We start from the raw sequence: 144,179 nt of genomic DNA, 5'->3' as shown, positions 1-144,179 counted from the left end.
CAATATTGTTTATAAATATACATAGGACCTATTTAACCAATTTTCTATTAAGAATATGCATATAATTATTTTTCTACATGGGGATTATGGGTGGAATATTGTTTATAAATATACATAGTAACCTATTTAACCCATTTCTGATAAGAATATGCACATAATTATTTCTCTACATGGGGATTATGGGTGGAATAATGTTTGTAAATATACATAGTAACCTATTTAACCCATTTCTCATAAGAATATGCATATAATTATTTTTCTACATGGGGATTATGGATGGAATATTGTTTTTAAACATACATAGGAATATATTTATCCAATTTCTTATAAAAATATGCATATAATTATTTTTCTACATATATATTATGGGTGGAATATTGTTTATAAATATACATAGGAACGTATTTAAGCCATTTCTGATAAGATTATGCATATAATTTTTTTTCTATATGGGGTTATGGGTGGAATATTGTTTATAAATATACATAGTAACCTATTTAACCCATTTCTGATAAGTATATGCATATAATTATTTTTCAGTATGGGGATTATAGGTGGAATATTGTTTATAAATATACATAGGAACTGATTTAACCCATTTCTGGTAAGAACATGCATATAATTATTTTCTACATAGGGATTAATGGCGGAATACTGTTTTTAAATATACATAGTAACTTTTTAACCCATTTCTCACAAGAATATACATATAATTATTTTTCTACATGGGGATTATGGATGGAATATTGTTTCTTAAACATACATAGGAATATATTTATCCAATTTCTTATAAAAATACACATATAATTATTTTATTACATATGGATTATGGGTGGAATATTGTTTATAAATATACATAGGAACGTATTTAAGCCATTTCTGATAAGAATATGCATATAATTATTTTTCTACATGTGGATTATGGGTGGAATATTGTTTATACATTTACATAGGAACATATTAAACCTATTTCTGATATGAATATGCATAACATTATTTTTCTACATGGGGATTATGGGTGGAATATTGTTTATAAATATACATAGTAACCTAATTAACCCATTTCTGATAAGAATATGCACACAATTATTTCTCTACATGGGGATTATGGGTGGAATAATGTTTGTAAATATACATAGTAACCTATTTAACCCATTTCTCATAAGAATATGCATATAATTATTTTTCTACATGGGGATTATGGATGGAATATTGTTTTTAAACATACATAGGAATATATTTATCCAATTTCTTATAAAAATACGCATATAATTATTTTTCTACATATCTATTATGGGTGGAATATTGTTTATAAATATACATAGGAACGTATTTAAGCCATTTCTGATAAGATTATGCATATCATTTTTTTTCTATATGGGGTTATGGGTGGAATATTGTTTATAAATATACATAGGAACCTAATTAAAGCATTTCTGATAAGAATATGCATATCATTTTTTTTCTACATGGGGATTATTGGTGGAATATTGTTTATATACATACATAGGACCCTATTTAACCAATTTCTGATAAGAATATGCATATAAGTATTTTTCTACACAGGGATTATGGGTGAAATATTGTTTATAAATATACATAGGAACCTAATTAAAGCATTTCTGATAAGAATATGCATATAATATATTTTTTCTGCATGGGGATTATAGTGGGAAATTGTTTAAAAAATATACATAGGAACCTATTTAACCCATTTCTGATAAGAATATGCATATAATTATTTTTCTACATAGGGATTATGAATGGAATATTCATTCTAGTTAAACATAGGGATTATGAATGGAATATTCATTCTAGTTAAACATACAAAGGAATATATTTAACCCATTTCTGATAAGAATACGAATATAATTATTTTTCTACATGGGGATTATGGGTGGAATATTGTTTATAAATATACATAGGCACATAGTTAACCCAATTTCTGATAAGAATATGTATATAAGTATTTTTCTAGGGATTATGGGTGAAATAGTGTTTATTAATTTACATAGGAACATATTAAACATATTTCTGTTATGAATATGCATAAAATTATTTTTCTACATGGGGATTATGGGTGGAATATTGTTTATAAATGTACATAGGACGCTATTTAACCCATTTTTGATACAAGTATGCATATAATTATTTTTCTACATAGGGATTATTGGTGGAATACTGTTTTTAAATATACATAGTAACCTATTAAACCCATTTCTCATAAGAATATGCATATAACTATTTTTTTACATGGGGATTATGAATGGAATATTGTAGTTAAACATACATAGGAATATATTTAACCAATTTCTGATAAGAATATGCATATAAGTATTTTTCTACGTAGGGATGATGGGTGAAATATTGTTTATAAATATACATAGGGACCTATTTAGCCCATTTCTGATAGGACTATGCATATCATTATTTTTCTACATGGGGATTATGGGTTCAATATTGTTTATAAATATACATAGGACCTATTTAACCAATTTTCTATTAAGAATATGCATATAATTATTTTTCTACATGGGGATTATAGTTAGAATATTGTTTATAAATATATATAGGAACCTATTTATGCCATTGCTTACAAAAATACGCATATCATTATTTTTCTACATATGGATTATGGGTGGAATATTGTTTATCAATATACATTGTAACCTATTTAACCCATTTCTGTTAACAATATGCATATAATTATTTTTTTACATGGGGATTATGGATGGAATATTGTTTATAAATTTACATAGCAACATATTAAACCTATTTCTGATATGAATGTGCATCTAATCATATTGCTATATGTGGATTATGGGTTGAATATTGTTTATAAATATACATAGGAACGCGTTTAAGCCATTTCTGATAAGAATATGCATATAATTATTTTTCTACATGGGGATTATGGGTGGAATATTTTTGATACATTTACATAGGAACATATTAAACCTATTTCTGATATGAATATGCATAACATTATTTTTCTACATGGGGATTATGGGTGGAATATTGTTTATAAATATACATAGTAACCTATTTAACCCATTTCTCATAAGAATATGCATATAATTATTTTTCTACATGGGGATTATGGATGGAATATTGTTGTTAAACATACATAGGAATATATTTATCCCATTTATCCCATTTCTTATAAAAATAAACATATAATTATTTTTCTACATTTGGATTATGGGAGGAATATTGTTTATAAATATACATAGGAACCTAATTAAAGAATTTCTGATAAGAATATGCATATAATTTATTTCTACATGGGGATTATTGGTGGAATATTGTTTATATACATACATAGGACCCTATTTAACCAATTTGTGATAAGAATATGCATATAAGTATTTTTCTACATAGGGATTATGGGTGAAATATTGTTTATAAATATACATAGGAACCTAATTAGGAATATATTAAACCCATTTCTGATAAGAATATGAATATAATTATTTTTCTACATGTGGATTGTTTGTGGAATATTGTTTATAAATATACATAGGAACGTATTTAAGTCATTTCTGATAAGAATATGCATATAATTATATTTCTACATGGGGATTATGGGTGGAATATTGTTTATACATTTACATAGGAACATATTAAACCTATTTCTGATATGAATATGCATAACATTATTTTTCTACATGGGGATTATGGGTGGAATATTGTTTATAAATATACATAGTAACCTATTTAACCCATTTCTGATAAGTATATGCATATAATTATTTTTCAGTATGGGGATTATAGGTGGAATATTGTTTATAAATATACATAGGAACTGATTTAACCCATTTCTGGTAAGAACATGCATATAATTATTTTCTACATAGGGATTAATGGCGGAATACTGTTTTTAAATATACATAGTAACTTTTTAACCCATTTCTCACAAGAATATACATATAATTATTTTTCTACATGGGGATTATGGATGGAATATTGTTTCTTAAACATACATAGGAATATATTTATCCAATTTCTTATAAAAATACACATATAATTATTTTATTACATATGGATTATGGGTGGAATATTGTTTATAAATATACATAGGAACGTATTTAAGCCATTTCTGATAAGAATATGCATATAATTATTTTTCTACATGTGGATTATGGGTGGAATATTGTTTATACATTTACATAGGAACATATTAAACCTATTTCTGATATGAATATGCATAACATTATTTTTCTACATGGGGATTATGGGTGGAATATTGTTTATAAATATACATAGTAACCTAATTAACCCATTTCTGATAAGAATATGCACACAATTATTTCTCTACATGGGGATTATGGGTGGAATAATGTTTGTAAATATACATAGTAACCTATTTAACCCATTTCTCATAAGAATATGCATATAATTATTTTTCTACATGGGGATTATGGATGGAATATTGTTTTTAAACATACATAGGAATATATTTATCCAATTTCTTATAAAAATACGCATATAATTATTTTTCTACATATCTATTATGGGTGGAATATTGTTTATAAATATACATAGGAACGTATTTAAGCCATTTCTGATAAGATTATGCATATCATTTTTTTTCTATATGGGGTTATGGGTGGAATATTGTTTATAAATATACATAGGAACCTAATTAAAGCATTTCTGATAAGAATATGCATATAATTTTTTTTCTACATGGGGATTATTGGTGGAATATTGTTTATATACATACATAGGACCCTATTTAACCAATTTCTGATAAGAATATGCATATAAGTATTTTTCTACACAGGGATTATGGGTGAAATATTGTTTATAAATATACATAGGAACCTAATTAAAGCATTTCTGATAAGAATATGCATATAATATTTTTTCTGCATGGGGATTATAGTGCGAAATTGTTTAAAAAATATACATAGGAACCTATTTAACCCATTTCTGATAAGAATATGCATATAATTATTTTTCTACATAGGGATTATGAATGGAATATTCATTCTAGTTAAACATAGGGATTATGAATGGAATATTCATTCTAGTTAAACATACAAAGGAATATATTTAACCCATTTCTGATAAGAATACGAGTATAATTATTTTTCTACATGGGGATTATGGGTGGAATATTGTTTATAAATATACATAGGCACATAGTTAACCCAATTTCTGATAAGAATATGTATATAAGTATTTTTCTAGGGATTATGGGTGAAATAGTGTTTATTAATTTACATAGGAACATATTAAACATATTTCTGTTATGAATATGCATAAAATTATTTTTCTACATGGGGATTATGGGTGGAATATTGTTTATAAATATACATAGGACGCTATTTAACCCATTTTTGATACAAATATGCATATAATTATTTTTCTACATAGGGATTATTGGTGGAATACTGTTTTTAAATATACATAGTAACCTATTAAACCCATTTCTCATAAGAATATGCATATAACTATTTTTTTACATGGGGATTATGAATGGAATATTGTAGTTAAACATACATAGGAATATATTTAACCAATTTCTGATAAGAATATGCATATAAGTATTTTTCTACGTAGGGATGATGGGTGAAATATTGTTTATAAATATACATAGGGACCTATTTAGCCCATTTCTGATAAGAATATGCATATCATTATTTTTCTACATGGGGATTATGGGTTCAATATTGTTTATAAATATACATAGGACCTATTTAACCAATTTTCTATTAAGAATATGCATATAATTATTTTTCTACATGGGGATTATGGGTGGAATATTGTTTATAAATATACATAGTAACCTATTTAACCCATTTCTGATAAGAATATGCACATAATTATTTCTCTACATGGGGATTATGGGTGGAATAATGTTTGTAAATATACATAGTAACCTATTTAACCCATTTCTCATAAGAATATGCATATAATTATTTTTCTACATGGGGATTATGGATGGAATATTGTTTTTAAACATACATAGGAATATATTTATCCAATTTCTTATAAAAATATGCATATAATTATTTTTCTACATATATATTATGGGTGGAATATTGTTTATAAATATACATAGGAACGTATTTAAGCCATTTCTGATAAGATTATGCATATAATTTTTTTTCTATATGGGGTTATGGGTGGAATATTGTTTATAAATATACATAGTAACCTATTTAACCCATTTCTGATAAGTATATGCATATAATTATTTTTCAGTATGGGGATTATAGGTGGAATATTGTTTATAAATATACATAGGAACTGATTTAACCCATTTCTGGTAAGAACATGCATATAATTATTTTCTACATAGGGATTAATGGCGGAATACTGTTTTTAAATATACATAGTAACTTTTTAACCCATTTCTCACAAGAATATACATATAATTATTTTTCTACATGGGGATTATGGATGGAATATTGTTTCTTAAACATACATAGGAATATATTTATCCAATTTCTTATAAAAATACACATATAATTATTTTATTACATATGGATTATGGGTGGAATATTGTTTATAAATATACATAGGAACGTATTTAAGCCATTTCTGATAAGAATATGCATATAATTATTTTTCTACATGTGGATTATGGGTGGAATATTGTTTATACATTTACATAGGAACATATTAAACCTATTTCTGATATGAATATGCATAACATTATTTTTCTACATGGGGATTATGGGTGGAATATTGTTTATAAATATACATAGTAACTTATTTACCCATTTCACATAAGAATATCCATATAATTATTTTCTACATGGGGATTATAGGTGGAATACTGTTTTTAAATATACATAGTAACCTATTTAACCCATTTCTCATATGAATATGCATATCATTATTTTTCTACATGGGGATTATGGGTGGAATATTGTTTATAAATGTACATAGGACGCTATTTAACCCATTTTTGATACAAGTATGCATATAATTATTTTTCTACATAGGGATTATTGGTGGAATACTGTTTTTAAATATACATAGTAACCTATTAAACCCATTTCTCATAAGAATATGCATATAACTATTTTTTTACATGGGGATTATGAATGGAATATTGTAGTTAAACATACATAGGAATATATTTAACCAATTTCTGATAAGAATATGCATATAAGTATTTTTCTACGTAGGGATGATGGGTGAAATATTGTTTATAAATATACATAGGGACCTATTTAGCCCATTTCTGATAGGACTATGCATATCATTATTTTTCTACATGGGGATTATGGGTTCAATATTGTTTATAAATATACATAGGACCTATTTAACCAATTTTCTATTAAGAATATGCATATAATTATTTTTCTACATGGGGATTATAGTTAGAATATTGTTTATAAATATATATAGGAACCTATTTATGCCATTGCTTACAAAAATACGCATATCATTATTTTTCTACATATGGATTATGGGTGGAATATTGTTTATCAATATACATTGTAACCTATTTAACCCATTTCTGTTAACAATATGCATATAATTATTTTTTTACATGGGGATTATGGATGGAATATTGTTTATAAATTTACATAGCAACATATTAAACCTATTTCTGATATGAATGTGCATCTAATCATATTGCTATATGTGGATTATGGGTTGAATATTGTTTATAAATATACATAGGAACGCGTTTAAGCCATTTCTGATAAGAATATGCATATAATTATTTTTCTACATGGGGATTATGGGTGGAATATTTTTGATACATTTACATAGGAACATATTAAACCTATTTCTGATATGAATATGCATAACATTATTTTTCTACATGGGGATTATGGGTGGAATATTGTTTATAAATATACATAGTAACCTATTTAACCCATTTCTCATAAGAATATGCATATAATTATTTTTCTACATGGGGATTATGGATGGAATATTGTTGTTAAACATACATAGGAATATATTTATCCCATTTATCCCATTTCTTATAAAAATAAACATATAATTATTTTTCTACATTTGGATTATGGGAGGAATATTGTTTATAAATATACATAGGAACCTAATTAAAGAATTTCTGATAAGAATATGCATATAATTTATTTCTACATGGGGATTATTGGTGGAATATTGTTTATATACATACATAGGACCCTATTTAACCAATTTGTGATAAGAATATGCATATAAGTATTTTTCTACATAGGGATTATGGGTGAAATATTGTTTATAAATATACATAGGAACCTAATTAGGAATATATTAAACCCATTTCTGATAAGAATATGAATATAATTATTTTTCTACATGTGGATTGTTTGTGGAATATTGTTTATAAATATACATAGGAACGTATTTAAGTCATTTCTGATAAGAATATGCATATAATTATATTTCTACATGGGGATTATGGGTGGAATATTGTTTATACATTTACATAGGAACATATTAAACCTATTTCTGATATGAATATGCATAACATTATTTTTCTACATGGGGATTATGGGTGGAATATTGTTTATAAATATACATAGTAACCTATTTAACCCATTTCTGATAAGTATATGCATATAATTATTTTTCAGTATGGGGATTATAGGTGGAATATTGTTTATAAATATACATAGGAACTGATTTAACCCATTTCTGGTAAGAACATGCATATAATTATTTTCTACATAGGGATTAATGGCGGAATACTGTTTTTAAATATACATAGTAACTTTTTAACCCATTTCTCACAAGAATATACATATAATTATTTTTCTACATGGGGATTATGGATGGAATATTGTTTCTTAAACATACATAGGAATATATTTATCCAATTTCTTATAAAAATACACATATAATTATTTTATTACATATGGATTATGGGTGGAATATTGTTTATAAATATACATAGGAACGTATTTAAGCCATTTCTGATAAGAATATGCATATAATTATTTTTCTACATGTGGATTATGGGTGGAATATTGTTTATACATTTACATAGGAACATATTAAACCTATTTCTGATATGAATATGCATAACATTATTTTTCTACATGGGGATTATGGGTGGAATATTGTTTATAAATATACATAGTAACCTAATTAACCCATTTCTGATAAGAATATGCACACAATTATTTCTCTACATGGGGATTATGGGTGGAATAATGTTTGTAAATATACATAGTAACCTATTTAACCCATTTCTCATAAGAATATGCATATAATTATTTTTCTACATGGGGATTATGGATAGAATATTGTTTTTAAACATACATAGGAATATATTTATCCAATTTCTTATAAAAATACGCATATAATTATTTTTCTACATATCTATTATGGGTGGAATATTGTTTATAAATATACATAGGAACGTATTTAAGCCATTTCTGATAAGATTATGCATATCATTTTTTTTCTCTATGGGGTTATGGGTGGAATATTGTTTATAAATATACATAGGAACCTAATTAAAGCATTTCTGATAAGAATATGCATATAATTTTTTTTCTACATGGGGATTATTGGTGGAATATTGTTTATATACATACATAGGACCCTATTTAACCAATTTCTGATAAGAATATGCATATAAGTATTTTTCTACACAGGGATTATGGGTGAAATATTGTTTATAAATATACATAGGAACCTAATTAAAGCATTTCTGATAAGAATATGCATATAATATTTTTTCTGCATGGGGATTATAGTGCGAAATTGTTTAAAAAATATACATAGGAACCTATTTAACCCATTTCTGATAAGAATATGCATATAATTATTTTTCTACATAGGGATTATGAATGGAATATTCATTCTAGTTAAACATACGGATTATGAATGGAATATTCATTCTAGTTAAACATACAAAGGAATATATTTAACCCATTTCTGATAAGAATACGAGTATAATTATTTTTCTACATGGGGATTATGGGTGGAATATTGTTTATAAATATACATAGGCACATAGTTAACCCAATTTCTGATAAGAATATGTATATAAGTATTTTTCTAGGGATTATGGGTGAAATAGTGTTTATTAATTTACATAGGAACATATTAAACATATTTCTGTTATGAATATGCATAAAATTATTTTTCTACATGGGGATTATGGGTGGAATATTGTTTATAAATATACATAGGACGCTATTTAACCCATTTTTGATACAAATATGCATATAATTATTTTTCTACATAGGGATTATTGGTGGAATACTGTTTTTAAATATACATAGTAACCTATTAAACCCATTTCTCATAAGAATATGCATATAACTATTTTTTTACATGGGGATTATGAATGGAATATTGTAGTTAAACATACATAGGAATATATTTAACCAATTTCTGATAAGAATATGCATATAAGTATTTTTCTACGTAGGGATGATGGGTGAAATATTGTTTATAAATATACATAGGGACCTATTTAGCCCATTTCTGATAAGAATATGCATATCATTATTTTTCTACATGGGGATTATGGGTTCAATATTGTTTATAAATATACATAGGACCTATTTAACCAATTTTCTATTAAGAATATGCATATAATTATTTTTCTACATGGGGATTATGGGTGGAATATTGTTTATAAATATACATAGTAACCTATTTAACCCATTTCTGATAAGAATATGCACATAATTATTTCTCTACATGGGGATTATGGGTGGAATAATGTTTGTAAATATACATAGTAACCTATTTAACCCATTTCTCATAAGAATATGCATATAATTATTTTTCTACATGGGGATTATGGATGGAATATTGTTTTTAAACATACATAGGAATATATTTATCCAATTTCTTATAAAAATATGCATATAATTATTTTTCTACATATATATTATGGGTGGAATATTGTTTATAAATATACATAGGAACGTATTTAAGCCATTTCTGATAAGATTATGCATATAATTTTTTTTCTATATGGGGTTATGGGTGGAATATTGTTTATAAATATACATAGTAACCTATTTAACCCATTTCTGATAAGTATATGCATATAATTATTTTTCAGTATGGGGATTATAGGTGGAATATTGTTTATAAATATACATAGGAACTGATTTAACCCATTTCTGGTAAGAACATGCATATAATTATTTTCTACATAGGGATTAATGGCGGAATACTGTTTTTAAATATACATAGTAACTTTTTAACCCATTTCTCACAAGAATATACATATAATTATTTTTCTACATGGGGATTATGGATGGAATATTGTTTCTTAAACATACATAGGAATATATTTATCCAATTTCTTATAAAAATACACATATAATTATTTTATTACATATGGATTATGGGTGGAATATTGTTTATAAATATACATAGGAACGTATTTAAGCCATTTCTGATAAGAATATGCATATAATTATTTTTCTACATGTGGATTATGGGTGGAATATTGTTTATACATTTACATAGGAACATATTAAACCTATTTCTGATATGAATATGCATAACATTATTTTTCTACATGGGGATTATGGGTGGAATATTGTTTATAAATATACATAGTAACTTATTTACCCATTTCACATAAGAATATCCATATAATTATTTTCTACATGGGGATTATAGGTGGAATACTGTTTTTAAATATACATAGTAACCTATTTAACCCATTTCTCATATGAATATGCATATCATTATTTTTCTACATGGGGATTATGGGTGGAATATTGTTTATAAATGTACATAGGACGCTATTTAACCCATTTTTGATACAAGTATGCATATAATTATTTTTCTACATAGGGATTATTGGTGGAATACTGTTTTTAAATATACATAGTAACCTATTAAACCCATTTCTCATAAGAATATGCATATAACTATTTTTTTACATGGGGATTATGAATGGAATATTGTAGTTAAACATACATAGGAATATATTTAACCAATTTCTGATAAGAATATGCATATAAGTATTTTTCTACGTAGGGATGATGGGTGAAATATTGTTTATAAATATACATAGGGACCTATTTAGCCCATTTCTGATAGGACTATGCATATCATTATTTTTCTACATGGGGATTATGGGTTCAATATTGTTTATAAATATACATAGGACCTATTTAACCAATTTTCTATTAAGAATATGCATATAATTATTTTTCTACATGGGGATTATAGTTAGAATATTGTTTATAAATATATATAGGAACCTATTTATGCCATTGCTTACAAAAATACGCATATCATTATTTTTCTACATATGGATTATGGGTGGAATATTGTTTATCAATATACATTGTAACCTATTTAACCCATTTCTGTTAACAATATGCATATAATTATTTTTTTACATGGGGATTATGGATGGAATATTGTTTATAAATTTACATAGCAACATATTAAACCTATTTCTGATATGAATGTGCATCTAATCATATTGCTATATGTGGATTATGGGTTGAATATTGTTTATAAATATACATAGGAACGCGTTTAAGCCATTTCTGATAAGAATATGCATATAATTATTTTTCTACATGGGGATTATGGGTGGAATATTTTTGATACATTTACATAGGAACATATTAAACCTATTTCTGATATGAATATGCATAACATTATTTTTCTACATGGGGATTATGGGTGGAATATTGTTTATAAATATACATAGTAACCTATTTAACCCATTTCTCATAAGAATATGCATATAATTATTTTTCTACATGGGGATTATGGATGGAATATTGTTGTTAAACATACATAGGAATATATTTATCCCATTTATCCCATTTCTTATAAAAATAAACATATAATTATTTTTCTACATTTGGATTATGGGAGGAATATTGTTTATAAATATACATAGGAACCTAATTAAAGAATTTCTGATAAGAATATGCATATAATTTATTTCTACATGGGGATTATTGGTGGAATATTGTTTATATACATACATAGGACCCTATTTAACCAATTTGTGATAAGAATATGCATATAAGTATTTTTCTACATAGGGATTATGGGTGAAATATTGTTTATAAATATACATAGGAACCTAATTAGGAATATATTAAACCCATTTCTGATAAGAACATGAATATAATTATTTTTCTACATGTGGATTGTTTGTGGAATATTGTTTATAAATATACATAGGAACGTATTTAAGCCATTTCTGATAAGAATATGCATATAATTATATTTCTACATGGGGATTATGGGTGGAATATTGTTTATACATTTACATAGGAACATATTAAACCTATTTCTGATATGAATATGCATAACATTATTTTTCTACATGGGGATTATGGGTGGAATATTGTTTATAAATATACATAGTAACCTATTTAACCCATTTCTGATAAGTATATGCATATAATTATTTTTCAGTATGGGGATTATAGGTGGAATATTGTTTATAAATATACATAGGAACTGATTTAACCCATTTCTGGTAAGAACATGCATATAATTATTTTCTACATAGGGATTAATGGCGGAATACTGTTTTTAAATATACATAGTAACTTTTTAACCCATTTCTCACAAGAATATACATATAATTATTTTTCTACATGGGGATTATGGATGGAATATTGTTTCTTAAACATACATAGGAATATATTTATCCAATTTCTTATAAAAATACACATATAATTATTTTATTACATATGGATTATGGGTGGAATATTGTTTATAAATATACATAGGAACGTATTTAAGCCATTTCTGATAAGAATATGCATATAATTATTTTTCTACATGTGGATTATGGGTGGAATATTGTTTATACATTTACATAGGAACATATTAAACCTATTTCTGATATGAATATGCATAACATTATTTTTCTACATGGGGATTATGGGTGGAATATTGTTTATAAATATACATAGTAACCTAATTAACCCATTTCTGATAAGAATATGCACACAATTATTTCTCTACATGGGGATTATGGGTGGAATAATGTTTGTAAATATACATAGTAACCTATTTAACCCATTTCTCATAAGAATATGCATATAATTATTTTTCTACATGGGGATTATGGATGGAATATTGTTTTTAAACATACATAGGAATATATTTATCCAATTTCTTATAAAAATACGCATATAATTATTTTTCTACATATCTATTATGGGTGGAATATTGTTTATAAATATACATAGGAACGTATTTAAGCCATTTCTGATAAGATTATGCATATCATTTTTTTTCTATATGGGGTTATGGGTGGAATATTGTTTATAAATATACATAGGAACCTAATTAAAGCATTTCTGATAAGAATATGCATATAATTTTTTTTCTACATGGGGATTATTGGTGGAATATTGTTTATATACATACATAGGACCCTATTTAACCAATTTCTGATAAGAATATGCATATAAGTATTTTTCTACACAGGGATTATGGGTGAAATATTGTTTATAAATATACATAGGAACCTAATTAAAGCATTTCTGATAAGAATATGCATATAATATTTTTTCTGCATGGGGATTATAGTGCGAAATTGTTTAAAAAATATACATAGGAACCTATTTAACCCATTTCTGATAAGAATATGCATATAATTATTTTTCTACATAGGGATTATGAATGGAATATTCATTCTAGTTAAACATAGGGATTATGAATGGAATATTCATTCTAGTTAAACATACAAAGGAATATATTTAACCCATTTCTGATAAGAATACGAGTATAATTATTTTTCTACATGGGGATTATGGGTGGAATATTGTTTATAAATATACATAGGCACATAGTTAACCCAATTTCTGATAAGAATATGTATATAAGTATTTTTCTAGGGATTATGGGTGAAATAGTGTTTATTAATTTACATAGGAACATATTAAACATATTTCTGTTATGAATATGCATAAAATTATTTTTCTACATGGGGATTATGGGTGGAATATTGTTTATAAATATACATAGGACGCTATTTAACCCATTTTTGATACAAATATGCATATAATTATTTTTCTACATAGGGATTATTGGTGGAATACTGTTTTTAAATATACATAGTAACCTATTAAACCCATTTCTCATAAGAATATGCATATAACTATTTTTTTACATGGGGATTATGAATGGAATATTGTAGTTAAACATACATAGGAATATATTTAACCAATTTCTGATAAGAATATGCATATAAGTATTTTTCTACGTAGGGATGATGGGTGAAATATTGTTTATAAATATACATAGGGACCTATTTAGCCCATTTCTGATAAGAATATGCATATCATTATTTTTCTACATGGGGATTATGGGTTCAATATTGTTTATAAATATACATAGGACCTATTTAACCAATTTTCTATTAAGAATATGCATATAATTATTTTTCTACATGGGGATTATGGGTGGAATATTGTTTATAAATATACATAGTAACCTATTTAACCCATTTCTGATAAGAATATGCACATAATTATTTCTCTACATGGGGATTATGGGTGGAATAATGTTTGTAAATATACATAGTAACCTATTTAACCCATTTCTCATAAGAATATGCATATAATTATTTTTCTACATGGGGATTATGGATGGAATATTGTTTTTAAACATACATAGGAATATATTTATCCAATTTCTTATAAAAATATGCATATAATTATTTTTCTACATATATATTATGGGTGGAATATTGTTTATAAATATACATAGGAACGTATTTAAGCCATTTCTGATAAGATTATGCATATAATTTTTTTTCTATATGGGGTTATGGGTGGAATATTGTTTATAAATATACATAGTAACCTATTTAACCCATTTCTGATAAGTATATGCATATAATTATTTTTCAGTATGGGGATTATAGGTGGAATATTGTTTATAAATATACATAGGAACTGATTTAACCCATTTCTGGTAAGAACATGCATATAATTATTTTCTACATAGGGATTAATGGCGGAATACTGTTTTTAAATATACATAGTAACTTTTTAACCCATTTCTCACAAGAATATACATATAATTATTTTTCTACATGGGGATTATGGATGGAATATTGTTTCTTAAACATACATAGGAATATATTTATCCAATTTCTTATAAAAATACACATATAATTATTTTATTACATATGGATTATGGGTGGAATATTGTTTATAAATATACATAGGAACGTATTTAAGCCATTTCTGATAAGAATATGCATATAATTATTTTTCTACATGTGGATTATGGGTGGAATATTGTTTATACATTTACATAGGAACATATTAAACCTATTTCTGATATGAATATGCATAACATTATTTTTCTACATGGGGATTATGGGTGGAATATTGTTTATAAATATACATAGTAACTTATTTACCCATTTCACATAAGAATATGCATATAATTATTTTCTACATGGGGATTATAGGTGGAATACTGTTTTTAAATATACATAGTAACCTATTTAACCCATTTCTCATATGAATATGCATATCATTATTTTTCTACATGGGGATTATGGGTGGAATATTGTTTATAAATGTACATAGGACGCTATTTAACCCATTTTTGATACAAGTATGCATATAATTATTTTTCTACATAGGGATTATTGGTGGAATACTGTTTTTAAATATACATAGTAACCTATTAAACCCATTTCTCATAAGAATATGCATATAACTATTTTTTTACATGGGGATTATGAATGGAATATTGTAGTTAAACATACATAGGAATATATTTAACCAATTTCTGATAAGAATATGCATATAAGTATTTTTCTACGTAGGGATGATGGGTGAAATATTGTTTATAAATATACATAGGGACCTATTTAGCCCATTTCTGATAGGACTATGCATATCATTATTTTTCTACATGGGGATTATGGGTTCAATATTGTTTATAAATATACATAGGACCTATTTAACCAATTTTCTATTAAGAATATGCATATAATTATTTTTCTACATGGGGATTATAGTTAGAATATTGTTTATAAATATATATAGGAACCTATTTATGCCATTGCTTACAAAAATACGCATATCATTATTTTTCTACATATGGATTATGGGTGGAATATTGTTTATCAATATACATTGTAACCTATTTAACCCATTTCTGTTAACAATATGCATATAATTATTTTTTTACATGGGGATTATGGATGGAATATTGTTTATAAATTTACATAGCAACATATTAAACCTATTTCTGATATGAATGTGCATCTAATCATATTGCTATATGTGGATTATGGGTTGAATATTGTTTATAAATATACATAGGAACGCGTTTAAGCCATTTCTGATAAGAATATGCATATAATTATTTTTCTACATGGGGATTATGGGTGGAATATTTTTGATACATTTACATAGGAACATATTAAACCTATTTCTGATATGAATATGCATAACATTATTTTTCTACATGGGGATTATGGGTGGAATATTGTTTATAAATATACATAGTAACCTATTTAACCCATTTCTCATAAGAATATGCATATAATTATTTTTCTACATGGGGATTATGGATGGAATATTGTTGTTAAACATACATAGGAATATATTTATCCCATTTATCCCATTTCTTATAAAAATAAACATATAATTATTTTTCTACATTTGGATTATGGGAGGAATATTGTTTATAAATATACATAGGAACCTAATTAAAGAATTTCTGATAAGAATATGCATATAATTTATTTCTACATGGGGATTATTGGTGGAATATTGTTTATATACATACATAGGACCCTATTTAACCAATTTGTGATAAGAATATGCATATAAGTATTTTTCTACATAGGGATTATGGGTGAAATATTGTTTATAAATATACATAGGAACCTAATTAGGAATATATTAAACCCATTTCTGATAAGAATATGAATATAATTATTTTTCTACATGTGGATTGTTTGTGGAATATTGTTTATAAATATACATAGGAACGTATTTAAGCCATTTCTGATAAGAATATGCATATAATTATATTTCTACATGGGGATTATGGGTGGAATATTGTTTATACATTTACATAGGAACATATTAAACCTATTTCTGATATGAATATGCATAACATTATTTTTCTACATGGGGATTATGGGTGGAATATTGTTTATAAATATACATAGTAACCTATTTAACCCATTTCTGATAAGTATATGCATATAATTATTTTTCAGTATGGGGATTATAGGTGGAATATTGTTTATAAATATACATAGGAACTGATTTAACCCATTTCTGGTAAGAACATGCATATAATTATTTTCTACATAGGGATTAATGGCGGAATACTGTTTTTAAATATACATAGTAACTTTTTAACCCATTTCTCACAAGAATATACATATAATTATTTTTCTACATGGGGATTATGGATGGAATATTGTTTCTTAAACATACATAGGAATATATTTATCCAATTTCTTATAAAAATACACATATAATTATTTTATTACATATGGATTATGGGTGGAATATTGTTTATAAATATACATAGGAACGTATTTAAGCCATTTCTGATAAGAATATGCATATAATTATTTTTCTACATGTGGATTATGGGTGGAATATTGTTTATACATTTACATAGGAACATATTAAACCTATTTCTGATATGAATATGCATAACATTATTTTTCTACATGGGGATTATGGGTGGAATATTGTTTATAAATATACATAGTAACTTATTTACCCATTTCACATAAGAATATCCATATAATTATTTTCTACATGGGGATTATAGGTGGAATACTGTTTTTAAATATACATAGTAACCTATTTAACCCATTTCTCATATGAATATGCATATCATTATTTTTCTACATGGGGATTATGGGTGGAATATTGTTTATAAATGTACATAGGACGCTATTTAACCCATTTTTGATACAAGTATGCATATAATTATTTTTCTACATAGGGATTATTGGTGGAATACTGTTTTTAAATATACATAGTAACCTATTAAACCCATTTCTCATAAGAATATGCATATAACTATTTTTTTACATGGGGATTATGAATGGAATATTGTAGTTAAACATACATAGGAATATATTTAACCAATTTCTGATAAGAATATGCATATAAGTATTTTTCTACGTAGGGATGATGGGTGAAATATTGTTTATAAATATACATAGGGACCTATTTAGCCCATTTCTGATAGGACTATGCATATCATTATTTTTCTACATGGGGATTATGGGTTCAATATTGTTTATAAATATACATAGGACCTATTTAACCAATTTTCTATTAAGAATATGCATATAATTATTTTTCTACATGGGGATTATAGTTAGAATATTGTTTATAAATATATATAGGAACCTATTTATGCCATTGCTTACAAAAATACGCATATCATTATTTTTCTACATATGGATTATGGGTGGAATATTGTTTATCAATATACATTGTAACCTATTTAACCCATTTCTGTTAACAATATGCATATAATTATTTTTTTACATGGGGATTATGGATGGAATATTGTTTATAAATTTACATAGCAACATATTAAACCTATTTCTGATATGAATGTGCATCTAATCATATTGCTATATGTGGATTATGGGTTGAATATTGTTTATAAATATACATAGGAACGCGTTTAAGCCATTTCTGATAAGAATATGCATATAATTATTTTTCTACATGGGGATTATGGGTGGAATATTTTTGATACATTTACATAGGAACATATTAAACCTATTTCTGATATGAATATGCATAACATTATTTTTCTACATGGGGATTATGGGTGGAATATTGTTTATAAATATACATAGTAACCTATTTAACCCATTTCTCATAAGAATATGCATATAATTATTTTTCTACATGGGGATTATGGATGGAATATTGTTGTTAAACATACATAGGAATATATTTATCCCATTTATCCCATTTCTTATAAAAATAAACATATAATTATTTTTCTACATTTGGATTATGGGAGGAATATTGTTTATAAATATACATAGGAACCTAATTAAAGAATTTCTGATAAGAATATGCATATAATTTATTTCTACATGGGGATTATTGGTGGAATATTGTTTATATACATACATAGGACCCTATTTAACCAATTTGTGATAAGAATATGCATATAAGTATTTTTCTACATAGGGATTATGGGTGAAATATTGTTTATAAATATACATAGGAACCTAATTAGGAATATATTAAACCCATTTCTGATAAGAACATGAATATAATTATTTTTCTACATGTGGATTGTTTGTGGAATATTGTTTATAAATATACATAGGAACGTATTTAAGCCATTTCTGATAAGAATATGCATATAATTATATTTCTACATGGGGATTATGGGTGGAATATTGTTTATACATTTACATAGGAACATATTAAACCTATTTCTGATATGAATATGCATAACATTATTTTTCTACATGGGGATTATGGGTGGAATATTGTTTATAAATATACATAGTAACCTATTTAACCCATTTCTGATAAGTATATGCATATAATTATTTTTCAGTATGGGGATTATAGGTGGAATATTGTTTATAAATATACATAGGAACTGATTTAACCCATTTCTGGTAAGAACATGCATATAATTATTTTCTACATAGGGATTAATGGCGGAATACTGTTTTTAAATATACATAGTAACTTTTTAACCCATTTCTCACAAGAATATACATATAATTATTTTTCTACATGGGGATTATGGATGGAATATTGTTTCTTAAACATACATAGGAATATATTTATCCAATTTCTTATAAAAATACACATATAATTATTTTATTACATATGGATTATGGGTGGAATATTGTTTATAAATATACATAGGAACGTATTTAAGCCATTTCTGATAAGAATATGCATATAATTATTTTTCTACATGTGGATTATGGGTGGAATATTGTTTATACATTTACATAGGAACATATTAAACCTATTTCTGATATGAATATGCATAACATTATTTTTCTACATGGGGATTATGGGTGGAATATTGTTTATAAATATACATAGTAACCTAATTAACCCATTTCTGATAAGAATATGCACACAATTATTTCTCTACATGGGGATTATGGGTGGAATAATGTTTGTAAATATACATAGTAACCTATTTAACCCATTTCTCATAAGAATATGCATATAATTATTTTTCTACATGGGGATTATGGATGGAATATTGTTTTTAAACATACATAGGAATATATTTATCCAATTTCTTATAAAAATACGCATATAATTATTTTTCTACATATCTATTATGGGTGGAATATTGTTTATAAATATACATAGGAACGTATTTAAGCCATTTCTGATAAGATTATGCATATCATTTTTTTTCTATATGGGGTTATGGGTGGAATATTGTTTATAAATATACATAGGAACCTAATTAAAGCATTTCTGATAAGAATATGCATATAATTTTTTTTCTACATGGGGATTATTGGTGGAATATTGTTTATATACATACATAGGACCCTATTTAACCAATTTCTGATAAGAATATGCATATAAGTATTTTTCTACACAGGGATTATGGGTGAAATATTGTTTATAAATATACATAGGAACCTAATTAAAGCATTTCTGATAAGAATATGCATATAATATTTTTTCTGCATGGGGATTATAGTGCGAAATTGTTTAAAAAATATACATAGGAACCTATTTAACCCATTTCTGATAAGAATATGCATATAATTATTTTTCTACATAGGGATTATGAATGGAATATTCATTCTAGTTAAACATAGGGATTATGAATGGAATATTCATTCTAGTTAAACATACAAAGGAATATATTTAACCCATTTCTGATAAGAATACGAGTATAATTATTTTTCTACATGGGGATTATGGGTGGAATATTGTTTATAAATATACATAGGCACATAGTTAACCCAATTTCTGATAAGAATATGTATATAAGTATTTTTCTAGGGATTATGGGTGAAATAGTGTTTATTAATTTACATAGGAACATATTAAACATATTTCTGTTATGAATATGCATAAAATTATTTTTCTACATGGGGATTATGGGTGGAATATTGTTTATAAATATACATAGGACGCTATTTAACCCATTTTTGATACAAATATGCATATAATTATTTTTCTACATAGGGATTATTGGTGGAATACTGTTTTTAAATATACATAGTAACCTATTAAACCCATTTCTCATAAGAATATGCATATAACTATTTTTTTACATGGGGATTATGAATGGAATATTGTAGTTAAACATACATAGGAATATATTTAACCAATTTCTGATAAGAATATGCATATAAGTATTTTTCTACGTAGGGATGATGGGTGAAATATTGTTTATAAATATACATAGGGACCTATTTAGCCCATTTCTGATAAGAATATGCATATCATTATTTTTCTACATGGGGATTATGGGTTCAATATTGTTTATAAATATACATAGGACCTATTTAACCAATTTTCTATTAAGAATATGCATATAATTATTTTTCTACATGGGGATTATGGGTGGAATATTGTTTATAAATATACATAGTAACCTATTTAACCCATTTCTGATAAGAATATGCACATAATTATTTCTCTACATGGGGATTATGGGTGGAATAATGTTTGTAAATATACATAGTAACCTATTTAACCCATTTCTCATAAGAATATGCATATAATTATTTTTCTACATGGGGATTATGGATGGAATATTGTTTTTAAACATACATAGGAATATATTTATCCAATTTCTTATAAAAATATGCATATAATTATTTTTCTACATATATATTATGGGTGGAATATTGTTTATAAATATACATAGGAACGTATTTAAGCCATTTCTGATAAGATTATGCATATAATTTTTTTTCTATATGGGGTTATGGGTGGAATATTGTTTATAAATATACATAGTAACCTATTTAACCCATTTCTGATAAGTATATGCATATAATTATTTTTCAGTATGGGGATTATAGGTGGAATATTGTTTATAAATATACATAGGAACTGATTTAACCCATTTCTGGTAAGAACATGCATATAATTATTTTCTACATAGGGATTAATGGCGGAATACTGTTTTTAAATATACATAGTAACTTTTTAACCCATTTCTCACAAGAATATACATATAATTATTTTTCTACATGGGGATTATGGATGGAATATTGTTTCTTAAACATACATAGGAATATATTTATCCAATTTCTTATAAAAATACACATATAATTATTTTATTACATATGGATTATGGGTGGAATATTGTTTATAAATATACATAGGAACGTATTTAAGCCATTTCTGATAAGAATATGCATATAATTATTTTTCTACATGTGGATTATGGGTGGAATATTGTTTATACATTTACATAGGAACATATTAAACCTATTTCTGATATGAATATGCATAACATTATTTTTCTACATGGGGATTATGGGTGGAATATTGTTTATAAATATACATAGTAACTTATTTACCCATTTCACATAAGAATATGCATATAATTATTTTCTACATGGGGATTATAGGTGGAATACTGTTTTTAAATATACATAGTAACCTATTTAACCCATTTCTCATATGAATATGCATATCATTATTTTTCTACATGGGGATTATGGGTGGAATATTGTTTATAAATGTACATAGGACGCTATTTAACCCATTTTTGATACAAGTATGCATATAATTATTTTTCTACATAGGGATTATTGGTGGAATACTGTTTTTAAATATACATAGTAACCTATTAAACCCATTTCTCATAAGAATATGCATATAACTATTTTTTTACATGGGGATTATGAATGGAATATTGTAGTTAAACATACATAGGAATATATTTAACCAATTTCTGATAAGAATATGCATATAAGTATTTTTCTACGTAGGGATGATGGGTGAAATATTGTTTATAAATATACATAGGGACCTATTTAGCCCATTTCTGATAGGACTATGCATATCATTATTTTTCTACATGGGGATTATGGGTTCAATATTGTTTATAAATATACATAGGACCTATTTAACCAATTTTCTATTAAGAATATGCATATAATTATTTTTCTACATGGGGATTATAGTTAGAATATTGTTTATAAATATATATAGGAACCTATTTATGCCATTGCTTACAAAAATACGCATATCATTATTTTTCTACATATGGATTATGGGTGGAATATTGTTTATCAATATACATTGTAACCTATTTAACCCATTTCTGTTAACAATATGCATATAATTATTTTTTTACATGGGGATTATGGATGGAATATTGTTTATAAATTTACATAGCAACATATTAAACCTATTTCTGATATGAATGTGCATCTAATCATATTGCTATATGTGGATTATGGGTTGAATATTGTTTATAAATATACATAGGAACGCGTTTAAGCCATTTCTGATAAGAATATGCATATAATTATTTTTCTACATGGGGATTATGGGTGGAATATTTTTGATACATTTACATAGGAACATATTAAACCTATTTCTGATATGAATATGCATAACATTATTTTTCTACATGGGGATTATGGGTGGAATATTGTTTATAAATATACATAGTAACCTATTTAACCCATTTCTCATAAGAATATGCATATAATTATTTTTCTACATGGGGATTATGGATGGAATATTGTTGTTAAACATACATAGGAATATATTTATCCCATTTATCCCATTTCTTATAAAAATAAACATATAATTATTTTTCTACATTTGGATTATGGGAGGAATATTGTTTATAAATATACATAGGAACCTAATTAAAGAATTTCTGATAAGAATATGCATATAATTTATTTCTACATGGGGATTATTGGTGGAATATTGTTTATATACATACATAGGACCCTATTTAACCAATTTGTGATAAGAATATGCATATAAGTATTTTTCTACATAGGGATTATGGGTGAAATATTGTTTATAAATATACATAGGAACCTAATTAGGAATATATTAAACCCATTTCTGATAAGAATATGAATATAATTATTTTTCTACATGTGGATTGTTTGTGGAATATTGTTTATAAATATACATAGGAACGTATTTAAGCCATTTCTGATAAGAATATGCATATAATTATATTTCTACATGGGGATTATGGGTGGAATATTGTTTATACATTTACATAGGAACATATTAAACCTATTTCTGATATGAATATGCATAACATTATTTTTCTACATGGGGATTATGGGTGGAATATTGTTTATAAATATACATAGTAACCTATTTAACCCATTTCTGATAAGTATATGCATATAATTATTTTTCAGTATGGGGATTATAGGTGGAATATTGTTTATAAATATACATAGGAACTGATTTAACCCATTTCTGGTAAGAACATGCATATAATTATTTTCTACATAGGGATTAATGGCGGAATACTGTTTTTAAATATACATAGTAACTTTTTAACCCATTTCTCACAAGAATATACATATAATTATTTTTCTACATGGGGATTATGGATGGAATATTGTTTCTTAAACATACATAGGAATATATTTATCCAATTTCTTATAAAAATACACATATAATTATTTTATTACATATGGATTATGGGTGGAATATTGTTTATAAATATACATAGGAACGTATTTAAGCCATTTCTGATAAGAATATGCATATAATTATTTTTCTACATGTGGATTATGGGTGGAATATTGTTTATACATTTACATAGGAACATATTAAACCTATTTCTGATATGAATATGCATAACATTATTTTTCTACATGGGGATTATGGGTGGAATATTGTTTATAAATATACATAGTAACCTAATTAACCCATTTCTGATAAGAATATGCACACAATTATTTCTCTACATGGGGATTATGGGTGGAATAATGTTTGTAAATATACATAGTAACCTATTTAACCCATTTCTCATAAGAATATGCATATAATTATTTTTCTACATGGGGATTATGGATGGAATATTGTTTTTAAACATACATAGGAATATATTTATCCAATTTCTTATAAAAATACGCATATAATTATTTTTCTACATATCTATTATGGGTGGAATATTGTTTATAAATATACATAGGAACGTATTTAAGCCATTTCTGATAAGATTATGCATATCATTTTTTTTCTATATGGGGTTATGGGTGGAATATTGTTTATAAATATACATAGGAACCTAATTAAAGCATTTCTGATAAGAATATGCATATAATTTTTTTTCTACATGGGGATTATTGGTGGAATATTGTTTATATACATACATAGGACCCTATTTAACCAATTTCTGATAAGAATATGCATATAAGTATTTTTCTACACAGGGATTATGGGTGAAATATTGTTTATAAATATACATAGGAACCTAATTAAAGCATTTCTGATAAGAATATGCATATAATATTTTTTCTGCATGGGGATTATAGTGCGAAATTGTTTAAAAAATATACATAGGAACCTATTTAACCCATTTCTGATAAGAATATGCATATAATTATTTTTCTACATAGGGATTATGAATGGAATATTCATTCTAGTTAAACATAGGGATTATGAATGGAATATTCATTCTAGTTAAACATACAAAGGAATATATTTAACCCATTTCTGATAAGAATACGAGTATAATTATTTTTCTACATGGGGATTATGGGTGGAATATTGTTTATAAATATACATAGGCACATAGTTAACCCAATTTCTGATAAGAATATGTATATAAGTATTTTTCTAGGGATTATGGGTGAAATAGTGTTTATTAATTTACATAGGAACATATTAAACATATTTCTGTTATGAATATGCATAAAATTATTTTTCTACATGGGGATTATGGGTGGAATATTGTTTATAAATATACATAGGACGCTATTTAACCCATTTTTGATACAAATATGCATATAATTATTTTTCTACATAGGGATTATTGGTGGAATACTGTTTTTAAATATACATAGTAACCTATTAAACCCATTTCTCATAAGAATATGCATATAACTATTTTTTTACATGGGGATTATGAATGGAATATTGTAGTTAAACATACATAGGAATATATTTAACCAATTTCTGATAAGAATATGCATATAAGTATTTTTCTACGTAGGGATGATGGGTGAAATATTGTTTATAAATATACATAGGGACCTATTTAGCCCATTTCTGATAAGAATATGCATATCATTATTTTTCTACATGGGGATTATGGGTTCAATATTGTTTATAAATATACATAGGACCTATTTAACCAATTTTCTATTAAGAATATGCATATAATTATTTTTCTACATGGGGATTATGGGTGGAATATTGTTTATAAATATACATAGTAACCTATTTAACCCATTTCTGATAAGAATATGCACATAATTATTTCTCTACATGGGGATTATGGGTGGAATAATGTTTGTAAATATACATAGTAACCTATTTAACCCATTTCTCATAAGAATATGCATATAATTATTTTTCTACATGGGGATTATGGATGGAATATTGTTTTTAAACATACATAGGAATATATTTATCCAATTTCTTATAAAAATATGCATATAATTATTTTTCTACATATATATTATGGGTGGAATATTGTTTATAAATATACATAGGAACGTATTTAAGCCATTTCTGATAAGATTATGCATATAATTTTTTTTCTATATGGGGTTATGGGTGGAATATTGTTTATAAATATACATAGTAACCTATTTAACCCATTTCTGATAAGTATATGCATATAATTATTTTTCAGTATGGGGATTATAGGTGGAATATTGTTTATAAATATACATAGGAACTGATTTAACCCATTTCTGGTAAGAACATGCATATAATTATTTTCTACATAGGGATTAATGGCGGAATACTGTTTTTAAATATACATAGTAACTTTTTAACCCATTTCTCACAAGAATATACATATAATTATTTTTCTACATGGGGATTATGGATGGAATATTGTTTCTTAAACATACATAGGAATATATTTATCCAATTTCTTATAAAAATACACATATAATTATTTTATTACATATGGATTATGGGTGGAATATTGTTTATAAATATACATAGGAACGTATTTAAGCCATTTCTGATAAGAATATGCATATAATTATTTTTCTACATGTGGATTATGGGTGGAATATTGTTTATACATTTACATAGGAACATATTAAACCTATTTCTGATATGAATATGCATAACATTATTTTTCTACATGGGGATTATGGGTGGAATATTGTTTATAAATATACATAGTAACCTAATTAACCCATTTCTGATAAGAATATGCACACAATTATTTCTCTACATGGGGATTATGGGTGGAATAATGTTTGTAAATATACATAGTAACCTATTTAACCCATTTCTCATAAGAATATGCATATAATTATTTTTCTACATGGGGATTATGGATGGAATATTGTTTTTAAACATACATAGGAATATATTTATCCAATTTCTTATAAAAATACGCATATAATTATTTTTCTACATATCTATTATGGGTGGAATATTGTTTATAAATATACATAGGAACGTATTTAAGCCATTTCTGATAAGATTATGCATATCATTTTTTTTCTATATGGGGTTATGGGTGGAATATTGTTTATAAATATACATAGGAACCTAATTAAAGCATTTCTGATAAGAATATGCATATAATTTTTTTTCTACATGGGGATTATTGGTGGAATATTGTTTATATACATACATAGGACCCTATTTAACCAATTTCTGATAAGAATATGCATATAAGTATTTTTCTACACAGGGATTATGGGTGAAATATTGTTTATAAATATACATAGGAACCTAATTAAAGCATTTCTGATAAGAATATGCATATAATATATTTTTTCTGCATGGGGATTATAGTGGGAAATTGTTTAAAAAATATACATAGGAACCTATTTAACCCATTTCTGATAAGAATATGCATATAATTATTTTTCTACATAGGGATTATGAATGGAATATTCATTCTAGTTAAACATAGGGATTATGAATGGAATATTCATTCTAGTTAAACATACAAAGGAATATATTTAACCCATTTCTGATAAGAATACGAATATAATTATTTTTCTACATGGGGATTATGGGTGGAATATTGTTTATAAATATACATAGGCACATAGTTAACCCAATTTCTGATAAGAATATGTATATAAGTATTTTCTAGGGATTATGGGTGAAATAGTGTTTATTAATTTACATAGGAACATATTAAACATATTTCTGTTATGAATATGCATAAAATTATTTTTCTACATGGGGATTATGGGTGGAATATTGTTTATAAATGTACATAGGACGCTATTTAACCCATTTTTGATACAAGTATGCATATAATTATTTTTCTACATAGGGATTATTGGTGGAATACTGTTTTTAAATATACATAGTAACCTATTAAACCCATTTCTCATAAGAATATGCATATAACTATTTTTTTACATGGGGATTATGAATGGAATATTGTAGTTAAACATACATAGGAATATATTTAACCAATTTCTGATAAGAATATGCATATAAGTATTTTTCTACGTAGGGATGATGGGTGAAATATTGTTTATAAATATACATAGGGACCTATTTAGCCCATTTCTGATAAGACTATGCATATCATTATTTTTCTACATGGGGATTATGGGTTCAATATTGTTTATAAATATACATAGGACCTATTTAACCAATTTTCTATTAAGAATATGCATATAATTATTTTTCTACATGGGGATTATAGTTAGAATATTGTTTATAAATATATATAGGAACCTATTTATGCCATTGCTTACAAAAATACGCATATCATTATTTTTCTACATATGGATTATGGGTGGAATATTGTTTATCAATATACATTGTAACCTATTTAACCCATTTCTGTTAACAATATGCATATAATTATTTTTTTACATGGGGATTATGGATGGAATATTGTTTATAAATTTACATAGCAACATATTAAACCTATTTCTGATATATGAATGTGCATCTAATCATATTGCTATATGTGGATTATGGGTTGAATATTGTTTATAAATATACATAGGAACACGTTTAAGCCATTTCTGATAAGAATATGCATATAATTATTTTTCTACATGGGGATTATGGGTGGAATATTTTTGATACATTTACATAGGAACATATTAAACCTATTTCTGATATGAATATGCATAACATTATTTTTCTACATGGGGATTATGGGTGGAATATTGTTTATAAATATACATAGTAACCTATTTAACCCATTTCTCATAAGAATATGCATATAATTATTTTTCTACATGGGGATTATGGATGGAATATTGTTGTTAAACATACATAGGAATATATTTATCCCATTTATCCCATTTCTTATAAAAATAAACATATAATTATTTTTCTACATTTGGATTATGGGAGGAATATTGTTTATAAATATACATAGGAACCTAATTAAAGAATTTCTGATAAGAATATGCATATAATTTATTTCTACATGGGGATTATTGGTGGAATATTGTTTATATACATACATAGGACCCTATTTAACCAATTTGTGATAAGAATATGCATATAAGTATTTTTCTACATAGGGATTATGGGTGAAATATTGTTTATAAATATACATAGGAACCTAATTAGGAATATATTAAACCCATTTCTGATAAGAATATGAATATAATTATTTTTCTACATGTGGATTGTTTGTGGAATATTGTTTATAAATATACATAGGAACGTATTTAAGCCATTTCTGATAAGAATATGCATATAATTATATTTCTACATGGGGATTATGGGTGGAATATTGTTTATACATTTACATAGGAACATATTAAACCTATTTCTGATATGAATATGCATAACATTATTTTTCTACATGGGGATTATGGGTGGAATATTGTTTATAAATATACATAGTAACCTATTTAACCCATTTCTGATAAGTATATGCATATAATTATTTTTCAGTATGGGGATTATAGGTGGAATATTGTTTATAAATATACATAGGAACTGATTTAACCCATTTCTGGTAAGAACATGCATATAATTATTTTCTACATAGGGATTAATGGCGGAATACTGTTTTTAAATATACATAGTAACTTTTTAACCCATTTCTCACAAGAATATACATATAATTATTTTTCTACATGGGGATTATGGATGGAATATTGTTTCTTAAACATACATAGGAATATATTTATCCAATTTCTTATAAAAATACACATATAATTATTTTATTACATATGGATTATGGGTGGAATATTGTTTATAAATATACATAGGAACGTATTTAAGCCATTTCTGATAAGAATATGCATATAATTATTTTTCTACATGTGGATTATGGGTGGAATATTGTTTATACATTTACATAGGAACATATTAAACCTATTTCTGATATGAATATGCATAACATTATTTTTCTACATGGGAATTATGGGTGGAATATTGTTTATAAATATACATAGTAACCTAATTAACCCATTTCTGATAAGAATATGCACATAATTATTTCTCTACATGGGGATTATGGGTGGAATAATGTTTGTAAATATACATAGTAACCTATTTAACCCATTTCTCATAAGAATATGCATATAATTATTTTTCTACATGGGGATTATGGATGGAATATTGTTTTTAAACATACATAGGAATATATTTATCCAATTTCTTATAAAAATATGCATATAATTATTTTTCTACATATATATTATGGGTGGAATATTGTTTATAAATATACATAGGAACGTATTTAAGCCATTTCTGATAAGATTATGCATATAATTTTTTTTCTATATGGGGTTATGGGTGGAATATTGTTTATGAATATATACATAGGAACCTAATTAAAGCATTTCTGATAAGAATATGCATATAATTTTTTTTTCTACATGGGGATTATTGGTGGAATATTGTTTATATACATACATAGGACCCTATTTAACCAGTTTCTGATAAGAATATGCATATAAGTATTTTTCTACACAGGGATTATGGGTGAAATATTGTTTATAAATATACATAGGAACCTAATTAAAGCATTTCTGATAAGAATATGCATATAATATTTTTTCTGCATGGGGATTATAGTGGGAAATTGTTTAAAAAATATACATAGGAACCTATTTAACCCATTTCTGATAAGAATATGCATATAATTATTTTTCTACATAGGGATTATGAATGGAATATTCATTCTAGTTAAACATAGGGATTATGAATGGAATATTCATTCTAGTTAAACATACAAAGGAATATATTTAACCCATTTCTGATAAGAATACGAGTATAATTATTTTTCTACATGGGGATTATGGGTGGAATATTGTTTATAAATATACATAGGCACATAGTTAACCCAATTTCTGATAAGAATATGTATATAAGTATTTTTCTAGGGATTATGGGTGAAATAGTGTTTATTAATTTACATAGGAACATATTAAACATATTTCTGTTATGAATATGCATAAAATTATTTTTCTACATGGGGATTATGGGTGGAATATTGTTTATAAATATACATAGGACGCTATTTAACCCATTTTTGATACAAATATGCATATAATTATTTTTCTACATAGGGATTATTGGTGGAATACTGTTTTTAAATATACATAGTAACCTATTAAACCCATTTCTCATAAGAATATGCATATAACTATTTTTTTACATGGGGATTATGAATGGAATATTGTAGTTAAATATACATAGGAATATATTTAACCAATTTCTGATAAGAATATGCATATAAGTATTTTTCTACGTAGGGATGATGGGTGAAATATTGTTTATAAATATACATAGGACCTATTTAACCAATTTTCTATTAAGAATATGCATATAATTATTTTTCTACATGGGGATTATAGTTAGAATATTGTTTATAAATATATATAGGAACCTATTTATGCCATTGCTTACAAAAATACGCATATCATTATTTTTCTACATATGGATTATGGGTGGAATATTGTTTATCAATATACATTGTAACCTATTTAACCCATTTCTGTTAACAATATGCATATAATTATTTTTTTACATGGGGATTATGGATGGAATATTGTTTATAAATTTACATAGCAACATATTAAACCTATTTCTGATATGAATGTGCATCTAATCATATTGCTATATGTGGATTATGGGTTGAATATTGTTTATAAATATACATAGGAACGCGTTTAAGCCATTTCTGATAAGAATATGCATATAATTATTTTTCTACATGGGGATTATGGGTGGAATATTTTTGATACATTTACATAGGAACATATTAAACCTATTTCTGATATGAATATGCATAACATTATTTTTCTACATGGGGATTATGGGTGGAATATTGTTTATAAATATACATAGTAACCTATTTAACCCATTTCTCATAAGAATATGCATATAATTATTTTTCTACATGGGGATTATGGATGGAATATTGTTGTTAAACATACATAGGAATATATTTATCCCATTTATCCCATTTCTTATAAAAATAAACATATAATTATTTTTCTACATTTGGATTATGGGAGGAATATTGTTTATAAATATACATAGGAACCTAATTAAAGAATTTCTGATAAGAATATGCATATAATTTATTTCTACATGGGGATTATTGGTGGAATATTGTTTATATACATACATAGGACCCTATTTAACCAATTTGTGATAAGAATATGCATATAAGTATTTTTCTACATAGGGATTATGGGTGAAATATTGTTTATAAATATACATAGGAACCTAATTAGGAATATATTAAACCCATTTCTGATAAGAACATGAATATAATTATTTTTCTACATGTGGATTGTTTGTGGAATATTGTTTATAAATATACATAGGAACGTATTTAAGCCATTTCTGATAAGAATATGCATATAATTATATTTCTACATGGGGATTATGGGTGGAATATTGTTTATACATTTACATAGGAACATATTAAACCTATTTCTGATATGAATATGCATAACATTATTTTTCTACATGGGGATTATGGGTGGAATATTGTTTATAAATATACATAGTAACCTATTTAACCCATTTCTGATAAGTATATGCATATAATTATTTTTCAGTATGGGGATTATAGGTGGAATATTGTTTATAAATATACATAGGAACTGATTTAACCCATTTCTGGTAAGAACATGCATATAATTATTTTCTACATAGGGATTAATGGCGGAATACTGTTTTTAAATATACATAGTAACTTTTTAACCCATTTCTCACAAGAATATACATATAATTATTTTTCTACATGGGGATTATGGATGGAATATTGTTTCTTAAACATACATAGGAATATATTTATCCAATTTCTTATAAAAATACACATATAATTATTTTATTACATATGGATTATGGGTGGAATATTGTTTATAAATATACATAGGAACGTATTTAAGCCATTTCTGATAAGAATATGCATATAATTATTTTTCTACATGTGGATTATGGGTGGAATATTGTTTATACATTTACATAGGAACATATTAAACCTATTTCTGATATGAATATGCATAACATTATTTTTCTACATGGGGATTATGGGTGGAATATTGTTTATAAATATACATAGTAACCTAATTAACCCATTTCTGATAAGAATATGCACACAATTATTTCTCTACATGGGGATTATGGGTGGAATAATGTTTGTAAATATACATAGTAACCTATTTAACCCATTTCTCATAAGAATATGCATATAATTATTTTTCTACATGGGGATTATGGATGGAATATTGTTTTTAAACATACATAGGAATATATTTATCCAATTTCTTATAAAAATACGCATATAATTATTTTTCTACATATCTATTATGGGTGGAATATTGTTTATAAATATACATAGGAACGTATTTAAGCCATTTCTGATAAGATTATGCATATCATTTTTTTTCTATATGGGGTTATGGGTGGAATATTGTTTATAAATATACATAGGAACCTAATTAAAGCATTTCTGATAAGAATATGCATATAATTTTTTTTCTACATGGGGATTATTGGTGGAATATTGTTTATATACATACATAGGACCCTATTTAACCAATTTCTGATAAGAATATGCATATAAGTATTTTTCTACACAGGGATTATGGGTGAAATATTGTTTATAAATATACATAGGAACCTAATTAAAGCATTTCTGATAAGAATATGCATATAATATTTTTTCTGCATGGGGATTATAGTGCGAAATTGTTTAAAAAATATACATAGGAACCTATTTAACCCATTTCTGATAAGAATATGCATATAATTATTTTTCTACATAGGGATTATGAATGGAATATTCATTCTAGTTAAACATAGGGATTATGAATGGAATATTCATTCTAGTTAAACATACAAAGGAATATATTTAACCCATTTCTGATAAGAATACGAGTATAATTATTTTTCTACATGGGGATTATGGGTGGAATATTGTTTATAAATATACATAGGCACATAGTTAACCCAATTTCTGATAAGAATATGTATATAAGTATTTTTCTAGGGATTATGGGTGAAATAGTGTTTATTAATTTACATAGGAACATATTAAACATATTTCTGTTATGAATATGCATAAAATTATTTTTCTACATGGGGATTATGGGTGGAATATTGTTTATAAATATACATAGGACGCTATTTAACCCATTTTTGATACAAATATGCATATAATTATTTTTCTACATAGGGATTATTGGTGGAATACTGTTTTTAAATATACATAGTAACCTATTAAACCCATTTCTCATAAGAATATGCATATAACTATTTTTTTACATGGGGATTATGAATGGAATATTGTAGTTAAACATACATAGGAATATATTTAACCAATTTCTGATAAGAATATGCATATAAGTATTTTTCTACGTAGGGATGATGGGTGAAATATTGTTTATAAATATACATAGGGACCTATTTAGCCCATTTCTGATAAGAATATGCATATCATTATTTTTCTACATGGGGATTATGGGTTCAATATTGTTTATAAATATACATAGGACCTATTTAACCAATTTTCTATTAAGAATATGCATATAATTATTTTTCTACATGGGGATTATGGGTGGAATATTGTTTATAAATATACATAGTAACCTATTTAACCCATTTCTGATAAGAATATGCACATAATTATTTCTCTACATGGGGATTATGGGTGGAATAATGTTTGTAAATATACATAGTAACCTATTTAACCCATTTCTCATAAGAATATGCATATAATTATTTTTCTACATGGGGATTATGGATGGAATATTGTTTTTAAACATACATAGGAATATATTTATCCAATTTCTTATAAAAATATGCATATAATTATTTTTCTACATATATATTATGGGTGGAATATTGTTTATAAATATACATAGGAACGTATTTAAGCCATTTCTGATAAGATTATGCATATAATTTTTTTTCTATATGGGGTTATGGGTGGAATATTGTTTATAAATATACATAGTAACCTATTTAACCCATTTCTGATAAGTATATGCATATAATTATTTTTCAGTATGGGGATTATAGGTGGAATATTGTTTATAAATATACATAGGAACTGATTTAACCCATTTCTGGTAAGAACATGCATATAATTATTTTCTACATAGGGATTAATGGCGGAATGCTGTTTTTAAATATACATAGTAACTTTTTAACCCATTTCTCACAAGAATATACATATAATTATTTTTCTACATGGGGATTATGGATGGAATATTGTTTCTTAAACATACATAGGAATATATTTATCCAATTTCTTATAAAAATACACATATAATTATTTTATTACATATGGATTATGGGTGGAATATTGTTTATAAATATACATAGGAACGTATTTAAGCCATTTCTGATAAGAATATGCATATAATTATTTTTCTACATGTGGATTATGGGTGGAATATTGTTTATACATTTACATAGGAACATATTAAACCTATTTCTGATATGAATATGCATAACATTATTTTTCTACATGGGGATTATGGGTGGAATATTGTTTATAAATATACATAGTAACCTAATTAACCCATTTCTGATAAGAATATGCACACAATTATTTCTCTACATGGGGATTATGGGTGGAATAATGTTTGTAAATATACATAGTAACCTATTTAACCCATTTCTCATAAGAATATGCATATAATTATTTTTCTACATGGGGATTATGGATGGAATATTGTTTTTAAACATACATAGGAATATATTTATCCAATTTCTTATAAAAATACGCATATAATTATTTTTCTACATATCTATTATGGGTGGAATATTGTTTATAAATATACATAGGAACGTATTTAAGCCATTTCTGATAAGATTATGCATATCATTTTTTTTCTATATGGGGTTATGGGTGGAATATTGTTTATAAATATACATAGGAACCTAATTAAAGCATTTCTGATAAGAATATGCATATAATTTTTTTTCTACATGGGGATTATTGGTGGAATATTGTTTATATACATACATAGGACCCTATTTAACCAATTTCTGATAAGAATATGCATATAAGTATTTTTCTACACAGGGATTATGGGTGAAATATTGTTTATAAATATACATAGGAACCTAATTAAAGCATTTCTGATAAGAATATGCATATAATATATTTTTTCTGCATGGGGATTATAGTGGGAAATTGTTTAAAAAATATACATAGGAACCTATTTAACCCATTTCTGATAAGAATATGCATATAATTATTTTTCTACATAGGGATTATGAATGGAATATTCATTCTAGTTAAACATAGGGATTATGAATGGAATATTCATTCTAGTTAAACATACAAAGGAATATATTTAACCCATTTCTGATAAGAATACGAATATAATTATTTTTCTACATGGGGATTATGGGTGGAATATTGTTTATAAATATACATAGGCACATAGTTAACCCAATTTCTGATAAGAATATGTATATAAGTATTTTTCTAGGGATTATGGGTGAAATAGTGTTTATTAATTTACATAGGAACATATTAAACATATTTCTGTTATGAATATGCATAAAATTATTTTTCTACATGGGGATTATGGGTGGAATATTGTTTATAAATGTACATAGGACGCTATTTAACCCATTTTTGATACAAGTATGCATATAATTATTTTTCTACATAGGGATTATTGGTGGAATACTGTTTTTAAATATACATAGTAACCTATTAAACCCATTTCTCATAAGAATATGCATATAACTATTTTTTTACATGGGGATTATGAATGGAATATTGTAGTTAAACATACATAGGAATATATTTAACCAATTTCTGATAAGAATATGCATATAAGTATTTTTCTACGTAGGGATGATGGGTGAAATATTGTTTATAAATATACATAGGGACCTATTTAGCCCATTTCTGATAAGACTATGCATATCATTATTTTTCTACATGGGGATTATGGGTTCAATATTGTTTATAAATATACATAGGACCTATTTAACCAATTTTCTATTAAGAATATGCATATAATTATTTTTCTACATGGGGATTATAGTTAGAATATTGTTTATAAATATATATAGGAACCTATTTATGCCATTGCTTACAAAAATACGCATATCATTATTTTTCTACATATGGATTATGGGTGGAATATTGTTTATCAATATACATTGTAACCTATTTAACCCATTTCTGTTAACAATATGCATATAATTATTTTTTTACATGGGGATTATGGATGGAATATTGTTTATAAATTTACATAGCAACATATTAAACCTATTTCTGATATATGAATGTGCATCTAATCATATTGCTATATGTGGATTATGGGTTGAATATTGTTTATAAATATACATAGGAACGCGTTTAAGCCATTTCTGATAAGAATATGCATATAATTATTTTTCTACATGGGGATTATGGGTGGAATATTTTTGATACATTTACATAGGAACATATTAAACCTATTTCTGATATGAATATGCATAACATTATTTTTCTACATGGGGATTATGGGTGGAATATTGTTTATAAATATACATAGTAACCTATTTAACCCATTTCTCATAAGAATATGCATATAATTATTTTTCTACATGGGGATTATGGATGGAATATTGTTGTTAAACATACATAGGAATATATTTATCCCATTTATCCCATTTCTTATAAAAATAAACATATAATTATTTTTCTACATTTGGATTATGGGAGGAATATTGTTTATAAATATACATAGGAACCTAATTAAAGAATTTCTGATAAGAATATGCATATAATTTATTTCTACATGGGGATTATTGGTGGAATATTGTTTATATACATACATAGGACCCTATTTAACCAATTTGTGATAAGAATATGCATATAAGTATTTTTCTACATAGGGATTATGGGTGAAATATTGTTTATAAATATACATAGGAACCTAATTAGGAATATATTAAACCCATTTCTGATAAGAATATGAATATAATTATTTTTCTACATGTGGATTGTTTGTGGAATATTGTTTATAAATATACATAGGAACGTATTTAAGCCATTTCTGATAAGAATATGCATATAATTATATTTCTACATGGGGATTATGGGTGGAATATTGTTTATACATTTACATAGGAACATATTAAACCTATTTCTGATATGAATATGCATAACATTATTTTTCTACATGGGGATTATGGGTGGAATATTGTTTATAAATATACATAGTAACCTATTTAACCCATTTCTGATAAGTATATGCATATAATTATTTTTCAGTATGGGGATTATAGGTGGAATATTGTTTATAAATATACATAGGAACTGATTTAACCCATTTCTGGTAAGAACATGCATATAATTATTTTCTACATAGGGATTAATGGCGGAATACTGTTTTTAAATATACATAGTAACTTTTTAACCCATTTCTCACAAGAATATACATATAATTATTTTTCTACATGGGGATTATGGATGGAATATTGTTTCTTAAACATACATAGGAATATATTTATCCAATTTCTTATAAAAATACACATATAATTATTTTATTACATATGGATTATGGGTGGAATATTGTTTATAAATATACATAGGAACGTATTTAAGCCATTTCTGATAAGAATATGCATATAATTATTTTTCTACATGTGGATTATGGGTGGAATATTGTTTTTGCATTTACATAGGAACATATTAAACCTATTTCTGATATGAATATGCATAACATTATTTTTCTACATGGGAATTATGGGTGGAATATTGTTTATAAATATACATAGTAACCTAATTAACCCATTTCTGATAAGAATATGCACATAATTATTTCTCTACATGGGGATTATGGGTGGAATAATGTTTGTAAATATACATAGTAACCTATTTAACCCATTTCTCATAAGAATATGCATATAATTATTTTTCTACATGGGGATTATGGATGGAATATTGTTTTTAAACATACATAGGAATATATTTATCCAATTTCTTATAAAAATATGCATATAATTATTTTTCTACATATATATTATGGGTGGAATATTGTTTATAAATATACATAGGAACGTATTTAAGCCATTTCTGATAAGATTATGCATATAATTTTTTTTCTATATGGGGTTATGGGTGGAATATTGTTTATGAATATATACATAGGAACCTAATTAAAGCATTTCTGATAAGAATATGCATATAATTTTTTTTTCTACATGGGGATTATTGGTGGAATATTGTTTATATACATACATAGGACCCTATTTAACCAGTTTCTGATAAGAATATGCATATAAGTATTTTTCTACACAGGGATTATGGGTGAAATATTGTTTATAAATATACATAGGAACCTAATTAAAGCATTTCTGATAAGAATATGCATATAATATTTTTTCTGCATGGGGATTATAGTGGGAAATTGTTTAAAAAATATACATAGGAACCTATTTAACCCATTTCTGATAAGAATATGCATATAATTATTTTTCTACATAGGGATTATGAATGGAATATTCATTCTAGTTAAACATAGGGATTATGAATGGAATATTCATTCTAGTTAAACATACAAAGGAATATATTTAACCCATTTCTGATAAGAATACGAGTATAATTATTTTTCTACATGGGGATTATGGGTGGAATATTGTTTTTAAATATACATAGGCACATAGTTAACCCAATTTCTGATAAGAATATGTATATAAGTATTTTTCTAGGGATTATGGGTGAAATAGTGTTTATTAATTTACATAGGAACATATTAAACATATTTCTGTTATGAATATGCATAAAATTATTTTTCTACATGGGGATTATGGGTGGAATATTGTTTATAAATATACATAGGACGCTATTTAACCCATTTTTGATACAAATATGCATATAATTATTTTTCTACATAGGGATTATTGGTGGAATACTGTTTTTAAATATACATAGTAACCTATTAAACCCATTTCTCATAAGAATATGCATATAACTATTTTTTTACATGGGGATTATGAATGGAATATTGTAGTTAAATATACATAGGAATATATTTAACCAATTTCTGATAAGAATATGCATATAAGTATTTTTCTACGTAGGGATGATGGGTGAAATATTGTTTATAAATATACATAGGACCTATTTAACCAATTTTCTATTAAGAATATGCATATAATTATTTTTCTACATGGGGATTATAGTTAGAATATTGTTTATAAATATATATAGGAACCTATTTATGCCATTGCTTACAAAAATACGCATATCATTATTTTTCTACATATGGATTATGGGTGGAATATTGTTTATCAATATACATTGTAACCTATTTAACCCATTTCTGTTAACAATATGCATATAATTATTTTTTTACATGGGGATTATGGATGGAATATTGTTTATAAATTTACATAGCAACATATTAAACCTATTTCTGATATGAATGTGCATCTAATCATATTGCTATATGTGGATTATGGGTTGAATATTGTTTATAAATATACATAGGAACGCGTTTAAGCCATTTCTGATAAGAATATGCATATAATTATTTTTCTACATGGGGATTATGGGTGGAATATTTTTGATACATTTACATAGGAACATATTAAACCTATTTCTGATATGAATATGCATAACATTATTTTTCTACATGGGGATTATGGGTGGAATATTGTTTATAAATATACATAGTAACCTATTTAACCCATTTCTCATAAGAATATGCATATAATTATTTTTCTACATGGGGATTATGGATGGAATATTGTTGTTAAACATACATAGGAATATTTTTATCCCATTTCTTATAAAAATATGCATATATTTTTTTTCTACATATGGATTATGGGAGGAATATTGTTTATAAATATACATAGGAACCTAATTAAAGCATTTCTGATAAGAATATGCATATCATTTTTTTTCTACATGGGTATTTATATATATATACATAGGACCTTATTTAACCAATTTCTGATAAGAATATGCATATAAGTATTTTTCTACATATGGATTATGGGTGAAATATTGTTTATAAATATACATAGGAACCTATTTAGCCAATTTCTGATAAGAATATGCATATAATTATTTTTCTACATAGGGATTATGGGTCTAATATTGTTAATAAATATACATAGCAACATATTAAACCTATTTCTGTTTGAATATAATTAGTTTGCTATATGGGGATTATGGATTGAATATTGTTTATAAATATACATAGGAACCTATTTATCTATTTTCTTATAAAAATATGCATATCATTATTATTCTACATATGGATTATGGGTGGAATATTGTTTATAAATATACATAGGAACCTATTTATCTATTTTCTCATAAAAATATGCATATCATTATTTTTCGACATATGGATTATGGGTGGAATATTGTTTATAAATATACATTGTATCCTATTTAACCCATTTCTGTTAAGAATATGCATATAATTATTTTTTTACATTGGGATTATAGAAGGAATAGTGTTTATATATTTACATAGCAACATATTAAACCTATTTCTGATATGAATACGCATATAATTATATTGCTATATGGGGATTATGAGTTGAATATTGTTTATAAATATACATAGTAACGTATTTCACCCATTTCTGATAAGAATATGTATATGAGTATTTTACTACGTAGGGATTATGGGTGAAATATTGTTTATTAATTTACATAGGAACATATGACATCATTTCCTTTGAGAGATGATATCATTTCCTCTGCTGCTGTTTAGCATACAGCAGCAAAGGAATGATGTGATTGGCCGGCGGCGATCGCGAGGGGGGGGCCACGAACGGATGGCCTTCCTCTCATCTCCGATCGCCGTGGGACAAAAGACGGAAGCCTCGGGCACCGGGGGGGTCCGATCGGACCCCCCACCCGCGGAAGGCAAATCACGTATATGTACGTGATTTTGCCTGTCCGTGCCACCTTGCCGACGTAAATCGTCGTGAGGCGGTGGTCAAGTGGTTAATTTACATAGGAACATATTAAACATATTTCTGATATGAATATGCATAAAATTATTTTTCTACATGGGAATTATGGGTGGAATATTGTTTATAAATATACATAGGACGCTATTTAACCCATTTTCTGATACGAATATGCATATAATTATTTTTCTATATGCGGCTATTGGTGGAATACTGTTCATAAATATACATACGAACATATTTCACCCATTTCTGATAAGAATATGTATATGAGTATTTTACTACGTAGGGATTATGGGTGAAATATTGTTTATTAATTTACATAGAAACATATTAAACCTATTTCTGATATGAATATGAATAAAATTATTTTTCTACATGGGGATTATGAGTGGAATATTGTTTATAATTATTCATAGTAACTTATTTAACCCATTTCTGGTAAGAATATGCATTTAATTATTTTTCTGTATGGGGATTATGGGTGAAATACTGTTTTAAAATATACATAGTAACCTATTTAACCCATTTCTCATGAGAAAATGCAGATAATTATTTTTCTACATGGGAATTATGGATAGAATATTGTAGTTAAACATACATAGGAATATATTTAACCAATTTCTGATAAGAATATGCATATCATTATTTTTCTACATGGGGATTATGGGTGGAATATTGTTTATAAATATACTTAGCAACATATTAAACCTATTTCTGTTTGAACATGCATATAATTATTTTGCTATATGGGGATTATGGATTGAATATTGTTTATAAATATACATAGGACCTATTTAACCAATTTCTGATAAGAATATGCATATAATCATTTTTCTACATGGGGATTATAGATAGAATATTGTTTAGAAATATATATAGGAACCTATTTATCCCATTTCTTATAAAAAATATGCATATAATTATTTATCTACATGGGGATTATGGGTGGAATAATGTTTGTAAATATACATAGTAACCTATTTAACCCATTTCTCATAAGAATATGCATATAATTATTTTTCTACATGGGGATTATGGATGGAATATTGTTTATACATTTACATAGGAACATATTAAACCTATTTCTGATATGAATATGCATTTAATTATTTTTCTACATGGGGATTATGGGTGGAATATTGTTTATAAATATACATAGTAACTTATTTACCCATTTCACATAAGAATATGCATATAATTATTTTCTACATGGGGATTATAGGTGGAATACTGTTTTTAAATATACATAGTAACCTATTTAACCCATTTCTCATATGAATATGCATATCATTATTTTTCTACATGGGGATTATGGGTGGAATATTGTTTATAAATGTACATAGGACGCTATTTAACCCATTTTTGATACAAGTATGCATATAATTATTTTTCTACATAGGGATTATTGGTGGAATACTGTTTTTAAATATACATTTATTTCTCATAAGAATATGCATATAACTATTTTTTTACATGGGGATTATGAATGGAATATTGTAGTTAAACATACATAGGAATATATTTAACCAATTTCTGATAAGAATATGCATATAAGTATTTTTCTACGTAGGGATGATGGGTGAAATATTGTTTATAAATATACATAGGGACCTATTTAGCCCATTTCTGATAGGACTATGCATATCATTATTTTTCTACATGGGGATTATGGGTTCAATATTGTTTATAAATATACATAGGACCTATTTAACCAATTTTCTATTAAGAATATGCATATAATTATTTTTCTACATGGGGATTATAGTTAGAATATTGTTTATAAATATATATAGGAACCTATTTATGCCATTGCTTACAAAAATACGCATATCATTATTTTTCTACATATGGATTATGGGTGGAATATTGTTTATCAATATACATTGTAACCTATTTAACCCATTTCTGTTAACAATATGCATATAATTATTTTTTTACATGGGGATTATGGATGGAATATTGTTTATAAATTTACATAGCAACATATTAAACCTATTTCTGATATGAATGTGCATCTAATCATATTGCTATATGTGGATTATGGGTTGAATATTGTTTATAAATATACATAGGAACGCGTTTAAGCCATTTCTGATAAGAATATGCATATAATTATTTTTCTACATGGGGATTATGGGTGGAATATTTTTGATACATTTACATAGGAACATATTAAACCTATTTCTGATATGAATATGCATAACATTATTTTTCTACATGGGGATTATGGGTGGAATATTGTTTATAAATATACATAGTAACCTATTTAACCCATTTCTCATAAGAATATGCATATAATTATTTTTCTACATGGGGATTATGGATGGAATATTGTTGTTAAACATACATAGGAATATATTTATCCCATTTATCCCATTTCTTATAAAAATAAACATATAATTATTTTTCTACGTTTGGATTATGGGAGGAATATTGTTTATAAATATACATAGGAACCTAATTAAAGAATTTCTGATAAGAATATGCATATAATTTATTTCTACATGGGGATTATTGGTGGAATATTGTTTATATACATACATAGGACCCTATTTAACCAATTTGTGATAAGAATATGCATATAAGTATTTTTCTACATAGGGATTATGGGTGAAATATTGTTTATAAATATACATAGGAACCTAATTAGGAATATATTAAACCCATTTCTGATAAGAATATGAATATAATTATTTTTCTACATGTGGATTGTTTGTGGAATATTGTTTATAAATATACATAGGAACGTATTTAAGCCATTTCTGATAAGAATATGCATATAATTATATTTCTACATGGGGATTATGGGTGGAATATTGTTTATACATTTACATAGGAACATATTAAACCTATTTCTGATATGAATATGCATAACATTATTTTTCTACATGGGGATTATGGGTGGAATATTGTTTATAAATATACATAGTAACCTATTTAACCCATTTCTGATAAGTATATGCATATAATTATTTTTCAGTATGGGGATTATAGGTGGAATATTGTTTATAAATATACATAGGAACTGATTTAACCCATTTCTGGTAAGAACATGCATATAATTATTTTCTACATAGGGATTAATGGCGGAATACTGTTTTTAAATATACATAGTAACTTTTTAACCCATTTCTCACAAGAATATACATATAATTATTTTTCTACATGGGGATTATGGATGGAATATTGTTTCTTAAACATACATAGGAATATATTTATCCAATTTCTTATAAAAATACACATATAATTATTTTATTACATATGGATTATGGGTGGAATATTGTTTATAAATATACATAGGAACGTATTTAAGCCATTTCTGATAAGAATATGCATATAATTATTTTTCTACATGTGGATTATGGGTGGAATATTGTTTATACATTTACATAGGAACATATTAAACCTATTTCTGATATGAATATGCATAACATTATTTTTCTACATGGGGATTATGGGTGGAATATTGTTTATAAATATACATAGTAACCTAATTAACCCATTTCTGATAAGAATATGCACACAATTATTTCTCTACATGGGGATTATGGGTGGAATAATGTTTGTAAATATACATAGTAACCTATTTAACCCATTTCTCATAAGAATATGCATATAATTATTTTTCTACATATCTATTATGGGTGGAATATTGTTTATAAATATACATAGGAACGTATTTAAGCCATTTCTGATAAGATTATGCATATCATTTTTTTTCTATATGGGGTTATGGGTGGAATATTGTTTATAAATATACATAGGAACCTAATTAAAGCATTTCTGATAAGAATATGCATATAATTTTTTTTCTACATGGGGATTATTGGTGGAATATTGTTTATATACATACATAGGACCCTATTTAACCAATTTCTGATAAGAATATGCATATAAGTATTTTTCTACACAGGGATTATGGGTGAAATATTGTTTATAAATATACATAGGAACCTAATTAAAGCATTTCTGATAAGAATATGCATATAATATTTTTTCTGCATGGGGATTATAGTGCGAAATTGTTTAAAAAATATACATAGGAACCTATTTAACCCATTTCTGATAAGAATATGCATATAATTATTTTTCTACATAGGGATTATGAATGGAATATTCATTCTAGTTAAACATAGGGATTATGAATGGAATATTCATTCTAGTTAAACATACAAAGGAATATATTTAACCCATTTCTGATAAGAATACGAGTATAATTATTTTTCTACATGGGGATTATGGGTGGAATATTGTTTATAAATATACATAGGCACATAGTTAACCCAATTTCTGATAAGAATATGTATATAAGTATTTTTCTAGGGATTATGGGTGAAATAGTGTTTATTAATTTACATAGGAACATATTAAACATATTTCTGTTATGAATATGCATAAAATTATTTTTCTACATGGGGATTATGGGTGGAATATTGTTTATAAATATACATAGGACGCTATTTAACCCATTTTTGATACAAATATGCATATAATTATTTTTCTACATAGGGATTATTGGTGGAATACTGTTTTTAAATATACATAGTAACCTATTAAACCCATTTCTCATAAGAATATGCATATAACTATTTTTTTACATGGGGATTATGAATGGAATATTGTAGTTAAACATACATAGGAATATATTTAACCAATTTCTGATAAGAATATGCATATAAGTATTTTTCTACGTAGGGATGATGGGTGAAATATTGTTTATAAATATACATAGGGACCTATTTAGCCCATTTCTGATAAGAATATGCATATCATTATTTTTCTACATGGGGATTATGGGTTCAATATTGTTTATAAATATACATAGGACCTATTTAACCAATTTTCTATTAAGAATATGCATATAATTATTTTTCTACATGGGGATTATGGGTGGAATATTGTTTATAAATATACATAGTAACCTATTTAACCCATTTCTGATAAGAATATGCACATAATTATTTCTCTACATGGGGATTATGGGTGGAATAATGTTTGTAAATATACATAGTAACCTATTTAACCCATTTCTCATAAGAATATGCATATAATTATTTTTCTACATGGGGATTATGGATGGAATATTGTTTTTAAACATACATAGGAATATATTTATCCAATTTCTTATAAAAATATGCATATAATTATTTTTCTACATATATATTATGGGTGGAATATTGTTTATAAATATACATAGGAACGTATTTAAGCCATATCTGATAAGATTATGCATATAATTTTTTTTCTATATGGGGTTATGGGTGGAATATTGTTTATAAATATACATAGTAACCTATTTAACCCATTTCTGATAAGTATATGCATATAATTATTTTTCAGTATGGGGATTATAGGTGGAATATTGTTTATAAATATACATAGGAACTGATTTAACCCATTTCTGGTAAGAACATGCATATAATTATTTTCTACATAGGGATTAATGGCGGAATACTGTTTTTAAATATACATAGTAACTTTTTAACCCATTTCTCACAAGAATATACATATAATTATTTTTCTACATGGGGATTATGGATGGAATATTGTTTCTTAAACATACATAGGAATATATTTATCCAATTTCTTATAAAAATACACATATAATTATTTTATTACATATGGATTATGGGTGGAATATTGTTTATAAATATACATAGGAACGTATTTAAGCCATTTCTGATAAGAATATGCATATAATTATTTTTCTACATGTGGATTATGGGTGGAATATTGTTTATACATTTACATAGGAACATATTAAACCTATTTCTGATATGAATATGCATAACATTATTTTTCTACATGGGGATTATGGGTGGAATATTGTTTATAAATATACATAGTAACCTAATTAACCCATTTCTGATAAGAATATGCACACAATTATTTCTCTACATGGGGATTATGGGTGGAATAATGTTTGTAAATATACATAGTAACCTATTTAACCCATTTCTCATAAGAATATGCATATAATTATTTTTCTACATGGGGATTATGGATGGAATATTGTTTTTAAACATACATAGGAATATATTTATCCAATTTCTTATAAAAATACGCATATAATTATTTTTCTACATATCTATTATGGGTGGAATATTGTTTATAAATATACATAGGAACGTATTTAAGCCATTTCTGATAAGATTATGCATATCATTTTTTTTCTATATGGGGTTATGGGTGGAATATTGTTTATAAATATACATAGGAACCTAATTAAAGCATTTCTGATAAGAATATGCATATAATTTTTTTTCTACATGGGGATTATTGGTGGAATATTGTTTATATACATACATAGGACCCTATTTAACCAATTTCTGATAAGAATATGCATATAAGTATTTTTCTACACAGGGATTATGGGTGAAATATTGTTTATAAATATACATAGGAACCTAATTAAAGCATTTCTGATAAGAATATGCATATAATATATTTTTTCTGCATGGGGATTATAGTGGGAAATTGTTTAAAAAATATACATAGGAACCTATTTAACCCATTTCTGATAAGAATATGCATATAATTATTTTTCTACATAGGGATTATGAATGGAATATTCATTCTAGTTAAACATAGGGATTATGAATGGAATATTCATTCTAGTTAAACATACAAAGGAATATATTTAACCCATTTCTGATAAGAATACGAATATAATTATTTTTCTACATGGGGATTATGGGTGGAATATTGTTTATAAATATACATAGGCACATAGTTAACCCAATTTCTGATAAGAATATGTATATAAGTATTTTTCTAGGGATTATGGGTGAAATAGTGTTTATTAATTTACATAGGAACATATTAAACATATTTCTGTTATGAATATGCATAAAATTATTTTTCTACATGGGGATTATGGGTGGAATATTGTTTATAAATGTACATAGGACGCTATTTAACCCATTTTTGATACAAGTATGCATATAATTATTTTTCTACATAGGGATTATTGGTGGAATACTGTTTTTAAATATATATAGTAACCTATTAAACCCATTTTTCATAAGAATATGCATATAACTATTTTTTTACATGGGGATTATGAATGGAATATTGTAGTTAAACATACATAGGAATATATTTAACCAATTTCTGATAAGAATATGCATATAAGTATTTTTCTACGTAGGGATGATGGGTGAAATATTGTTTATAAATATACATAGGGACCTATTTAGCCCATTTCTGATAAGACTATGCATATCATTATTTTTCTACATGGGGATTATGGGTTCAATATTGTTTATAAATATACATAGGACCTATTTAACCAATTTTCTATTAAGAATATGCATATAATTATTTTTCTACATGGGGATTATAGTTAGAATATTGTTTATAAATATATATAGGAACCTATTTATGCCATTGCTTACAAAAATACGCATATCATTATTTTTCTACATATGGATTATGGGTGGAATATTGTTTATCAATATACATTGTAACCTATTTAACCCATTTCTGTTAACAATATGCATATAATTATTTTTTTACATGGGGATTATGGATGGAATATTGTTTATAAATTTACATAGCAACATATTAAACCTATTTCTGATATGAATGTGCATCTAATCATATTGCTATATGTGGATTATGGGTTGAATATTGTTTATAAATATACATAGGAACGCGTTTAAGCCATTTCTGATAAGAATATGCATATAATTATTTTTCTACATGGGGATTATGGGTGGAATATTTTTGATACATTTACATAGGAACATATTAAACCTATTTCTGATATGAATATGCGTAACATTATTTTTCTACATGGGGATTATGGGTGGAATATTGTTTATAAATATACATAGTAACCTATTTAACCCATTTCTCATAAGAATATGCATATAATTATTTTTCTACATGGGGATTATGGATGGAATATTGTTGTTAAACATACATAGGAATATATTTATCCCATTTATCCCATTTCTTATAAAAATAAACATATAATTATTTTTCTACGTTTGGATTATGGGAGGAATATTGTTTATAAATATACATAGGAACCTAATTAAAGAATTTCTGATAAGAATATGCATATAATTTATTTCTACATGGGGATTATTGGTGGAATATTGTTTATATACATACATAGGACCCTATTTAACCAATTTGTGATAAGAATATGCATATAAGTATTTTTCTACATAGGGATTATGGGTGAAATATTGTTTATAAATATACATAGGAACCTAATTAGGAATATATTAAACCCATTTCTGATAAGAATATGAATATAATTATTTTTCTACATGTGGATTGTTTGTGGAATATTGTTTATAAATATACATAGGAACGTATTTAAGCCATTTCTGATAAGAATATGCATATAATTATATTTCTACATGGGGATTATGGGTGGAATATTGTTTATACATTTACATAGGAACATATTAAACCTATTTCTGATATGAATATGCATAACATTATTTTTCTACATGGGGATTATGGGTGGAATATTGTTTATAAATATACATAGTAACCTATTTAACCCATTTCTGATAAGTATATGCATATAATTATTTTTCAGTATGGGGATTATAGGTGGAATATTGTTTATAAATATACATAGGAACTGATTTAACCCATTTCTGGTAAGAACATGCATATAATTATTTTCTACATAGGGATTAATGGCGGAATACTGTTTTTAAATATACATAGTAACTTTTTAACCCATTTCTCACAAGAATATACATATAATTATTTTTCTACATGGGGATTATGGATGGAATATTGTTTCTTAAACATACATAGGAATATATTTATCCAATTTCTTATAAAAATACACATATAATTATTTTATTACATATGGATTATGGGTGGAATATTGTTTATAAATATACATAGGAACGTATTTAAGCCATTTCTGATAAGAATATGCATATAATTATTTTTCTACATGTGGATTATGGGTGGAATATTGTTTATACATTTACATAGGAACATATTAAACCTATTTCTGATATGAATATGCATAACATTATTTTTCTACATGGGGATTATGGGTGGAATATTGTTTATAAATATACATAGTAACCTAATTAACCCATTTCTGATAAGAATATGCACACAATTATTTCTCTACATGGGGATTATGGGTGGAATAATGTTTGTAAATATACATAGTAACCTATTTAACCCATTTCTCATAAGAATATGCATATAATTATTTTTCTACATGGGGATTATGGATGGAATATTGTTTTTAAACATACATAGGAATATATTTATCCAATTTCTTATAAAAATACGCATATAATTATTTTTCTACATATCTATTATGGGTGGAATATTGTTTATAAATATACATAGGAACGTATTTAAGCCATTTCTGATAAGATTATGCATATCATTTTTTTTCTATATGGGGTTATGGGTGGAATATTGTTTATAAATATACATAGGAACCTAATTAAAGCATTTCTGATAAGAATATGCATATAATTTTTTTTCTACATGGGGATTATTGGTGGAATATTGTTTATATACATACATAGGACCCTATTTAACCAATTTCTGATAAGAATATGCATATAAGTATTTTTCTACACAGGGATTATGGGTGAAATATTGTTTATAAATATACATAGGAACCTAATTAAAGCATTTCTGATAAGAATATGCATATAATATTTTTTCTGCATGGGGATTATAGTGCGAAATTGTTTAAAAAATATACATAGGAACCTATTTAACCCATTTCTGATAAGAATATGCATATAATTATTTTTCTACATAGGGATTATGAATGGAATATTCATTCTAGTTAAACATAGGGATTATGAATGGAATATTCATTCTAGTTAAACATACAAAGGAATATATTTAACCCATTTCTGATAAGAATACGAGTATAATTATTTTTCTACATGGGGATTATGGGTGGAATATTGTTTATAAATATACATAGGCACATAGTTAACCCAATTTCTGATAAGAATATGTATATAAGTATTTTTCTAGGGATTATGGGTGAAATAGTGTTTATTAATTTACATAGGAACATATTAAACATATTTCTGTTATGAATATGCATAAAATTATTTTTCTACATGGGGATTATGGGTGGAATATTGTTTATAAATATACATAGGACGCTATTTAACCCATTTTTGATACAAATATGCATATAATTATTTTTCTACATAGGGATTATTGGTGGAATACTGTTTTTAAATATACATAGTAACCTATTAAACCCATTTCTCATAAGAATATGCATATAACTATTTTTTTACATGGGGATTATGAATGGAATATTGTAGTTAAACATACATAGGAATATATTTAACCAATTTCTGATAAGAATATGCATATAAGTATTTTTCTACGTAGGGATGATGGGTGAAATATTGTTTATAAATATACATAGGGACCTATTTAGCCCATTTCTGATAAGAATATGCATATCATTATTTTTCTACATGGGGATTATGGGTTCAATATTGTTTATAAATATACATAGGACCTATTTAACCAATTTTCTATTAAGAATATGCATATAATTATTTTTCTACATGGGGATTATGGGTGGAATATTGTTTATAAATATACATAGTAACCTATTTAACCCATTTCTGATAAGAATATGCACATAATTATTTCTCTACATGGGGATTATGGGTGGAATAATGTTTGTAAATATACATAGTAACCTATTTAACCCATTTCTCATAAGAATATGCATATAATTATTTTTCTACATGGGGATTATGGATGGAATATTGTTTTTAAACATACATAGGAATATATTTATCCAATTTCTTATAAAAATATGCATATAATTATTTTTCTACATATATATTATGGGTGGAATATTGTTTATAAATATACATAGGAACGTATTTAAGCCATTTCTGATAAGATTATGCATATAATTTTTTTTCTATATGGGGTTATGGGTGGAATATTGTTTATAAATATACATAGTAACCTATTTAACCCATTTCTGATAAGTATATGCATATAATTATTTTTCAGTATGGGGATTATAGGTGGAATATTGTTTATAAATATACATAGGAACTGATTTAACCCATTTCTGGTAAGAACATGCATATAATTATTTTCTACATAGGGATTAATGGCGGAATACTGTTTTTAAATATACATAGTAACTTTTTAACCCATTTCTCACAAGAATATACATATAATTATTTTTCTACATGGGGATTATGGATGGAATATTGTTTCTTAAACATACATAGGAATATATTTATCCAATTTCTTATAAAAATACACATATAATTATTTTATTACATATGGATTATGGGTGGAATATTGTTTATAAATATACATAGGAACGTATTTAAGCCATTTCTGATAAGAATATGCATATAATTATTTTTCTACATGTGGATTATGGGTGGAATATTGTTTATACATTTACATAGGAACATATTAAACCTATTTCTGATATGAATATGCATAACATTATTTTTCTACATGGGGATTATGGGTGGAATATTGTTTATAAATATACATAGTAACCTAATTAACCCATTTCTGATAAGAATATGCACACAATTATTTCTCTACATGGGGATTATGGGTGGAATAATGTTTGTAAATATACATAGTAACCTATTTAACCCATTTCTCATAAGAATATGCATATAATTATTTTTCTACATGGGGATTATGGATGGAATATTGTTTTTAAACATACATAGGAATATATTTATCCAATTTCTTATAAAAATACGCATATAATTATTTTTCTACATATCTATTATGGGTGGAATATTGTTTATAAATATACATAGGAACGTATTTAAGCCATTTCTGATAAGATTATGCATATCATTTTTTTTCTATATGGGGTTATGGGTGGAATATTGTTTATAAATATACATAGGAACCTAATTAAAGCATTTCTGATAAGAATATGCATATAATTTTTTTTCTACATGGGGATTATTGGTGGAATATTGTTTATATACATACATAGGACCCTATTTAACCAATTTCTGATAAGAATATGCATATAAGTATTTTTCTACACAGGGATTATGGGTGAAATATTGTTTATAAATATACATAGGAACCTAATTAAAGCATTTCTGATAAGAATATGCATATAATATATTTTTTCTGCATGGGGATTATAGTGGGAAATTGTTTAAAAAATATACATAGGAACCTATTTAACCCATTTCTGATAAGAATATGCATATAATTATTTTTCTACATAGGGATTATGAATGGAATATTCATTCTAGTTAAACATAGGGATTATGAATGGAATATTCATTCTAGTTAAACATACAAAGGAATATATTTAACCCATTTCTGATAAGAATACGAATATAATTATTTTTCTACATGGGGATTATGGGTGGAATATTGTTTATAAATATACATAGGCACATAGTTAACCCAATTTCTGATAAGAATATGTATATAAGTATTTTTCTAGGGATTATGGGTGAAATAGTGTTTATTAATTTACATAGGAACATATTAAACATATTTCTGTTATGAATATGCATAAAATTATTTTTCTACATGGGGATTATGGGTGGAATATTGTTTATAAATGTACATAGGACGCTATTTAACCCATTTTTGATACAAGTATGCATATAATTATTTTTCTACATAGGGATTATTGGTGGAATACTGTTTTTAAATATACATAGTAACCTATTAAACCCATTTCTCATAAGAATATGCATATAACTATTTTTTTACATGGGGATTATGAATGGAATATTGTAGTTAAACATACATAGGAATATATTTAACCAATTTCTGATAAGAATATGCATATAAGTATTTTTCTACGTAGGGATGATGGGTGAAATATTGTTTATAAATATACATAGGGACCTATTTAGCCCATTTCTGATAAGACTATGCATATCATTATTTTTCTACATGGGGATTATGGGTTCAATATTGTTTATAAATATACATAGGACCTATTTAACCAATTTTCTATTAAGAATATGCATATAATTATTTTTCTACATGGGGATTATAGTTAGAATATTGTTTATAAATATATATAGGAACCTATTTATGCCATTGCTTACAAAAATACGCATATCATTATTTTTCTACATATGGATTATGGGTGGAATATTGTTTATCAATATACATTGTAACCTATTTAACCCATTTCTGTTAACAATATGCATATAATTATTTTTTTACATGGGGATTATGGATGGAATATTGTTTATAAATTTACATAGCAACATATTAAACCTATTTCTGATATGAATGTGCATCTAATCATATTGCTATATGTGGATTATGGGTTGAATATTGTTTATAAATATACATAGGAACGCGTTTAAGCCATTTCTGATAAGAATATGCATATAATTATTTTTCTACATGGGGATTATGGGTGGAATATTTTTGATACATTTACATAGGAACATATTAAACCTATTTCTGATATGAATATGCATAACATTATTTTTCTACATGGGGATTATGGGTGGAATATTGTTTATAAATATACATAGTAACCTATTTAACCCATTTCTCATAAGAATATGCATATAATTATTTTTCTACATGGGGATTATGGATGGAATATTGTTGTTAAACATACATAGGAATATATTTATCCCATTTATCCCATTTCTTATAAAAATAAACATATAATTATTTTTCTACATTTGGATTATGGGAGGAATATTGTTTATAAATATACATAGGAACCTAATTAAAGAATTTCTGATAAGAATATGCATATAATTTATTTCTACATGGGGATTATTGGTGGAATATTGTTTATATACATACATAGGACCCTATTTAACCAATTTGTGATAAGAATATGCATATAAGTATTTTTCTACATAGGGATTATGGGTGAAATATTGTTTATAAATATACATAGGAACCTAATTAGGAATATATTAAACCCATTTCTGATAAGAATATGAATATAATTATTTTTCTACATGTGGATTGTTTGTGGAATATTGTTTATAAATATACATAGGAACGTATTTAAGCCATTTCTGATAAGAATATGCATATAATTATATTTCTACATGGGGATTATGGGTGGAATATTGTTTATACATTTACATAGGAACATATTAAACCTATTTCTGATATGAATATGCATAACATTATTTTTCTACATGGGGATTATGGGTGGAATATTGTTTATAAATATACATAGTAACCTATTTAACCCATTTCTGATAAGTATATGCATATAATTATTTTTCAGTATGGGGATTATAGGTGGAATATTGTTTATAAATATACATAGGAACTGATTTAACCCATTTCTGGTAAGAACATGCATATAATTATTTTCTACATAGGGATTAATGGCGGAATACTGTTTTTAAATATACATAGTAACTTTTTAACCCATTTCTCACAAGAATATACATATAATTATTTTTCTACATGGGGATTATGGATGGAATATTGTTTCTTAAACATACATAGGAATATATTTATCCAATTTCTTATAAAAATACACATATAATTATTTTATTACATATGGATTATGGGTGGAATATTGTTTATAAATATACATAGGAACGTATTTAAGCCATTTCTGATAAGAATATGCATATAATTATTTTTCTACATGTGGATTATGGGTGGAATATTGTTTATACATTTACATAGGAACATATTAAACCTATTTCTGATATGAATATGCATAACATTATTTTTCTACATGGGGATTATGGGTGGAATATTGTTTATAAATATACATAGTAACCTAATTAACCCATTTCTGATAAGAATATGCACACAATTATTTCTCTACATGGGGATTATGGGTGGAATAATGTTTGTAAATATACATAGTAACCTATTTAACCCATTTCTCATAAGAATATGCATATAATTATTTTTCTACATGGGGATTATGGATGGAATATTGTTTTTAAACATACATAGGAATATATTTATCCAATTTCTTATAAAAATACGCATATAATTATTTTTCTACATATCTATTATGGGTGGAATATTGTTTATAAATATACATAGGAACGTATTTAAGCCATTTCTGATAAGATTATGCATATCATTTTTTTTCTATATGGGGTTATGGGTGGAATATTGTTTATAAATATACATAGGAACCTAATTAAAGCATTTCTGATAAGAATATGCATATAATTTTTTTTCTACATGGGGATTATTGGTGGAATATTGTTTATATACATACATAGGACCCTATTTAACCAATTTCTGATAAGAATATGCATATAAGTATTTTTCTACACAGGGATTATGGGTGAAATATTGTTTATAAATATACATAGGAACCTAATTAAAGCATTTCTGATAAGAATATGCATATAATATTTTTTCTGCATGGGGATTATAGTGCGAAATTGTTTAAAAAATATACATAGGAACCTATTTAACCCATTTCTGATAAGAATATGCATATAATTATTTTTCTACATAGGGATTATGAATGGAATATTCATTCTAGTTAAACATAGGGATTATGAATGGAATATTCATTCTAGTTAAACATACAAAGGAATATATTTAACCCATTTCTGATAAGAATACGAGTATAATTATTTTTCTACATGGGGATTATGGGTGGAATATTGTTTATAAATATACATAGGCACATAGTTAACCCAATTTCTGATAAGAATATGTATATAAGTATTTTTCTAGGGATTATGGGTGAAATAGTGTTTATTAATTTACATAGGAACATATTAAACATATTTCTGTTATGAATATGCATAAAATTATTTTTCTACATGGGGATTATGGGTGGAATATTGTTTATAAATATACATAGGACGCTATTTAACCCATTTTTGATACAAATATGCATATAATTATTTTTCTACATAGGGATTATTGGTGGAATACTGTTTTTAAATATACATAGTAACCTATTAAACCCATTTCTCATAAGAATATGCATATAACTATTTTTTTACATGGGGATTATGAATGGAATATTGTAGTTAAACATACATAGGAATATATTTAACCAATTTCTGATAAGAATATGCATATAAGTATTTTTCTACGTAGGGATGATGGGTGAAATATTGTTTATAAATATACATAGGGACCTATTTAGCCCATTTCTGATAAGAATATGCATATCATTATTTTTCTACATGGGGATTATGGGTTCAATATTGTTTATAAATATACATAGGACCTATTTAACCAATTTTCTATTAAGAATATGCATATAATTATTTTTCTACATGGGGATTATGGGTGGAATATTGTTTATAAATATACATAGTAACCTATTTAACCCATTTCTGATAAGAATATGCACATAATTATTTCTCTACATGGGGATTATGGGTGGAATAATGTTTGTAAATATACATAGTAACCTATTTAACCCATTTCTCATAAGAATATGCATATAATTATTTTTCTACATGGGGATTATGGATGGAATATTGTTTTTAAACATACATAGGAATATATTTATCCAATTTCTTATAAAAATATGCATATAATTATTTTTCTACATATATATTATGGGTGGAATATTGTTTATAAATATACATAGGAACGTATTTAAGCCATTTCTGATAAGATTATGCATATAATTTTTTTTCTATATGGGGTTATGGGTGGAATATTGTTTATAAATATACATAGTAACCTATTTAACCCATTTCTGATAAGTATATGCATATAATTATTTTTCAGTATGGGGATTATAGGTGGAATATTGTTTATAAATATACATAGGAACTGATTTAACCCATTTCTGGTAAGAACATGCATATAATTATTTTCTACATAGGGATTAATGGCGGAATACTGTTTTTAAATATACATAGTAACTTTTTAACCCATTTCTCACAAGAATATACATATAATTATTTTTCTACATGGGGATTATGGATGGAATATTGTTTCTTAAACATACATAGGAATATATTTATCCAATTTCTTATAAAAATACACATATAATTATTTTATTACATATGGATTATGGGTGGAATATTGTTTATAAATATACATAGGAACGTATTTAAGCCATTTCTGATAAGAATATGCATATAATTATTTTTCTACATGTGGATTATGGGTGGAATATTGTTTATACATTTACATAGGAACATATTAAACCTATTTCTGATATGAATATGCATAACATTATTTTTCTACATGGGGATTATGGGTGGAATATTGTTTATAAATATACATAGTAACCTAATTAACCCATTTCTGATAAGAATATGCACACAATTATTTCTCTACATGGGGATTATGGGTGGAATAATGTTTGTAAATATACATAGTAACCTATTTAACCCATTTCTCATAAGAATATGCATATAATTATTTTTCTACATGGGGATTATGGATGGAATATTGTTTTTAAACATACATAGGAATATATTTATCCAATTTCTTATAAAAATACGCATATAATTATTTTTCTACATATCTATTATGGGTGGAATATTGTTTATAAATATACATAGGAACGTATTTAAGCCATTTCTGATAAGATTATGCATATCATTTTTTTTCTATATGGGGTTATGGGTGGAATATTGTTTATAAATATACATAGGAACCTAATTAAAGCATTTCTGATAAGAATATGCATATAATTTTTTTTCTACATGGGGATTATTGGTGGAATATTGTTTATATACATACATAGGACCCTATTTAACCAATTTCTGATAAGAATATGCATATAAGTATTTTTCTACACAGGGATTATGGGTGAAATATTGTTTATAAATATACATAGGAACCTAATTAAAGCATTTCTGATAAGAATATGCATATAATATATTTTTTCTGCATGGGGATTATAGTGGGAAATTGTTTAAAAAATATACATAGGAACCTATTTAACCCATTTCTGATAAGAATATGCATATAATTATTTTTCTACATAGGGATTATGAATGGAATATTCATTCTAGTTAAACATAGGGATTATGAATGGAATATTCATTCTAGTTAAACATACAAAGGAATATATTTAACCCATTTCTGATAAGAATACGAATATAATTATTTTTCTACATGGGGATTATGGGTGGAATATTGTTTATAAATATACATAGGCACATAGTTAACCCAATTTCTGATAAGAATATGTATATAAGTATTTTTCTAGGGATTATGGGTGAAATAGTGTTTATTAATTTACATAGGAACATATTAAACATATTTCTGTTATGAATATGCATAAAATTATTTTTCTACATGGGGATTATGGGTGGAATATTGTTTATAAATGTACATAGGACGCTATTTAACCCATTTTTGATACAAGTATGCATATAATTATTTTTCTACATAGGGATTATTGGTGGAATACTGTTTTTAAATATACATAGTAACCTATTAAACCCATTTCTCATAAGAATATGCATATAACTATTTTTTTACATGGGGATTATGAATGGAATATTGTAGTTAAACATACATAGGAATATATTTAACCAATTTCTGATAAGAATATGCATATAAGTATTTTTCTACGTAGGGATGATGGGTGAAATATTGTTTATAAATATACATAGGGACCTATTTAGCCCATTTCTGATAAGACTATGCATATCATTATTTTTCTACATGGGGATTATGGGTTCAATATTGTTTATAAATATACATAGGACCTATTTAACCAATTTTCTATTAAGAATATGCATATAATTATTTTTCTACATGGGGATTATAGTTAGAATATTGTTTATAAATATATATAGGAACCTATTTATGCCATTGCTTACAAAAATACGCATATCATTATTTTTCTACATATGGATTATGGGTGGAATATTGTTTATCAATATACATTGTAACCTATTTAACCCATTTCTGTTAACAATATGCATATAATTATTTTTTTACATGGGGATTATGGATGGAATATTGTTTATAAATTTACATAGCAACATATTAAACCTATTTCTGATATGAATGTGCATCTAATCATATTGCTATATGTGGATTATGGGTTGAATATTGTTTATAAATATACATAGGAACGCGTTTAAGCCATTTCTGATAAGAATATGCATATAATTATTTTTCTACATGGGGATTATGGGTGGAATATTTTTGATACATTTACATAGGAACATATTAAACCTATTTCTGATATGAATATGCATAACATTATTTTTCTACATGGGGATTATGGGTGGAATATTGTTTATAAATATACATAGTAACCTATTTAACCCATTTCTCATAAGAATATGCATATAATTATTTTTCTACATGGGGATTATGGATGGAATATTGTTGTTAAACATACATAGGAATATATTTATCCCATTTATCCCATTTCTTATAAAAATAAACATATAATTATTTTTCTACATTTGGATTATGGGAGGAATATTGTTTATAAATATACATAGGAACCTAATTAAAGAATTTCTGATAAGAATATGCATATAATTTATTTCTACATGGGGATTATTGGTGGAATATTGTTTATATACATACATAGGACCCTATTTAACCAATTTGTGATAAGAATATGCATATAAGTATTTTTCTACATAGGGATTATGGGTGAAATATTGTTTATAAATATACATAGGAACCTAATTAGGAATATATTAAACCCATTTCTGATAAGAATATGAATATAATTATTTTTCTACATGTGGATTGTTTGTGGAATATTGTTTATAAATATACATAGGAACGTATTTAAGCCATTTCTGATAAGAATATGCATATAATTATATTTCTACATGGGGATTATGGGTGGAATATTGTTTATACATTTACATAGGAACATATTAAACCTATTTCTGATATGAATATGCATAACATTATTTTTCTACATGGGGATTATGGGTGGAATATTGTTTATAAATATACATAGTAACCTATTTAACCCATTTCTGATAAGTATATGCATATAATTATTTTTCAGTATGGGGATTATAGGTGGAATATTGTTTATAAATATACATAGGAACTGATTTAACCCATTTCTGGTAAGAACATGCATATAATTATTTTCTACATAGGGATTAATGGCGGAATACTGTTTTTAAATATACATAGTAACTTTTTAACCCATTTCTCACAAGAATATACATATAATTATTTTTCTACATGGGGATTATGGATGGAATATTGTTTCTTAAACATACATAGGAATATATTTATCCAATTTCTTATAAAAATACACATATAATTATTTTATTACATATGGATTATGGGTGGAATATTGTTTATAAATATACATAGGAACGTATTTAAGCCATTTCTGATAAGAATATGCATATAATTATTTTTCTACATGTGGATTATGGGTGGAATATTGTTTATACATTTACATAGGAACATATTAAACCTATTTCTGATATGAATATGCATAACATTATTTTTCTACATGGGAATTATGGGTGGAATATTGTTTATAAATATACATAGTAACCTAATTAACCCATTTCTGATAAGAATATGCACATAATTATTTCTCTACATGGGGATTATGGGTGGAATAATGTTTGTAAATATACATAGTAACCTATTTAACCCATTTCTCATAAGAATATGCATATAATTATTTTTCTACATGGGGATTATGGATGGAATATTGTTTTTAAACATACATAGGAATATATTTATCCAATTTCTTATAAAAATATGCATATAATTATTTTTCTACATATATATTATGGGTGGAATATTGTTTATAAATATACATAGGAACGTATTTAAGCCATTTCTGATAAGATTATGCATATAATTTTTTTTCTATATGGGGTTATGGGTGGAATATTGTTTATGAATATATACATAGGAACCTAATTAAAACATTTCTGATAAGAATATGCATATAATTTTTTTTTCTACATGGGGATTATTGGTGGAATATTGTTTATATACATACATAGGACCCTATTTAACCAGTTTCTGATAAGAATATGCATATAAGTATTTTTCTACACAGGGATTATGGGTGAAATATTGTTTATAAATATACATAGGAACCTAATTAAAGCATTTCTGATAAGAATATGCATATAATATTTTTTCTGCATGGGGATTATAGTGGGAAATTGTTTAAAAAATATACATAGGAACCTATTTAACCCATTTCTGATAAGAATATGCATATAATTATTTTTCTACATAGGGATTATGAATGGAATATTCATTCTAGTTAAACATAGGGATTATGAATGGAATATTCATTCTAGTTAAACATACAAAGGAATATATTTAACCCATTTCTGATAAGAATACGAGTATAATTATTTTTCTACATGGGGATTATGGGTGGAATATTGTTTATAAATATACATAGGCACATAGTTAACCCAATTTCTGATAAGAATATGTATATAAGTATTTTTCTAGGGATTATGGGTGAAATAGTGTTTATTAATTTACATAGGAACATATTAAACATATTTCTGTTATGAATATGCATAAAATTATTTTTCTACATGGGGATTATGGGTGGAATATTGTTTATAAATATACATAGGACGCTATTTAACCCATTTTTGATACAAATATGCATATAATTATTTTTCTACATAGGGATTATTGGTGGAATACTGTTTTTAAATATACATAGTAACCTATTAAACCCATTTCTCATAAGAATATGCATATAACTATTTTTTTACATGGGGATTATGAATGGAATATTGTAGTTAAATATACATAGGAATATATTTAACCAATTTCTGATAAGAATATGCATATAAGTATTTTTCTACGTAGGGATGATGGGTGAAATATTGTTTATAAATATACATAGGACCTATTTAACCAATTTTCTATTAAGAATATGCATATAATTATTTTTCTACATGGGGATTATAGTTAGAATATTGTTTATAAATATATATAGGAACCTATTTATGCCATTGCTTACAAAAATACGCATATCATTATTTTTCTACATATGGATTATGGGTGGAATATTGTTTATCAATATACATTGTAACCTATTTAACCCATTTCTGTTAACAATATGCATATAATTATTTTTTTACATGGGGATTATGGATGGAATATTGTTTATAAATTTACATAGCAACATATTAAACCTATTTCTGATATGAATGTGCATCTAATCATATTGCTATATGTGGATTATGGGTTGAATATTGTTTATAAATATACATAGGAACGCGTTTAAGCCATTTCTGATAAGAATATGCATATAATTATTTTTCTACATGGGGATTATGGGTGGAATATTTTTGATACATTTACATAGGAACATATTAAACCTATTTCTGATATGAATATGCATAACATTATTTTTCTACATGGGGATTATGGGTGGAATATTGTTTATAAATATACATAGTAACCTATTTAACCCATTTCTCATAAGAATATGCATATAATTATTTTTCTACATGGGGATTATGGATGGAATATTGTTGTTAAACATACATAGGAATATTTTTATCCCATTTCTTATAAAAATATGCATATATTTTTTTTCTACATATGGATTATGGGAGGAATATTGTTTATAAATATACATAGGAACCTAATTAAAGCATTTCTGATAAGAATATGCATATCATTTTTTTTCTACATGGGTATTTATATATATATACATAGGACCTTATTTAACCAATTTCTGATAAGAATATGCATATAAGTATTTTTCTACATATGGATTATGGGTGAAATATTGTTTATAAATATACATAGGAACCTATTTAGCCAATTTCTGATAAGAATATGCATATAATTATTTTTCTACATAGGGATTATGGGTCTAATATTGTTAATAAATATACATAGCAACATATTAAACCTATTTCTGTTTGAATATAATTAGTTTGCTATATGGGGATTATGGATTGAATATTGTTTATAAATATACATAGGAACCTATTTATCTATTTTCTTATAAAAATATGCATATCATTATTATTCTACATATGGATTATGGGTGGAATATTGTTTATAAATATACATAGGAACCTATTTATCTATTTTCTCATAAAAATATGCATATCATTATTTTTCGACATATGGATTATGGGTGGAATATTGTTTATAAATATACATTGTATCCTATTTAACCCATTTCTGTTAAGAATATGCATATAATTATTTTTTTACATTGGGATTATAGAAGGAATAGTGTTTATATATTTACATAGCAACATATTAAACCTATTTCTGATATGAATACGCATATAATTATATTGCTATATGGGGATTATGAGTTGAATATTGTTTATAAATATACATAGTAACGTATTTCACCCATTTCTGATAAGAATATGTATATGAGTATTTTACTACGTAGGGATTATGGGTGAAATATTGTTTATTAATTTACATAGGAACATATGACATCATTTCCTTTGAGAGATGATATCATTTCCTCTGCTGCTGTTTAGCATACAGCAGCAAAGGAATGATGTGATTGGCCGGCGGCGATCGCGAGGGGGGGGCCACGAACGGATGGCCTTCCTCTCATCTCCGATCGCCGTGGGACAAAAGACGGAAGCCTCGGGCACCGGGGGGGTCCGATCGGACCCCCCACCCGCGGAAGGCAAATCACGTATATGTACGTGATTTTGCCTGTCCGTGCCACCTTGCCGACGTAAATCGTCGTGAGGCGGTGGTCAAGTGGTTAATTTACATAGGAACATATTAAACATATTTCTGATATGAATATGCATAAAATTATTTTTCTACATGGGAATTATGGGTGGAATATTGTTTATAAATATACATAGGACGCTATTTAACCCATTTTCTGATACGAATATGCATATAATTATTTTTCTATATGCGGCTATTGGTGGAATACTGTTCATAAATATACATACGAACATATTTCACCCATTTCTGATAAGAATATGTATATGAGTATTTTACTACGTAGGGATTATGGGTGAAATATTGTTTATTAATTTACATAGAAACATATTAAACCTATTTCTGATATGAATATGAATAAAATTATTTTTCTACATGGGGATTATGAGTGGAATATTGTTTATAATTATTCATAGTAACTTATTTAACCCATTTCTGGTAAGAATATGCATTTAATTATTTTTCTGTATGGGGATTATGGGTGAAATACTGTTTTAAAATATACATAGTAACCTATTTAACCCATTTCTCATGAGAAAATGCAGATAATTATTTTTCTACATGGGAATTATGGATAGAATATTGTAGTTAAACATACATAGGAATATATTTAACCAATTTCTGATAAGAATATGCATATCATTATTTTTCTACATGGGGATTATGGGTGGAATATTGTTTATAAATATACTTAGCAACATATTAAACCTATTTCTGTTTGAACATGCATATAATTATTTTGCTATATGGGGATTATGGATTGAATATTGTTTATAAATATACATAGGACCTATTTAACCAATTTCTGATAAGAATATGCATATAATCATTTTTCTACATGGGGATTATAGATAGAATATTGTTTAGAAATATATATAGGAACCTATTTATCCCATTTCTTATAAAAAATATGCATATAATTATTTATCTACATGGGGATTATGGGTGGAATAATGTTTGTAAATATACATAGTAACCTATTTAACCCATTTCTCATAAGAATATGCATATAATTATTTTTCTACATGGGGATTATGGATGGAATATTGTTTATACATTTACATAGGAACATATTAAACCTATTTCTGATATGAATATGCATTTAATTATTTTTCTACATGGGGATTATGGGTGGAATATTGTTTATAAATATACATAGTAACTTATTTACCCATTTCACATAAGAATATGCATATAATTATTTTCTACATGGGGATTATAGGTGGAATACTGTTTTTAAATATACATAGTAACCTATTTAACCCATTTCTCATATGAATATGCATATCATTATTTTTCTACATGGGGATTATGGGTGGAATATTGTTTATAAATGTACATAGGACGCTATTTAACCCATTTTTGATACAAGTATGCATATAATTATTTTTCTACATAGGGATTATTGGTGGAATACTGTTTTTAAATATACATAGTAACCTATTAAACCCATTTCTCATAAGAATATGCATATAACTATTTTTTTACATGGGGATTATGAATGGAATATTGTAGTTAAACATACATAGGAATATATTTAACCAATTTCTGATAAGAATATGCATATAAGTATTTTTCTACGTAGGGATGATGGGTGAAATATTGTTTATAAATATACATAGGGACCTATTTAGCCCATTTCTGATAGGACTATGCATATCATTATTTTTCTACATGGGGATTATGGGTTCAATATTGTTTATAAATATACATAGGACCTATTTAACCAATTTTCTATTAAGAATATGCATATAATTATTTTTCTACATGGGGATTATAGTTAGAATATTGTTTATAAATATATATAGGAACCTATTTATGCCATTGCTTACAAAAATACGCATATCATTATTTTTCTACATATGGATTATGGGTGGAATATTGTTTATCAATATACATTGTAACCTATTTAACCCATTTCTGTTAACAATATGCATATAATTATTTTTTTACATGGGGATTATGGATGGAATATTGTTTATAAATTTACATAGCAACATATTAAACCTATTTCTGATATGAATGTGCATCTAATCATATTGCTATATGTGGATTATGGGTTGAATATTGTTTATAAATATACATAGGAACGCGTTTAAGCCATTTCTGATAAGAATATGCATATAATTATTTTTCTACATGGGGATTATGGGTGGAATATTTTTGATACATTTACATAGGAACATATTAAACCTATTTCTGATATGAATATGCATAACATTATTTTTCTACATGGGGATTATGGGTGGAATATTGTTTATAAATATACATAGTAACCTATTTAACCCATTTCTCATAAGAATATGCATATAATTATTTTTCTACATGGGGATTATGGATGGAATATTGTTGTTAAACATACATAGGAATATATTTATCCCATTTATCCCATTTCTTATAAAAATAAACATATAATTATTTTTCTACGTTTGGATTATGGGAGGAATATTGTTTATAAATATACATAGGAACCTAATTAAAGAATTTCTGATAAGAATATGCATATAATTTATTTCTACATGGGGATTATTGGTGGAATATTGTTTATATACATACATAGGACCCTATTTAACCAATTTGTGATAAGAATATGCATATAAGTATTTTTCTACATAGGGATTATGGGTGAAATATTGTTTATAAATATACATAGGAACCTAATTAGGAATATATTAAACCCATTTCTGATAAGATTATGAATATAATTATTTTTCTACATGTGGATTGTTTGTGGAATATTGTTTATAAATATACATAGGAACGTATTTAAGCCATTTATGATAAGAATATGCATATAATTATATTTCTACATGGGGATTATGGGTGGAATATTGTTTATACATTTACATAGGAACATATTAAACCTATTTCTGATATGAATATGCATAACATTATTTTTCTACATGGGGATTATGGGTGGAATATTGTTTATAAATATACATAGTAACCTATTTAACCCATTTCTGATAAGTATATGCATATAATTATTTTTCAGTATGGGGATTATAGGTGGAATATTGTTTATAAATATACATAGGAACTGATTTAACCCATTTCTGGTAAGAACATGCATATAATTATTTTCTACATAGGGATTAATGGCGGAATACTGTTTTTAAATATACATAGTAACTTTTTAACCCATTTCTCACAAGAATATACATATAATTATTTTTCTACATGGGGATTATGGATGGAATATTGTTTCTTAAACATACATAGGAATATATTTATCCAATTTCTTATAAAAATACACATATAATTATTTTATTACATATGGATTATGGGTGGAATATTGTTTATAAATATACATAGGAACGTATTTAAGCCATTTCTGATAAGAATATGCATATAATTATTTTTCTACATGTGGATTATGGGTGGAATATTGTTTATACATTTACATAGGAACATATTAAACCTATTTCTGATATGAATATGCATAACATTATTTTTCTACATGGGAATTATGGGTGGAATATTGTTTATAAATATACATAGTAACCTAATTAACCCATTTCTGATAAGAATATGCACATAATTATTTCTCTACATGGGGATTATGGGTGGAATAATGTTTGTAAATATACATAGTAACCTATTTAACCCATTTCTCATAAGAATATGCATATAATTATTTTTCTACATGGGGATTATGGATGGAATATTGTTTTTAAACATACATAGGAATATATTTATCCAATTTCTTATAAAAATATGCATATAATTATTTTTCTACATATATATTATGGGTGGAATATTGTTTATAAATATACATAGGAACGTATTTAAGCCATTTCTGATAAGATTATGCATATAATTTTTTTTCTATATGGGGTTATGGGTGGAATATTGTTTATGAATATATACATAGGAACCTAATTAAAGCATTTCTGATAAGAATATGCATATAATTTTTTTTTCTACATGGGGATTATTGGTGGAATATTGTTTATATACATACATAGGACCCTATTTAACCAGTTTCTGATAAGAATATGCATATAAGTATTTTTCTACACAGGGATTATGGGTGAAATATTGTTTATAAATATACATAGGAACCTAATTAAAGCATTTCTGATAAGAATATGCATATAATATTTTTTCTGCATGGGGATTATAGTGGGAAATTGTTTAAAAAATATACATAGGAACCTATTTAACCCATTTCTGATAAGAATATGCATATAATTATTTTTCTACATAGGGATTATGAATGGAATATTCATTCTAGTTAAACATAGGGATTATGAATGGAATATTCATTCTAGTTAAACATACAAAGGAATATATTTAACCCATTTCTGATAAGAATACGAGTATAATTATTTTTCTACATGGGGATTATGGGTGGAATATTGTTTATAAATATACATAGGCACATAGTTAACCCAATTTCTGATAAGAATATGTATATAAGTATTTTTCTAGGGATTATGGGTGAAATAGTGTTTATTAATTTACATAGGAACATATTAAACATATTTCTGTTATGAATATGCATAAAATTATTTTTCTACATGGGGATTATGGGTGGAATATTGTTTATAAATATACATAGGACGCTATTTAACCCATTTTTGATACAAATATGCATATAATTATTTTTCTACATAGGGATTATTGGTGGAATACTGTTTTTAAATATACATAGTAACCTATTAAACCCATTTCTCATAAGAATATGCATATAACTATTTTTTTACATGGGGATTATGAATGGAATATTGTAGTTAAATATACATAGGAATATATTTAACCAATTTCTGATAAGAATATGCATATAAGTATTTTTCTACGTAGGGATGATGGGTGAAATATTGTTTATAAATATACATAGGACCTATTTAACCAATTTTCTATTAAGAATATGCATATAATTATTTTTCTACATGGGGATTATAGTTAGAATATTGTTTATAAATATATATAGGAACCTATTTATGCCATTGCTTACAAAAATACGCATATCATTATTTTTCTACATATGGATTATGGGTGGAATATTGTTTATCAATATACATTGTAACCTATTTAACCCATTTCTGTTAACAATATGCATATAATTATTTTTTTACATGGGGATTATGGATGGAATATTGTTTATAAATTTACATAGCAACATATTAAACCTATTTCTGATATGAATGTGCATCTAATCATATTGCTATATGTGGATTATGGGTTGAATATTGTTTATAAATATACATAGGAACGCGTTTAAGCCATTTCTGATAAGAATATGCATATAATTATTTTTCTACATGGGGATTATGGGTGGAATATTTTTGATACATTTACATAGGAACATATTAAACCTATTTCTGATATGAATATGCATAACATTATTTTTCTACATGGGGATTATGGGTGGAATATTGTTTATAAATATACATAGTAACCTATTTAACCCATTTCTCATAAGAATATGCATATAATTATTTTTCTACATGGGGATTATGGATGGAATATTGTTGTTAAACATACATAGGAATATTTTTATCCCATTTCTTATAAAAATATGCATATATTTTTTTTCTACATATGGATTATGGGAGGAATATTGTTTATAAATATACATAGGAACCTAATTAAAGCATTTCTGATAAGAATATGCATATCATTTTTTTTCTACATGGGTATTTATATATATATACATAGGACCTTATTTAACCAATTTCTGATAAGAATATGCATATAAGTATTTTTCTACATATGGATTATGGGTGAAATATTGTTTATAAATATACATAGGAACCTATTTAGCCAATTTCTGATAAGAATATGCATATAATTATTTTTCTACATAGGGATTATGGGTCTAATATTGTTAATAAATATACATAGCAACATATTAAACCTATTTCTGTTTGAATATAATTAGTTTGCTATATGGGGATTATGGATTGAATATTGTTTATAAATATACATAGGAACCTATTTATCTATTTTCTCATAAAAATATGCATATCATTATTTTTCGACATATGGATTATGGGTGGAATATTGTTTATAAATATACATTGTATCCTATTTAACCCATTTCTGTTAAGAATATGCATATAATTATTTTTTTACATTGGGATTATAGAAGGAATAGTGTTTATATATTTACATAGCAACATATTAAACCTATTTCTGATATGAATACGCATATAATTATATTGCTATATGGGGATTATGAGTTGAATATTGTTTATAAATATACATAGTAACGTATTTCACCCATTTCTGATAAGAATATGTATATGAGTATTTTACTACGTAGGGATTATGGGTGAAATATTGTTTATTAATTTACATAGGAACATATGACATCATTTCCTTTGAGAGATGATATCATTTCCTCTGCTGCTGTTTAGCATACAGCAGCAAAGGAATGATGTGATTGGCCGGCGGCGATCGCGAGGGGGGTGCCACGAACGGATGGCCTCCCCCTCATCTCCGATCGCCGTGGGACAAAAGACGGAAGCCTCGGGCACCGGGGGGGTCCGATCGGACCCCCCACCCGCGGAAGGCAAATCACGTATATGTACGTGATTTTGCCTGTCCGTGCCACCTTGCCGACGTAAATCGTCGTGAGGCGGTGGTCAAGTGGTTAATTTACATAGGAACATATTAAACATATTTCTGATATGAATATGCATAAAATTATTTTTCTACATGGGAATTATGGGTGGAATATTGTTTATAAATATACATAGGACGCTATTTAACCCATTTTCTGATACGAATATGCATATAATTATTTTTCTATATGCGGCTATTGGTGGAATACTGTTCATAAATATACATACGAACATATTTCACCCATTTCTGATAAGAATATGTATATGAGTATTTTACTACGTAGGGATTATGGGTGAAATATTGTTTATTAATTTACATAGAAACATATTAAACCTATTTCTGATATGAATATGAATAAAATTATTTTTCTACATGGGGATTATGAGTGGAATATTGTTTATAATTATTCATAGTAACTTATTTAACCCATTTCTGGTAAGAATATGCATTTAATTATTTTTCTGTATGGGGATTATGGGTGAAATACTGTTTTAAAATATACATAGTAACCTATTTAACCCATTTCTCATGAGAAAATGCAGATAATTATTTTTCTACATGGGAATTATGGATAGAATATTGTAGTTAAACATACATAGGAATATATTTAACCAATTTCTGATAAGAATATGCATATCATTATTTTTCTACATGGGGATTATGGGTGGAATATTGTTTATAAATATACTTAGCAACATATTAAACCTATTTCTGTTTGAACATGCATATAATTATTTTGCTATATGGGGATTATGGATTGAATATTGTTTATAAATATACATAGGACCTATTTAACCAATTTCTGATAAGAATATGCATATAATCATTTTTCTACATGGGGATTATAGATAGAATATTGTTTAGAAATATATATAGGAACCTATTTATCCCATTTCTTATAAAAAATATGCATATAATTATTTATCTACATGGGGATTATGGGTGGAATAATGTTTGTAAATATACATAGTAACCTATTTAACCCATTTCTCATAAGAATATGCATATAATTATTTTTCTACATGGGGATTATGGATGGAATATTGTTTATACATTTACATAGGAACATATTAAACCTATTTCTGATATGAATATGCATTTAATTATTTTTCTACATGGGGATTATGGGTGGAATATTGTTTATAAATATACATAGTAACTTATTTACCCATTTCACATAAGAATATGCATATAATTATTTTCTACATGGGGATTATAGGTGGAATACTGTTTTTAAATATACATAGTAACCTATTTAACCCATTTCTCATATGAATATGCATATCATTATTTTTCTACATGGGGATTATGGGTAAAATATTGTTTATAAATGTACATAGGACGCTATTTAACCCATTTTTGATACAAGTATGCATATAATTATTTTTCTACATAGGGATTATTGGTGGAATACTGTTTTTAAATATACATAGTAACCTATTAAACCCATTTCTCATAAGAATATGCATATAACTATTTTTTTACATGAGGATTATGAATGGAATATTGTAGTTAAACATACATAGGAATATATTTAACCAATTTCTGATAAGAATATGCATATAAGTATTTTTCTACGTAGGGATGATGAGTGAAATATTGTTTATAAATATACATAGGGACCTATTTAGCCCATTTCTGATAGGACTATGCATATCATTATTTTTCTACATGGGGATTATGGGTTCAATATTGTTTATAAATATACATAGGACCTATTTAACCAATTTTCTATTAAGAATATGCATATAATTATTTTTCTACATGGGGATTATAGTTAGAATATTGTTTATAAATATATATAGGAACCTATTTATGCCATTGCTTACAAAAATACGCATATCATTATTTTTCTACATATGGATTATGGGTGGAATATTGTTTATCAATATACATTGTAACCTATTTAACCCATTTCTGTTAACAATATGCATATAATTATTTTTTTACATGGGGATTATGGATGGAATATTGTTTATAAATTTACATAGCAACATATTAAACCTATTTCTGATATGAATGTGCATCCAATCATATTGCTATATGTGGATTATGGGTTGAATATTGTTTATAAATATACATAGGAACGCGTTTAAGCCATTTCTGATAAGAATATGCATATAATTATTTTTCTACATGGGGATTATGGGTGGAATATTTTTCATACATTTACATAGGAACATATTAAACCTATTTCTGATATGAATATGCATAACATTATTTTTCTACATGGGGATTATGGGTGGAATATTGTTTATAAATATACATAGAAACCTATTTAACCCATTTCTCATAAGAATATGCATATAATTATTTTTCTACATGGGGATTATGGATGGAATATTGTTGTTAAACATACATAGGAATATATTTATCCCATTTATCCCATTTCTTATAAAAATACACATATAATTATTTTTCTACATTTGGATTATGGGTGGAATATTGTTTATAAATATACATAGGAACCTAATTAAAGAATTTCTGATAAGAATATGCATATAATTTATTTCTACATGGGGATTATTGGTGGAATATTGCTTATATACATACATAGGACCCTATTTAACCAATTTGTGATAAGAATATGCATATAAGTATTTTTCTACATAGGGATTGTGGGTGGAATATTGTTTATAAATATATATAGGAACGTATTTAAGCCATTTCTGATAAGAATATGCATATAATTATATTTCTACATGGGGATTATGGGTGGAATATTGTTTATACATTTACATAGGAACATATTAAACCTATTTCTGATATGAATATGCATAACATTATTTTTCTACATGGGGATTATGGGTGGAATATTGTTTATAAATATACATAGTAACCTATTTAACCCATTTCTGATAAGTATATGCATATAATTATTTTTCAGTATGGGGATTATAGGTGGAATATTGTTTATAAATATACATAGGAACTGATTTAACCCATTTCTGGTAAGAACATGCATATAATTATTTTCTACATAGGGATTAATGGCGGAATACTGTTTTTAAATATATATAGTAACTTTTTAACCCATTTCTCATAAGAATATACATATAATTATTTTTCTACATGGGGATTATGGATGGAATATTGTTTCTTAAACATACATAGGAATATATTTATCCAATTTCTTATAAAAATACACATATAATTATTTTGCTACATATGGATTATGGGTGGAATATTGTTTATAAATATACATAGGAACGTATTTAAGCCATTTCTGATAAGAATATGCATATAATTATTTTTCTACATGTGGATTATGGGTGGAATATTGTTTATACATTTACATAGGAACATATTAAACCTATTTCTGATATGAATATGCATAACATTATTTTTCTACATGGGGATTATGGGTGGAATATTGTTTATAAATATACATAGTAACCTAATTAACCCATTTCTGATAAGAATATGCACACAATTATTTCTCTACATGGGGATTATGGGTGGAATAATGTTTGTAAATATACATAGTAACCTATTTAACCCATTTCTCATAAGAATATGCATATAATTATTTTTCTACATGGGGATTATGGATGGAATATTGTTTTTAAACATACATAGGAATATATTTATCCAATTTCTTATAAAAATACGCATATAATTATTTTTCTACATATCTATTATGGGTGGAATATTGTTTATAAATATACATAGGAACGTATTTAAGCCATTTCTGATAAGATTATGCATATCATTTTTTTTCTATATGGGGTTATGGGTGGAATATTGTTTATAAATATACATAGGAACCTAATTAAAGCATTTCTGATAAGAATATGCATATAATTTTTTTTCTACATGGGGATTATTGGTGGAATATTGTTTATATACATACATAGGACCCTATTTAACCAATTTCTGATAAGAATATGCATATAAGTATTTTTCTACACAGGGATTATGGGTGAAATATTGTTTATAAATATACATAGGAACCTAATTAAAGCATTTCTGATAAGAATATGCATATAATATTTTTTCTGCATGGGGATTATAGTGCGAAATTGTTTAAAAAATATACATAGGAACCTATTTAACCCATTTCTGATAAGAATATGCATATAATTATTTTTCTACATAGGGATTATGAATGGAATATTCATTCTAGTTAAACATAGGGATTATGAATGGAATATTCATTCTAGTTAAACATACAAAGGAATATATTTAACCCATTTCTGATAAGAATACGAGTATAATTATTTTTCTACATGGGGATTATGGGTGGAATATTGTTTATAAATATACATAGGCACATAGTTAACCCAATTTCTGATAAGAATATGTATATAAGTATTTTTCTAGGGATTATGGGTGAAATAGTGTTTATTAATTTACATAGGAACATATTAAACATATTTCTGTTATGAATATGCATAAAATTATTTTTCTACATGGGGATTATGGGTGGAATATTGTTTATAAATATACATAGGACGCTATTTAACCCATTTTTGATACAAATATGCATATAATTATTTTTCTACATAGGGATTATTGGTGGAATACTGTTTTTAAATATACATAGTAACCTATTAAACCCATTTCTCATAAGAATATGCATATAACTATTTTTTTACATGGGGATTATGAATGGAATATTGTAGTTAAACATACATAGGAATATATTTAACCAATTTCTGATAAGAATATGCATATAAGTATTTTTCTACGTAGGGATGATGGGTGAAATATTGTTTATAAATATACATAGGGACCTATTTAGCCCATTTCTGATAAGAATATGCATATCATTATTTTTCTACATGGGGATTATGGGTTCAATATTGTTTATAAATATACATAGGACCTATTTAACCAATTTTCTATTAAGAATATGCATATAATTATTTTTCTACATGGGGATTATGGGTGGAATATTGTTTATAAATATACATAGTAACCTATTTAACCCATTTCTGATAAGAATATGCACATAATTATTTCTCTACATGGGGATTATGGGTGGAATAATGTTTGTAAATATACATAGTAACCTATTTAACCCATTTCTCATAAGAATATGCATATAATTATTTTTCTACATGGGGATTATGGATGGAATATTGTTTTTAAACATACATAGGAATATATTTATCCAATTTCTTATAAAAATATGCATATAATTATTTTTCTACATATATATTATGGGTGGAATATTGTTTATAAATATACATAGGAACGTATTTAAGCCATTTCTGATAAGATTATGCATATAATTTTTTTTCTATATGGGGTTATGGGTGGAATATTGTTTATAAATATACATAGTAACCTATTTAACCCATTTCTGATAAGTATATGCATATAATTATTTTTCAGTATGGGGATTATAGGTGGAATATTGTTTATAAATATACATAGGAACTGATTTAACCCATTTCTGGTAAGAACATGCATATAATTATTTTCTACATAGGGATTAATGGCGGAATACTGTTTTTAAATATACATAGTAACTTTTTAACCCATTTCTCACAAGAATATACATATAATTATTTTTCTACATGGGGATTATGGATGGAATATTGTTTCTTAAACATACATAGGAATATATTTATCCAATTTCTTATAAAAATACACATATAATTATTTTATTACATATGGATTATGGGTGGAATATTGTTTATAAATATACATAGGAACGTATTTAAGCCATTTCTGATAAGAATATGCATATAATTATTTTTCTACATGTGGATTATGGGTGGAATATTGTTTATACATTTACATAGGAACATATTAAACCTATTTCTGATATGAATATGCATAACATTATTTTTCTACATGGGGATTATGGGTGGAATATTGTTTATAAATATACATAGTAACCTAATTAACCCATTTCTGATAAGAATATGCACACAATTATTTCTCTACATGGGGATTATGGGTGGAATAATGTTTGTAAATATACATAGTAACCTATTTAACCCATTTCTCATAAGAATATGCATATAATTATTTTTCTACATGGGGATTATGGATGGAATATTGTTTTTAAACATACATAGGAATATATTTATCCAATTTCTTATAAAAATACGCATATAATTATTTTTCTACATATCTATTATGGGTGGAATATTGTTTATAAATATACATAGGAACGTATTTAAGCCATTTCTGATAAGATTATGCATATCATTTTTTTTCTATATGGGGTTATGGGTGGAATATTGTTTATAAATATACATAGGAACCTAATTAAAGCATTTCTGATAAGAATATGCATATAATTTTTTTTCTACATGGGGATTATTGGTGGAATATTGTTTATATACATACATAGGACCCTATTTAACCAATTTCTGATAAGAATATGCATATAAGTATTTTTCTACACAGGGATTATGGGTGAAATATTGTTTATAAATATACATAGGAACCTAATTAAAGCATTTCTGATAAGAATATGCATATAATATATTTTTTCTGCATGGGGATTATAGTGGGAAATTGTTTAAAAAATATACATAGGAACCTATTTAACCCATTTCTGATAAGAATATGCATATAATTATTTTTCTACATAGGGATTATGAATGGAATATTCATTCTAGTTAAACATAGGGATTATGAATGGAATATTCATTCTAGTTAAACATACAAAGGAATATATTTAACCCATTTCTGATAAGAATACGAATATAATTATTTTTCTACATGGGGATTATGGGTGGAATATTGTTTATAAATATACATAGGCACATAGTTAACCCAATTTCTGATAAGAATATGTATATAAGTATTTTTCTAGGGATTATGGGTGAAATAGTGTTTATTAATTTACATAGGAACATATTAAACATATTTCTGTTATGAATATGCATAAAATTATTTTTCTACATGGGGATTATGGGTGGAATATTGTTTATAAATGTACATAGGACGCTATTTAACCCATTTTTGATACAAGTATGCATATAATTATTTTTCTACATAGGGATTATTGGTGGAATACTGTTTTTAAATATACATAGTAACCTATTAAACCCATTTCTCATAAGAATATGCATATAACTATTTTTTTACATGGGGATTATGAATGGAATATTGTAGTTAAACATACATAGGAATATATTTAACCAATTTCTGATAAGAATATGCATATAAGTATTTTTCTACGTAGGGATGATGGGTGAAATATTGTTTATAAATATACATAGGGACCTATTTAGCCCATTTCTGATAAGACTATGCATATCATTATTTTTCTACATGGGGATTATGGGTTCAATATTGTTTATAAATATACATAGGACCTATTTAACCAATTTTCTATTAAGAATATGCATATAATTATTTTTCTACATGGGGATTATAGTTAGAATATTGTTTATAAATATATATAGGAACCTATTTATGCCATTGCTTACAAAAATACGCATATCATTATTTTTCTACATATGGATTATGGGTGGAATATTGTTTATCAATATACATTGTAACCTATTTAACCCATTTCTGTTAACAATATGCATATAATTATTTTTTTACATGGGGATTATGGATGGAATATTGTTTATAAATTTACATAGCAACATATTAAACCTATTTCTGATATATGAATGTGCATCTAATCATATTGCTATATGTGGATTATGGGTTGAATATTGTTTATAAATATACATAGGAACGCGTTTAAGCCATTTCTGATAAGAATATGCATATAATTATTTTTCTACATGGGGATTATGGGTGGAATATTTTTGATACATTTACATAGGAACATATTAAACCTATTTCTGATATGAATATGCATAACATTATTTTTCTACATGGGGATTATGGGTGGAATATTGTTTATAAATATACATAGTAACCTATTTAACCCATTTCTCATAAGAATATGCATATAATTATTTTTCTACATGGGGATTATGGATGGAATATTGTTGTTAAACATACATAGGAATATATTTATCCCATTTATCCCATTTCTTATAAAAATAAACATATAATTATTTTTCTACATTTGGATTATGGGAGGAATATTGTTTATAAATATACATAGGAACCTAATTAAAGAATTTCTGATAAGAATATGCATATAATTTATTTCTACATGGGGATTATTGGTGGAATATTGTTTATATACATACATAGGACCCTATTTAACCAATTTGTGATAAGAATATGCATATAAGTATTTTTCTACATAGGGATTATGGGTGAAATATTGTTTATAAATATACATAGGAACCTAATTAGGAATATATTAAACCCATTTCTGATAAGAATATGAATATAATTATTTTTCTACATGTGGATTGTTTGTGGAATATTGTTTATAAATATACATAGGAACGTATTTAAGCCATTTCTGATAAGAATATGCATATAATTATATTTCTACATGGGGATTATGGGTGGAATATTGTTTATACATTTACATAGGAACATATTAAACCTATTTCTGATATGAATATGCATAACATTATTTTTCTACATGGGGATTATGGGTGGAATATTGTTTATAAATATACATAGTAACCTATTTAACCCATTTCTGATAAGTATATGCATATAATTATTTTTCAGTATGGGGATTATAGGTGGAATATTGTTTATAAATATACATAGGAACTGATTTAACCCATTTCTGGTAAGAACATGCATATAATTATTTTCTACATAGGGATTAATGGCGGAATACTGTTTTTAAATATACATAGTAACTTTTTAACCCATTTCTCACAAGAATATACATATAATTATTTTTCTACATGGGGATTATGGATGGAATATTGTTTCTTAAACATACATAGGAATATATTTATCCAATTTCTTATAAAAATACACATATAATTATTTTATTACATATGGATTATGGGTGGAATATTGTTTATAAATATACATAGGAACGTATTTAAGCCATTTCTGATAAGAATATGCATATAATTATTTTTCTACATGTGGATTATGGGTGGAATATTGTTTATACATTTACATAGGAACATATTAAACCTATTTCTGATATGAATATGCATAACATTATTTTTCTACATGGGAATTATGGGTGGAATATTGTTTATAAATATACATAGTAACCTAATTAACCCATTTCTGATAAGAATATGCACATAATTATTTCTCTACATGGGGATTATGGGTGGAATAATGTTTGTAAATATACATAGTAACCTATTTAACCCATTTCTCATAAGAATATGCATATAATTATTTTTCTACATGGGGATTATGGATGGAATATTGTTTTTAAACATACATAGGAATATATTTATCCAATTTCTTATAAAAATATGCATATAATTATTTTTCTACATATATATTATGGGTGGAATATTGTTTATAAATATACATAGGAACGTATTTAAGCCATTTCTGATAAGATTATGCATATAATTTTTTTTCTATATGGGGTTATGGGTGGAATATTGTTTATGAATATATACATAGGAACCTAATTAAAGCATTTCTGATAAGAATATGCATATAATTTTTTTTTCTACATGGGGATTATTGGTGGAATATTGTTTATATACATACATAGGACCCTATTTAACCAGTTTCTGATAAGAATATGCATATAAGTATTTTTCTACACAGGGATTATGGGTGAAATATTGTTTATAAATATACATAGGAACCTAATTAAAGCATTTCTGATAAGAATATGCATATAATATTTTTTCTGCATGGGGATTATAGTGGGAAATTGTTTAAAAAATATACATAGGAACCTATTTAACCCATTTCTGATAAGAATATGCATATAATTATTTTTCTACATAGGGATTATGAATGGAATATTCATTCTAGTTAAACATAGGGATTATGAATGGAATATTCATTCTAGTTAAACATACAAAGGAATATATTTAACCCATTTCTGATAAGAATACGAGTATAATTATTTTTCTACATGGGGATTATGGGTGGAATATTGTTTTTAAATATACATAGGCACATAGTTAACCCAATTTCTGATAAGAATATGTATATAAGTATTTTTCTAGGGATTATGGGTGAAATAGTGTTTATTAATTTACATAGGAACATATTAAACATATTTCTGTTATGAATATGCATAAAATTATTTTTCTACATGGGGATTATGGGTGGAATATTGTTTATAAATATACATAGGACGCTATTTAACCCATTTTTGATACAAATATGCATATAATTATTTTTCTACATAGGGATTATTGGTGGAATACTGTTTTTAAATATACATAGTAACCTATTAAACCCATTTCTCATAAGAATATGCATATAACTATTTTTTTACATGGGGATTATGAATGGAATATTGTAGTTAAATATACATAGGAATATATTTAACCAATTTCTGATAAGAATATGCATATAAGTATTTTTCTACGTAGGGATGATGGGTGAAATATTGTTTATAAATATACATAGGACCTATTTAACCAATTTTCTATTAAGAATATGCATATAATTATTTTTCTACATGGGGATTATAGTTAGAATATTGTTTATAAATATATATAGGAACCTATTTATGCCATTGCTTACAAAAATACGCATATCATTATTTTTCTACATATGGATTATGGGTGGAATATTGTTTATCAATATACATTGTAACCTATTTAACCCATTTCTGTTAACAATATGCATATAATTATTTTTTTACATGGGGATTATGGATGGAATATTGTTTATAAATTTACATAGCAACATATTAAACCTATTTCTGATATGAATGTGCATCTAATCATATTGCTATATGTGGATTATGGGTTGAATATTGTTTATAAATATACATAGGAACGCGTTTAAGCCATTTCTGATAAGAATATGCATATAATTATTTTTCTACATGGGGATTATGGGTGGAATATTTTTGATACATTTACATAGGAACATATTAAACCTATTTCTGATATGAATATGCATAACATTATTTTTCTACATGGGGATTATGGGTGGAATATTGTTTATAAATATACATAGTAACCTATTTAACCCATTTCTCATAAGAATATGCATATAATTATTTTTCTACATGGGGATTATGGATGGAATATTGTTGTTAAACATACATAGGAATATTTTTATCCCATTTCTTATAAAAATATGCATATATTTTTTTTCTACATATGGATTATGGGAGGAATATTGTTTATAAATATACATAGGAACCTAATTAAAGCATTTCTGATAAGAATATGCATATCATTTTTTTTCTACATGGGTATTTATATATATATACATAGGACCTTATTTAACCAATTTCTGATAAGAATATGCATATAAGTATTTTTCTACATATGGATTATGGGTGAAATATTGTTTATAAATATACATAGGAACCTATTTAGCCAATTTCTGATAAGAATATGCATATAATTATTTTTCTACATAGGGATTATGGGTCTAATATTGTTAATAAATATACATAGCAACATATTAAACCTATTTCTGTTTGAATATAATTAGTTTGCTATATGGGGATTATGGATTGAATATTGTTTATAAATATACATAGGAACCTATTTATCTATTTTCTTATAAAAATATGCATATCATTATTATTCTACATATGGATTATGGGTGGAATATTGTTTATAAATATACATAGGAACCTATTTATCTATTTTCTCATAAAAATATGCATATCATTATTTTTCGACATATGGATTATGGGTGGAATATTGTTTATAAATATACATTGTATCCTATTTAACCCATTTCTGTTAAGAATATGCATATAATTATTTTTTTACATTGGGATTATAGAAGGAATAGTGTTTATATATTTACATAGCAACATATTAAACCTATTTCTGATATGAATACGCATATAATTATATTGCTATATGGGGATTATGAGTTGAATATTGTTTATAAATATACATAGTAACGTATTTCACCCATTTCTGATAAGAATATGTATATGAGTATTTTACTACGTAGGGATTATGGGTGAAATATTGTTTATTAATTTACATAGGAACATATGACATCATTTCCTTTGAGAGATGATATCATTTCCTCTGCTGCTGTTTAGCATACAGCAGCAAAGGAATGATGTGATTGGCCGGCGGCGATCGCGAGGGGGGGGCCACGAACGGATGGCCTTCCTCTCATCTCCGATCGCCGTGGGACAAAAGACGGAAGCCTCGGGCACCGGGGGGGTCCGATCGGACCCCCCACCCGCGGAAGGCAAATCACGTATATGTACGTGATTTTGCCTGTCCGTGCCACCTTGCCGACGTAAATCGTCGTGAGGCGGTGGTCAAGTGGTTAATTTACATAGGAACATATTAAACATATTTCTGATATGAATATGCATAAAATTATTTTTCTACATGGGAATTATGGGTGGAATATTGTTTATAAATATACATAGGACGCTATTTAACCCATTTTCTGATACGAATATGCATATAATTATTTTTCTATATGCGGCTATTGGTGGAATACTGTTCATAAATATACATACGAACATATTTCACCCATTTCTGATAAGAATATGTATATGAGTATTTTACTACGTAGGGATTATGGGTGAAATATTGTTTATTAATTTACATAGAAACATATTAAACCTATTTCTGATATGAATATGAATAAAATTATTTTTCTACATGGGGATTATGAGTGGAATATTGTTTATAATTATTCATAGTAACTTATTTAACCCATTTCTGGTAAGAATATGCATTTAATTATTTTTCTGTATGGGGATTATGGGTGAAATACTGTTTTAAAATATACATAGTAACCTATTTAACCCATTTCTCATGAGAAAATGCAGATAATTATTTTTCTACATGGGAATTATGGATAGAATATTGTAGTTAAACATACATAGGAATATATTTAACCAATTTCTGATAAGAATATGCATATCATTATTTTTCTACATGGGGATTATGGGTGGAATATTGTTTATAAATATACTTAGCAACATATTAAACCTATTTCTGTTTGAACATGCATATAATTATTTTGCTATATGGGGATTATGGATTGAATATTGTTTATAAATATACATAGGACCTATTTAACCAATTTCTGATAAGAATATGCATATAATCATTTTTCTACATGGGGATTATAGATAGAATATTGTTTAGAAATATATATAGGAACCTATTTATCCCATTTCTTATAAAAAATATGCATATAATTATTTATCTACATGGGGATTATGGGTGGAATAATGTTTGTAAATATACATAGTAACCTATTTAACCCATTTCTCATAAGAATATGCATATAATTATTTTTCTACATGGGGATTATGGATGGAATATTGTTTATACATTTACATAGGAACATATTAAACCTATTTCTGATATGAATATGCATTTAATTATTTTTCTACATGGGGATTATGGGTGGAATATTGTTTATAAATATACATAGTAACTTATTTACCCATTTCACATAAGAATATGCATATAATTATTTTCTACATGGGGATTATAGGTGGAATACTGTTTTTAAATATACATAGTAACCTATTTAACCCATTTCTCATATGAATATGCATATCATTATTTTTCTACATGGGGATTATGGGTGGAATATTGTTTATAAATGTACATAGGACGCTATTTAACCCATTTTTGATACAAGTATGCATATAATTATTTTTCTACATAGGGATTATTGGTGGAATACTGTTTTTAAATATACATTTATTTCTCATAAAAATATGCATATAACTATTTTTTTACATGGGGATTATGAATGGAATATTGTAGTTAAACATACATAGGAATATATTTAACCAATTTCTGATAAGAATATGCATATAAGTATTTTTCTACGTAGGGATGATGGGTGAAATATTGTTTATAAATATACATAGGGACCTATTTAGCCCATTTCTGATAGGACTATGCATATCATTATTTTTCTACATGGGGATTATGGGTTCAATATTGTTTATAAATATACATAGGACCTATTTAACCAATTTTCTATTAAGAATATGCATATAATTATTTTTCTACATGGGGATTATAGTTAGAATATTGTTTATAAATATATATAGGAACCTATTTATGCCATTGCTTACAAAAATACGCATATCATTATTTTTCTACATATGGATTATGGGTGGAATATTGTTTATCAATATACATTGTAACCTATTTAACCCATTTCTGTTAACAATATGCATATAATTATTTTTTTACATGGGGATTATGGATGGAATATTGTTTATAAATTTACATAGCAACATATTAAACCTATTTCTGATATGAATGTGCATCTAATCATATTGCTATATGTGGATTATGGGTTGAATATTGTTTATAAATATACATAGGAACGCGTTTAAGCCATTTCTGATAAGAATATGCATATAATTATTTTTCTACATGGGGATTATGGGTGGAATATTTTTGATACATTTACATAGGAACATATTAAACCTATTTCTGATATGAATATGCATAACATTATTTTTCTACATGGGGATTATGGGTGGAATATTGTTTATAAATATACATAGTAACCTATTTAACCCATTTCTCATAAGAATATGCATATAATTATTTTTCTACATGGGGATTATGGATGGAATATTGTTGTTAAACATACATAGGAATATATTTATCCCATTTATCCCATTTCTTATAAAAATAAACATATAATTATTTTTCTACGTTTGGATTATGGGAGGAATATTGTTTATAAATATACATAGGAACCTAATTAAAGAATTTCTGATAAGAATATGCATATAATTTATTTCTACATGGGGATTATTGGTGGAATATTGTTTATATACATACATAGGACCCTATTTAACCAATTTGTGATAAGAATATGCATATAAGTATTTTTCTACATAGGGATTATGGGTGAAATATTGTTTATAAATATACATAGGAACCTAATTAGGAATATATTAAACCCATTTCTGATAAGAATATGAATATAATTATTTTTCTACATGTGGATTGTTTGTGGAATATTGTTTATAAATATACATAGGAACGTATTTAAGCCATTTCTGATAAGAATATGCATATAATTATATTTCTACATGGGGATTATGGGTGGAATATTGTTTATACATTTACATAGGAACATATTAAACCTATTTCTGATATGAATATGCATAACATTATTTTTCTACATGGGGATTATGGGTGGAATATTGTTTATAAATATACATAGTAACCTATTTAACCCATTTCTGATAAGTATATGCATATAATTATTTTTCAGTATGGGGATTATAGGTGGAATATTGTTTATAAATATACATAGGAACTGATTTAACCCATTTCTGGTAAGAACATGCATATAATTATTTTCTACATAGGGATTAATGGCGGAATACTGTTTTTAAATATACATAGTAACTTTTTAACCCATTTCTCACAAGAATATACATATAATTATTTTTCTACATGGGGATTATGGATGGAATATTGTTTCTTAAACATACATAGGAATATATTTATCCAATTTCTTATAAAAATACACATATAATTATTTTATTACATATGGATTATGGGTGGAATATTGTTTATAAATATACATAGGAACGTATTTAAGCCATTTCTGATAAGAATATGCATATAATTATTTTTCTACATGTGGATTATGGGTGGAATATTGTTTATACATTTACATAGGAACATATTAAACCTATTTCTGATATGAATATGCATAACATTATTTTTCTACATGGGGATTATGGGTGGAATATTGTTTATAAATATACATAGTAACCTAATTAACCCATTTCTGATAAGAATATGCACACAATTATTTCTCTACATGGGGATTATGGGTGGAATAATGTTTGTAAATATACATAGTAACCTATTTAACCCATTTCTCATAAGAATATGCATATAATTATTTTTCTACATATCTATTATGGGTGGAATATTGTTTATAAATATACATAGGAACGTATTTAAGCCATTTCTGATAAGATTATGCATATCATTTTTTTTCTATATGGGGTTATGGGTGGAATATTGTTTATAAATATACATAGGAACCTAATTAAAGCATTTCTGATAAGAATATGCATATAATTTTTTTTCTACATGGGGATTATTGGTGGAATATTGTTTATATACATACATAGGACCCTATTTAACCAATTTCTGATAAGAATATGCATATAAGTATTTTTCTACACAGGGATTATGGGTGAAATATTGTTTATAAATATACATAGGAACCTAATTAAAGCATTTCTGATAAGAATATGCATATAATATTTTTTCTGCATGGGGATTATAGTGCGAAATTGTTTAAAAAATATACATAGGAACCTATTTAACCCATTTCTGATAAGAATATGCATATAATTATTTTTCTACATAGGGATTATGAATGGAATATTCATTCTAGTTAAACATAGGGATTATGAATGGAATATTCATTCTAGTTAAACATACAAAGGAATATATTTAACCCATTTCTGATAAGAATACGAGTATAATTATTTTTCTACATGGGGATTATGGGTGGAATATTGTTTATAAATATACATAGGCACATAGTTAACCCAATTTCTGATAAGAATATGTATATAAGTATTTTTCTAGGGATTATGGGTGAAATAGTGTTTATTAATTTACATAGGAACATATTAAACATATTTCTGTTATGAATATGCATAAAATTATTTTTCTACATGGGGATTATGGGTGGAATATTGTTTATAAATATACATAGGACGCTATTTAACCCATTTTTGATACAAATATGCATATAATTATTTTTCTACATAGGGATTATTGGTGGAATACTGTTTTTAAATATACATAGTAACCTATTAAACCCATTTCTCATAAGAATATGCATATAACTATTTTTTTACATGGGGATTATGAATGGAATATTGTAGTTAAACATACATAGGAATATATTTAACCAATTTCTGATAAGAATATGCATATAAGTATTTTTCTACGTAGGGATGATGGGTGAAATATTGTTTATAAATATACATAGGGACCTATTTAGCCCATTTCTGATAAGAATATGCATATCATTATTTTTCTACATGGGGATTATGGGTTCAATATTGTTTATAAATATACATAGGACCTATTTAACCAATTTTCTATTAAGAATATGCATATAATTATTTTTCTACATGGGGATTATGGGTGGAATATTGTTTATAAATATACATAGTAACCTATTTAACCCATTTCTGATAAGAATATGCACATAATTATTTCTCTACATGGGGATTATGGGTGGAATAATGTTTGTAAATATACATAGTAACCTATTTAACCCATTTCTCATAAGAATATGCATATAATTATTTTTCTACATGGGGATTATGGATGGAATATTGTTTTTAAACATACATAGGAATATATTTATCCAATTTCTTATAAAAATATGCATATAATTATTTTTCTACATATATATTATGGGTGGAATATTGTTTATAAATATACATAGGAACGTATTTAAGCCATATCTGATAAGATTATGCATATAATTTTTTTTCTATATGGGGTTATGGGTGGAATATTGTTTATAAATATACATAGTAACCTATTTAACCCATTTCTGATAAGTATATGCATATAATTATTTTTCAGTATGGGGATTATAGGTGGAATATTGTTTATAAATATACATAGGAACTGATTTAACCCATTTCTGGTAAGAACATGCATATAATTATTTTCTACATAGGGATTAATGGCGGAATACTGTTTTTAAACATACATAGTAACTTTTTAACCCATTTCTCACAAGAATATACATATAATTATTTTTCTACATGGGGATTATGGATGGAATATTGTTTCTTAAACATACATAGGAATATATTTATCCAATTTCTTATAAAAATACACATATAATTATTTTATTACATATGGATTATGGGTGGAATATTGTTTATAAATATACATAGGAACGTATTTAAGCCATTTCTGATAAGAATATGCATATAATTATTTTTCTACATGTGGATTATGGGTGGAATATTGTTTATACATTTACATAGGAACATATTAAACCTATTTCTGATATGAATATGCATAACATTATTTTTCTACATGGGGATTATGGGTGGAATATTGTTTATAAATATACATAGTAACCTAATTAACCCATTTCTGATAAGAATATGCACACAATTATTTCTCTACATGGGGATTATGGGTGGAATAATGTTTGTAAATATACATAGTAACCTATTTAACCCATTTCTCATAAGAATATGCATATAATTATTTTTCTACATGGGGATTATGGATGGAATATTGTTTTTAAACATACATAGGAATATATTTATCCAATTTCTTATAAAAATACGCATATAATTATTTTTCTACATATCTATTATGGGTGGAATATTGTTTATAAATATACATAGGAACGTATTTAAGCCATTTCTGATAAGATTATGCATATCATTTTTTTTCTATATGGGGTTATGGGTGGAATATTGTTTATAAATATACATAGGAACCTAATTAAAGCATTTCTGATAAGAATATGCATATAATTTTTTTTCTACATGGGGATTATTGGTGGAATATTGTTTATATACATACATAGGACCCTATTTAACCAATTTCTGATAAGAATATGCATATAAGTATTTTTCTACACAGGGATTATGGGTGAAATATTGTTTATAAATATACATAGGAACCTAATTAAAGCATTTCTGATAAGAATATGCATATAATATATTTTTTCTGCATGGGGATTATAGTGGGAAATTGTTTAAAAAATATACATAGGAACCTATTTAACCCATTTCTGATAAGAATATGCATATAATTATTTTTCTACATAGGGATTATGAATGGAATATTCATTCTAGTTAAACATAGGGATTATGAATGGAATATTCATTCTAGTTAAACATACAAAGGAATATATTTAACCCATTTCTGATAAGAATACGAATATAATTATTTTTCTACATGGGGATTATGGGTGGAATATTGTTTATAAATATACATAGGCACATAGTTAACCCAATTTCTGATAAGAATATGTATATAAGTATTTTTCTAGGGATTATGGGTGAAATAGTGTTTATTAATTTACATAGGAACATATTAAACATATTTCTGTTATGAATATGCATAAAATTATTTTTCTACATGGGGATTATGGGTGGAATATTGTTTATAAATGTACATAGGACGCTATTTAACCCATTTTTGATACAAGTATGCATATAATTATTTTTCTACATAGGGATTATTGGTGGAATACTGTTTTTAAATATATATAGTAACCTATTAAACCCATTTTTCATAAGAATATGCATATAACTATTTTTTTACATGGGGATTATGAATGGAATATTGTAGTTAAACATACATAGGAATATATTTAACCAATTTCTGATAAGAATATGCATATAAGTATTTTTCTACGTAGGGATGATGGGTGAAATATTGTTTATAAATATACATAGGGACCTATTTAGCCCATTTCTGATAAGACTATGCATATCATTATTTTTCTACATGGGGATTATGGGTTCAATATTGTTTATAAATATACATAGGACCTATTTAACCAATTTTCTATTAAGAATATGCATATAATTATTTTTCTACATGGGGATTATAGTTAGAATATTGTTTATAAATATATATAGGAACCTATTTATGCCATTGCTTACAAAAATACGCATATCATTATTTTTCTACATATGGATTATGGGTGGAATATTGTTTATCAATATACATTGTAACCTATTTAACCCATTTCTGTTAACAATATGCATATAATTATTTTTTTACATGGGGATTATGGATGGAATATTGTTTATAAATTTACATAGCAACATATTAAACCTATTTCTGATATGAATGTGCATCTAATCATATTGCTATATGTGGATTATGGGTTGAATATTGTTTATAAATATACATAGGAACGCGTTTAAGCCATTTCTGATAAGAATATGCATATAATTATTTTTCTACATGGGGATTATGGGTGGAATATTTTTGATACATTTACATAGGAACATATTAAACCTATTTCTGATATGAATATGCGTAACATTATTTTTCTACATGGGGATTATGGGTGGAATATTGTTTATAAATATACATAGTAACCTATTTAACCCATTTCTCATAAGAATATGCATATAATTATTTTTCTACATGGGGATTATGGATGGAATATTGTTGTTAAACATACATAGGAATATATTTATCCCATTTATCCCATTTCTTATAAAAATAAACATATAATTATTTTTCTACGTTTGGATTATGGGAGGAATATTGTTTATAAATATACATAGGAACCTAATTAAAGAATTTCTGATAAGAATATGCATATAATTTATTTCTACATGGGGATTATTGGTGGAATATTGTTTATATACATACATAGGACCCTATTTAACCAATTTGTGATAAGAATATGCATATAAGTATTTTTCTACATAGGGATTATGGGTGAAATATTGTTTATAAATATACATAGGAACCTAATTAGGAATATATTAAACCCATTTCTGATAAGAATATGAATATAATTATTTTTCTACATGTGGATTGTTTGTGGAATATTGTTTATAAATATACATAGGAACGTATTTAAGCCATTTCTGATAAGAATATGCATATAATTATATTTCTACATGGGGATTATGGGTGGAATATTGTTTATACATTTACATAGGAACATATTAAACCTATTTCTGATATGAATATGCATAACATTATTTTTCTACATGGGGATTATGGGTGGAATATTGTTTATAAATATACATAGTAACCTATTTAACCCATTTCTGATAAGTATATGCATATAATTATTTTTCAGTATGGGGATTATAGGTGGAATATTGTTTATAAATATACATAGGAACTGATTTAACCCATTTCTGGTAAGAACATGCATATAATTATTTTCTACATAGGGATTAATGGCGGAATACTGTTTTTAAATATACATAGTAACTTTTTAACCCATTTCTCACAAGAATATACATATAATTATTTTTCTACATGGGGATTATGGATGGAATATTGTTTCTTAAACATACATAGGAATATATTTATCCAATTTCTTATAAAAATACACATATAATTATTTTATTACATATGGATTATGGGTGGAATATTGTTTATAAATATACATAGGAACGTATTTAAGCCATTTCTGATAAGAATATGCATATAATTATTTTTCTACATGTGGATTATGGGTGGAATATTGTTTATACATTTACATAGGAACATATTAAACCTATTTCTGATATGAATATGCATAACATTATTTTTCTACATGGGGATTATGGGTGGAATATTGTTTATAAATATACATAGTAACCTAATTAACCCATTTCTGATAAGAATATGCACACAATTATTTCTCTACATGGGGATTATGGGTGGAATAATGTTTGTAAATATACATAGTAACCTATTTAACCCATTTCTCATAAGAATATGCATATAATTATTTTTCTACATGGGGATTATGGATGGAATATTGTTTTTAAACATACATAGGAATATATTTATCCAATTTCTTATAAAAATACGCATATAATTATTTTTCTACATATCTATTATGGGTGGAATATTGTTTATAAATATACATAGGAACGTATTTAAGCCATTTCTGATAAGATTATGCATATCATTTTTTTTCTATATGGGGTTATGGGTGGAATATTGTTTATAAATATACATAGGAACCTAATTAAAGCATTTCTGATAAGAATATGCATATAATTTTTTTTCTACATGGGGATTATTGGTGGAATATTGTTTATATACATACATAGGACCCTATTTAACCAATTTCTGATAAGAATATGCATATAAGTATTTTTCTACACAGGGATTATGGGTGAAATATTGTTTATAAATATACATAGGAACCTAATTAAAGCATTTCTGATAAGAATATGCATATAATATTTTTTCTGCATGGGGATTATAGTGCGAAATTGTTTAAAAAATATACATAGGAACCTATTTAACCCATTTCTGATAAGAATATGCATATAATTATTTTTCTACATAGGGATTATGAATGGAATATTCATTCTAGTTAAACATAGGGATTATGAATGGAATATTCATTCTAGTTAAACATACAAAGGAATATATTTAACCCATTTCTGATAAGAATACGAGTATAATTATTTTTCTACATGGGGATTATGGGTGGAATATTGTTTATAAATATACATAGGCACATAGTTAACCCAATTTCTGATAAGAATATGTATATAAGTATTTTTCTAGGGATTATGGGTGAAATAGTGTTTATTAATTTACATAGGAACATATTAAACATATTTCTGTTATGAATATGCATAAAATTATTTTTCTACATGGGGATTATGGGTGGAATATTGTTTATAAATATACATAGGACGCTATTTAACCCATTTTTGATACAAATATGCATATAATTATTTTTCTACATAGGGATTATTGGTGGAATACTGTTTTTAAATATACATAGTAACCTATTAAACCCATTTCTCATAAGAATATGCATATAACTATTTTTTTACATGGGGATTATGAATGGAATATTGTAGTTAAACATACATAGGAATATATTTAACCAATTTCTGATAAGAATATGCATATAAGTATTTTTCTACGTAGGGATGATGGGTGAAATATTGTTTATAAATATACATAGGGACCTATTTAGCCCATTTCTGATAAGAATATGCATATCATTATTTTTCTACATGGGGATTATGGGTTCAATATTGTTTATAAATATACATAGGACCTATTTAACCAATTTTCTATTAAGAATATGCATATAATTATTTTTCTACATGGGGATTATGGGTGGAATATTGTTTATAAATATACATAGTAACCTATTTAACCCATTTCTGATAAGAATATGCACATAATTATTTCTCTACATGGGGATTATGGGTGGAATAATGTTTGTAAATATACATAGTAACCTATTTAACCCATTTCTCATAAGAATATGCATATAATTATTTTTCTACATGGGGATTATGGATGGAATATTGTTTTTAAACATACATAGGAATATATTTATCCAATTTCTTATAAAAATATGCATATAATTATTTTTCTACATATATATTATGGGTGGAATATTGTTTATAAATATACATAGGAACGTATTTAAGCCATTTCTGATAAGATTATGCATATAATTTTTTTTCTATATGGGGTTATGGGTGGAATATTGTTTATAAATATACATAGTAACCTATTTAACCCATTTCTGATAAGTATATGCATATAATTATTTTTCAGTATGGGGATTATAGGTGGAATATTGTTTATAAATATACATAGGAACTGATTTAACCCATTTCTGGTAAGAACATGCATATAATTATTTTCTACATAGGGATTAATGGCGGAATACTGTTTTTAAATATACATAGTAACTTTTTAACCCATTTCTCACAAGAATATACATATAATTATTTTTCTACATGGGGATTATGGATGGAATATTGTTTCTTAAACATACATAGGAATATATTTATCCAATTTCTTATAAAAATACACATATAATTATTTTATTACATATGGATTATGGGTGGAATATTGTTTATAAATATACATAGGAACGTATTTAAGCCATTTCTGATAAGAATATGCATATAATTATTTTTCTACATGTGGATTATGGGTGGAATATTGTTTATACATTTACATAGGAACATATTAAACCTATTTCTGATATGAATATGCATAACATTATTTTTCTACATGGGGATTATGGGTGGAATATTGTTTATAAATATACATAGTAACCTAATTAACCCATTTCTGATAAGAATATGCACACAATTATTTCTCTACATGGGGATTATGGGTGGAATAATGTTTGTAAATATACATAGTAACCTATTTAACCCATTTCTCATAAGAATATGCATATAATTATTTTTCTACATGGGGATTATGGATGGAATATTGTTTTTAAACATACATAGGAATATATTTATCCAATTTCTTATAAAAATACGCATATAATTATTTTTCTACATATCTATTATGGGTGGAATATTGTTTATAAATATACATAGGAACGTATTTAAGCCATTTCTGATAAGATTATGCATATCATTTTTTTTCTATATGGGGTTATGGGTGGAATATTGTTTATAAATATACATAGGAACCTAATTAAAGCATTTCTGATAAGAATATGCATATAATTTTTTTTCTACATGGGGATTATTGGTGGAATATTGTTTATATACATACATAGGACCCTATTTAACCAATTTCTGATAAGAATATGCATATAAGTATTTTTCTACACAGGGATTATGGGTGAAATATTGTTTATAAATATACATAGGAACCTAATTAAAGCATTTCTGATAAGAATATGCATATAATATATTTTTTCTGCATGGGGATTATAGTGGGAAATTGTTTAAAAAATATACATAGGAACCTATTTAACCCATTTCTGATAAGAATATGCATATAATTATTTTTCTACATAGGGATTATGAATGGAATATTCATTCTAGTTAAACATAGGGATTATGAATGGAATATTCATTCTAGTTAAACATACAAAGGAATATATTTAACCCATTTCTGATAAGAATACGAATATAATTATTTTTCTACATGGGGATTATGGGTGGAATATTGTTTATAAATATACATAGGCACATAGTTAACCCAATTTCTGATAAGAATATGTATATAAGTATTTTTCTAGGGATTATGGGTGAAATAGTGTTTATTAATTTACATAGGAACATATTAAACATATTTCTGTTATGAATATGCATAAAATTATTTTTCTACATGGGGATTATGGGTGGAATATTGTTTATAAATGTACATAGGACGCTATTTAACCCATTTTTGATACAAGTATGCATATAATTATTTTTCTACATAGGGATTATTGGTGGAATACTGTTTTTAAATATACATAGTAACCTATTAAACCCATTTCTCATAAGAATATGCATATAACTATTTTTTTACATGGGGATTATGAATGGAATATTGTAGTTAAACATACATAGGAATATATTTAACCAATTTCTGATAAGAATATGCATATAAGTATTTTTCTACGTAGGGATGATGGGTGAAATATTGTTTATAAATATACATAGGGACCTATTTAGCCCATTTCTGATAAGACTATGCATATCATTATTTTTCTACATGGGGATTATGGGTTCAATATTGTTTATAAATATACATAGGACCTATTTAACCAATTTTCTATTAAGAATATGCATATAATTATTTTTCTACATGGGGATTATAGTTAGAATATTGTTTATAAATATATATAGGAACCTATTTATGCCATTGCTTACAAAAATACGCATATCATTATTTTTCTACATATGGATTATGGGTGGAATATTGTTTATCAATATACATTGTAACCTATTTAACCCATTTCTGTTAACAATATGCATATAATTATTTTTTTACATGGGGATTATGGATGGAATATTGTTTATAAATTTACATAGCAACATATTAAACCTATTTCTGATATGAATGTGCATCTAATCATATTGCTATATGTGGATTATGGGTTGAATATTGTTTATAAATATACATAGGAACGCGTTTAAGCCATTTCTGATAAGAATATGCATATAATTATTTTTCTACATGGGGATTATGGGTGGAATATTTTTGATACATTTACATAGGAACATATTAAACCTATTTCTGATATGAATATGCATAACATTATTTTTCTACATGGGGATTATGGGTGGAATATTGTTTATAAATATACATAGTAACCTATTTAACCCATTTCTCATAAGAATATGCATATAATTATTTTTCTACATGGGGATTATGGATGGAATATTGTTGTTAAACATACATAGGAATATATTTATCCCATTTATCCCATTTCTTATAAAAATAAACATATAATTATTTTTCTACATTTGGATTATGGGAGGAATATTGTTTATAAATATACATAGGAACCTAATTAAAGAATTTCTGATAAGAATATGCATATAATTTATTTCTACATGGGGATTATTGGTGGAATATTGTTTATATACATACATAGGACCCTATTTAACCAATTTGTGATAAGAATATGCATATAAGTATTTTTCTACATAGGGATTATGGGTGAAATATTGTTTATAAATATACATAGGAACCTAATTAGGAATATATTAAACCCATTTCTGATAAGAATATGAATATAATTATTTTTCTACATGTGGATTGTTTGTGGAATATTGTTTATAAATATACATAGGAACGTATTTAAGCCATTTCTGATAAGAATATGCATATAATTATATTTCTACATGGGGATTATGGGTGGAATATTGTTTATACATTTACATAGGAACATATTAAACCTATTTCTGATATGAATATGCATAACATTATTTTTCTACATGGGGATTATGGGTGGAATATTGTTTATAAATATACATAGTAACCTATTTAACCCATTTCTGATAAGTATATGCATATAATTATTTTTCAGTATGGGGATTATAGGTGGAATATTGTTTATAAATATACATAGGAACTGATTTAACCCATTTCTGGTAAGAACATGCATATAATTATTTTCTACATAGGGATTAATGGCGGAATACTGTTTTTAAATATACATAGTAACTTTTTAACCCATTTCTCACAAGAATATACATATAATTATTTTTCTACATGGGGATTATGGATGGAATATTGTTTCTTAAACATACATAGGAATATATTTATCCAATTTCTTATAAAAATACACATATAATTATTTTATTACATATGGATTATGGGTGGAATATTGTTTATAAATATACATAGGAACGTATTTAAGCCATTTCTGATAAGAATATGCATATAATTATTTTTCTACATGTGGATTATGGGTGGAATATTGTTTATACATTTACATAGGAACATATTAAACCTATTTCTGATATGAATATGCATAACATTATTTTTCTACATGGGAATTATGGGTGGAATATTGTTTATAAATATACATAGTAACCTAATTAACCCATTTCTGATAAGAATATGCACATAATTATTTCTCTACATGGGGATTATGGGTGGAATAATGTTTGTAAATATACATAGTAACCTATTTAACCCATTTCTCATAAGAATATGCATATAATTATTTTTCTACATGGGGATTATGGATGGAATATTGTTTTTAAACATACATAGGAATATATTTATCCAATTTCTTATAAAAATATGCATATAATTATTTTTCTACATATATATTATGGGTGGAATATTGTTTATAAATATACATAGGAACGTATTTAAGCCATTTCTGATAAGATTATGCATATAATTTTTTTTCTATATGGGGTTATGGGTGGAATATTGTTTATGAATATATACATAGGAACCTAATTAAAACATTTCTGATAAGAATATGCATATAATTTTTTTTTCTACATGGGGATTATTGGTGGAATATTGTTTATATACATACATAGGACCCTATTTAACCAGTTTCTGATAAGAATATGCATATAAGTATTTTTCTACACAGGGATTATGGGTGAAATATTGTTTATAAATATACATAGGAACCTAATTAAAGCATTTCTGATAAGAATATGCATATAATATTTTTTCTGCATGGGGATTATAGTGGGAAATTGTTTAAAAAATATACATAGGAACCTATTTAACCCATTTCTGATAAGAATATGCATATAATTATTTTTCTACATAGGGATTATGAATGGAATATTCATTCTAGTTAAACATAGGGATTATGAATGGAATATTCATTCTAGTTAAACATACAAAGGAATATATTTAACCCATTTCTGATAAGAATACGAGTATAATTATTTTTCTACATGGGGATTATGGGTGGAATATTGTTTATAAATATACATAGGCACATAGTTAACCCAATTTCTGATAAGAATATGTATATAAGTATTTTTCTAGGGATTATGGGTGAAATAGTGTTTATTAATTTACATAGGAACATATTAAACATATTTCTGTTATGAATATGCATAAAATTATTTTTCTACATGGGGATTATGGGTGGAATATTGTTTATAAATATACATAGGACGCTATTTAACCCATTTTTGATACAAATATGCATATAATTATTTTTCTACATAGGGATTATTGGTGGAATACTGTTTTTAAATATACATAGTAACCTATTAAACCCATTTCTCATAAGAATATGCATATAACTATTTTTTTACATGGGGATTATGAATGGAATATTGTAGTTAAATATACATAGGAATATATTTAACCAATTTCTGATAAGAATATGCATATAAGTATTTTTCTACGTAGGGATGATGGGTGAAATATTGTTTATAAATATACATAGGACCTATTTAACCAATTTTCTATTAAGAATATGCATATAATTATTTTTCTACATGGGGATTATAGTTAGAATATTGTTTATAAATATATATAGGAACCTATTTATGCCATTGCTTACAAAAATACGCATATCATTATTTTTCTACATATGGATTATGGGTGGAATATTGTTTATCAATATACATTGTAACCTATTTAACCCATTTCTGTTAACAATATGCATATAATTATTTTTTTACATGGGGATTATGGATGGAATATTGTTTATAAATTTACATAGCAACATATTAAACCTATTTCTGATATGAATGTGCATCTAATCATATTGCTATATGTGGATTATGGGTTGAATATTGTTTATAAATATACATAGGAACGCGTTTAAGCCATTTCTGATAAGAATATGCATATAATTATTTTTCTACATGGGGATTATGGGTGGAATATTTTTGATACATTTACATAGGAACATATTAAACCTATTTCTGATATGAATATGCATAACATTATTTTTCTACATGGGGATTATGGGTGGAATATTGTTTATAAATATACATAGTAACCTATTTAACCCATTTCTCATAAGAATATGCATATAATTATTTTTCTACATGGGGATTATGGATGGAATATTGTTGTTAAACATACATAGGAATATTTTTATCCCATTTCTTATAAAAATATGCATATATTTTTTTTCTACATATGGATTATGGGAGGAATATTGTTTATAAATATACATAGGAACCTAATTAAAGCATTTCTGATAAGAATATGCATATCATTTTTTTTCTACATGGGTATTTATATATATATACATAGGACCTTATTTAACCAATTTCTGATAAGAATATGCATATAAGTATTTTTCTACATATGGATTATGGGTGAAATATTGTTTATAAATATACATAGGAACCTATTTAGCCAATTTCTGATAAGAATATGCATATAATTATTTTTCTACATAGGGATTATGGGTCTAATATTGTTAATAAATATACATAGCAACATATTAAACCTATTTCTGTTTGAATATAATTAGTTTGCTATATGGGGATTATGGATTGAATATTGTTTATAAATATACATAGGAACCTATTTATCTATTTTCTTATAAAAATATGCATATCATTATTATTCTACATATGGATTATGGGTGGAATATTGTTTATAAATATACATAGGAACCTATTTATCTATTTTCTCATAAAAATATGCATATCATTATTTTTCGACATATGGATTATGGGTGGAATATTGTTTATAAATATACATTGTATCCTATTTAACCCATTTCTGTTAAGAATATGCATATAATTATTTTTTTACATTGGGATTATAGAAGGAATAGTGTTTATATATTTACATAGCAACATATTAAACCTATTTCTGATATGAATACGCATATAATTATATTGCTATATGGGGATTATGAGTTGAATATTGTTTATAAATATACATAGTAACGTATTTCACCCATTTCTGATAAGAATATGTATATGAGTATTTTACTACGTAGGGATTATGGGTGAAATATTGTTTATTAATTTACATAGGAACATATGACATCATTTCCTTTGAGAGATGATATCATTTCCTCTGCTGCTGTTTAGCATACAGCAGCAAAGGAATGATGTGATTGGCCGGCGGCGATCGCGAGGGGGGGGCCACGAACGGATGGCCTTCCTCTCATCTCCGATCGCCGTGGGACAAAAGACGGAAGCCTCGGGCACCGGGGGGGTCCGATCGGACCCCCCACCCGCGGAAGGCAAATCACGTATATGTACGTGATTTTGCCTGTCCGTGCCACCTTGCCGACGTAAATCGTCGTGAGGCGGTGGTCAAGTGGTTAATTTACATAGGAACATATTAAACATATTTCTGATATGAATATGCATAAAATTATTTTTCTACATGGGAATTATGGGTGGAATATTGTTTATAAATATACATAGGACGCTATTTAACCCATTTTCTGATACGAATATGCATATAATTATTTTTCTATATGCGGCTATTGGTGGAATACTGTTCATAAATATACATACGAACATATTTCACCCATTTCTGATAAGAATATGTATATGAGTATTTTACTACGTAGGGATTATGGGTGAAATATTGTTTATTAATTTACATAGAAACATATTAAACCTATTTCTGATATGAATATGAATAAAATTATTTTTCTACATGGGGATTATGAGTGGAATATTGTTTATAATTATTCATAGTAACTTATTTAACCCATTTCTGGTAAGAATATGCATTTAATTATTTTTCTGTATGGGGATTATGGGTGAAATACTGTTTTAAAATATACATAGTAACCTATTTAACCCATTTCTCATGAGAAAATGCAGATAATTATTTTTCTACATGGGAATTATGGATAGAATATTGTAGTTAAACATACATAGGAATATATTTAACCAATTTCTGATAAGAATATGCATATCATTATTTTTCTACATGGGGATTATGGGTGGAATATTGTTTATAAATATACTTAGCAACATATTAAACCTATTTCTGTTTGAACATGCATATAATTATTTTGCTATATGGGGATTATGGATTGAATATTGTTTATAAATATACATAGGACCTATTTAACCAATTTCTGATAAGAATATGCATATAATCATTTTTCTACATGGGGATTATAGATAGAATATTGTTTAGAAATATATATAGGAACCTATTTATCCCATTTCTTATAAAAAATATGCATATAATTATTTATCTACATGGGGATTATGGGTGGAATAATGTTTGTAAATATACATAGTAACCTATTTAACCCATTTCTCATAAGAATATGCATATAATTATTTTTCTACATGGGGATTATGGATGGAATATTGTTTATACATTTACATAGGAACATATTAAACCTATTTCTGATATGAATATGCATTTAATTATTTTTCTACATGGGGATTATGGGTGGAATATTGTTTATAAATATACATAGTAACTTATTTACCCATTTCACATAAGAATATGCATATAATTATTTTCTACATGGGGATTATAGGTGGAATACTGTTTTTAAATATACATAGTAACCTATTTAACCCATTTCTCATATGAATATGCATATCATTATTTTTCTACATGGGGATTATGGGTGGAATATTGTTTATAAATGTACATAGGACGCTATTTAACCCATTTTTGATACAAGTATGCATATAATTATTTTTCTACATAGGGATTATTGGTGGAATACTGTTTTTAAATATACATAGTAACCTATTAAACCCATTTCTCATAAGAATATGCATATAACTATTTTTTTACATGGGGATTATGAATGGAATATTGTAGTTAAACATACATAGGAATATATTTAACCAATTTCTGATAAGAATATGCATATAAGTATTTTTCTACGTAGGGATGATGGGTGAAATATTGTTTATAAATATACATAGGGACCTATTTAGCCCATTTCTGATAGGACTATGCATATCATTATTTTTCTACATGGGGATTATGGGTTCAATATTGTTTATAAATATACATAGGACCTATTTAACCAATTTTCTATTAAGAATATGCATATAATTATTTTTCTACATGGGGATTATAGTTAGAATATTGTTTATAAATATATATAGGAACCTATTTATGCCATTGCTTACAAAAATACGCATATCATTATTTTTCTACATATGGATTATGGGTGGAATATTGTTTATCAATATACATTGTAACCTATTTAACCCATTTCTGTTAACAATATGCATATAATTATTTTTTTACATGGGGATTATGGATGGAATATTGTTTATAAATTTACATAGCAACATATTAAACCTATTTCTGATATGAATGTGCATCTAATCATATTGCTATATGTGGATTATGGGTTGAATATTGTTTATAAATATACATAGGAACGCGTTTAAGCCATTTCTGATAAGAATATGCATATAATTATTTTTCTACATGGGGATTATGGGTGGAATATTTTTGATACATTTACATAGGAACATATTAAACCTATTTCTGATATGAATATGCATAACATTATTTTTCTACATGGGGATTATGGGTGGAATATTGTTTATAAATATACATAGTAACCTATTTAACCCATTTCTCATAAGAATATGCATATAATTATTTTTCTACATGGGGATTATGGATGGAATATTGTTGTTAAACATACATAGGAATATATTTATCCCATTTATCCCATTTCTTATAAAAATAAACATATAATTATTTTTCTACGTTTGGATTATGGGAGGAATATTGTTTATAAATATACATAGGAACCTAATTAAAGAATTTCTGATAAGAATATGCATATAATTTATTTCTACATGGGGATTATTGGTGGAATATTGTTTATATACATACATAGGACCCTATTTAACCAATTTGTGATAAGAATATGCATATAAGTATTTTTCTACATAGGGATTATGGGTGAAATATTGTTTATAAATATACATAGGAACCTAATTAGGAATATATTAAACCCATTTCTGATAAGAATATGAATATAATTATTTTTCTACATGTGGATTGTTTGTGGAATATTGTTTATAAATATACATAGGAACGTATTTAAGCCATTTCTGATAAGAATATGCATATAATTATATTTCTACATGGGGATTATGGGTGGAATATTGTTTATACATTTACATAGGAACATATTAAACCTATTTCTGATATGAATATGCATAACATTATTTTTCTACATGGGGATTATGGGTGGAATATTGTTTATAAATATACATAGTAACCTATTTAACCCATTTCTGATAAGTATATGCATATAATTATTTTTCAGTATGGGGATTATAGGTGGAATATTGTTTATAAATATACATAGGAACTGATTTAACCCATTTCTGGTAAGAACATGCATATAATTATTTTCTACATAGGGATTAATGGCGGAATACTGTTTTTAAATATACATAGTAACTTTTTAACCCATTTCTCACAAGAATATACATATAATTATTTTTCTACATGGGGATTATGGATGGAATATTGTTTCTTAAACATACATAGGAATATATTTATCCAATTTCTTATAAAAATACACATATAATTATTTTATTACATATGGATTATGGGTGGAATATTGTTTATAAATATACATAGGAACGTATTTAAGCCATTTCTGATAAGAATATGCATATAATTATTTTTCTACATGTGGATTATGGGTGGAATATTGTTTATACATTTACATAGGAACATATTAAACCTATTTCTGATATGAATATGCATAACATTATTTTTCTACATGGGGATTATGGGTGGAATATTGTTTATAAATATACATAGTAACCTAATTAACCCATTTCTGATAAGAATATGCACACAATTATTTCTCTACATGGGGATTATGGGTGGAATAATGTTTGTAAATATACATAGTAACCTATTTAACCCATTTCTCATAAGAATATGCATATAATTATTTTTCTACATATCTATTATGGGTGGAATATTGTTTATAAATATACATAGGAACGTATTTAAGCCATTTCTGATAAGATTATGCATATCATTTTTTTTCTATATGGGGTTATGGGTGGAATATTGTTTATAAATATACATAGGAACCTAATTAAAGCATTTCTGATAAGAATATGCATATAATTTTTTTTCTACATGGGGATTATTGGTGGAATATTGTTTATATACATACATAGGACCCTATTTAACCAATTTCTGATAAGAATATGCATATAAGTATTTTTCTACACAGGGATTATGGGTGAAATATTGTTTATAAATATACATAGGAACCTAATTAAAGCATTTCTGATAAGAATATGCATATAATATTTTTTCTGCATGGGGATTATAGTGCGAAATTGTTTAAAAAATATACATAGGAACCTATTTAACCCATTTCTGATAAGAATATGCATATAATTATTTTTCTACATAGGGATTATGAATGGAATATTCATTCTAGTTAAACATAGGGATTATGAATGGAATATTCATTCTAGTTAAACATACAAAGGAATATATTTAACCCATTTCTGATAAGAATACGAGTATAATTATTTTTCTACATGGGGATTATGGGTGGAATATTGTTTATAAATATACATAGGCACATAGTTAACCCAATTTCTGATAAGAATATGTATATAAGTATTTTTCTAGGGATTATGGGTGAAATAGTGTTTATTAATTTACATAGGAACATATTAAACATATTTCTGTTATGAATATGCATAAAATTATTTTTCTACATGGGGATTATGGGTGGAATATTGTTTATAAATATACATAGGACGCTATTTAACCCATTTTTGATACAAATATGCATATAATTATTTTTCTACATAGGGATTATTGGTGGAATACTGTTTTTAAATATACATAGTAACCTATTAAACCCATTTCTCATAAGAATATGCATATAACTATTTTTTTACATGGGGATTATGAATGGAATATTGTAGTTAAACATACATAGGAATATATTTAACCAATTTCTGATAAGAATATGCATATAAGTATTTTTCTACGTAGGGATGATGGGTGAAATATTGTTTATAAATATACATAGGGACCTATTTAGCCCATTTCTGATAAGAATATGCATATCATTATTTTTCTACATGGGGATTATGGGTTCAATATTGTTTATAAATATACATAGGACCTATTTAACCAATTTTCTATTAAGAATATGCATATAATTATTTTTCTACATGGGGATTATGGGTGGAATATTGTTTATAAATATACATAGTAACCTATTTAACCCATTTCTGATAAGAATATGCACATAATTATTTCTCTACATGGGGATTATGGGTGGAATAATGTTTGTAAATATACATAGTAACCTATTTAACCCATTTCTCATAAGAATATGCATATAATTATTTTTCTACATGGGGATTATGGATGGAATATTGTTTTTAAACATACATAGGAATATATTTATCCAATTTCTTATAAAAATATGCATATAATTATTTTTCTACATATATATTATGGGTGGAATATTGTTTATAAATATACATAGGAACGTATTTAAGCCATTTCTGATAAGATTATGCATATAATTTTTTTTCTATATGGGGTTATGGGTGGAATATTGTTTATAAATATACATAGTAACCTATTTAACCCATTTCTGATAAGTATATGCATATAATTATTTTTCAGTATGGGGATTATAGGTGGAATATTGTTTATAAATATACATAGGAACTGATTTAACCCATTTCTGGTAAGAACATGCATATAATTATTTTCTACATAGGGATTAATGGCGGAATACTGTTTTTAAATATACATAGTAACTTTTTAACCCATTTCTCACAAGAATATACATATAATTATTTTTCTACATGGGGATTATGGATGGAATATTGTTTCTTAAACATACATAGGAATATATTTATCCAATTTCTTATAAAAATACACATATAATTATTTTATTACATATGGATTATGGGTGGAATATTGTTTATAAATATACATAGGAACGTATTTAAGCCATTTCTGATAAGAATATGCATATAATTATTTTTCTACATGGGGATTATGGGTGGAATATTGTTTATACATTTACATAGGAACATATTAAACCTATTTCTGATATGAATATGCATAACATTATTTTTCTACATGGGGATTATGGGTGGAATATTGTTTATAAATATACATAGTAACCTAATTAACCCATTTCTGATAAGAATATGCACACAATTATTTCTCTACATGGGGATTATGGGTGGAATAATGTTTGTAAATATACATAGTAACCTATTTAACCCATTTCTCATAAGAATATGCATATAATTATTTTTCTACATGGGGATTATGGATGGAATATTGTTTTTAAACATACATAGGAATATATTTATCCAATTTCTTATAAAAATACGCATATAATTATTTTTCTACATATCTATTATGGGTGGAATATTGTTTATAAATATACATAGGAACGTATTTAAGCCATTTCTGATAAGATTATGCATATCATTTTTTTTCTATATGGGGTTATGGGTGGAATATTGTTTATAAATATACATAGGAACCTAATTAAAGCATTTCTGATAAGAATATGCATATAATTTTTTTTCTACATGGGGATTATTGGTGGAATATTGTTTATATACATACATAGGACCCTATTTAACCAATTTCTGATAAGAATATGCATATAAGTATTTTTCTACACAGGGATTATGGGTGAAATATTGTTTATAAATATACATAGGAACCTAATTAAAGCATTTCTGATAAGAATATGCATATAATATATTTTTTCTGCATGGGGATTATAGTGGGAAATTGTTTAAAAAATATACATAGGAACCTATTTAACCCATTTCTGATAAGAATATGCATATAATTATTTTTCTACATAGGGATTATGAATGGAATATTCATTCTAGTTAAACATAGGGATTATGAATGGAATATTCATTCTAGTTAAACATACAAAGGAATATATTTAACCCATTTCTGATAAGAATACGAATATAATTATTTTTCTACATGGGGATTATGGGTGGAATATTGTTTATAAATATACATAGGCACATAGTTAACCCAATTTCTGATAAGAATATGTATATAAGTATTTTTCTAGGGATTATGGGTGAAATAGTGTTTATTAATTTACATAGGAACATATTAAACATATTTCTGTTATGAATATGCATAAAATTATTTTTCTACATGGGGATTATGGGTGGAATATTGTTTATAAATGTACATAGGACGCTATTTAACCCATTTTTGATACAAGTATGCATATAATTATTTTTCTACATAGGGATTATTGGTGGAATACTGTTTTTAAATATATATAGTAACCTATTAAACCCATTTTTCATAAGAATATGCATATAACTATTTTTTTACATGGGGATTATGAATGGAATATTGTAGTTAAACATACATAGGAATATATTTAACCAATTTCTGATAAGAATATGCATATAAGTATTTTTCTACGTAGGGATGATGGGTGAAATATTGTTTATAAATATACATAGGGACCTATTTAGCCCATTTCTGATAAGACTATGCATATCATTATTTTTCTACATGGGGATTATGGGTTCAATATTGTTTATAAATATACATAGGACCTATTTAACCAATTTTCTATTAAGAATATGCATATAATTATTTTTCTACATGGGGATTATAGTTAGAATATTGTTTATAAATATATATAGGAACCTATTTATGCCATTGCTTACAAAAATACGCATATCATTATTTTTCTACATATGGATTATGGGTGGAATATTGTTTATCAATATACATTGTAACCTATTTAACCCATTTCTGTTAACAATATGCATATAATTATTTTTTTACATGGGGATTATGGATGGAATATTGTTTATAAATTTACATAGCAACATATTAAACCTATTTCTGATATGAATGTGCATCTAATCATATTGCTATATGTGGATTATGGGTTGAATATTGTTTATAAATATACATAGGAACGCGTTTAAGCCATTTCTGATAAGAATATGCATATAATTATTTTTCTACATGGGGATTATGGGTGGAATATTTTTGATACATTTACATAGGAACATATTAAACCTATTTCTGATATGAATATGCATAACATTATTTTTCTACATGGGGATTATGGGTGGAATATTGTTTATAAATATACATAGTAACCTATTTAACCCATTTCTCATAAGAATATGCATATAATTATTTTTCTACATGGGGATTATGGATGGAATATTGTTGTTAAACATACATAGGAATATATTTATCCCATTTATCCCATTTCTTATAAAAATAAACATATAATTATTTTTCTACGTTTGGATTATGGGAGGAATATTGTTTATAAATATACATAGGAACCTAATTAAAGAATTTCTGATAAGAATATGCATATAATTTATTTCTACATGGGGATTATTGGTGGAATATTGTTTATATACATACATAGGACCCTATTTAACCAATTTGTGATAAGAATATGCATATAAGTATTTTTCTACATAGGGATTATGGGTGAAATATTGTTTATAAATATACATAGGAACCTAATTAGGAATATATTAAACCCATTTCTGATAAGAATATGAATATAATTATTTTTCTACATGTGGATTGTTTGTGGAATATTGTTTATAAATATACATAGGAACGTATTTAAGCCATTTCTGATAAGAATATGCATATAATTATATTTCTACATGGGGATTATGGGTGGAATATTGTTTATACATTTACATAGGAACATATTAAACCTATTTCTGATATGAATATGCATAACATTATTTTTCTACATGGGGATTATGGGTGGAATATTGTTTATAAATATACATAGTAACCTATTTAACCCATTTCTGATAAGTATATGCATATAATTATTTTTCAGTATGGGGATTATAGGTGGAATATTGTTTATAAATATACATAGGAACTGATTTAACCCATTTCTGGTAAGAACATGCATATAATTATTTTCTACATAGGGATTAATGGCGGAATACTGTTTTTAAATATACATAGTAACTTTTTAACCCATTTCTCACAAGAATATACATATAATTATTTTTCTACATGGGGATTATGGATGGAATATTGTTTCTTAAACATACATAGGAATATATTTATCCAATTTCTTATAAAAATACACATATAATTATTTTATTACATATGGATTATGGGTGGAATATTGTTTATAAATATACATAGGAACGTATTTAAGCCATTTCTGATAAGAATATGCATATAATTATTTTTCTACATGTGGATTATGGGTGGAATATTGTTTATACATTTACATAGGAACATATTAAACCTATTTCTGATATGAATATGCATAACATTATTTTTCTACATGGGGATTATGGGTGGAATATTGTTTATAAATATACATAGTAACCTAATTAACCCATTTCTGATAAGAATATGCACACAATTATTTCTCTACATGGGGATTATGGGTGGAATAATGTTTGTAAATATACATAGTAACCTATTTAACCCATTTCTCATAAGAATATGCATATAATTATTTTTCTACATATCTATTATGGGTGGAATATTGTTTATAAATATACATAGGAACGTATTTAAGCCATTTCTGATAAGATTATGCATATCATTTTTTTTCTATATGGGGTTATGGGTGGAATATTGTTTATAAATATACATAGGAACCTAATTAAAGCATTTCTGATAAGAATATGCATATAATTTTTTTTCTACATGGGGATTATTGGTGGAATATTGTTTATATACATACATAGGACCCTATTTAACCAATTTCTGATAAGAATATGCATATAAGTATTTTTCTACACAGGGATTATGGGTGAAATATTGTTTATAAATATACATAGGAACCTAATTAAAGCATTTCTGATAAGAATATGCATATAATATTTTTTCTGCATGGGGATTATAGTGCGAAATTGTTTAAAAAATATACATAGGAACCTATTTAACCCATTTCTGATAAGAATATGCATATAATTATTTTTCTACATAGGGATTATGAATGGAATATTCATTCTAGTTAAACATAGGGATTATGAATGGAATATTCATTCTAGTTAAACATACAAAGGAATATATTTAACCCATTTCTGATAAGAATACGAGTATAATTATTTTTCTACATGGGGATTATGGGTGGAATATTGTTTATAAATATACATAGGCACATAGTTAACCCAATTTCTGATAAGAATATGTATATAAGTATTTTTCTAGGGATTATGGGTGAAATAGTGTTTATTAATTTACATAGGAACATATTAAACATATTTCTGTTATGAATATGCATAAAATTATTTTTCTACATGGGGATTATGGGTGGAATATTGTTTATAAATATACATAGGACGCTATTTAACCCATTTTTGATACAAATATGCATATAATTATTTTTCTACATAGGGATTATTGGTGGAATACTGTTTTTAAATATACATAGTAACCTATTAAACCCATTTCTCATAAGAATATGCATATAACTATTTTTTTACATGGGGATTATGAATGGAATATTGTAGTTAAACATACATAGGAATATATTTAACCAATTTCTGATAAGAATATGCATATAAGTATTTTTCTACGTAGGGATGATGGGTGAAATATTGTTTATAAATATACATAGGGACCTATTTAGCCCATTTCTGATAAGAATATGCATATCATTATTTTTCTACATGGGGATTATGGGTTCAATATTGTTTATAAATATACATAGGACCTATTTAACCAATTTTCTATTAAGAATATGCATATAATTATTTTTCTACATGGGGATTATGGGTGGAATATTGTTTATAAATATACATAGTAACCTATTTAACCCATTTCTGATAAGAATATGCACATAATTATTTCTCTACATGGGGATTATGGGTGGAATAATGTTTGTAAATATACATAGTAACCTATTTAACCCATTTCTCATAAGAATATGCATATAATTATTTTTCTACATGGGGATTATGGATGGAATATTGTTTTTAAACATACATAGGAATATATTTATCCAATTTCTTATAAAAATATGCATATAATTATTTTTCTACATATATATTATGGGTGGAATATTGTTTATAAATATACATAGGAACGTATTTAAGCCATTTCTGATAAGATTATGCATATAATTTTTTTTCTATATGGGGTTATGGGTGGAATATTGTTTATAAATATACATAGTAACCTATTTAACCCATTTCTGATAAGTATATGCATATAATTATTTTTCAGTATGGGGATTATAGGTGGAATATTGTTTATAAATATACATAGGAACTGATTTAACCCATTTCTGGTAAGAACATGCATATAATTATTTTCTACATAGGGATTAATGGCGGAATACTGTTTTTAAATATACATAGTAACTTTTTAACCCATTTCTCACAAGAATATACATATAATTATTTTTCTACATGGGGATTATGGATGGAATATTGTTTCTTAAACATACATAGGAATATATTTATCCAATTTCTTATAAAAATACACATATAATTATTTTGCTACATATGGATTATGGGTGGAATATTGTTTATAAATATACATAGGAACGTATTTAAGCCATTTCTGATAAGAATATGCATATAATTATTTTTCTACATGGGGATTATGGGTGGAATATTGTTTATACATTTACATAGGAACATATTAAACCTATTTCTGATATGAATATGCATAACATTATTTTTCTACATGGGGATTATGGGTGGAATATTGTTTATAAATATACATAGTAACCTAATTAACCCATTTCTGATAAGAATATGCACACAATTATTTCTCTACATGGGGATTATGGGTGGAATAATGTTTGTAAATATACACAGTAACCTATTTAACCCATTTCTCATAAGAATATGCATATAATTATTTTTCTACATGGGGATTATGGATGGAATATTGTTTTTAAACATACATAGGAATATATTTATCCAATTTCTTATAAAAATACGCATATAATTATTTTTCTACATATCTATTATGGGTGGAATATTGTTTATAAATATACATAGGAACGTATTTAAGCCATTTCTGATAAGATTATGCATATCATTTTTTTTCTATATGGGGTTATGGGTGGAATATTGTTTATAAATATACATAGGAACCTAATTAAAGCATTTCTGATAAGAATATGCATATAATTTTTTTTCTACATGGGGATTATTGGTGGAATATTGTTTATATACATACATAGGACCCTATTTAACCAATTTCTGATAAGAATATGCATATAAGTATTTTTCTACACAGGGATTATGGGTGAAATATTGTTTATAAATATACATAGGAACCTAATTAAAGCATTTCTGATAAGAATATGCATATAATATATTTTTTCTGCATGGGGATTATAGTGGGAAATTGTTTAAAAAATATACATAGGAACCTATTTAACCCATTTCTGATAAGAATATGCATATAATTATTTTTCTACATAGGGATTATGAATGGAATATTCATTCTAGTTAAACATAGGGATTATGAATGGAATATTCATTCTAGTTAAACATACAAAGGAATATATTTAACCCATTTCTGATAAGAATACGAATATAATTATTTTTCTACATGGGGATTATGGGTGGAATATTGTTTATAAATATACATAGGCACATAGTTAACCCAATTTCTGATAAGAATATGTATATAAGTATTTTTCTAGGGATTATGGGTGAAATAGTGTTTATTAATTTACATAGGAACATATTAAACATATTTCTGTTATGAATATGCATAAAATTATTTTTCTACATGGGGATTATGGATGGAATATTGTTTATAAATGTACATAGGACGCTATTTAACCCATTTCTCATAAGAATATGCATATAACTATTTTTTTACATGGGGATTATGAATGGAATATTGTAGTTAAACATACATAGGAATATATTTAACCAATTTCTGATAAGAATATGCATATAAGTATTTTTCTACGTAGGGATGATGGGTGAAATATTGTTTATAAATATACATAGGGACCTATTTAGCCCATTTCTGATAGGACTATGCATATCATTATTTTTCTACATGGGGATTATGGGTTCAATATTGTTTATAAATATACATAGGACCTATTTAACCAATTTTCTATTAAGAATATGCATATAATTATTTTTCTACATGGGGATTATAGTTAGAATATTGTTTATAAATATATATAGGAACCTATTTATGCCATTGCTTACAAAAATACGCATATCATTATTTTTCTACATATGGATTATGAGTGGAATATTGTTTATCAATATACATTGTAACCTATTTAACCCATTTCTGATAAGAATACGAATATAATTATTTTTCTACATGAGGATTATGGGTGGAATATTGTTTATAAATATAAATAGGCACATAGTTAACCCAATTTCTGATAAGAATATGTATATAAGTATTTTTCTAGGGATTATGGGTGAAATAGTGTTTATTAATTTACATAGGAACATATTAAACCTATTTCTGATATGAATATGCATAAAATTATTTTTCTACATGGGGATTATGGGTGGAATATTGTTTATAAATTTACATAGCAACATATTAAACCTATTTCTGATATGAATGTGCATATAATTATATTGGTATATGGGGATTATGGGTTGAATATTGTTTATAAATATACATAGGAACGTATTTAAGCCATTTCTGATAAGAATATGCATATAATTATTTTTCTACATGGGGATTATGGATGGAATATTGTTTATACATTTACATAGGAACATATTAAACCTATTTCTGATATGAATATGCATAACATTATTTTTCTACATGGGGATTATGGGTGGAATATTGTTTATACATAGTAACCTATGTTTATACATAGTAACCTTGTTTATACATAGTAACCTATTTAACCCATTTCTGATAAGTATATGCATGTCATTATTATTCAGTATGGGGATTATAGGTGGAATATTGTTTATAAATATACATAGGAACTGATTTAACCTGATAAGAATATGCACATAATTATTTCTCTACATGGGGATTATGGGTGGAATAATGTTTGTAAATATACATAGTAACCTATTTAACCCATTTCTCATAAGAATATGCATATAATTATTTTTCTACATGGGGATTATGGATGGAATATTGTTTTTAAACATACATAGGAATATATTTATCCAATTTCTTATAAAAATATGCATATAATTATTTTTCTACATATGGATTATGGGTGGAATATTGTTTATAAATATACATAGGAACGTATTTAAGCCATTTCTGATAAGATTATGCATATAATTTTTTTTCTATATGGGGTTATGGGTGGAATATTGTTTATAAATATACATAGGAACCTAATTAAAGCCTTTCTGATAAGAATATGCATATAATTTTTTTTCTACATGGGGATTATAGTGGGAAATTGTTTAAAAAATATACATAGGAACCTATTTAACCCATTTCTGATAAGAATATGCATATAATTATTCTTCTACATAGGGATTATGAATGGAATATTCATTCTAGTTAAACATAGGGATTATGAATGGAATATTCATTCTAGTTAAACATACAAAGGAATATATTTAACCCATTTCTGATAAGAGTACGAATATCATTATTTTTCTACATGAGGATGATGGGTGGAATATTGTTTATGCGATCTGAGTTTGTCAGATATTTGACAATTTAGTCTGGAAGGTATCGGTTGTGTGTTATGAGTTTGCGGTCATGGGATGTCGTCGGTCTTTTTTAGGGCTTGGCCCTCAGATGAGTAGATGAACATGGTCCATAATTGCCAGGTCTTAGAGAATGTTTCTTCTCTATGTTGTGCCGTCAGGATGAGGTCTTCCATTTTCCTTATTTCTTCTACTTTCTCCAACCACATATCAATGGACGGCGGGAGAGGAGATTTCCAACAAACCGGGATGCAAGCTTTTGCTGCGTCCAGTAGGTGGCGTATCACGGACTTCTTATAGATCTTATCGGGGGTGTCAGTAGCGTGTAGCAAAAAGAATGCGGGGTCATCGGTTATTGGTCTGTCCGTGAATTTTTGTACTGTTTCACGCACTACTTCCCAGAAGTGTGCCAATTTGGGACAAGACCAGAAAATGTGTAAGAGGGTTCCCTTTTCCCTCTGACATCTCCAACACATTTCTGATGTCATAGGGAAAAATTTATGCAATAATGCTGGAGTTCTATACCATCGGGAGAGTATTTTGTAATTTGTTTCCTGGATCTTGGCGCATATAGATGATTTATGCGTGAATCTGAGAATATGTTGTTTCTTTATGTTGTCAAACCTACAATCTAGTTCCGCCTCCCATTTCAGTAGTCCCGGGGGGACAAAGTCTGTAGGGGGAGTGTTTACCAGCCTGTAAGTCAACGATAATGTGTGTGGCAACGCTCCCGTCCCTGTAAGGAGTGTCTCCAGGGTCGTGAGAGTTCTATCGTTTTCCGCAGGAGGGGGCGGTATAGACCTGAGGAAGTGTCGCAACTGGAGTGTTCGTATAAAGTCTAGCCGGTATACGCCATTTGGGTCAGAGAGTTCTTTATGCGTTCTCCAATGTCCCTCATTGCTATAATGGGATGCTAGGTGTAGTCCTGCTTCCCCAAGTTTCCGGAAGAAACCGTCTTCTAGTCCCGGTTTGAACAGAGGGTTACCTATTACGGGGTATAGAGGTGAATTTTGGGATGTAAGAGTCGTCTGGGAAATTAATTGTGAGCATATTCGTGCCGTGTTGCCTATCAGTGGGTGGCGTCTAAGATCTGCAGGTATATCCTTATAACACCATGGAGTGCCCCCTAGTGGAATAGCGGTGTGAGATTGTTCAATATGAGTCCATAGCTTGGTCTCTTGATGGCGACACCAGTCTACGAGCCTTCCTAGATGTACCGCTTGATAGTATGCACGGATGTTTGGTAGTGCAAGACCCCCGTCTTCTTTGGGGAGTACCAATAGTTTGTTAGAGAGTCTTGGTTTTTTTTTTGCCCAAACAAAGTCTGTGAAGGCTGTTTGTACCCGCTTAAAAAAGATGGAGGGGATGCGTACAGGGAGGGCCTGCATTAAATATAGAATTTTTGGTAGTATGGACATTTTCAAAATGTTGCATCGGCCTAACCAGGAGTGGAGACCGGTTTGCCAGTTGTTCAGAAGCGTTTTAATTTTTGCTAACAATGGGGGGGAGTTTAGTTCATATACCTGGGATAGTGATGGAGGGATAAATGTACCCAGATATTTTTGGGCTTTATTCGTCAACATCAGCTTGAAGCTGGATTGGAGATGAGTCAGTTGTGTAGGTTGAATCCCCACCCCCATCGCTTCTGATTTCGCGAAATTAATTTTCAGGTGGGAAAGGGCTCCATATGTGGTAAATTCTTTTAACAGATTGGGGAGTGAGAGTAACGGGTTCGATAATGAAAACATCAAATCGTCCGCATAAGCAGAGACTTTATGTTGGATTTGGTTGATGGGTATCCCAGTTATGTCTGGATTTTGTCTTACGTGGCACAGGAAAGGTTCTAGTGAGAGTGCAAAAAGTAGGGGTGATAGTGGGCATCCCTGTCGCGTACCGTTCGTGATTGCAAAGGTGTTTGAAGTTACTCCATTAACCCTGACTTTTGCTGACGGTGTGGTATAGATAGCAGAGATCCAATTCAGCATATTACTTCCCAGGCCTATATGTCTCAGAGTGGCAAACATAAATGACCAGTTTACCCGATCGAATGCCTTCTCGGCATCTGTGCTAAGGAAGACCGTCGGTGTGTTAGTTGTGATGGCTTTATTGAGCAGGTTCAAGACTTTTGTAGTGTTGTCGCGAGCTTCCCTGGATTGGACGAAGCCTACTTGGTCAAGATGTATTAAGTTAGGAATCTGTTGTTGTATTCTGGTGGCTAGTATTTTAGTAAACAATTTTAGGTCTGTGTTTAAAAGGGATATTGGGCGATAACTCCCGCATTGCGTCGGGTCTTTACCCTCTTTGGGAATCACTGCAATTTGGGCCTGTAATGTGTCGTGGTGTAGCGCCTTCCCCTTGCCTAAGTCATTGAAAAGTTCATTGCCTCGCACCCTGGTCGGTGTCTGTTTGTGATCTTTTTCCAGGCTGCGTAGTTTAGTTAAAAGTGTTGTTAATTGTGCAGTTCTTTGTTTTTTCAGGCGTGCTCCATGCTTTATGAGCAATCCACGGATCACTGCCTTGTGTGCTTCCCAAACCAAACCCCCGTCCACATCGGCTGGGGGGTTAGAGTGGAAAATACTGTGTGATTTCTTTAGTCGCATCCGCAACTACATCTGGATTTTGTAGGAGGCTTTCATTAAGTCTCCACGGGCTTCTTTGTCCCCTAAAGTATTCTGCTAGAGCGTATTGCATTGAGACTGGAGCGTGGTCTGACCATGTGATAGAACCGAGAGCCGAGCCTTTGACCGCATGTAATTGATTTTGAGGGATTAGGAAAAAATCAATGCGTGAATACGCTTGATGGGGCCGGGAGAAGAAGGAGTAATCTCTTTCACCCGGGTGAAAGAGGCGCCAGACATCCACCAGCTGTAGTGTGTGGAGCGCAGCTTGTATCCTCTTACGTGTGCCTCTGGTAAATGATGAGGACCCTGTAGAGGTGTCCTCTGCGGGAAGTAGGGGGACATTAAAATCACCTCCAATGGATGAGTTGGCCCTCATTGAATTTTTGGAGCGCGTCTAATTGTCTCTGCACAAAATAGTCTTGTTGGACGTTTGGAGCATAAAAATTGGCGATGGTCACCTTAGCTCCACCTATGGAGCCCTTTAAAAACAGGAATCTCCCCATCGTGTCTGTCTTTTTGTCTGTCAAGGTCCACGGAACTTTTGCTGAAATCTGAATAGAGACCCCCCTGGATTTGTCTGCTGAGTGGGTAGAATGGTATACTGTTGGGTAGTGTCTGTTTTTAAGTATTGGTAATTTGTTGTCCTTAAAGTGTGTCTCTTGTAGAAGCACAATGTCTGCTTTCAATCGCTTCATGTCGTTTAATAGCATCCGACTCTTCTCCGGGACGTTAAGTCCTTTCACATTAAGGGTAATCACATTTAGGGCCAGGTGTCATTGTGGTACTGTAATAATGCAAATTTTTCAGTATCATTTGTTTATATCTAACATTAACCACAATGTCAACGTAGGAACATCATAGAAGTTTGTCCAAATATCTAATCTTGCATTGATAACATCTAAATCTGTCTGCTCTTCTTGAAACCAACAGTCCCTCTCCACCCCGTCATTCTAAGAGCATCATGACCATAGGAACCTATTTAACCCATTTCTGATAAGAATATGCATGTAAGTATTTTTCTACATAGCAATTATGGGTGAAATATTGTCTATAAATATACATAGGAACCTATTTAGCCCATTACTGATAAGAATATGCATATAATTATTATACATAGCGACATATCAACCTATTTCTGTTTGAACATGCATATAATTATTTTGCTATATGGAGATTATTGAGTGAATATTGTTTTTAAAAATACATAGGACATATTTAACCAATTTCTGATAAGAATATGCATATGATCATTTTTCTACATGGGGATTATAGATAGAATATTGTTTATAAATATATATAGGAACCTATTTATCCCATTTCTTATAAAAATATGCTTATCATTATTTTTCTACATATGGATTATGGGTGGAATATTGTTTACATACATTGTAACCTATTTAACCCATTTCTGTTAAGAATATGCATATAATTATTTTCTTACATGGGGATTAGGGGTGGAATATTGTTTATACATTTACATAGGAACATATTAAACCTATTTTTGATATGAATATGCATAACATTATTTGTGTCTACATGAGGATTATGGGTGGAATATTGTTTATAAATATACATAGTAACCTATTTAACCCATTTCTGATAAAAATATGCATATAATTATTTTTCACTATGAGGATTATAGGTGGAATATTGTTTATAAATATACATAGGAACTTATTTAACCCATTTCTGGTAAGCATATACATATAACTATTTTTTTACATAGGGATTATTGGTGGAATACTGTTTTTAAATATACATAGTAACCTATTTAACCCATTTCTCATAAGAAATGATGGGTCACTGTTCCTCTAACTGACACCAATGATTATTTCTCCACTGAGAACCCACAACGCTTGATGAGTCATTATTCCTTCCACAAATGATGATTTAAATATTCCTCTACTGACACGAACAACACACCAATCACACTGACACCTTTAGTTCCTTTACAAAGGTCCTCTACCCACTCACAACAACAATGGGGTACTATTTATTTCACTGGTCCTGATAAAAATGTGTAAAGATTGAGGTTTACATCGGTTAAGGAATAGTCGCATTAACATAATTGCATACAACATAACGTGTTGCATAACTAAAGTCAGGATAGCATTGAGCCAGTATATATTCTTTGCAATAGAGTTACAGGGCTCACGGTTTATACTGTTGGAGACATAGTTGCCAATAACCAAAATTAAGACAGAATGTCGGAATTGCAAAGAGAAAAACACAGAGGACAATATCGGCATAGGTTTGAGTCGGTTTCTATTCGTTTCTAATATAACAATATTAGAAACGAATAGAAACCGACTCAGCCATTAAAAATAAAGCCCAATATTGATATTGGTATTTTGAACATAATTCAAATATATTAACTAAGCTATGAAAACTCTCAAGTTAGCTATGAAAACACTTAAAGTCTTCTATCTTCAAAGTTAGAAAAAGAATCAGGTTTGCCACACTGTGCTAATTTAAGAATTATTCAACTAGGGCGGATCCGATTCAATCCGTCAGACATGTGGGGCTTGTCTCACTGCTGTTTTTATTTAATTACTCGAAACCAAGTCTAACTGTCTGACAAAGCTATGCTATGCTTAAACTCCGCAATGTCTAAGCTAAACCGTATCTAAGCTAAACAGTATTTCTGTTTTTTTTACTCTTTTTACCAAAATAGCTGATATAAATTGAGTGACTATTGCATTAAAATGCAATAGTCACTCAATTTATATGAGGTAACTCAGTGCTAATCCTGATCCTGATTTCGATTGTGCAATATAACCTGAAATGCAACAGCAATCGTCTCGTCTTACTATATTTAGCATAAATGCAACCTTATCTAATGTAAGATATACTGAAAATTTGCTTGAAACAAAACCGACTCAATGTGTGCTAAAGTTTGCTTTATTTTATGTTATGCAGGAATCATCTCATCACAATTACCGACCCTCTGTTGTAATAATTTCGGCTTTTATTATGACAAATAACAACAGCGCAACTAACAACTAAACAATAACAACTTGCGCTTAAACCTGTCTCTCGGTAAGTGTTACTGCTATACTTGATATGTTTTATGCATCTATTTAACATCTACATCAAATAATCCTAATGTATATCGTCTCAACCTCCTTGACATGTCTCGCAAACCACTCAAATAAATAAATAAATAAATAAATAAATAAAAACTTTTTCGCTATATATTTGTACTCTGATATTTTGCTGATATAGCAAAACCACTGAAAACGGATAGTGTAATGCAAATTCACATTTAGGTGATATCAGTGCTATCTTGAGTAATGTTAAATTTGCAGTATTTCAGCACTTCAGCACTTCCCCAGTCTTCGTTAACTGTCCAATTATACTCTCAATTATCTCTCAAAAAATATAAAAATACGCACTGGTTTACTGACTGACACCAATGATGTGTATTATTTCGCTAATTTTTTGCATTACTCTAAATCTGGTATACATCTTCTCCTTCTCCTTCTCTGCTTCCACAATCTCATTAACGTAATCCTAAATACTCATGCATTATCATAAATAAAGTCAGGATAACATCAAGCATTGAGATAAAGTTGCAGGTCTCACGTTAATATTGTCGGACAAATAAGTTACCAATACTTATTAAGACGAAATACATAGTCGCAATTACAATACGATGTTCAACAGCTTATCTTCTCTTATTGCTAAATTTAGCGTAAATGCAACATATCTTACCTCTAAAAACAAATTGCTTGTGAAAGACAGATTGTAACGATCTCTATATAAACCGACTCACGGCTTTTGATTACCATTGATCACTATTTTGTGTTTAAGCTTTATCTCAACAAATATCAATGTCTTTGCATATATCTACTGTAATGCAACTATCTCTAAAACACTAATAGCAGTAGCCTATTAATTTGGTTAAAGAAACCGATTTAAATTGTCAATGTGTTGTCTCATTGCCATATTTGATATGTTTAAAGAAAATGTATCCTAATGTATAACTAATAAGATAATACTCTTAACATGTCCCGCAACCAACTCACTATTTATCAGGGCTTATATATATATTTTTTCCACTGACACGTGGGTCACGATTTCTCCCGCTAAAACCAATCATGGGTTACTATTGCTCCCACCGATCCCAATGATGGCTATATGCATATCATTATTTTTCGACATATGGATTATGGGTGGAATATTGTTTATAAATATACATTGTATCCTATTTAACCCATTTCTGTTAAGAATATGCATATAATTATTTTTTTACATTGGGATTATAGAAGGAATAGTGTTTATATATTTACATAGCAACATATTAAACCTATTTCTGATATGAATACGCATATAATTATATTGCTATATGGGGATTATGAGTTGAATATTGTTTATAAATATACATAGTAACGTATTTCACCCATTTCTGATAAGAATATGTATATGAGTATTTTACTACGTAGGGATTATGGGTGAAATATTGTTTATTAATTTACATAGGAACATATGACATCATTTCCTTTGAGAGATGATATCATTTCCTCTGCTGCTGTTTAGCATACAGCAGCAAAGGAATGATGTGATTGGCCGGCGGCGATCGCGAGGGGGGGGCCACGAACGGATGGCCTCCCCCTCATCTCCGATCGCCGTGGGACAAAAGACGGAAGCCTCGGGCACCGGGGGGGTCCGATCGGACCCCCCACCCGCGGAAGGCAAATCACGTATATGTACGTGATTTTGCCTGTCCGTGCCACCTTGCCGACGTAAATCGTCGTGAGGCGGTGGTCAAGTGGTTAATTTACATAGGAACATATTAAACATATTTCTGATATGAATATGCATAAAATTATTTTTCTACATGGGAATTATGGGTGGAATATTGTTTATAAATATACATAGGACGCTATTTAACCCATTTTCTGATACGAATATGCATATAATTATTTTTCTATATGCGGCTATTGGTGGAATACTGTTCATAAATATACATACGAACATATTTCACCCATTTCTGATAAGAATATGTATATGAGTATTTTACTACGTAGGGATTATGGGTGAAATATTGTTTATTAATTTACATAGAAACATATTAAACCTATTTCTGATATGAATATGAATAAAATTATTTTTCTACATGGGGATTATGAGTGGAATATTGTTTATAATTATTCATAGTAACTTATTTAACCCATTTCTGGTAAGAATATGCATTTAATTATTTTTCTGTATGGGGATTATGGGTGAAATATTGTTTTAAAATATACATAGTAACCTATTTAACCCATTTCTCATGAGAAAATGCAGATAATTATTTTTCTACATGGGAATTATGGATAGAATATTGTAGTTAAACATACATAGGAATATATTTAACCAATTTCTGATAAGAATATGCATATCATTATTTTTCTACATGGGGATTATGGGTGGAATATTGTTTATAAATATACTTAGCAACATATTAAACCTATTTCTGTTTGAACATGCATATAATTATTTTGCTATATGGGGATTATGGATTGAATATTGTTTATAAATATACATAGGACCTATTTAACCAATTTCTGATAAGAATATGCATATAATCATTTTTCTACATGGGGATTATAGATAGAATATTGTTTAGCAATATATATAGGAACCTATTTATCCCATTTCTTATAAAAAATATGCATATAATTATTTATCTACATGGGGATTATGGGTGGAATAATGTTTGTAAATATACATAGTAACCTATTTAACCCATTTCTCATAAGAATATGCATATAATTATTTTTCTACATGGGGATTATGGATGGAATATTGTTTATACATTTACATAGGAACATATTAAACCTATTTCTGATATGAATATGCATTTAATTATTTTTCTACATGGGGATTATGGGTGGAATATTGTTTATAAATATACATAGTAACTTATTTACCCATTTCACATAAGAATATGCATATAATTATTTTCTACATGGGGATTATAGGTGGAATACTGTTTTTAAATATACATAGTAACCTATTTAACCCATTTCTCATATGAATATGCATATCATTATTTTTCTACATGGGGATTATGGGTGGAATATTGTTTATAAATGTACATAGGACGCTATTTAACCCATTTTTGATACAAGTATGCATATAATTATTTTTCTACATAGGGATTATTGGTGGAATACTGTTTTTAAATATACATAGTAACCTATTAAACCCATTTCTCATAAGAATATGCATATAACTATTTTTTTACATGGGGATTATGAATGGAATATTGTAGTTAAACATACATAGGAATATATTTAACCAATTTCTGATAAGAATATGCATATAAGTATTTTTCTACGTAGGGATGATGGGTGAAATATTGTTTATAAATATACATAGGGACCTATTTAGCCCATTTCTGATAGGACTATGCATATCATTATTTTTCTACATGGGGATTATGGGTTCAATATTGTTTATAAATATACATAGGACCTATTTAACCAATTTTCTATTAAGAATATGCATATAATTATTTTTCTACATGGGGATTATAGTTAGAATATTGTTTATAAATATATATAGGAACCTATTTATGCCATTGCTTACAAAAATACGCATATCATTATTTTTCTACATATGGATTATGGGTGGAATATTGTTTATCAATATACATTGTAACCTATTTAACCCATTTCTGTTAACAATATGCATATAATTATTTTTTTACATGGGGATTATGGATGGAATATTGTTTATAAATTTACATAGCAACATATTAAACCTATTTCTGATATGAATGTGCATCTAATCATATTGCTATATGTGGATTATGGGTTGAATATTGTTTATAAATATACATAGGAACGCGTTTAAGCCATTTCTGATAAGAATATGCATATAATTATTTTTCTACATGGGGATTATGGGTGGAATATTTTTGATACATTTACATAGGAACATATTAAACCTATTTCTGATATGAATATGCATAACATTATTTTTCTACATGGGGATTATGGGTGGAATATTGTTTATAAATATACATAGTAACCTATTTAACCCATTTCTCATAAGAATATGCATATAATTATTTTTCTACATGGGGATTATGGATGGAATATTGTTGTTAAACATACATAGGAATATATTTATCCCATTTATCCCATTTCTTATAAAAATAAACATATAATTATTTTTCTACATTTGGATTATGGGAGGAATATTGTTTATAAATATACATAGGAACCTAATTAAAGAATTTCTGATAAGAATATGCATATAATTTATTTCTACATGGGGATTATTGGTGGAATATTGTTTATATACATACATAGGACCCTATTTAACCAATTTGTGATAAGAATATGCATATAAGTATTTTTCTACATAGGGATTGTGAAATATTGTTTATAAATATACATAGGAACCTAATTAGGAATATATTAAACCCATTTCTGATAAGAATATGAATATAATTATTTTTCTACATGTGGATTGTTTGTGGAATATTGTTTATAAATATACATAGGAACGTATTTAAGCCATTTCTGATAAGAATATGCATATAATTATATTTCTACATGGGGATTATGGGTGGAATATTGTTTATACATTTACATAGGAACATATTAAACCTATTTCTGATATGAATATGCATAACATTATTTTTCTACATGGGGATTATGGGTGGAATATTGTTTATAAATATACATAGTAACCTATTTAACCCATTTCTGATAAGTATATGCATATAATTATTTTTCAGTATGGGGATTATAGGTGGAATATTGTTTATAAATATACATAGGAACTGATTTAACCCATTTCTGGTAAGAACATGCATATAATTATTTTCTACATAGGGATTAATGGCGGAATACTGTTTTTAAATATACATAGTAACTTTTTAACCCATTTCTCACAAGAATATACATATAATTATTTTTCTACATGGGGATTATGGATGGAATATTGTTTCTTAAACATACATAGGAATATATTTATCCAATTTCTTATAAAAATACACATATAATTATTTTATTACATATGGATTATGGGTGGAATATTGTTTATAAATATACATAGGAACGTATTTAAGCCATTTCTGATAAGAATATGCATATAATTATTTTTCTACATGTGGATTATGGGTGGAATATTGTTTATACATTTACATAGGAACATATTAAACCTATTTCTGATATGAATATGCATAACATTATTTTTCTACATGGGGATTATGGGTGGAATATTGTTTATAAATATACATAGTAACCTAATTAACCCATTTCTGATAAGAATATGCACACAATTATTTCTCTACATGGGGATTATGGGTGGAATAATGTTTGTAAATATACATAGTAACCTATTTAACCCATTTCTCATAAGAATATGCATATAATTATTTTTCTACATGGGGATTATGGATGGAATATTGTTTTTAAACATACATAGGAATATATTTATCCAATTTCTTATAAAAATACGCATATAATTATTTTTCTACATATCTATTATGGGTGGAATATTGTTTATAAATATACATAGGAACGTATTTAAGCCATTTCTGATAAGATTATGCATATCATTTTTTTTCTATATGGGGTTATGGGTGGAATATTGTTTATAAATATACATAGGAACCTAATTAAAGCATTTCTGATAAGAATATGCATATAATTTTTTTTCTACATGGGGATTATTGGTGGAATATTGTTTATATACATACATAGGACCCTATTTAACCAATTTCTGATAAGAATATGCATATAAGTATTTTTCTACACAGGGATTATGGGTGAAATATTGTTTATAAATATACATAGGAACCTAATTAAAGCATTTCTGATAAGAATATGCATATAATATTTTTTCTGCATGGGGATTATAGTGCGAAATTGTTTAAAAAATATACATAGGAACCTATTTAACCCATTTCTGATAAGAATATGCATATAATTATTTTTCTACATAGGGATTATGAATGGAATATTCATTCTAGTTAAACATAGGGATTATGAATGGAATATTCATTCTAGTTAAACATACAAAGGAATATATTTAACCCATTTCTGATAAGAATACGAGTATAATTATTTTTCTACATGGGGATTATGGGTGGAATATTGTTTATAAATATACATAGGCACATAGTTAACCCAATTTCTGATAAGAATATGTATATAAGTATTTTTCTAGGGATTATGGGTGAAATAGTGTTTATTAATTTACATAGGAACATATTAAACATATTTCTGTTATGAATATGCATAAAATTATTTTTCTACATGGGGATTATGGGTGGAATATTGTTTATAAATATACATAGGACGCTATTTAACCCATTTTTGATACAAGTATGCATATAATTATTTTTCTACATAGGGATTATTGGTGGAATACTGTTTTTAAATATACATAGTAACCTATTAAACCCATTTCTCATAAGAATATGCATATAACTATTTTTTTACATGGGGATTATGAATGGAATATTGTAGTTAAACATACATAGGAATATATTTAACCAATTTCTGATAAGAATATGCATATAAGTATTTTTCTACGTAGGGATGATGGGTGAAATATTGTTTATAAATATACATAGGGACCTATTTAGCCCATTTCTGATAGGACTATGCATATCATTATTTTTCTACATGGGGATTATGGGTTCAATATTGTTTATAAATATACATAGGACCTATTTAACCAATTTTCTATTAAGAATATGCATATAATTATTTTTCTACATGGGGATTATAGTTAGAATATTGTTTATAAATATATATAGGAACCTATTTATGCCATTGCTTACAAAAATACGCATATCATTATTTTTCTACATATGGATTATGGGTGGAATATTGTTTATCAATATACATTGTAACCTATTTAACCCATTTCTGTTAACAATATGCATATAATTATTTTTTTACATGGGGATTATGGATGGAATATTGTTTATAAATTTACATAGCAACATATTAAACCTATTTCTGATATGAATGTGCATCTAATCATATTGCTATATGTGGATTATGGGTTGAATATTGTTTATAAATATACATAGGAACGCGTTTAAGCCATTTCTGATAAGAATATGCATATAATTATTTTTCTACATGGGGATTATGGGTGGAATATTTTTGATACATTTACATAGGAACATATTAAACCTATTTCTGATATGAATATGCATAACATTATTTTTCTACATGGGGATTATGGGTGGAATATTGTTTATAAATATACATAGTAACCTATTTAACCCATTTCTCATAAGAATATGCATATAATTATTTTTCTACATGGGGATTATGGATGGAATATTGTTGTTAAACATACATAGGAATATATTTATCCCATTTATCCCATTTCTTATAAAAATAAACATATAATTATTTTTCTACATTTGGATTATGGGAGGAATATTGTTTATAAATATACATAGGAACCTAATTAAAGAATTTCTGATAAGAATATGCATATAATTTATTTCTACATGGGGATTATTGGTGGAATATTGTTTATATACATACATAGGACCCTATTTAACCAATTTGTGATAAGAATATGCATATAAGTATTTTTCTACATAGGGATTGTGAAATATTGTTTATAAATATACATAGGAACCTAATTAGGAATATATTAAACCCATTTCTGATAAGAATATGAATATAATTATTTTTCTACATGTGGATTGTTTGTGGAATATTGTTTATAAATATACATAGGAACGTATTTAAGCCATTTCTGATAAGAATATGCATATAATTATATTTCTACATGGGGATTATGGGTGGAATATTGTTTATACATTTACATAGGAACATATTAAACCTATTTCTGATATGAATATGCATAACATTATTTTTCTACATGGGGATTATGGGTGGAATATTGTTTATAAATATACATAGTAACCTATTTAACCCATTTCTGATAAGTATATGCATATAATTATTTTTCAGTATGGGGATTATAGGTGGAATATTGTTTATAAATATACATAGGAACTGATTTAACCCATTTCTGGTAAGAACATGCATATAATTATTTTCTACATAGGGATTAATGGCGGAATACTGTTTTTAAATATACATAGTAACTTTTTAACCCATTTCTCACAAGAATATACATATAATTATTTTTCTACATGGGGATTATGGATGGAATATTGTTTCTTAAACATACATAGGAATATATTTATCCAATTTCTTATAAAAATACACATATAATTATTTTATTACATATGGATTATGGGTGGAATATTGTTTATAAATATACATAGGAACGTATTTAAGCCATTTCTGATAAGAATATGCATATAATTATTTTTCTACATGTGGATTATGGGTGGAATATTGTTTATACATTTACATAGGAACATATTAAACCTATTTCTGATATGAATATGCATAACATTATTTTTCTACATGGGGATTATGGGTGGAATATTGTTTATAAATATACATAGTAACCTAATTAACCCATTTCTGATAAGAATATGCACACAATTATTTCTCTACATGGGGATTATGGGTGGAATAATGTTTGTAAATATACATAGTAACCTATTTAACCCATTTCTCATAAGAATATGCATATAATTATTTTTCTACATGGGGATTATGGATGGAATATTGTTTTTAAACATACATAGGAATATATTTATCCAATTTCTTATAAAAATACGCATATAATTATTTTTCTACATATCTATTATGGGTGGAATATTGTTTATAAATATACATAGGAACGTATTTAAGCCATTTCTGATAAGATTATGCATATCATTTTTTTTCTATATGGGGTTATGGGTGGAATATTGTTTATAAATATACATAGGAACCTAATTAAAGCATTTCTGATAAGAATATGCATATAATTTTTTTTCTACATGGGGATTATTGGTGGAATATTGTTTATATACATACATAGGACCCTATTTAACCAATTTCTGATAAGAATATGCATATAAGTATTTTTCTACACAGGGATTATGGGTGAAATATTGTTTATAAATATACATAGGAACCTAATTAAAGCATTTCTGATAAGAATATGCATATAATATTTTTTCTGCATGGGGATTATAGTGCGAAATTGTTTAAAAAATATACATAGGAACCTATTTAACCCATTTCTGATAAGAATATGCATATAATTATTTTTCTACATAGGGATTATGAATGGAATATTCATTCTAGTTAAACATAGGGATTATGAATGGAATATTCATTCTAGTTAAACATACAAAGGAATATATTTAACCCATTTCTGATAAGAATACGAGTATAATTATTTTTCTACATGGGGATTATGGGTGGAATATTGTTTATAAATATACATAGGCACATAGTTAACCCAATTTCTGATAAGAATATGTATATAAGTATTTTTCTAGGGATTATGGGTGAAATAGTGTTTATTAATTTACATAGGAACATATTAAACATATTTCTGTTATGAATATGCATAAAATTATTTTTCTACATGGGGATTATGGGTGGAATATTGTTTATAAATATACATAGGACGCTATTTAACCCATTTTTGATACAAGTATGCATATAATTATTTTTCTACATAGGGATTATTGGTGGAATACTGTTTTTAAATATACATAGTAACCTATTAAACCCATTTCTCATAAGAATATGCATATAACTATTTTTTTACATGGGGATTATGAATGGAATATTGTAGTTAAACATACATAGGAATATATTTAACCAATTTCTGATAAGAATATGCATATAAGTATTTTTCTACGTAGGGATGATGGGTGAAATATTGTTTATAAATATACATAGGGACCTATTTAGCCCATTTCTGATAGGACTATGCATATCATTATTTTTCTACATGGGGATTATGGGTTCAATATTGTTTATAAATATACATAGGACCTATTTAACCAATTTTCTATTAAGAATATGCATATAATTATTTTTCTACATGGGGATTATAGTTAGAATATTGTTTATAAATATATATAGGAACCTATTTATGCCATTGCTTACAAAAATACGCATATCATTATTTTTCTACATATGGATTATGGGTGGAATATTGTTTATCAATATACATTGTAACCTATTTAACCCATTTCTGTTAACAATATGCATATAATTATTTTTTTACATGGGGATTATGGATGGAATATTGTTTATAAATTTACATAGCAACATATTAAACCTATTTCTGATATGAATGTGCATCTAATCATATTGCTATATGTGGATTATGGGTTGAATATTGTTTATAAATATACATAGGAACGCGTTTAAGCCATTTCTGATAAGAATATGCATATAATTATTTTTCTACATGGGGATTATGGGTGGAATATTTTTGATACATTTACATAGGAACATATTAAACCTATTTCTGATATGAATATGCATAACATTATTTTTCTACATGGGGATTATGGGTGGAATATTGTTTATAAATATACATAGTAACCTATTTAACCCATTTCTCATAAGAATATGCATATAATTATTTTTCTACATGGGGATTATGGATGGAATATTGTTGTTAAACATACATAGGAATATATTTATCCCATTTATCCCATTTCTTATAAAAATAAACATATAATTATTTTTCTACATTTGGATTATGGGAGGAATATTGTTTATAAATATACATAGGAACCTAATTAAAGAATTTCTGATAAGAATATGCATATAATTTATTTCTACATGGGGATTATTGGTGGAATATTGTTTATATACATACATAGGACCCTATTTAACCAATTTGTGATAAGAATATGCATATAAGTATTTTTCTACATAGGGATTATGGGTGAAATATTGTTTATAAATATACATAGGAACCTAATTAGGAATATATTAAACCCATTTCTGATAAGAATATGAATATAATTATTTTTCTACATGTGGATTGTTTGTGGAATATTGTTTATAAATATACATAGGAACGTATTTAAGCCATTTCTGATAAGAATATGCATATAATTATATTTCTACATGGGGATTATGGGTGGAATATTGTTTATACATTTACATAGGAACATATTAAACCTATTTCTGATATGAATATGCATAACATTATTTTTCTACATGGGGATTATGGGTGGAATATTGTTTATAAATATACATAGTAACCTATTTAACCCATTTCTGATAAGTATATGCATATAATTATTTTTCAGTATGGGGATTATAGGTGGAATATTGTTTATAAATATACATAGGAACTGATTTAACCCATTTCTGGTAAGAACATGCATATAATTATTTTCTACATAGGGATTAATGGCGGAGTACTGTTTTTAAATATACATAGTAACTTTTTAACCCATTTCTCACAAGAATATACATATAATTATTTTTCTACATGGGGATTATGGATGGAATATTGTTTCTTAAACATACATAGGAATATATTTATCCAATTTCTTATAAAAATACACATATAATTATTTTATTACATATGGATTATGGGTGGAATATTGTTTATAAATATACATAGGAACGTATTTAAGCCATTTCTGATAAGAATATGCATATAATTATTTTTCTACATGTGGATTATGGGTGGAATATTGTTTATACATTTACATAGGAACATATTAAACCTATTTCTGATATGAATATGCATAACATTATTTTTCTACATGGGGATTATGGGTGGAATATTGTTTATAAATATACATAGTAACCTAATTAACCCATTTCTGATAAGAATATGCACACAATTATTTCTCTACATGGGGATTATGGGTGGAATAATGTTTGTAAATATACATAGTAACCTATTTAACCCATTTCTCATAAGAATATGCATATAATTATTTTTCTACATGGGGATTATGGATGGAATATTGTTTTTAAACATACATAGGAATATATTTATCCAATTTCTTATAAAAATACGCATATAATTATTTTTCTACATATCTATTATGGGTGGAATATTGTTTATAAATATACATAGGAACGTATTTAAGCCATTTCTGATAAGATTATGCATATCATTTTTTTTCTATATGGGGTTATGGGTGGAATATTGTTTATAAATATACATAGGAACCTAATTAAAGCATTTCTGATAAGAATATGCATATAATTTTTTTTCTACATGGGGATTATTGGTGGAATATTGTTTATATACATACATAGGACCCTATTTAACCAATTTCTGATAAGAATATGCATATAAGTATTTTTCTACACAGGGATTATGGGTGAAATATTGTTTATAAATATACATAGGAACCTAATTAAAGCATTTCTGATAAGAATATGCATATAATATTTTTTCTGCATGGGGATTATAGTGCGAAATTGTTTAAAAAATATACATAGGAACCTATTTAACCCATTTCTGATAAGAATATGCATATAATTATTTTTCTACATAGGGATTATGAATGGAATATTCATTCTAGTTAAACATAGGGATTATGAATGGAATATTCATTCTAGTTAAACATACAAAGGAATATATTTAACCCATTTCTGATAAGAATACGAGTATAATTATTTTTCTACATGGGGATTATGGGTGGAATATTGTTTATAAATATACATAGGCACATAGTTAACCCAATTTCTGATAAGAATATGTATATAAGTATTTTTCTAGGGATTATGGGTGAAATAGTGTTTATTAATTTACATAGGAACATATTAAACATATTTCTGTTATGAATATGCATAAAATTATTTTTCTACATGGGGATTATGGGTGGAATATTGTTTATAAATATACATAGGACGCTATTTAACCCATTTTTGATACAAATATGCATATAATTATTTTTCTACATAGGGATTATTGGTGGAATACTGTTTTTAAATATACATAGTAACCTATTAAACCCATTTCTCATAAGAATATGCATATAACTATTTTTTTACATGGGGATTATGAATGGAATATTGTAGTTAAACATACATAGGAATATATTTAACCAATTTCTGATAAGAATATGCATATAAGTATTTTTCTACGTAGGGATGATGGGTGAAATATTGTTTATAAATATACATAGGGACCTATTTAGCCCATTTCTGATAAGAATATGCATATCATTATTTTTCTACATGGGGATTATGGGTTCAATATTGTTTATAAATATACATAGGACCTATTTAACCAATTTTCTATTAAGAATATGCATATAATTATTTTTCTACATGGGGATTATGGGTGGAATATTGTTTATAAATATACATAGTAACCTATTTAACCCATTTCTGATAAGAATATGCACATAATTATTTCTCTACATGGGGATTATGGGTGGAATAATGTTTGTAAATATACATAGTAACCTATTTAACCCATTTCTCATAAGAATATGCATATAATTATTTTTCTACATGGGGATTATGGATGGAATATTGTTTTTAAACATACATAGGAATATATTTATCCAATTTCTTATAAAAATATGCATATAATTATTTTTCTACATATATATTATGGGTGGAATATTGTTTATAAATATACATAGGAACGTATTTAAGCCATTTCTGATAAGATTATGCATATAATTTTTTTTCTATATGGGGTTATGGGTGGAATATTGTTTATAAATATACATAGTAACCTATTTAACCCATTTCTGATAAGTATATGCATATAATTATTTTTCAGTATGGGGATTATAGGTGGAATATTGTTTATAAATATACATAGGAACTGATTTAACCCATTTCTGGTAAGAACATGCATATAATTATTTTCTACATAGGGATTAATGGCGGAATACTGTTTTTAAATATACATAGTAACTTTTTAACCCATTTCTCACAAGAATATACATATAATTATTTTTCTACATGGGGATTATGGATGGAATATTGTTTCTTAAACATACATAGGAATATATTTATCCAATTTCTTATAAAAATACACATATAATTATTTTATTACATATGGATTATGGGTGGAATATTGTTTATAAATATACATAGGAACGTATTTAAGCCATTTCTGATAAGAATATGCATATAATTATTTTTCTACATGTGGATTATGGGTGGAATATTGTTTATACATTTACATAGGAACATATTAAACCTATTTCTGATATGAATATGCATAACATTATTTTTCTACATGGGGATTATGGGTGGAATATTGTTTATAAATATACATAGTAACCTAATTAACCCATTTCTGATAAGAATATGCACACAATTATTTCTCTACATGGGGATTATGGGTGGAATAATGTTTGTAAATATACATAGTAACCTATTTAACCCATTTCTCATAAGAATATGCATATAATTATTTTTCTACATGGGGATTATGGATGGAATATTGTTTTTAAACATACATAGGAATATATTTATCCAATTTCTTATAAAAATACGCATATAATTATTTTTCTACATATCTATTATGGGTGGAATATTGTTTATAAATATACATAGGAACGTATTTAAGCCATTTCTGATAAGATTATGCATATCATTTTTTTTCTATATGGGGTTATGGGTGGAATATTGTTTATAAATATACATAGGAACCTAATTAAAGCATTTCTGATAAGAATATGCATATAATTTTTTTTCTACATGGGGATTATTGGTGGAATATTGTTTATATACATACATAGGACCCTATTTAACCAATTTCTGATAAGAATATGCATATAAGTATTTTTCTACACAGGGATTATGGGTGAAATATTGTTTATAAATATACATAGGAACCTAATTAAAGCATTTCTGATAAGAATATGCATATAATATATTTTTTCTGCATGGGGATTATAGTGGGAAATTGTTTAAAAAATATACATAGGAACCTATTTAACCCATTTCTGATAAGAATATGCATATAATTATTTTTCTACATAGGGATTATGAATGGAATATTCATTCTAGTTAAACATAGGGATTATGAATGGAATATTCATTCTAGTTAAACATACAAAGGAATATATTTAACCCATTTCTGATAAGAATACGAATATAATTATTTTTCTACATGGGGATTATGGGTGGAATATTGTTTATAAATATACATAGGCACATAGTTAACCCAATTTCTGATAAGAATATGTATATAAGTATTTTTCTAGGGATTATGGGTGAAATAGTGTTTATTAATTTACATAGGAACATATTAAACATATTTCTGTTATGAATATGCATAAAATTATTTTTCTACATGGGGATTATGGGTGGAATATTGTTTATAAATGTACATAGGACGCTATTTAACCCATTTTTGATACAAGTATGCATATAATTATTTTTCTACATAGGGATTATTGGTGGAATACTGTTTTTAAATATACATAGTAACCTATTAAACCCATTTCTCATAAGAATATGCATATAACTATTTTTTTACATGGGGATTATGAATGGAATATTGTAGTTAAACATACATAGGAATATATTTAACCAATTTCTGATAAGAATATGCATATAAGTATTTTTCTACGTAGGGATGATGGGTGAAATATTGTTTATAAATATACATAGGGACCTATTTAGCCCATTTCTGATAAGACTATGCATATCATTATTTTTCTACATGGGGATTATGGGTTCAATATTGTTTATAAATATACATAGGACCTATTTAACCAATTTTCTATTAAGAATATGCATATAATTATTTTTCTACATGGGGATTATAGTTAGAATATTGTTTATAAATATATATAGGAACCTATTTATGCCATTGCTTACAAAAATACGCATATCATTATTTTTCTACATATGGATTATGGGTGGAATATTGTTTATCAATATACATTGTAACCTATTTAACCCATTTCTGTTAACAATATGCATATAATTATTTTTTTACATGGGGATTATGGATGGAATATTGTTTATAAATTTACATAGCAACATATTAAACCTATTTCTGATATATGAATGTGCATCTAATCATATTCCTATATGTGGATTATGGGTTGAATATTGTTTATAAATATACATAGGAACGCGTTTAAGCCATTTCTGATAAGAATATGCATATAATTATTTTTCTACATGGGGATTATGGGTGGAATATTTTTGATACATTTACATAGGAACATATTAAACCTATTTCTGATATGAATATGCATAACATTATTTTTCTACATGGGGATTATGGGTGGAATATTGTTTATAAATATACATAGTAACCTATTTAACCCATTTCTCATAAGAATATGCATATAATTATTTTTCTACATGGGGATTATGGATGGAATATTGTTGTTAAACATACATAGGAATATATTTATCCCATTTATCCCATTTCTTATAAAAATAAACATATAATTATTTTTCTACATTTGGATTATGGGAGGAATATTGTTTATAAATATACATAGGAACCTAATTAAAGAATTTCTGATAAGAATATGCATATAATTTATTTCTACATGGGGATTATTGGTGGAATATTGTTTATATACATACATAGGACCCTATTTAACCAATTTGTGATAAGAATATGCATATAAGTATTTTTCTACATAGGGATTATGGGTGAAATATTGTTTATAAATATACATAGGAACCTAATTAGGAATATATTAAACCCATTTCTGATAAGAATATGAATATAATTATTTTTCTACATGTGGATTGTTTGTGGAATATTGTTTATAAATATACATAGGAACGTATTTAAGCCATTTCTGATAAGAATATGCATATAATTATATTTCTACATGGGGATTATGGGTGGAATATTGTTTATACATTTACATAGGAACATATTAAACCTATTTCTGATATGAATATGCATAACATTATTTTTCTACATGGGGATTATGGGTGGAATATTGTTTATAAATATACATAGTAACCTATTTAACCCATTTCTGATAAGTATATGCATATAATTATTTTTCAGTATGGGGATTATAGGTGGAATATTGTTTATAAATATACATAGGAACTGATTTAACCCATTTCTGGTAAGAACATGCATATAATTATTTTCTACATAGGGATTAATGGCGGAATACTGTTTTTAAATATACATAGTAACTTTTTAACCCATTTCTCACAAGAATATACATATAATTATTTTTCTACATGGGGATTATGGATGGAATATTGTTTCTTAAACATACATAGGAATATATTTATCCAATTTCTTATAAAAATACACATATAATTATTTTATTACATATGGATTATGGGTGGAATATTGTTTATAAATATACATAGGAACGTATTTAAGCCATTTCTGATAAGAATATGCATATAATTATTTTTCTACATGTGGATTATGGGTGGAATATTGTTTATACATTTACATAGGAACATATTAAACCTATTTCTGATATGAATATGCATAACATTATTTTTCTACATGGGAATTATGGGTGGAATATTGTTTATAAATATACATAGTAACCTAATTAACCCATTTCTGATAAGAATATGCACATAATTATTTCTCTACATGGGGATTATGGGTGGAATAATGTTTGTAAATATACATAGTAACCTATTTAACCCATTTCTCATAAGAATATGCATATAATTATTTTTCTACATGGGGATTATGGATGGAATATTGTTTTTAAACATACATAGGAATATATTTATCCAATTTCTTATAAAAATAAGCATATAATTATTTTTCTACATATATATTATGGGTGGAATATTGTTTATAAATATACATAGGAACGTATTTAAGCCATTTCTGATAAGATTATGCATATAATTTTTTTTCTATATGGGGTTATGGGTGGAATATTGTTTATGAATATATACATAGGAACCTAATTAAAGCATTTCTGATAAGAATATGCATATAATTTTTTTTTCTACATGGGGATTATTGGTGGAATATTGTTTATATACATACATAGGACCCTATTTAACCAGTTTCTGATAAGAATATGCATATAAGTATTTTTCTACACAGGGATTATGGGTGAAATATTGTTTATAAATATACATAGGAACCTAATTAAAGCATTTCTGATAAGAATATGCATATAATATTTTTTCTGCATGGGGATTATAGTGGGAAATTGTTTAAAAAATATACATAGGAACCTATTTAACCCATTTCTGATAAGAATATGCATATAATTATTTTTCTACATAGGGATTATGAATGGAATATTCATTCTAGTTAAACATAGGGATTATGAATGGAATATTCATTCTAGTTAAACATACAAAGGAATATATTTAACCCATTTCTGATAAGAATACGAGTATAATTATTTTTCTACATGGGGATTATGGGTGGAATATTGTTTATAAATATACATAGGCACATAGTTAACCCAATTTCTGATAAGAATATGTATATAAGTATTTTTCTAGGGATTATGGGTGAAATAGTGTTTATTAATTTACATAGGAACATATTAAACATATTTCTGTTATGAATATGCATAAAATTATTTTTCTACATGGGGATTATGGGTGGAATATTGTTTATAAATATACATAGGACGCTATTTAACCCATTTTTGATACAAATATGCATATAATTATTTTTCTACATAGGGATTATTGGTGGAATACTGTTTTTAAATATACATAGTAACCTATTAAACCCATTTCTCATAAGAATATGCATATAACTATTTTTTTACATGGGGATTATGAATGGAATATTGTAGTTAAATATACATAGGAATATATTTAACCAATTTCTGATAAGAATATGCATATAAGTATTTTTCTACGTAGGGATGATGGGTGAAATATTGTTTATAAATATACATAGGACCTATTTAACCAATTTTCTATTAAGAATATGCATATAATTATTTTTCTACATGGGGATTATAGTTAGAATATTGTTTATAAATATATATAGGAACCTATTTATGCCATTGCTTACAAAAATACGCATATCATTATTTTTCTACATATGGATTATGGGTGGAATATTGTTTATCAATATACATTGTAACCTATTTAACCCATTTCTGTTAACAATATGCATATAATTATTTTTTTACATGGGGATTATGGATGGAATATTGTTTATAAATTTACATAGCAACATATTAAACCTATTTCTGATATGAATGTGCATCTAATCATATTGCTATATGTGGATTATGGGTTGAATATTGTTTATAAATATACATAGGAACGCGTTTAAGCCATTTCTGATAAGAATATGCATATAATTATTTTTCTACATGGGGATTATGGGTGGAATATTTTTGATACATTTACATAGGAACATATTAAACCTATTTCTGATATGAATATGCATAACATTATTTTTCTACATGGGGATTATGGGTGGAATATTGTTTATAAATATACATAGTAACCTATTTAACCCATTTCTCATAAGAATATGCATATAATTATTTTTCTACATGGGGATTATGGATGGAATATTGTTGTTAAACATACATAGGAATATATTTATCCCATTTATCCCATTTCTTATAAAAATAAACATATAATTATTTTTCTACGTTTGGATTATGGGAGGAATATTGTTTATAAATATACATAGGAACCTAATTAAAGAATTTCTGATAAGAATATGCATATAATTTATTTCTACATGGGGATTATTGGTGGAATATTGTTTATATACATACATAGGACCCTATTTAACCAATTTGTGATAAGAATATGCATATAAGTATTTTTCTACATAGGGATTATGGGTGAAATATTGTTTATAAATATACATAGGAACCTAATTAGGAATATATTAAACCCATTTCTGATAAGAATATGAATATAATTATTTTTCTACATGTGGATTGTTTGTGGAATATTGTTTATAAATATACATAGGAACGTATTTAAGCCATTTCTGATAAGAATATGCATATAATTATATTTCTACATGGGGATTATGGGTGGAATATTGTTTATACATTTACATAGGAACATATTAAACCTATTTCTGATATGAATATGCATAACATTATTTTTCTACATGGGGATTATGGGTGGAATATTGTTTATAAATATACATAGTAACCTATTTAACCCATTTCTGATAAGTATATGCATATAATTATTTTTCAGTATGGGGATTATAGGTGGAATATTGTTTATAAATATACATAGGAACTGATTTAACCCATTTCTGGTAAGAACATGCATATAATTATTTTCTACATAGGGATTAATGGCGGAATACTGTTTTTAAATATACATAGTAACTTTTTAACCCATTTCTCACAAGAATATACATATAATTATTTTTCTACATGGGGATTATGGATGGAATATTGTTTCTTAAACATACATAGGAATATATTTATCCAATTTCTTATAAAAATACACATATAATTATTTTATTACATATGGATTATGGGTGGAATATTGTTTATAAATATACATAGGAACGTATTTAAGCCATTTCTGATAAGAATATGCATATAATTATTTTTCTACATGTGGATTATGGGTGGAATATTGTTTATACATTTACATAGGAACATATTAAACCTATTTCTGATATGAATATGCATAACATTATTTTTCTACATGGGGATTATGGGTGGAATATTGTTTATAAATATACATAGTAACCTAATTAACCCATTTCTGATAAGAATATGCA

The sequence above is a fragment of the Aquarana catesbeiana genome, linkage group LG02 (genome assembly GCF_042186555.1).
Source record: "Aquarana catesbeiana isolate 2022-GZ linkage group LG02, ASM4218655v1, whole genome shotgun sequence".
Lineage (NCBI taxonomy): Eukaryota > Metazoa > Chordata > Amphibia > Anura > Ranidae > Aquarana > Aquarana catesbeiana.
This window is presented reverse-complemented; position numbering follows the sequence as displayed.